At 36.9% G+C, this 144,179-nt stretch overlaps 2 protein-coding genes across 2 annotated transcripts; one reads left to right on the top strand and one right to left on the bottom strand.

Moving 5' to 3' along the window:
* The first annotated feature begins 39,622 nt into the window (after nucleotides 1–39,622).
* PALMD (palmdelphin) lies at nucleotides 39,623–85,657 on the top strand. The gene is made up of 8 exons (XM_081308864.1): nucleotides 39,623–40,322; nucleotides 54,615–54,695; nucleotides 60,481–60,605; nucleotides 78,118–78,232; nucleotides 78,374–78,407; nucleotides 78,531–78,644; nucleotides 80,145–81,239; nucleotides 85,297–85,657. The coding sequence occupies exons 1-8, from the start codon at nucleotides 40,278–40,280 to the stop codon at nucleotides 85,338–85,340; spliced, it is 1,653 nt and encodes a 550-aa protein (XP_081164990.1). The 5' UTR covers nucleotides 39,623–40,277; the 3' UTR covers nucleotides 85,341–85,657.
* Nucleotides 85,658–105,854: 20,197 nt separating this feature from the next.
* FRRS1 (ferric chelate reductase 1) lies at nucleotides 105,855–135,436 on the bottom strand (the record flags this gene model as incomplete). The annotated part of the gene is made up of 15 exons (XM_081308862.1): nucleotides 105,855–106,292; nucleotides 106,370–106,431; nucleotides 107,672–107,815; nucleotides 108,637–108,695; nucleotides 108,951–109,048; nucleotides 112,515–112,601; nucleotides 114,191–114,306; nucleotides 115,616–115,729; nucleotides 119,605–119,752; nucleotides 120,945–121,043; nucleotides 127,529–127,711; nucleotides 130,205–130,352; nucleotides 132,953–133,047; nucleotides 134,062–134,198; nucleotides 135,241–135,436. 15 exons carry the CDS (start codon nucleotides 135,434–135,436, stop codon nucleotides 106,200–106,202), a joined length of 1,779 nt encoding a protein of 592 aa, XP_081164988.1. The 3' UTR covers nucleotides 105,855–106,199.
* Between the last annotated feature and the right edge of the window lie 8,743 nt (nucleotides 135,437–144,179).

Here is a 144,179-nt window from a genome sequence, read left to right as displayed (position 1 = left end):
TAAATTTCTTCAGACAGTGATGGTTACATAGTTCATCATATAAGTTGTTAAGTGATCATACATTGTTTTCCAGTTATACATTAACAAACATCCTCAGTGAATACTACTTTTGCTCTCCTATTAATAAAAGTTATATAAGGTATAAAATTTTCTAATGGAATGTTAGAGTCGGGAAGGACAGGAATGTTTATATTTCCAACAGGTTCTTTTTTCTGAATTCCCAGCTCAGTAGAGGAAACAAGTTAATTTGTGTGCCCTCAAAACTAAAAGAGAATAAAAGACTTCCCCTAGCCACTGTTAAGTATCTCTTAACTATTCTACCAGAGCTTCCAGAATCAAGATTAAAAGAATAGGAAAAAACTGATGTTTCCACACATTTATATCAATAGAAGGATGTTGAAACTGTACGGTAAACAGAGTCAGGAAGTAAAAACCTCATTAGAAATTAAATGTTTTATAATTAACCACACTGGAAGCGGATGTTATTGCTAATTTTCTCAAGAAACTTTTTAAGACTGAGATTAAATTAGACCAGTTATTTACTGAATCTCCTGAAAATATATAGAAACCCACCCACCCCCCCAAAAAAACTTTCTATTATTATAATATTACCAGGATTAGTCTAAGGCCTAGAAAGCAGTAAAGGTGTAAATTTTTTCTTTTGTAGATTATATTACTTTTTTAGCATGTTTCAATCAAGGTAACTAAAATCAAAACCATGCATATAGATTATCAATACAACATTGGAACCTGAAAATATTCACAGCCTATATTCACATCCACCCTAAGTACTATTACCAATGGGAAATGGATAATGATGATAGGACAGATAGAATAGATAATAGAAAATAATAGATGATTGATTGATATAGTAAAGTGGTATTTTTTAACCATTTAAAAATTATTTAGATATGTCTTCCTTAGGCTGCTAAGATAATCTATAAATTTTATATATTGATGTCATTTTATAGATAAGGAAAAACAATACCCAGGAAAGTCTTGAGATTTGGCTAATCATCTACAGACTTGAAACCAAAATTGAAATGCTTGAATTTTCTTCTCAAGACAGTGAGGAGTTATTGAAAGTTTTTGATCATGAAGGTCATATTGTCACTAAAATGTTTTAGGAAAACCACTCAGAAAGTGGTTTGCAAAATAAAGGATGTAGAAATTAGTGGCAGAGAGGTAAAATAGGAGGCTGGTGAAAGAAAAAATTCCTAATAAAGACACAATTTTTAAAGTGTGATATTAGGCTTGCTTCCACTAAAAGTAATCTGGTTTGATTTGATTTGATTTCATCTCATTTTGGTTTTTGTGTTCTATCTACCTCCTTAATAAGACCTTTTTTACTCTCTCTTTCCCTTCAGAGGAATAGGGGGACTTTCTCACTTAACTCTTTCCCCAAAGCATTGTCAGAAATTTCTTCCTGTTGACATTTCATTTTGCTTTAGATCCCCAATTGTGGCTCTGTACTTTCTCTGTAATCATCGGAACAAATTTTGGGAACAGTCATGCTGTCCTCATTGACCCTACCCTCACCTCTCCACTTGAAGTACATACAATTTAGTACCTTCAAAGAAGCCACCTACGTATGCAGCCTCAGAAATAAATCCCTTATGACATTACTTCTCAGCAAGAGACAGAGAATGTCTACCACCCAGCATTCCCAAATGAGTTCTAATTTTTAACCCCACAAGTTCTTTCAAAACAGAGATGAATTTCTCTATAGTGAGAAATCACAGATCCACAAAAGGTGTTTTCTTTTAAGACACCCATTTCTAAACTTTTTGAGAGCTAAGGTAAACTGACCAGCCTGGGGAAATACAGGGTTTGTGATTTAGGGGGCTGCATTTCAGGCCCAGCCTTCTTTTGAAGGCATTCTTTTGAGAAGCACCCTTTGCCTTAGGGAATATGTTCTCTTTCCTCTTCACCAGGGGGATGTCTTCCTTCTTTGGGATATGCTCTACTTGAAATAAACTGAACAAACAGGAAACTTGGTGATGAAAGGAAAATGTTATGTTTAATTTTATGTGGTCAGTAAATAAACCTTCTTTACGGTCTAATAAACAGGCCAAGAAAATACCACATATTTGACAGAGCTAATTAACTTTTTTCTAATTGAAAGCTATTTTAAGGATTTTATACTTGAACTTCACTTTTTATATTAAAAAAGAAGAAAAGAAAAACCACTTTGTAAGGGAATAATTCATTGGTTGACAAAGGATAATCAGCTAACCCCCCAAAAAAAATAGTGCCAGATTTCTTTAATAAAAGTCTAAAAATAAAATAAAATAAAAAATACCCAGCAAATAGTATTTTTTTTTTTTTGTATATTAAGGTGTTTACTATGCTTCAGGATCTAGTTAAAATGCCATATTTACTAACTTTAGTATAGGTAGTAAACACATGGGTTTTTTTAATTTTATTTTTTCAGTTGTAGACAGACACAATACTTTTATTTATTTTTATGTGGTGCTGAGATTGAACCCAGTGCCTCACACATGCTAGGCAAGGGTGCTAACACTGAGCCACAATCCCAGCCCTGGTAAAAACATGTTTTAATCCTCTGGCACTTATGAAAGTACTTATCAATTTTTTTTTGAACTGCAAGTGCTCTACCACTGAGCCACACACACAGCCTGCCCTGTGTCTGCACCCACCACTAAACTCTAAGCTCTAGAGGATTTATTTAATAGTGACTACTAAACAATGACTAGAGCTTGGCTTTTTAGTACCTATTTGTGGAATGAATTAACTAACTGATTAATATCTTAATGTCAGAGTCCAGTTTCAAATAAACTTTAATCTTTTAATAATTTTAGGTTTACAGAGTTGTGAAGGTAGTAAGGGTTCTCATATACTTCTTATCCAATTTTAGTTTCTTCTAACTCCATTATGTTATAGTTCAATGGTACATTTGTCAACCACAAGAAGCCAACATTGGTACATTGTTATTAAGTAAGCTCCTGACTTTTTTTGAATTTTAATTCTCTTTCCATTAGTGTTCAATTTCTATTCCTGTGTGCAATCCAGCATATTGAATTAGATAGGATAGATAGTAAAACATGGTTAAGGAAATGCCCTTCCCACCTTAAAAAAAGAGGCTTTTCTAAATGAACAGGCTACTCCATGAAATTAACCTGTAGAAACATTCCAAACATTCCAGCCAACTCCTTTGTCTCAGGCAGCAGGAAAAGGGAGGTGGGACAAATCTGAATAAAGGCCACAGGCTCAAATGCTAAACAACAGCCTTAACACTTTTCTAATACCTGATTAGCATAAGTAACCAATAGTTACTTAAGTCCCTAACTAGTCCCCTATCACATCCCATCTCACCCTGCAAGAAATCTGTCTCTTCTTGTCACTTGAACAAATTCTATTCTTTTAAACTCACTCCTCCTCATTGATGGATTTCATTCTTTGAATTTATGAAGCAAGAACCCAGAAAGAAGTCACTGGCAGGTGGCTGGGCTTCTGCTGCAACACCACAACAGTAGAGGCTGAAAATCCACTTTTAGTACTACATTGTGCTTTGTTATCATGTCACTTTTGTGTTTCCTGGTCTATGACTGTTTCTCAGTTTTCCCTTGTTTTTCATGACCTTGACAGTTTTAAAGGAATAATGATTACATATTTTGTCAAGGGTCCTTAGAGTTGGTTTTTACTGATGTTTTTCTCATGATTTGACTGAGGCAACAGAGTTTTGGAAAGAATTTCACAGAGGTGAAATGTCCTTATGTTCCTATCACACATAGGAATATAATATGCATGCGATATCACCGGTGATGTTAACCTTGGCACATCATTAAGGTAGTGTTTGCCAGATTTATTCCTCTATAAAGTTACCATTTTTCTCCATTCTTTAGAAGTAGATCCGCAAATCCAACCAATTCACAAAGGAGAGAAGGAGGTATTTATCAAAATTATTTGGGACAACATTATTCTAAATGAAGAAAAATTGAAAACATTCTCTAACAACTGGAACAAGACAGGGATGCCCTCTTTCACCACTTCTATTTGACAGAAATCTTGAAACACTGGCCAGAGCAATTAGACTGACAAAAGAAATTAAAGGGATACAACTAGGTAAAGAAGAACTCAAATTAGCACTATTTGCTGACAATAGGATTCTATATCTACAAGACCCCAAAAATTCCACCAGAAAACTTCTAGAACTAATATATGAATTTAGCAAAGTAGCAGGATTCAAAATCAACACCTGTAAACCAAAGGCAATTCTGTATATCAGTGACAAATCCTTTGAAAGGAAAACTACCCTATTTACAATAGCCTCAAAAAAAAGTAAAATACTTGGGAATCAACCTAATGAAAGAGGTTAAAAACCTCTACAACAAAAACTACAGAACGTTAAAGAAAGAAATTAAAGAAGACCTTAGAAAATGGAAAGATCTACCTTGTTCTTGGATAAGCAGAATTAATATTGTCAAAATGACCATACTACCAAAAGCACTATATAGATTTAATGCAATTCAAATCAAAATCTTAATGACATTCCTCATAGAAATTGAAAAAGCAGTCATGAAATTCATCTGGAAAAATAAGAGACCCAGAATAGCTAAGCAATCCTTAGCAAAAAGAGTAAAGCAGGTGGCATCACTATACCAGACCTTAAACTATATTACAGAGCAATAGTAACAAAAACAGCATGGTATTTGCACCAAAATAGATTGGTAGACCAATGGTACAGAACAGAAGACCCACATAATTACAGTTATCCTATATTAGACAAAGTCACCAAAAACATACATTAGAGAAAAGGCAGCCTCTTCAACAAATGGTGCTGGGAAAACTGAAAATCCATATGCAACAAAATGAAATTAAACCCCTATCTCTCATCATGCATAAAACTCAACACAAAGTGGATCAAAGACTTAGGAATTAAACCAGAAACACTGTGCCTATTAGAAGAAAAAGTAGGCCCAAATCTCCATCATATTGGATTAGGTCCCAACTTCCTTAATAAGACTCCTATAGCACAAGAATTAAAACCAAGAATCAATAAATGGGATGGATTCAAACTAAAAATCTTCTAGTCTTCTTCTTGGCAAAAGAAACAATCAGTGAGGTGAATAGAGAGCCTATAGCTTGGGAGCAAATTTTTACCATTGACACATCAGATAGAGCACTAATCTCTAGAGTATAGAAAGAACTCTAAACTCTAAACACACACACTCAAAAAAACCCAATCAATAAATGGGCCAAAGAACTGGACACCTCTCAGAAGATGATATATAATCAATCAAAAAATATATGAAGAAATGTTCATCATCTCTAGCAATTAGAGAAATGAAAATCAAAGCTACTCTAAGATATCACCTCACTCCAGTTAAAGTGATACAAATAGGCAGCTATTAAGAACACAACAAAAACAGTAAGTGTTGGTGAGGATGTGGGGAGAAAGGCACACTCATACATCGCTGATGGGACTACAAATTGGTGCAGCGAATATGAAAAGCAGCATGGAGATTCCTTGGAAAGCTGGGAATGGAACCACCATTTGACCCAGCTATCCCACTCCTCAGTCTATATCCAAAGGACTTAAAAACAGCATTCTATAGGGACACAGCCACATCAATGTTTATAGCAGCACAAGTCACAATAGCTAAACTATGAAACCAACACAGATACCCTTCAGTAGATGAATGGATAAAGAAAATATGATATATATACACAGTGGAATATTACTCAGTGAGGAGAGAGAATAAAATCATGGTATTTACATGTAAATGGAAGGAGCTGGAGAATATAATGCTAAGTGAAGTTAGCCAATCCCAAAAAAACAAATGCTCAATGTTTTCTCTAATTTAAGGATGCTGACTCATAATGGGATTGGGGGGTGGGCATGGGAGGATTAGATGAACTCTAGATAGGACAAAGGGGAGGGAGGGGAAGGGAGGGGGTATGGGGGTAGGAAAGATGGTGGAATGACATGGATATTATTACCCTGAGTACGTGTTTGAAGACACAAATGGTGTGACTCTACTTTGTGTACAATTAGAGATATGAAAAATTATGCTCTATATGTGTACTATGAATTACACATAATATGAATTACACATTCTGCTGTCATATATAACAAATTAGAATTTTAAAAAATTATCTGGAATTCTTCCATCAGGAAAATCTGTCTCTTCTTCCCCTTTATTTTTTTTTCAATTGTTTATGTATACAAGTATGCAGTTTATTTGTATGTGTATAAAATATTTCATATTATAATCCTATGTTATGTTATTTATTTTGTCACCCAAATTATTCCAGTTTTGGACAGTGGGACTTCCTTTATTTTCACTCCTGTGTCTGCTTATATATACTAAAATATACTCTAAATTCATTGTGTTATTTTCTTTCCTCAGTCCTAGAACCAGCTCATTCCCCAAGGACTTCTGATTCCTTTTATTGGAAAATTATATTTAGAAAAAAAAATCTGTGCCCTGAAGTACTTATCTCTCCTGTAATGTTATTGCTTCTAGATTTTTCTCAGTGGCCAGAGTTAGGTAATATATGTATATTAATCTTGTGTGCATAAATATTTAAAATCTTTGCTGTATTAATCCATTTGTATATTTATCATGCATGCCTACCTGCATTCATACTGATGTAGTCAACTCTAGTACCACAAAGTTTCTTCTAGCCTTGGCCTCTTGCTCACCTGAAACTTCCCACTTCCAAAGTAATAAACACAGCATCCCCATCCACTCACTTATAAATGTAAATCTGTTTCAGAATTGTTAACTCATACATGACCCCATGAGAAACAAATTTACTAACTAGAATACATTGTTTATAAATAATTCTTTCCATCTTCATCCTTATAGTTCCTAGTTCAAACACTAACTTCCTAGTGTACTTTGGTCAGCTTTTTTTCCCTCTTACTCTTTAACAAATTTATGTATTCTATTTATACTGTAATATATTCATTTACTGCAGTCTGTATTCCATCCCCAGACTTCTGGCAACCTGCTTGATTTTTTTTATAGTTTATATACAATAAAGTTCATCATGTATGGTATACAGTTCTATGGATTTTGAAATACACAGTTATGCACAAACCACCCCCAATACTGTGCAGACATATTCAGTTGCCCTAAAATTTTCATATGTCCTTTCTGATTAAACCATCTTGCTCCATCAATCCCTGGTCTGTTTTCTGTCTTCGTAGTCTTGTCTCTTCCAGAATTTCACATGAATGAAATGATATGATATGTAGCTTTTGGGACCTGCCTCTTTTGAATTAGTAAAATGTATTTAAGATTCATCATGTTGTGTGAATTGGTTGCTTTTCCTTTTTATTGCTGAAGAGTAAAGCACAGAATGAATATATCACAGTTTATACATCTATTACCCTATTGAAAGACAACTCCATTGCTTTCAGTTTTCAGTGATTCTCAATAAAACTGCTGTAAATATTCACCTGCAGGTTTTCATATGAAAATGTTCTCAATTCACTTTGGAGATACCTAGGAGTATGATTGCTGGGTCATCTGTGTTAAGTATGTGTTTAACTTTATGAGAAACTGTTAAATTGCCTTTCAAGGTTTTTAAAAAATATAATACAGTGCACAGATTGCAATCACTTTTAACCATGTCAACTATAACATTATATTGTAGCATTAATTGTTTATTAGAACAGCTTATTTTTATATTAGTGATTTCAGAAACCAAGATGGTGGAGGCAAGATATAAGAAAATGCCTACTGGAGTACAAGACCTATGTAGTCATCATGTCCCTGTTTTCAGTAAGTTCCATTACCATGACAACTCTCTTCACTGAGGACTTATCACCCATGGCAACTCCCATCACAGGTTCTATATTCTAATTATATTTTAATTAGGTGAAAATAAATTAGCCAGTGGGAACAAATGGGGCAAAGTCTTCAATCAGGTCCATATAGAGAGGGGGCCAAAGCATAGCTCAGCATATAAGGTAAGACCTGTGTAGACATTAGGACCTTGAGCCACTCTCTGGCTCAGCCACTCCACTGTACTTTACAGTGCTATATTCACTTGCAATAAATCTATGCTCTGCTTATTGTGTGTGTGTTGCTCAATATTTTGTTCAGAATGCCAAAATCTGGACCCCAAGTGAACACCCCACAAGTATCATTAGTATATTATAATAGTATATTTTTAAACTAGCTAGTTAAAAGCTTCTCTAAAATTACTACTGAGGACTGAAGGAAACCAAGCCAATTACCTGCACCTATTACCACTTATGAATAGTGCTGTGTTATTCACATGCAAAGTCACCAGGTGTAAAACAGTCTTTGTTTGGGGGATATTTGTAGTCAATGTAGCTAGTTCATAAAAACACACTAATTTCAGACAGAGGATATGGTAGATCTCTACCAAGCACATTAAAAATTCTATGTGCCTAAGTGAGCAATATATTTGTTCTACTTTAAAGCATCACACTTCTCAAAACTAAAAGCACCAAACTATTCCTTTTAATAAAAATGACTCGATGATCTCTCAGAATCACTAGTGAAATCCCTCTTTTATATATCTTCCAGTGGCCTTTTCCATGGATATCCTGACTCAGAATTATTTTCCAAAAATATTTGAAAGTTATCCTTTTATCAACCTCATCCTTCTTCCTGAAGTTCAACCATTACACTTTCTTAAGAATGTTTCTAAATATGTTGGCTGAAACATTAGTCAAGTTGTCTGATTTTCAAAAAGAAGATTGTTTCTTTAATTTATTTTCTTTTTCCTACAGTTCCAAAAACTTTGAAAGACAGAAAATGGTGAGGGGAGTAAATTATCAGTATTATAAAAATGTGTTTTCACATGACTATTACTTCCTCTGTCCATAATATCATATGCATTCTCTGAATAACTATACTAATTATGAACTCTAATTCTCCTTCAACCATTAAAATAAGTATCTCCCATTCTTGTTTTTGCCCCCCCAAAATGAAAAAATTATAGACTTAATCATTCTAGAGTTTGTTTTTACCTGCAAATATCATGCAAACTACAATTTTAAAACATCTAATATAAATTTTACCCTTTACTTTAGTATCCTATTAATGAACATATACTGTCAATCCTCAATAGATTGGCACAATATATTCAATGTAGATCATTTTTTTTAACTTGAGAGAGGTAACCCCTCTGCATGCAGGACCCAGAACCAATTTCAAGTTGTTAATCCTGTGTACATTCACACAGGGCTCATTCTCAGTTTAATACTCTATTGTCTCTCCCTTGAAATCAATCATTTTTGAACAAAGGACCCCTAACTTTCATTTTGCACTGGGTCCCACAAATTATGTAGCCAGTCATGCCAGGACCATATTTTAGTCACTAACCAAGGCACTGAAGGGAACTGTAGAAACTACACACTTTTTCCTTCTAACAGAAACTATTTTTAGGGTTTTAGCTCCTGAATCACCTTACTTGGTTCTGCAAGGACTACAGTTCTATAAATTCCTCTCTCCTTGTTTGTCAGGAATAAGGTAGAGGTGGAGCAAGGTGGGGAGGAGATGGTTAAGAATTTTCATGTCAGATTTTGTACATAGCAGTTCCTCTCTAATGGCTGAAATTAATAGAAGAGACTTATAACTGAAGAGGCTACATCTAGTAAGTAATCCCATCTCAGTTTCCCAATTATTTGCCTTTTTCTGTTCCAGGACTAGGGATCAGAGTGTAGAAGGTCTGATGGATGAGATTTGGCATTAAATAGATAAGTGTATAAATTCCACTTTCACCACTCACTAGGTTTTCATGCTGAACAAATTATCTAAACACTGAGGCTCAGTTATTTTTTATTCTATATAATTATGGGGTACAAATTGATGCTATGATGTGTGTATACAATGTGGATTGAATCAAGCTAAGAAAAGTATCACCAAAAACACATCACTTTTTTGGTAGGAACATTTGAAATGTACTTTTTTAGCAAATTTTAATATATATATATATATATATATATATATATATATATACATTATGTTATTATAACCTTACTGTGCAATGAATCTCAAAGAACATATTTCTCCTGCCTAACTGAAATTTTATACCCTGTGACTAACATTCCTTATCTCCCAGACTCTGGTAGCTATCATTCTATTCTCTGCATCTCTCTGCATCTACGAATTACACTTCTTCGATTTTACATATAGTGAGATCATGTGGTATTTTTCCTTCTGTGCCTGGTTTGTTTCACTTAGCATAATGCCCTTTATATTCATTCATGTTGTCACAAAAGACAGATTTACCTTCTTTTTTAAGGTTGCATAGTGTTCCATTGTGTGTGTGTGTGTGTGTGTGTGTGTGTGTGTGCGCGCGCACGTTGGCATATACCACCACATTTTCTTTATCCATTTATGCATTGATGACCAGCCATTTTAATATAAATAATAGAAATAATGATATCTATCCTACTTTTTTAAACTAGAAAATTATATATGTTCAACAAATATTATTAAGAAACTTTCCCTATGTAAAAATATACACCTTAAGAGATTCTTTAAAGACTCCTTAGGTCTCTTCCCCTTAGACCATTCCCAGTTCAGGGCTCCTTTCTACTTGGTCATGTTGCCATGCAAAGTTCCTTACATATATTTGTGTCCTGCCTGAAAAATACAAAGAGATAAAGAATAAGTTCCAGTACATATCATTGTTCCATATATTTAGCAACCTTGTTAAATTGTTGGAAAAGAGATATAATGAAAATTGGGGAGGATATCAAAAAATAACCTTTATTCACCATTTGTCAAGGACTGTTAACCTACACTTCTCACTCCTGGTCTGATGGTTCTGGGCTTCTCTTTCTACCTCTTATGTAAGATATTAGCAGTAAGATGAAAGGTGGGATTTTTTTTAACTTTTTTATTATTTTAATTATACAAATTTATGAGGTACAGTGGATAATTAAATATGTGTGTAACAATCACATCAGAGTAACTAAAATTTTCATCTTAAATTATTTATTGGTTGTTCAAAACATTACAAAGCTCTTGACATATCATATTTCATACATTTGATTCAAGTGGGTTATGAACTCCCATTTTTACCCCATATACAGATTGCAGAATCACATCGGTTACACATCCACGTTTTTACATATTGCCATACTAGTGACTGTTGTATTCTGCTATCTTTCCTATCCTCTACTATCCCCCTTTCCCTCCCCTCCCATCTTCTCTCTCTACCCCATCTACTGTAATTCATTTCTCTCCCTTGATTTTTTTCCCTTTCCCCTCACATCCTCTTATATGTAATTTTGTATAACAATGAGGGTCACCTTCCATTTCCATGCAATTTCCCTTCTCTATCCCTTTCCCTCCCACCTCTCGTCCCTGTTTAATGTTAATCTTTTTCTCATGCTTCTTATTTTTAGTTTTTATTAACATGTAATAATTGCACGTACTAATGAGGTATAATGTGAAATTTTAATATGTATATATGATATGTACTGATAAAATTAGGGTAATTGATGTTTCCATTTCCTTATCTTTGCTTTATGATTGAAGACTTTGAGCTCCAAAAGAGGATTTTTAATCTAAGTTTTGCTTATACGTCTTTACTTTTCCTTGAGAAAAAGACTTATGTATGTTTTTAATTCACCTTCATTCCCTGAGACACTAAAGAATATGGTTTACCCCAGAAAAATCAGTCTAAATCTTCCATGTCTTTATACTGAAAAATCACATTAAAAATTGTTCCATGTACTTATCACCAGCAAATGATGCAGCCAAATTCCAAAGGGATGCCTTCATAGAGGACATTCCATGTCACAAGTGTTCAGAGCTATTTATAATTCATTTTTGATTGGTGAAGGTAATAAGTAATCTAGATGTTTTATCAAAATTCCCCATCAAAACTTACCCTGCCACAGTCATTTGTGCACTGAAACTTTGACTCAATGGCTTTATTTGTGTTGCCTGATTGTTGACATTGGCCTTTGAGAAGAAATTACATTAAGCAAGAGATTGGCATGCCAAGGTACACAGTCTTGGAGCCACCCTCCCACCTTCCTCAAAAAGTTCAATTCACTCAAAACATAGCAAAGTCCTATTAGACTTTGATAAAGGTTCTAAAGCTACACAAGGTTATTTAAATATGTTTTAATTTTTTTTCATCTTAATATAGCTCTGTATTACTTCCCAGAACAATGACATCAATCTTGTTATTTAGTGATGCTATAATCCCATTAAAATTATCATTACGCTACAGACTTAGAACTTTTGGAATTATCTCATCTTTCCCCTTAATTTTACAGTCCAGACAAGTGAGACCAAGTAATTTAAGTGATTTGCTCAAATCTTGAAGCATGTTAATGGTAACTGAGGTGAAAACCTGTCTCCTGACTCCTGGCCAGAGTTTTTTTTTCATCAGGAAGTGAAGCCACTTCTGACACTTACTACATTTTTGTCTTGATTCTTGCTAAAAACTATTCTTTTCAAAAAGACAAATACCATATATTCTCGCTTATAATGTGGGAAGCTAAAACATTGATCAAAGAACCATGGATCAGAACAGTGGTTAAACAGAGTCTGGGAAGACTTGGGAGAAGGAGGGATGGTTAACAAGTGCAAGGGTGCAGTTGGATAGAAGGAATAGCTTCTCATGTTCTATATCATCATAAGAAACTATGGTTGACAACAATTAATTGGATATTTCAATATAATTAGTAGAGACATTTGTAAACCATTCCAACTCCCAAGAAATGATATGTCTGCTGAGATGATATGCCAATTACCCTCATCTGATCATAATACTTTATATACATGTATTGACATATCATGCTAGGTCCCAAAACTATATAAAATTACCAAAGGTCAATTTAAAAACTGTATTTACAAAAAGGTGCTTCTTGCTAACCTCAATCAAAATCCCCTCAATATATCAGCAAGCAAAAGATTCAGGGCTGGGTTGTGACCCAGTGATAGAGTGCTTGCCTTGCATGTGTGAGGCACTGGGTTCAATTCTCAGCATCACATATAAATGAATGAATAAAATAAAGGTCCATCAACAATGACAAAATATTTTTTTTAAAAAAAGAGATTCAAATATGGATGAGAATCTCAGATACAATAATATTTATGTTTATTGTATCTGTACATTCTTGCTCATTCTTGGGCAAAGATGAGGAAATTTTTTTTGGAAGTGTGAAAACTTCCCTATAAATATGCAGCACTTATAGAATATCACATGTCCACACACTAACAGAGTACAAAGCCAGGGGGCTGATATCAGCTACCACACACATGAAATAGTGTCTGGCAAAGTAATTTCTGGGTGGCTACACCGAATTGGCAAGATTTAAACTTCTTTTTGGCACATCTTCACTATCTCACCAAAAATCTAGATCTGCATTCATTCAAGCATGTTTTTTTTTTTTCTTGCCAAAACCAAAATGGCTATGGCAGAGTCTTGAGATTGTCCTGGAATCCCATGTAGCTAACCCTCCCTGCAGCAGTGTATGTGGGTGGCATCAGGCCTAAGGAAACCAAGCCAAACATTCAAAATGTCCCTTTGGACAGGATCTCCCCCTAAAACCCCATCATTATCATAATGGATGCTCAGCCCATCCTGGTTCAATCCCCACCCCCATCTGTAGCTTATAACTTAAGGACTTTCCAGTCTAGCATCAAAAGGAAGCTCACTAGAAGGATACCTTTTTAAAATTTTTATTTTATTTTTATTTTATATTTTATTTTTATTCTTATTTCTTTTTAGATATACATGACTCTAGAGTGTGTTTTGACATATTATAAATACATGGAGTATAACTTCCCATTATTGTGATTATACGTGGTGTGAAGTTTTACTGGTTGTGTGTTCATACTTGAATATAGGAAAGTTATGTCCCATTCATTCTACCATCTTCCCTGTTCCCATCTCCCTTCCCTTCCCTTCATTCCCATTTGTCTAATCCAATGAAGTTCTATTCTTCCCTCCGCCACCTCCCATCCCCCACCCCTGCATTGTGTGTTAGTATCAATGTATCAGAGTATTTGGCTTTGGTTTGGTGGATTGACTTATTTCACTTAGCATGATAGTGTCTAGTTTCATCCATTTACCAGCAAATGCCATAATTTCACTCTTCTTTATGACTGAATTCACATTCTTGATTGTTTCCTTTGCTGTAAAGAAGCTTTTTGGTTTGATACCATCCCATTTATTGATTCTTGATTTTACTTCTTGTGCTTTAGGAGTCTTGTTGAGGAATTCAGTTCCTAATCTGATATGATGTAGATTTGAGCCTACTGTTTCATCTTTTAGGCGCAGGGTCTCTGGTCTAATGCCTAGATCCTTGATCCACTTTCAGTTGAGTTTTGTACAGGATGAGAGATATGGGGTTCAATTTCATTCTACTACATATGGATTTCCAGTTTTCCCAGTACCATTTGTTGAAGAAGCTATATGTTCTCCATTGTATGTTTATGGCACCTTTGTCTAATATAAGGTAGGAGTATTTATATGGGTTTGTCTCTGTGTCTTCTATTCTGTTCCATTGGTATTCATGTCTGTTTTGGTGCCAAATACCATGCCATTTTTGTTACTATAGCTCTGTAGCATAAATTAAGGTCTGGTATTGTGATGTCTCCTGCTTCGCTTTTCTCATTAAGGATTGCATTAGGTATTCTGGGCCTGAAAGATACCTTCTCATGCTCTACTTAGTCTTAACTGAATCAGAAACTACTGGGGTTAACCCAGCAATTGTAGTCTTATTAAAGCCTCCAAGTGAGTCTCAATCACAGTAAGGTTTGAAAACCACCAGTGCAGCCTATATCTCTTCACTGAAATTTTCATTGTTTATAGAAAATTAATGGTATAATGTGATGATAAGGATTTGAAAAGACTAGAAGAGTTGAAAAATCACTGCTATAAGAAATTTAATGAAGGCAAAAAAAAAGTTGGACATGCAAGGGGAAAGTCCTGGAATAATAAAGATTCACTTGAATTCTGATAGGCTATTCTATCTGCAAAAGTTTTGTGTCCCACCTAACAATCCTTGCATTTAAAAAGAAATAAAGAATTTATGGATTGGGAAAAAGACAAGATAGAGACAAGTGTAGTAGATTTCTATTGTGTCAACTTAGCAAAATTTCTCAGATTCCCTTCCCTGCCTAGGACCAGAAGGATTTGGAGCCGAAGAGTCATTTGCATGACAGAAAGGGAACAGATGTCTTTGTGCTCCAAGAAGGTGAGCATAAAGTGCAATTGACTCTTGCAGCTCCTAAGTGTTGCTGGTGTTGCTCACTTGGTTAGCCTGGGCATCAGCCAAGCACACATCTTCACCTCCCGCCGGACCACCTGCTTCAGCTGCTCCAACTTCTGGGCCAAGTGCATGTGTAGCTCCATGGCAAAGGCTTCCAGCTTCTGCAGAACATATCCATCAATCAAATTATAGGCTTAGAGTCAGGGAGAGAATGATTCGGTGCCAATTTGTCTTCAGGACTAGTGAGTGCTTTATTCCTTTACCAGCTGCCTGTCCTGCAAACTTACAGCTCCATTCATTGCCAGATACAGAAATGACAGCTTCATATAAATTATGCAATCAGCTCTACAATTGTGTGGTCAAAATCCTTAAAAAAGTTATATTTGTGGTGTGTATGTATGTGTTTGTGTTTGTGTGTGTGTGTGCTGATTTTATATTCTAAAGAATATGTGTGTGTTTATGTGGGTGTAGTTCTCTGAGCCAACCCTGGCTGGCACAGGTATTTGGGTAGGTGGGAAAAGGATGCAACTATAACAAAAGTCCAAGAAATCAAGGGGTGGTTAGAGATTGGGGTGACAGGTAGAACTGGAAGTACTTTGAAAAGAATGTTAGTGAGGGGCTGGGGTTGTGGCTCTGTGGTAGAGTGCTCATCTGGCATGTGTAAGGCCCTGGGTTCCATCCTCAGCACCATATAAAAATAAATAAAGAAAATAAAGGCATTGTAGTAGGACACCTTAAAAAATAAATATTTTTTCAAAAGAAAGTTAGTGAGAGTTCAAGGGACTTTGAAGAAAGTGCTAAGAAAGTCCTGATGTGCTATAAGAAATTTAATGAAGGCAAAAAAAAGTTGGACATAAGGAGGCTTTCAACAAGCATTTAAAAGAAAATGAATGGATAACTAAAACTGTGGCCTAACACAGACAAAGGGATAAAAAGAAATGATTTCTCAAGCCATGGAAGAATCTTAAATGCTTATTACTAAGTAAAAGAAGTGATCTAAAAAGCCTATATACTATATGATTCAACTATATGACAGTCTGGGGGAAAAAAAAAACTATGGAGTCATTTAAAAAAGAAAGAGAGAAAGAGATGAACAGGCAGATGACAGTGAATGTTTAAGGGCAGTGAAAATAGTCTGCATGATACAGTAAAGACGGGCACATATCTTTATATATTTTTTCAAGCCCTTCAAGAGTGAACCCTAAGATAGATCGTGGACTTTGGTTGATAATGATTCATCTAGGAGCTCACAGATTGTACAAATGTGCCACTGTGGTACTGAAGTAGATAATGGGGGAGGCTCTGCACCTATGGAAAATGATGGTATATGGTAACTCTACTTTCCATTCAACTTTTTTGTGAACCTAAAATGGCTATTAAAATGAAAGAAGGAAGAAACGAAGGGAGAGAGGGAGGGAGGGACAGAGGGAAGGAAGGAAGAAAGGAAGGAAGGAAGGAAGGAAGGAAGGAAGAAGAAAGAAAGAAAGAAAGAAAGAAAGAAAGAAAGAAAGAAAGAAAGAAAGAAAGAAAGAAAGAAAGAAAGCTAAGTAAGGAAGATGTCATTGAAAGCTTGAGAAAAGGGTATATTTGTTGTGGCAGAAAATTTAGCAGTGTATTGCTTGTAGTATTAGTGCCTAATGAACTAGATGATCTATCCAAGGAGACTTCCAGGCAGGGTGCTAAAAGATTCATCAAGGTGCCACCCAGATTCATTTTATTTCTCACAGGAAAATGTGAGAGTAAAGATGAGCTTTGAGAGCTTGGTCCTCTCAAGACCCACAGAATAAATCATTAGCAACACTTCAAATTGGGAAGCATAAGATATTTAGGAAACAGAAATGGGATTGCTCAGATCCAATAAAAGATCTATATTAGACCTCAAAACAACTAGAGGTGAGGTACCTTGGAGGCTGATATGAGGAATTTGGTGCTGAATGCACTGGAATGTCATTGGAGATTTCTGAACAAGGCAGTGACCCACGGATAGAGGTAGATTCTCTCCCAGCTTCTGGATAAATATAGTCATCTCTATTTTATCTTTCCAATTTGTTGCTGGGAACTATACCTGGCTTAGCATGAAGACTAGTTTTTTCCTCTTAAAAAATGGCAGCCTATCCTAACCCTGAGTTGTCCAAGAATTTCACAGGATTTCACAATTCAATTCAGGGCTTAATTGTTCTTACAAGTGCCTGGAGAAGACAAAGAATGGAAGGGCCTCTCAGTCCACTGGCACCATGTTTGGTTCACTGTAACAGAGTTCCAGCACCATTAGGAGACAACTGTCTGCTGCTAAGGTAACACCCATACTTGACAGATCACAGTCATGGTCATAGAATTTCCCCACACTTGCATTTCAAGTTATTTTGCTCTAATTCCTACATACTTAGCCACTGTTCCCAGAATAAACCTCAGGCCAAGTCTGCTAGATCCAAAAGGGCATCCACCAGACTATTCAGAATCAGTTTTCTTGCCTCTTTAGCGATTGAACCAAAATCATCTCCCTCAAGGTGATGCTAATAGAACCTATCCCACCCAGTAATTCTGGGAATTGAAGGTGTTGATATAGGTAAAGCATTTACATGTTCTGGTGCCTAGCAAGTTCTCACGAGATGTAATTATTAGTATTATTTGATGCTTTAGAATGCCTGCTAAGTGACAGAAAACTTCTCCAACATACAGGCTAAGAAATCATAATTACAAAATTATTTCTAGTTCTTAAAAATCATGCCTAAATCTGATCATCTTCCTTCTCTTGTAGATTGAGCACTGTCAAAAAGGCAAATATTCCTGCAAGGTAGTTATTAAAAGTGAGACTGGATGAGTCAGGATTTCCAATCCACACTGAGCTATATGTGTTATAAATAGGCCTTTTATAAGAGTGAGCAAGTCAGAGCAAGGCAACTCCAGTGAAGAGAAAGAAAAGGAGAAAGGTTTGTCTAAAACAAAACAAAATAAAAGTGTTCCAGTGATGTAGAATAAGGGATGGCTTTTCTTTATAAAGAATAAAATGAAATGTGATGTTAAAATATTATGCATGTTTTCTTTGCTACTAATTTAACATGCAAAGCCCTTTTCTTATGTTGTGTTCCAGACTTCACCCACATTGTGCACATTAGGATCATGAGTGAAACCCTAGATGAGAATATTATTTCCTCCTCAGCACTTCATCAATTAAGAATCACAAAGGAAACTAGGATAGGACAAGTGTCTTCAGAGAAATCTTGATAGGTGAGCTTGCTGGCCAGTGTTCTGCCCTGCACAGGCGGTCTTTGAAATGGGCCTGCTTTACTTTGCTTTCCCTTCCTTCCTTTCCTTTCCATTACCACCACAGTAGTAGTAATGGCCTCCACCAAGGCTGGTTCCTGAGGAGTAACCATGGCGGTTGGGGGTGGGGGTAACTTAGAGGGTATTGACTCCGCCTTCTGAGAAAATGTCAGACCCTTGATAGTTATTACTTAACTAGACACAAAGCCACTTCATGTCTAATTAACTTTAACTCTCCACTTTTACTCATGTGCTGAAACCACAATTAAATTGGAAAATAGTATTTCGAAACTTTCCCCCATCTCCCAAATCCATAACAAAGACAATAATATCTAGTTCTGAGAAACCTTGAAGCAAACCATCACTTCTCTTTTGAGAATTTATTTTCCTTCATTGAGGCTCTTTAGGGATATATAAGAAATTTTTTTATGACTTTTCTTCAGGTGTGGGGAATAAAGCTGCCTTGGTAACCCAGAAAGCTATGCTAAAATCAAGTTGCCTATGGGTGTCTGTCAGTCACAAAGAAAAAAAGAAGAACACTCTGGAAGATAACATGAAACTGAATGAGCTCCCTCTGCAGGTGGTCTGCCTTCTTTCCCCTTGCCCTGGCTGTGAGTGGTTGTCCTGCCTGTGCATTATGGCCAGGCACCTGTCACTTGCTCATCTCCTTCTGTGGCTCCACAGGACTCAAGGCAGGGTTCATGTGTCTGAAGCTGTCTGTCCTCCCACACGGGCTACAGCAACTGACCAGCTACGGAGCAGAGATGACAAAGAATGAAAGTCCCCATGTTTCAGAAGGCATTTTAAATTTCAAGAAATATCTGTGAGCTGCAAAGAAAATGCTGGGGGATCAACACCTGATAAGCAGCTGATCACACTCTTGACAATTGACATGGACATTATGGTGTGTCATCTAAGTGACAGGATTGGAATAGCTAGACTCCCTGGAACCAGAGGGCCAGATCCAGGCAAAATTAGCTCAGCTTTCCATCAGGGTGATGACTATCATCTTTTGTACTCCCTTGAGTGCTTTATAGGCAAGGATCTTAGGGAGAGTTTGCCAACAATTAATCCCAGTAGAGGCCTGCAGGTTTCAGGGTGGACATTCATTCATTTTATTCTAGTCCAGAGCACGTTTTACATAAGGCTGTCTGCAAGAACTGAGTCTGTGAAACCATCTGCAATAACATTACACCTTTTAATCAGTGACCCTATTAAGGATCTCATGTCCCATGCTGATCCCAAATATAGAGACAATGGAGCTGGCTATAAGTAAAGCCTTTACTGAGCCTGGGAAATGCCTAGGCATCTTACCACCACACTGCCTACCAGCCCCAGTTAGAAACATGAATTCCATACCCAGAAACTTGGTCTAAGGCAGAACTGCCTTAAAGAAAATGTGTTATAAACAGAATAGTATTTTATATTCAAATTTTAGTTCTGGAGAGAGACAGATTAACAAAAGGAGTAATTTGGCAAACAGGGTGGAAATGGCATAATTTCTCCTGGAAGGTAGCTTTCATTTTGCCCAGAAAAGATTTAGAGTCATAAAAATCACTTAAAGTAACAACCATTTCAATGAAAATTTATACCAAGTACAGTAAAAAAATATATTTCTGTTTGTCAACACTATTAAACAATCATCTAGGCCAATTTCCTTATTTTACAAGAAAAAAAAAAGTAGACTTTTCCCCCTAATAATCAACCACTTGAGAACAAATTTCCACTGGAGTGGAAAAGAGGGTAGATCCAGGAGGGCAGAGGTCTCGAGGATCCTCTAGGAGCAAACCAGAGACTAGAGTCAAGACATGAAAAGAGAAATAAGAATGCTGGAAGATCAGATAGAAGAAAAGCAGAAGCAAGGTTGCTTATTCCACTAGACTAAATTCCACCTGCTCTGAAAAGTGGCAAAAAAGAAAAAAAAAATGACGATTCTAGGTCCACAATGAAGCCAGAAATTTTTATAATCTTATGCTGAATAAAATTGCAAAAAGCTTCTTTGGAACCTGGAAAGTACTCCCACGAAATGTGGCAAAACACAAAGGTTCTTTGTCAGACATTGCCTTGCCCTGTGTCCTCTCATGATAATGTTAATACACAAATGAATAGAAAATGAAGGATATGACTCCTAGGGAGTCCAATAAGTTTTCCTGTGTGAAATTAGAATGGTAAACATATAATTAAAATATGTACTACTTTGCAATTAAAACCATTCCCAAGCTTTCTGACAATGCCATATAGTATCACTTTGCTTCTAAAAATTCCTTTCACAGTTGGCTCTATAGAAGTTTACATTCTGCACTATTCTTAGCTGTCAGTTAGATCTACAGCAGTTGGAAGATTCCGGGGAGTCCTCATCGCCAAATTCCAGGACTCGTAGCTAATGCCACTTTTTCCATATTCTCTTGTCAAAATAAATGCATGATCTAGAAGGTTTAGTTATCAAAAGAAAGGTACTTTTAAATATAATACAAACCAAAACAAATTTTTTTTATAGCAAACTCTTAAAATAACAACCATTTCAATGAAAATTTACACCAAGTACAGTAATGGTGATGACAAACAGGAATATATTTTTAAAACAATATAAGAATAAATAAATGATTCCAGTACCAAAATTACAAAGACAATATTATTTAGTAGAGCAATTTGATCAATGTGTTTAATAGGCCATGTTGAATACATGTCTAATTCAGATTAATTCTTGATCAGATATTTGCTGAGCACCTTCTGAACAAAACACTCAAAAAATGCCAGACTTCCTGAAGTTTACATTGTAGGGTGGATATTAAAAAAAAATTAAAATAGAGAAATCATAGTGTATTAGGTGACAAACACTGTGCAAAACCAGAATGGTTTTGGAGGGTCACAGAGGAGATGTCAAACCATGTTAAATAGGGTGGCTTGCATGTACCTCATTAAGAAGGGAATGCCCAAGAATGCTTACAGCAAGAGAAGGACCGGCCATATGGGTATTTAACAGCATTCCAGACAGAAGCCTGTGCAAAGACTCTGAGGTGTAGCATGTCGGCATGTATGAGTAGCAGAGGAAGAGTAGCAGGAGACTGAGGCAGCTCAGTTGGTACAGGACTTTGTACACCGCTGTTAGTACTTTGGCTTTTATACTAAAGGTTCTGAACAAATGAATGACATGGTTGTGCTCTAGAATGATCTTTCCAACTGCTTTCTTGGAACATGTGGGATGGAGAAAGAATAGAAGCAGGAAACCCAATTAAGGGGTGAAAGACAAATAAATTGCTCATAGTAGTGTGCTAATAGTAGAGATAATAAGAGTTGATCAAATAAAATATATAGTGACTTAAAGGTAGGAAAAATGGAATTTTCTGACTGGATGAGGGTAGAAGAGAAAGAGAAAATTGCAGGATATCTTAGAATTTAACCCTGAGCAATCAAAAAGGTGGTATCACCATCAACTGAGAAGGGGATGGCTGGGAATGAATTACTAAGTTGAAGATTTGATATTCCATTTTGGTGTACATTGGATTTAAGATATTATTTGCACTCACAGGGGAAATTTCAACAAGGCAGTGAATAAAGGCAACTATATCTAAATATTGCCACAAAGGCCCCAAATGGGATGGTAACTGGCAAGTTTGGGAGAGGCAGCAGGAAGCTTTGGTTTACATTGCTTTAATAGAAGAAATATAGGTCTGGGGTTGTGGCTCAGCGGTAGAGTGCCCGCCTCACATATGCGAGACCCAGGGTTCGATCCTCAGCACCACATAAAAATAAATAAAATAAAGTTATTGTGTCCAACTACAACTAAAAAATAAGTATTAATATCTATTATATATATAATAGATATAAAAGTATATTGGTATATTTGTAATAGTATATTTATATAAATATTAAGGATGATAATGTTTCAAGAAGGTGAAAACCTGATGAATCAGGAGAGATAGAGGATTGCTGGAACAATTATCTTGAGTAGATAAGAAAGGATGGGATCCAGCACACAAGTAGAAGGAGTAGGCTTCTCTGTAAGAAGAAGCAATAGAGACAAGCACATACAATAAAGTTTATGGAGGCAGATGCTGGTAGATGGGTAAATATAATGGTTGGAGTCTGAAGAATTTTCTTTCAGTTGTGATTGATGATGATGGAGAAGGGGTGTAAGGTTTTAAAAAGAGATGTAAAAAAAATTAACTAGAAAAGTGGAAAAGTAAATGGATTAGGGAAGCATAATTCCAGACAGCACTAAGAATGAAGCACAAGCTGGCTGGTGCATGCCTGTAATCCCAGTGTCTCTGGAGGCCAAGGCAGGATGATGGAGAATTAAATTAAAAGAGTGCCATTCCCAAGCTTTCTGACAATGCCAGCCTCAGTAACAGCAAGGTGATAAGCAACTCAGTGAGACCCTGTCTCTAAATAAAATATAAAATAGGGCTGAGGATGTGACTCAGTGGGTGAGTGGCCCTGAATTCCATCTCCAGTACCAAAAGAAAAAAAAAATAAGAAGAAGAACGAAGCACAAGCCTCAGAGGCCCACCTGAAGTGCGTAATAATTAATTTACATTTGGACTCGATTCAAATTTTACATTAAGGCAAGATTGGTTTTTCTCCAGTCATGTTCACATTCATTGGTCCAGATACACAGTAGACAGAGAAATGGACTTATAGCTTTGGCAAGGAAGAACAGTGATGCCCAACCAGGCAGGGAATTGAAGATATATGCAAGGGGGTGACTAGAATCGTTGAAAAGGAATTTAAGCTTGGTCAAGACAGAAAAGAACCCATTAGGAGGAGAGTAACAGAGTGATAAGTAGGAGAATTAATGGGCTTGAGAACTAGATGGGCCCTGGGAAATGTTTTGGATCATTGTTCCAAGAGTGGGCTAGAAGGGAGGAAACGGTCATCATAGAGTGGGGAGAGATTATGCAGATGTTACAATTATGGGTAATCCAAAATTCAGGATAATAATCTTTTGTTTGTTTGTTTGTTTTTTACCCAAGGAAAGGTATTGTAGAAAAGAAAAAATATAATGTGAGCAGAAGAAAATGAGGAATGATTAAACACAGTTCTATTGAAAGGATCAGCAGGCTTTCAAGATCAGCTGTTAAATTGCTTCCTTTGGATTTCCATCAGTATAGAGAAAATAATGACAGGTGGCAGCCAGTGTAAGAAAAAGACTTTATTTCTCAAAATAAACTATCTTCAATGACTTCACCCACTAGAGATTTATTTAACATTCTTCTTTTGAAATGCATTTATTGTATCAGTCATCTATATCTTAGTATAAATTGTGGTGATTAGAGTAGTCCAGTGCTTTCTGATCCCTAACTCAGATCTCTCCAATGAGAAAGTGGAAGTTCTCAACAGAAAAAATGAAAATATTGACTGATGTTTATATCAGCTTTATGCAAAATAGCCAAAAAGTAGAAACAATCCAAATGTCTATCAATTGATGAATAAATAAAATGTCTATTCAAACAATGGAATAGTTTTGGTAATTAAAATATGCAAAGTTCTGATGTATGCCACAACTTGGATGAAATTTTCATTATGCTAAATAAGTTAAACATAACCTAGTGAGACCCTGTCTCAAAATAAAATTTAAAGAAAAAAGGGGTGGGGATGTAGCTCAGTGGTAGGATGTGACTGGGTTCAATCCTCAGTACAAAAAAAAAAAGCCATATATTGTTTGATTCTACATAAATGAAATGTCCAGACGTGACAGGTCAATAGAAAGTAGATTAATGGTTGCCTAGGGTTATAGGTATGGTGATTGAGAGTGATAACTATGGGTTAGGGGGGTTTCTTTTGGTGGTAATATAAATGTTCTAAAATTGATTGTGATGATAATGTACAACTCTGTATAGAAACTAAAATAAAATTGGAATTTATAATTATTTGGGTGGATTGTTCAATATCTGAATTATACCTCAATTAAATTGTTTTTGAAAGAAATGTGATGAAATGAAACTCTGGTCTGAGGTGTAACACATCCTTAGCATACCCAAGACCTTGGGTTCAATCCTCAACACCAGAGAAAGAAAGAAAGCAAGGAAAGAGAAAAATCTGAATGAGTTCAAGTGAGCTTTGGATAGCTGAAGGGCAGTATTTAAAAAGACCATATTAAAAAAAAAAAAAAAAAAAACCCTTGGGAAACACTGAAAGAAGTTCTATCTTTCTTGGAATTTGACCAGCTGATAATTCACATGTGAATCTCTCCGGAATCTGCTCTGCAACCATCTTGGGCCCTTCTGCTGCTCAAGGTTGCTAATGCTTCCCCAGAAGAAACACACACTGACCAAGCAAACCCAGAGCTTTCAGAGAACAGTGTATAGAGCTCAGTCTCCAATTTTAGGCAGAAATTAAATTCTCACTGCTGAAGGCTGTGTGTGTGACTTTGGATAAATCTTACTGTTCTTGGTCTCCATGTCCAGTGGGAAAAAAATGGGAAAGTACCCATCTTATAGTATCATTGCAAGAATTAAATAAAAAAGGCCAAGAACTTATTGCAATAACTAGCACATAATGACTGCTTACTTATAATAACAACAAAATTTTAAGAATGTACAGCTGGATGGCTAGAAATGCCAATATATTTTAAGGTGTATACTCTAGCACTCTCTATTTATACCCCCAAGCCAGGCAATCAGAAGGAAAGAAAAGTAGTGCATTCAAGTGAGGTCTCTTTCCCCACTTCCTTCTCTCCTCATCAAATACTTCCTCTGTGACAAATACTCCTGTCTCTGAGTGAAATTGATCCTTGCCTTCAAAAAAAAAAAATGGTAATGTCACAGGGGCAGCTACTTTTGTACCCAAATGTAGAACAATTGCTAAGTTGTTACCTTTGGTGAAATGAATCAGGGCTGCTGCCATCAAATGGCCTTTGTAAACCTGTGAAAAAAAAATTCACCAAAAATATGTCTTAATTTGACACTAACAGTTCAACGAGCAAGCAATGCTTGTGCAGATTTATGCTCTAACATTTATTTCATTACTTAATATATACACACAAATAATAATTATTTTATAAGTAATAAAATAACCACTTTCAATTACTTCTTATTCATAATTATTATTAGTTAATATTTGCTTACTATTTGTTAATCATTAAAGTAGCACAATGTGCTATGGAGTCACATACAAGAGAAGGATTAGTTCTATTAGCCATGTCAGGCTTCAGAGAGGAGATATGCTTTCAAGAGGCCTTGGAAGGATAAGAAGAAATTCTAAAGCTAAGAAGCGGGCATGAGAACAGCATTTAGCTATCTGTCCACTGGAAACCACGTAATGGATTCCAGAGTACAACAACTCTAACTCCAGAGGCTCACCCCAGAATCCAATGCCCATGTAACTGGTTGAAGTGAATAAAGACAAAAAAAAAAAAAAAAAAAAAAAGATCATTTGATTTGACAGTGAAGACACTGGGTGAAATGCGTTTTCTGAGGAAGCTGTTGGCTCTGTTAGATGTAAGAATTACCTAAATTATTTCTCTTTTCATGTAGCCCACTTCTGCAGAACTGAGATAAATTTTTTAGTAATTTCTTTGAGTGGGAACCCTTCAAAAAGACATAAGCCCATGGAATTACTAAAAGGAAAGTCACTTTTCATTGGGGAGAGGAATTTATTATCTCTGAAATAATTATGCTTATAGCTGGAGCCTGACTATAAAAATCTTAAGTTTTTCTTTTTTCTTTTTTTAAAGTACTACCAATTACCTGGAGGCGGTCTCCCCTAGTTGTGAGATATTTAGTCTAATTTTTTAAAGGAAATAAATTCTTCTCTATGCTCAATTTTCATGCTCATTAAGTGTTTACAGGGCAAAAGAAAAAAATGTTTGCATAACTTATAAGGAACAAATCATAACAAAGTACTTAGTTAAAATTTATAAGTCCATAACTATGAAAAGATGACTCTGCTTCAGAAAGAAGCCAAGTTTTCAGATTGGGAAAATTCAAATGCTGTATCCTCAGAAAGACTTCCTTGACCTTTCTAAGATAACAGCACATCCTACCACCACCCCCGAAGCCATTAAATCTCTTAAAATCCCTGCTTTGTTTTCTCTATAGCATTTAATCCAGAACTTTGTTCATTTTTCTCTTGTCTTTCACCACAAAATCTAAGGTCCAAGAGAGCAGACACATGCCCATATTGCTCAGCTTTCTACCCCAACCCTTATCTAGTACCTGGTTCATGGTGCACTATAAATTTTTGTTGAATGCATAAAATCAACCAGGCCACAGCAATAATGATCTTAAGGTGAATGGCACTGAAAGGTTTCACCCTGTGAACAGAACGTGAAGTTAACATATGATTCCCAGCAACTCCAAGTAATTCCATCCTTTCAAACTAACCACACAGGCACGCACAAATGACCAGCTAGCACACAGGTGGTATATAGAATGAAATTTCCATAGCAGGCCTACTGATTTCAAGCTACTTCCTTAGGGAAAGGATCACCTTTTTTAGTAGCACTAGCCACTCAGTAAAGCATGAATGCTTCATTAAGCTCACATTCCATTTTAGACTGTGGGAAGTGTTTTCCCCACTAAATATACCATTCATTTGACCTAAACACCTGGAAAGATGACAAACTACTAAATATACCTAGACTCATTTAGTTATGTTTTCCCCGAGAAACATAATTAGTTATGTTTTCTGTGGTTAAAGGGAGGAAGGGTGGAAGGGGGTGGACAAAATGGGCTGTATTTAAATAGTGAGGATCCATAGAGGCAGCCACCAAGAATTTTACGCACATTTGGATGAAAAGGAAAAAATGAAACTGGCCATGATATGGGATTAATTATGCTTGCTGCTTGAGTCAGAATGTTGACTACAAGCTCCAAATGTGTTAGCACTTCTTGGTTTGGTGAAAAGAACCAAGAGCTATTGACGAGAACAGAAATAAAAGCTGCAATAATATTGCTGTGGGAAGCAAGGACTCTCAGCTGTTATTATAACACTTTATCCAAATGACTTTAGAAAACCCAAGTTTTTCTTCAAATCATTTTTGTTATCTGTAGTGTTTAATTTACATCTTACTATTGCAATGGCCACTGCACAATGAAAGGTCTTTCCCAAATTCAGTCCTAAACATCCAACTGCAATTAATTTTTGCATCTTGACCTCTGTCTTAGCTTTTTTATTGTAGTGACTAAAAGGATCTGACCAGAACAATTTTAGGAGAGGAAAAGTTTAATTAAGGGCACAGGGTTTCAGAGGTCTCTATCCATAGACAGCAGGTTCCATTTCTCCAGGCTCAAAGTGAGGCAGAACATCATGGCGAGAGTGTGTCTGTTTTTTCACTGCTGCGACTGAAAGACCCTATATGACAACTGTAAAGGAGGAAAGGTTTACCTAAGGACTCACAGTTTCAGAGGCCTTAGTCCATAGAAGGCCAGTTCCGTTTTTCAGGGCTTGAGGTGAGGACATGATGGCGGAAGAGTGTGGCAGAGAAAACCACCTCACATGATGATCAGAAAGCAGAGACAGAGAGACTCTACTCTTCAGATACAAAATACATACCCCATAGCCATGTCCCCAATGAACTACTTCCTCCAGCCATACCACCTGCCTCCAGTTACCACTCAGTTAATTCCATCAGGGATTAATTCACTGATTAAGTTAAGGGTATGACCCAATCATTTCTCCTCCAAACTTTCTTGCATTGTCTCACACGTGAGCGATTGGCGGACACCTCACATCCAAATCCTAGCAAACTCATAGTGTGTGAAGGCACACCACTCCTAAAAGTCCAAGTCCTTTCAGTCCCAGGAGGCTCCCACACTCTCCTAGTCCTTTGCTGGAATTCTCTATCCATTCAATGGTGACCTCTTCTATAGCAGCTGTTCATTCAATCATGCTGGTCTCCTCTCTGTTCTCCACTTACTCCTGCTTAGGGCTGCTCACCAATTTGAGGCATCCTGTCTTGCTTGGTCTTTAGAAGTGTTTTAGAAGGAAAGTATCCTCTGTTGATTTTTACAGCTGTTCCTTCTCAGAACCTGAAGTCAGTTTCCTTCACATTAAAATCAGACACTGGGCTTATACATATAAAAGTACTCCTCCCAAGTAACTGAGCAGTTTCCCAGACTCAGGTATGCATCTTTTCAACAATCTCCTTTATCAAGATGAGTTTTCTACTCAGGATGTTGCTAGAGGTTCCCGGAGTCCCAGGGATAAAGGATCAGTTCCACAGTTATCTCCTCATTTCTCCTTGACTCCCAGTGGCAAATGCTTTGAAAATATAGCATCCCCTTCAGGAGTGTGCAGATTAGGTTTCCTCTTACCCTACACCACAGTTTTCCTGCAAAGGTGAAACTTTTAACATGAACTTGGTGCCTTGGAAGCAAATGATGGTAAGGAATATGAAAGCTCAGATTAGTAGCCCAAAGCTCCTCATTTACTGACAAATCTTACACGAAATAGAGAAAACACCTACTGATTAAAAAACAAAGAAGTCAACTAAAGTTGGTGGCTTGAGTTTCAGCAAATAAAGAGAAAAAAAAACTGAACATGAATCAGCTAACATTTAGGACTTCTCTGTAGGAGTGAATATTTCTCCCGAATAGAGAGGTCAGTGGGCTGCCATGTAACATCTATTCTATCAGCTAGAACATTTCGCTCTGTAGTATAATGGAGCTTGTAAATAAAGCTAAACTCGGAGTTGTTTCCCAAGGGGAGATCATGCAGTCTGCTCTGGTGGAATGTCAAGACGTAAGGGAAAAAGAGATCATCAATAAACAAATGCACAGAACTGAATAGTTACATTCTTTTTTGTGGACAAACCCGTCTTTATTTCAGGCCCTATGTTAGGAAGTCACGGCTTCTCCTCTTTATAAATAGCTTGGCATTTGGAGGCTACCATTTGTAATGGCTTACGACAGTCTCTGTACCTTTCCCACTCTTGTGTACCTAATGCATACCATTTGTTTGCATTCCATTGTCAGCGTGTACATTTGCACTTGGTAGATTTGTGGGAAGGCGGAGATGACCCAGCAGTCCCACAAAGCTCAACACAAAACCAAAGGTGTTTGCATTGCTCAAGAAGCTTTCTACCTTCAGTAGCTCCCAGAAATATAATCATCCACTAGGCCATAGTAAGACACTCTTTCTTGATTCCCCACACAGACAAGTTAGTAAATTCAAAGAAAGGAAAATGGACCTGCCCCACACCTTAAGCAGCTGAGATTTTTATTTCATTCATATCCATTTCTAAAAGACACATGTAAATAAAGGAAGGCAATAAGAATAGAGCTTGATAAAATCAAATTGTCAAATGGGCAAAGCATAGTAAGTTAATAATGCTGTGGACAAAATTAGCCAGAGATATTCATCTAGCTTGACCTTTGTTTCCCAAATGAATTACTATTCTTACTCTATTCAGGGACTACTTTTAAAGGGCTGGTTACTAAGGGGGTACCACAATAGCTTCAGATTTCATTTTTTAAGAATTCAAAGGTCCATGAGGAAGAAAGCAGCCTGCTCTTTGCAATTTCACTTGGAAGGAAACTTACACTTAAATAGTCTTCAAGTTTTCTTCTGAAGACATTTTTATGCTCTAAGATTAAAATTAAACATATACAAAGAAAGATTTGTATTGCTGAGATTTTTAAAAGTGGGTGATGGACAACTGATATGGATAGAAAGGAGCAGCTACCTCTGTCACTATCTGGCTATGTTCTAAGCCTTCAAATTGCTCAGGAAGTAAGGTTTCTAGTTAACCTTCAGCTCTAAAAAGGTCCCTACAGATCCATTGTGGCAATCCTAGTTTTTGGAACTTAGTGTTTTTTTTTTTTTTAATCTCACCCCACCCACACCACTGCATGACTACATAATGCAATTCTTTCCGTCTTTGCCCTGAGCACACATTAAGCAATCTAACTCCTACACTTAGAATCTCACCAAAAAGGAAAGGGAAAGAGAGGAGAGGGAAAGAGAGGAGCAGAAGGAGGGATAAGGTGGGAAGGAAAATACAGGGTTTGCACACAAAAGAATTTCACTTGTATGATGGATCTAATGATGAAGTAACCAAGTTTTATTTTAATGTTAAAATAAGGCAAAACTTCTAAACATAAGATGTTTGGTTTTTTTTTTTTTTAATTATTTCTTATGTTCCTTTTTAAAGGCTCACTTATGACATACAATAAACACTGGCAAAGCATCCATGTCTCCAGAGAGAGACCCATTAAATATTTTGGAAGTTAACTTTTAGTTGGCATCTTTCTAAACACGTAATTCCCAAAATCTTCAAGCTAGAATTACAATTATCTGGAACCCAATCTGTCAGTCAGCAAAGCCTCAGAGCCCTCACTTTTAATAGTGAAATGGGCTGAAGGGCAGACACACTGACAGCTGGCTCCTTGCTCACTCTGCCATGTAAATCCACTTTAATATAACTAGCTCACATCCTAGCTTTTAGAGTGATGGCTCAGCCTAGAGGCTGTTCTAATTGGATAAGCTTATAGACTATTTCCATAATGACAAAGAATCAGACAACGTTTTTCCATGATTTCCACAGTCAGTCTAATGGAAAGTCTGCTGGACAGGGAGTGTTACCATCTGATGAGTCGGTGCCCTGCCCAAGTCTGGCCATCTTGCCTCAATTTTCCTAGGTTGGAAATGAAGATATCCAAAAGCTTCTTCGTCATGAGGAAGGATGAGACTGGTCTTTCTTTCTCTTGAATAAGTCAATTACAGAATTAGGTCATATGTGTAAAGATTCATGCAGCAAATGTGAAGACACTAAAAGAAACAACAATGTGCCTGTAAGATTTAATATACTTTCAAAGAAAGTAGCTATTATGCTTCATGACCAGGTTAAACTGAGTACTCATTTAATCTTGCTGTAAAAAAATTATAAGAAATCATTATTCCCACCAGTTTACACCTGAAGAAATACTCTTTTACATATCAATCAATTTTCCTCCGTATACTCCACTTATAAATGGAAAAGTTTAAAAATAAGCCCATGTCTCTGATTCTGGAACCACCAGCAGTTGTTAATGTATGGAAAAGAATAAAGATTTGATGTCCATGACCTAGTTAAGGATCATTAATAAATATACAGAGACACAAATATATTGATTGTGTGTGTGTATGTATGTGTGTGTGTGTGTGTATGTGGTCTTTAAATACCACATACCTTATGAAACAAACTGGGAATTTATAAACCTCTATGTGACAATTTGGTAGTATGTCAACCTGTCATCTTCTAGAGAATCTATACCTATAAAGTTTATTCACCTTGTCTATGATGACATAGAAAATGAGGGGCTGTGACTGTACAATGTCCCTTCTGCTTCACTACCTCCACCTTTGACTCATTCTCTTAATTAGTTAGCTTTTATGTGTCCACATCTAAAACACAGCTCAGTGGTCCTCTCAGCCAGCATGAGTGAGTGGAAGCTGGTCTTCCCTTTGCCCAGAGTCTAACTTTGGACACCTTTCACTTTTCTCCAAGAGTTTACTTGTCTTCTGTTTACCTCCTCACCTCTCTAATAAAAAGAGCACATTTTCTTATTTCTCTTTGTGTCCAGCACATAGCATGATGCTGGTTACATGTCAGCAGATGTTTAACTAATGTGTGATGCATGGGTAGATGAAAGATTAAATGATAAGGACTCATAATGCCAGGCTTCCATTTAGTGGTGACACACCTTTACAATTCCATATCTAATACCCGAATTGCAATCCTGTGCATAAACAAAGGGTTCTTTGAAACTCTTGAGGAATAAAAGTATTTGAGATCCAAATATTAGCACCAGAAATCCCCATGCCCAAATTTGAGAGCCTAGTAGAGCTGTGGAATCAACAACTTCTTCATGGGAAAGAGAGCTCCTCCATGACCAGTTTCATTTCTCTATTTGTATTTATGATCCCAACATAAATACAAGTATTTATTTTGCTATGCCAACAAAACCTCATTAGACTTTAAGAAGAAAGGGAAAAAAGGAATGTAACAATTTCAATAAAGAAAAGGGACCCCACTTAATATTTTTCTTTTTGCAAATCTAGGACAAAAATTACCAACTACTCAAATACTAGAACTTATTATCAGTTACCCTTTAAACTCAAATGACAAACTTATGGGGGAAAAGTAGAAATAACTTTGCAAAACAAAAAGCAAAGAAAGATTGAATTTTTCAAGTTCAAAAAGCAGCTGAGTACACACACAGAAGGATCTGGATAATTTTAAACATACAGTTAGTGTGTGGTATCATATATCATGGGTACCATTCTGAATACTTTTGGTTTCAGGAACATTTTTTGGTTCAAATACCTTAAATATAATTTTGAATTGACTGGCTAAAAAAAAGTGTCCAGCGAAGGTATCAGATGGAACAGCATTTTTGAAAACACCCAAACCCAAAAACAATGCTGAGGGAAGGGCGGCTTCCCTACCCTGCTAACAAAGGAAGGAAAGTGAGTAAGGCGAATGTCCTCAGCAATGCTCTCACTCTAAACAAATGCATTAGAGTTAAACCTAGGCGGTCCCTTTTATCCTGCTCTTTGGTGCACACTGTACAGGGGTGTGAATGCAACAAGGTCTGCACGTATGTAGTAAATATATAGAGGAAAACGCATTGTGCTGAAACATCAGTGTACTTGATCCTCATGGAATGTTAACTATGGACTGCTTGGCCTCCGGCTTTTTCTGTAGTTTGCTTTTGTTTTTATTTTTTGGTGAGACTGTGGCACAGGGCCTCACACCTGCTAGAAAAGTGAGCTACATTCTCAGTCCCTTCTCTAGCTGAGATAAAGTCATGTTTTCTATGATGCTTATTATTTTTATGTTCCTTTGTAAGCTGAGGAAGAGGGAACTAAAATACAAGGTCACAAATATGTTAAATATTGACATAAATCTTGCTGGGCTCAGTGGCACACACCTGTAATTCCAGTGATTCAGGAGGCCAAGGCAGGAGGATTGCAATTCAAGGCCAGCCTTGGCAACTTACTGAGGCTCTGAGCAACTTAGCAAGACTCTGTCGCAAAATTAAAAAAATAAAATAAAATAAAATAAAAGGGTTGGTGATGTGGCTCAGTGGTAAAGCACCCCTGGGTTTAATCCCTAGTACCAAGTTTTGATATGGTATTGGATAACTGAGGCTCTGTTCAAAAGCAGTTACATCTTTTATCTCTAAAAGTCAAACAATTGGTTTAATTAAATATCCTTTTTCACTAAATGGAACAGTTGTTGACCTCTCAGAGATTCAGCCTGAAAGAATTATATAGATGTTCAAAGAGAAAGCAACTGCTTAACCACACACACTGTCCTACTATTTATTAGATTTTTTTTTATTGATAAACTTTTGGAATATTTCACTTTCAGAAAAGTTATGGTCTAATCCATGAACAAATTTCTAAGGAAAAATGGTTATAGACTGTGTCCAGTCTTAAAAATCAATGGAAAAATCAACAAAATGATCACGTTTGCATGTAATGTGTAATGCATTATTCTATGCATCTAATAATAATATGTGGTTAAATCTTGTGCTATGTCTCATTACAACTAAGGAAAATTGGAGGTTGGATGGTTTAGAATACAGACATGGAGCTTTGGGACCAGACAGTCTAGATTTAAATCCTAGTTTCATTGATTACTGTATCTATAACCCTTTAGTAGGTTAGTTAATCTTTTTGAGTGTCAATTTCCTGGGCCATATAAGTTCCTATATTTTATTACACATCAGAGTGACTATATTTAATAATTATATATTAAATATTATAAGATAGACAAAAAAGAAGATCCTTAATTTTCTCTCCCCAGAGAAATGGTAGATGTTTGAGGTGATAAATAGGCTAATTACCATGATTTGAACATTATGCAATACATGCATGTATTGAAACAAATATCACATTGTGCCCCATAAATATGTACAACTAGTAGGTGTCAACTAAATATAAAAGTATTTTTTAAAAAAAACTTCCCAACCCATTAAGTAAGCCTATAAAGCAACCGACATATTGAAAGATCACGGATCAAGATGTCATCCTTTTAACCATTATTTGTTGAGTGTCCATTAACTATCAGGACTTTTCTAATGGCTTAGAATATAAACACTGTATGGAGATTGTATTCTGGTAAAAGAAGACAAGCAATAAACAACAGAAGTACATTGACAGTATAATAGAAAACATAAGGGCTATGGGAAAAATAGAACAAGGTGAAGGGGATTGGTGGTATCGCAGAGGGGTTTGTGGTTTTATACAGTGTGGCCAAGGTAGTCCTCATTGAGAAGGGGCATCTGGGCAAAAATCTGAAAAAGGTGAGGAAATGAATTGTACAGGTGTCTGGAGGAAGTAAGTTCCAGGTAAAGGTGACAGTCCAAGATCCTAATTTCCAGTCTAAGCTAGAAAAATAAATCCAGAAGTCTTGGTATCAAAATGGCATTAGAGCAAAACTTCCTAAGATCTCTAGGGAATAAGCAGACTGCAATAGAGAAGAATCACGAGCAATTGAGCACTGAGTGAGTGAGGCAGGAGTAAAGGAAGTGAGTCAAGGAAAGAAAAACAGAAGGAGGGATCAACTGTACCCAAAGCCATGGATAATTCACGTAAGATAAGCGTCTGCACTGTAGACCATCTTGAAGCCCATTTACCCTCTAAACCATGAAGCTCAAATTTATCTAACAAAGAAATGATAAAATCATGATCCTGACTATATAGAGCACCCCAGATGAAAGTAAAGCAGCATCCTCTCTAGCCAAATGTGTGATCTTACAGATCTCTGTCTGATCCACTTAATCCATAGTTGAGGGTGGTACCCCTGAACCTAAACACTTCTTGAGGTCCCACCTCTTAATATTTTACAATGGTAATTGAATTTCTTTTTCTTTTTCTCTTTCTTTTTAATTTTAAGACAGAGTCTCACTAAGTTGCTTAGGGCCTCTATAAGTTGCTGAGGCTGGGCTTGAACTTGCAATTCTCCTGCCTCAGCCTCCAATTCTCCTTCCCTAGTCTAGGGGATTACAAGCATACATCACCATGTCCAGATGGTGATTACATTTCAATTGAGATTTGGAGATGACATTCAAACCATAACTAGGCACTTTGGACCTCTGGGTTCATATCTTCTGAAGGTTGTAAAGAATTCTGATGACCTTTTCTTTTATAGAACATGGCATTTTTAAATTATTTTTTCCACAGGCACTCACACTTCACATTTTGTACCTTCCAAATAGATCTTCTTACCTAATGTTTCCCTCTTTCTGTGTGTTCTGAGAAAAGTTGACAGTTTTATTCTCCTGAAATGTGAATCTTATCTTTTCTCTCCCATTCCCCTCATTCACTTCCTTAGCATCAAGTTCTACATACAGATGTGTGTTTCTGTCAATCTTTCTAATTCTTCTCTCCACTTCAGGCAGGACAGTCTCCTTCACGGACCTCTACCACATCATGTTTCCCTCCCTTTTATGCTTACAAATGTATTTTCTTTTTTTTTAAAGAGAGAGTAAGTGAGAGAGAGAGAGAGAGAGAGAGAGAATTTTTAATATTTATTTTTTAGTTTTCGGCAGACACAACATCTTTGTTTGTATGTGGTGCTGAGGATCGAACCCGGGCTGCATGCATGCCAGGCGAGCATGCTACCGCTTGAGCCACATCCCCAGCCCCAAATGTCTTTTCTGCATTTAAATCCTGTTTTCCCTGTGGTAGCTGTCCTTCAACTCACATTAACTTCCACCTTGTTTAATTTTTCTTGGACTTACTCTATGTGCCACATGCCACTGCCCCTGCACTATGTCACACCATCCTAGCCTCAAGCAGCTCCATTGCCATCACTTTGTTTTAGCAGAGCATAACGATATCTGGTTCACTATTTGTTCCTTTAATTACTTCACATATGTATCTTACCTCTCCAACCAGACAGTAAATGCATTGTAAGAAGAGGCACTAATTCAGAATCTCTCATACCCCTGAACTCCTGATATGAGGTCAGCTAAGGAATTATAACTTTTAACTCTTGCCATCATCATTTACTCTGGTAGGCAAAGAATAAAATATTTAGTAAAGCTAGCTTAGTAAGATAATGAAGAATAGGCAAAGCTCTATTGAATATCTGTTTTACAAAGGCTGGATTTGTCCATGAATACATAGTTAACATTTAATTGATTCTAGCTCAGTAGAATATGATATTTTGTGAAAAAATGATTCTAGATATTTTGTGATCCATTTTACTTCTAAAGATATAATAAATTTTATAAGAGACTTTGAGATTTTGTTCCTCAACTCCAGATTCCATATCCAATTGCCTATTCAACATTGCCATATGGGTAACAAAATGACTTATTGAAAACTGAGTTCTTGGTATTCATCCTCATCCAAAGAAAGAAAGAAAGAAAAACAAAAATCTCACCAAATTTCCTATCTCAAATAACGGCAACTTGCATTTGCTCAGATCTGGAGTCTTAGAATTATTCAAAATCTTCTCTTTTTCTCCAACTCTATATCCAATCTCAGGAAACCCTATTGGTTCTATCAAGAGTATTAAACTATGGATGAACTGTCCGCAGTTTAATCAATGCCCACCATCCTCATTGTTCCCACCTTAGACCAAATTGACCATCATCTCTCACATGGATTGCAACGACATCCTACCTAGTCTCTTTTTCCATCCTTGCAAAACTTTTCCCTCTTCAGAACATCTCAGTGGCTTCTCACTCCACACAGTGAAATCTAGAGTCCTTTCAAAGGCCTAGAAGATTGTGCATGAATTGGAACCTGTGAAATTTTCAGCAGCATCTCCTGTTACCCCTCCTGCCCTCCCCCTTGTCTAATCATCCCAGTCTTGATCCTATAATGTGCTAATGATGGCCCACGCTGAAGCTTTTGCACAAGTTCTTCCTGATATGCTCTTGCTCTGGTAGCCTAATTCCTACCTCTCCTTTAAGACCTTATTCAAAGACTCCTGTCTCATTGAACCTATCTTAATGAGTGTATTCTAAATTGAAGTCTTTACTCTTTCTTTCCATAACATTATCACAGAGGTTGTCATGAGAAAGTACCTCTCAGACAACCAACTACAGAAGTAAAATTGAACAAGGGTCTCAGATGGTGCACTCTGAAATCCAGGCTGTGTGTTTGTATCCAGGCTGTGTTTTCCAGGGGCTGCCCCTAGGCAATGATTGAACATGGCAATAATGCTAAGGTAGGCTCCTTCCTGGGACACACAGGACCACTCTGGTAAGCTGACTTTGGATCCAGGATTCTTTAATGACCTTACCAATATCTCTTAGACTGCCCTGCTGATTAAGCTGTTTCCACACAACTTTTTCTCCCTCTTTCCTCCACTTGGATCTCCCATACCTTTCCAGCCTTTATTGCCTTCCTCCACATTTTCTCTCATATATTTATTTCCACTAATAAAATTTTGCACATTTAGCCCACCTTGGCATTTGTTTCTCAGAAGATTCAGAATAACATAATCATCTTCTCACCTATTAGGTTCTACTTATTTATTACATTTATCTTTTACTGCCTACCACAAGATGAATTCCAAGAGAGCAGGAATTTTGTTCACTTATATATTCCAAACACTTAACATAGAGCTGGACAGTGTTTAATAAATATGTGCAGAATGAATGAACAACACCTGCTTTAAAAATATTAGCAAGTGTTTGTAGCATCAACTAGACAAATGAACAAACACATGACAATACCAATTACTTGACACAACTTTGCTCCTTTCTTAATTCCCTGATCCTCTTATTTTATCTAGTCTTACTTACAGTAAAAAAACAAACAAACAAACAAACAAAACAATTTTGTACTTCCTATAGTAAAAATGAGATTTGAGGGAAAATTTGATTTTAGAAAAAGATCCAGATTAATAATTGGAGGACTGCCCATCTGTTCTGGGGAACAGATATGCAGTTCTGACTGATATTTACCACTGCTACTCTCTTGTCTTTAATTTCAGCCAAGATCTGCAGATAAACAAAATTGAAAGCTTTGAGGGTTTGACTTTTTTAAGCTTAAATATCCATCCAATAGTAGGAAACTTGGCCCATGCCTAAACACTTCTTGTACTCTCTATTCCCCCCAAGTGTCTCTTTTGAGGATGTAAAAACAAAGATAAACTACACCCAAGTATAATTTCAGACTCTTGAAACTGCTGAGCTTCATCTTGGGATTGGGCTCTGGGATTGGGAAGCTAAAATACACACACACACACACACACACACACACACACACACACACATATGAAAATCTTATTTCATTAGGGCCCCTAAATTTCTGCAAAGGAGAATCCCACAGGGTTCTGTTGGAGGGTTTTACACCAGCTGTAATTTTTCTTGGAGCTGGATGGAGGAGGAAAGCAGGTTCAACCCTTCTTCATAAAGACTAACTTAGGCATTAGTCTGTGACTTACCTTGCCTGTGCCCTTGGACAGACCTTGATGAAGGGCTGTTGTAAGACCAGACAGTTGAAGTTCCAATCCTGACTTTGCTACTTATTAGCTATGTGGAAAATTACCTCCCTGAACCTGTTGCCTCATTTTTAAAATAGGGATAACACATTTATTATTTAGCACCTTGTCCAATAAATAGGATGTAACTCATTTGCCCATAGAGAGTGCTCAGTAAATATTAGCCATTACTATTATTAATAACAGAAACAAAGGAAATTAAACCTTATGTTCAATGTTTGGTTTGTCTTTTTTAAACTCTTCAGCTGTTAATATGAAGGTGTTTGATAGTATCCAAACATGTAATAATGAGGTAGATGGTAATTAGGGTTGACTGCATTAAATTTAATTAAAGAACTATCCCAGAAAAGAAAACAAAGTCAATTGCAAAGTTTCCTGGTCTCTGCTTCAACCTAAAAGCTTCACTGGGTTTCACTCCTGTTTTCTAAAGGGCAAGGGAACGTCCACGCAGGGTCGGGCTGCCAGCAGTTACAGAACATCTCATCACACTTTCAAAGGCTCACTCCTCTCTCTTGCGTAACTGGTGAGGTCAAAATGGGCACCTTCATGGAAGCCCAGATTGCCATTTCTGAATGAGGTCCAAGAAAGAACTGCATTCCATAGAAATCCAAGTCAGGCACCAGCAGAGCATGGCACTTGCTGTTTAAAGTGCACTGAGCACTCCTGGAGGGCCAGCTTTTTAATATTATCACCTTAACACCTTTGATTTCTTCATGACCTAAGATTCCAAAGTTTCCAACAAACTGCTACAAATGGGGAGGTGGGAGAGGAGGACAGCCTGATGTAAATTTACCACTATGTGAAGTTCTAAAGTAACTATAGAAGTTTCTATTATTGCTCAAAGCCAAACAGAGGGAGAAAGACAAATAAGTGACTTGGCACTTCTGTCCAACTGAGGTGAGACTCTCTCTCTTTGTAATCCTGGAGTGAGAGTGCAGGTGAACTAACTTCCTGCAAACACACACAGACCCACGCATACGGGGACAGCTGTGTGTTGCTGGAGAACAGACTGATTAAACAGTGCATTGGTTCCCTGTGCCAATCCTGGAAAATAATGAATTGGGTAAGGAACAGTTAATAAGAAAATGTGCCTTGCTAACTGTGCACATTACAACAAAGAGCTGGCAGCTCCTGAAGGAAAAGGGCTTGTGCTGCTGCCGTTCAAACTTGTCAGTCAACTGGTGCCAGCAGCCTTAGCGTCTGCCTCCCCAGCACACCCTCATTACATGTGTCTGTCTGGCCTGATCTGTGCATCTGCTCAGAGACGCTCCTGACAAGTCGGGAATTTCTCCATTTCTCCCTGGTGAGAAGAGCGGATTTCTCCCTGCTTCTCTTCTATCACCTCCGTGCCTCTCCCAAAGGAGGCTCTTTGATTTATGGTAGCTTTGGACTTCCTTCAGCGTCTGCCTGCTCTTGACTTCTAGAATGGAAGAAGCTGAGCTTGTGAAGGGAAGACTCCAGGCCATCACAGTAAGTCTGCATATGGTTATAACTCATTAAGGTGGTTGCTTAGAGGAACAGCACTGGTTGCTAGCTGTCCCTGTTGCTGAGCCCCCCTCAGTGGATAAACAGATCCCTCAGCCTTCATGAATGCATCTCTGCTTCTCTTAACCCTTGTGACCCTCTATAACTCTTGGGCTTTAGAACCTGAGTGCAGGCAAATGTTCCTGATTTTCACAGACAGTTCCTATGTTTTAAACAACAATCAAAAGCTTTTAAGGCAGTCTGGTTAACTATCATTCAGCTTCTGTGTACACCTTAAAAATACTGTTTCTCCTTAAATTTCTAATTGACAGGCATTAGATCAAAAAGCAGGTCCCCAGCTTGGAAATTTTTTAAAGCAATGAATGCTTCAAAAAGTTTGGATTTTTTAAAAGGGGAGGAGAAAAAGAATTAAAACAAATGATCTGAAACTTTTTATTTGTAGTGTCATAGTATGTTCCAGAAAGCCTAACAATTAAAATGAAAGTTGGTATATTTAAGCTAAGCATTGAACAAGAGAAAAGTAGGTAAAAGCATGTATCAAATTAATTCTCAGAGATCAGTTTCCAGTACAGTTATAAACTGAATAAGATCCTGATAGAGGAATGTGGTGCACGCAATGGATTTGGAAAATATTTCGTTAATGCCGGGAAGAAAAATAGTGCATTTTTTATGCTCGTTCTGGGAAAGAGTCAAAGCAACAAATCGATTACTTTTCTTAAATGATTCAGCTATTCAAAAAAAAAAAAAAAAAAACTTCTTAAACACTGCACTTGGCAGTAACCTGGAAATTCATAACACAATCATTTATCATTAGTTGAAACTTTTAATACACTTTTTTACGGGGGAAAAAACCTTGAAAATCAACACCTAATTTCTCATATATTTTTTTTTTGCCACTGAAATGAGCTGTCAGGAAGAAATGAGTACTTTTTAAAAAACTGATACTTATTCAGTGTAGGTAAGGAGGATGTTTTTCTTGTCTCTTCAAATTCTCATAGCAAAACTAATAATTCAAATTCTCATAGCATAACTAATTTAAGATTTTTATGAAATAGATACAGTGTCTTAGTTCCACCTAGGAAGGATTCAGTATGTTAAAATGTTTTCTTAGCCAGTGGTAAGGAACCAGGAGTCCATTGGTAAGGCTGGCACTCTTCCATAAGATAATACTTTTTTTTACATGTCTAACTTCTAATCATTATATTTCCTTTCTTCAGAAATCGTTGGCTTGGGTTGTTGTTTGTTTTGTTTTGCTGTTAAAACCCCACCACCATTTCAGCTGTCCTGCTTGAAAGGACAGGAACTCCCCTCTGTTGTTTTTGGCATGGATCTTTTATATTACAGCTGTCGTCTAAAGGTTGCTTTACTGGACGATGTGAGTTGTATGGTCACAAGCTCTTTTTAATGCTTCTGTCTCTTAATGAAATGAAATCATGTCCTCAATGAAATGTACAAATAGATGCTTCTGTATTTTCCTTTTTGAATTGGGTCATACCCTAGGTTAAGCCTGTACTACTTACAGTGCACCTTAAAACTCATACTGAAGTAGCACATATTCCAAAGATATGGCTGCATGCAGTTATCCAGGAAGACTAGGAATTTTCACTGAGGGTCCAAATGCAAGCAGGATCCTAATAAGTTAAAAGCAGTCCAGGGGGTAGTAAGTTCCTAAATATAGAGACACATGGATTTTTTTGATGATTAAAAAATAAAAAGAACTAATTTTTGGATTATTCCATTAGCCTAAACATACCCATTAAAAAGAATTAAGCAAATTTTCAAAGGTCACAAAATACTTGTAGCTTAGAAGTAATATACTTGTATAAAAGTTGTAGAGAAAAATGGAAAAACTTTATGGGAACAAATTCCCATTCGCCTACACCTCACCAGGCTAAATCCAGTCACATTGGTCACCACCTAGAGGGGAAATGGAGCAGTAGTGTGTCCATGGAAACAATACACCAACCTCCTCCCTCCTGGGGCCCTGGAAGTGCCAGCTTTCTCCACCCTGGCCTTACCCAGGAAACCACCTCACTATTCCCTTTCTTCCTGGGAAAATGAAAATATGTGGTATCCAGGAAGCTTGCAAGGATTATTTCATTTTTGGAAGTACTTATAATCTTCACAGTCTCTGACCTAGACTAACACTCAGAGGCAATCCTCTCATCTTAACCATTTTCCTACACTGAAATAACTTCCATGTACTTCAAGAAAAAAAATCAGAAGGCAATTGCCTAATGTACCAAGACACACCAACTCACAGACTGCACCTTGGAAGAAAAAAAAAAAAAAACTTTAAATCTCTAAGATATGTTTGAAGTATAATCTCTGCTCTTCTATTTATTCCACCTGGTGTCAAGTGCCTTAAAGTCATTATTTCCACTTTTCAAAGAATTGAAAAAATAAACATATATGTCTATAATTTGACAGAAACAAGTGACGAACTTCCTCTTAAAATAAATTAAGTAGATGGAATGTGGCACTTGGGCTCTCTAATTGAAAATTAAATTACTGTAGTGATGCCATTCATTTCTTGTATTTGTAAAGTGAACTTTAGTCAGAAGTCTTCTTGAAGATTTAAAGACAGTGAAGCCAAAATTATAAAACTACACAGAAACAACTGTTTAAAAGAAAGTACTTCAGTGTAGTAGTACCAAATATACACTCTACTTAATTACTTACTTTGATCTTCTTTCTTCATTACTTCATCCATGCACCAACTCTTCCCTTAGCAAATTTGTGGTCAAAATACCCCTTTGCCAAAGAGTTCAGTTTGCACCTATATTTTTTAAAAAGGACTGCTTCAAGCTGATTAAATATTATTTTTCACGCCTAAAAAGTCTCCTAATTCTATATTCAAGTTAGTACATATTTTAATAAATAGCTGATTCTGATATAAAGGGAGAGCTATTGGAATCATAATTTGAAATTCACTTGTAAGGTCGCTAGAACTGATGATATCAATGTCTTCAGTACTTTTGAAAGAAGTGGGATGAAGGCCTGAATGTGTCCCCACAGAGTTATCTCTAAAGAATTCTGTAGAAGTAAGCATGAAGAATAGTTAAAAAAAAAAAGGCCTGGGTAGATTCCCCTCAGAAAGATCTTTTTAGGATGAATAACGTTCCATGTGCTCTTGACATCCTCCTCCACAAGGAACACGTTGTCTTATCTCTCCTCCTATGGGGACATTGCAAAAGACTGTTCCTAATGTGGGAATGTTCAAACTGGAAAACTCCTGGATCTGAAACTATCTAGAAATCACAGACTTGCAGAAACAGATCTGTTCCAGGGCTGAGATGAATTCTGAGAATTAGAATCAATTTGCAGAGAACAGAATCAACTGAGCAGGCAGGTAACAAGATAGCTGCCATTTGTAGTGTCATCAAGGCCTAACTTTAACCATTAGGGATGTGTGTATCAACTCATTCTTTTATGGGTGGGTTATTATGTTTGGCAAAGAAATGTGACATAGCACACTGGGGGGCCTTTGCTCAATTAATCATTGTTAAGCACTTCCTATGTGTCAAGCCTTATGCATTTACATGAAAGAAGAGAAATAAGGAGCCTTGGGAACCTCCCAAGTGAAGGTGGAAGTGGGTGGCAATTTTAAGAGAGGTGGTCAGGGTGTGCTTCACAGATGGGGTAACAAATGAACATAGCTATAAGGGAGGGGGTGCTCTGTCAAAAGTTAGACAACAGTAGAAATCACAAGTAGAAACACCGACCTACAACTGCCTTCCTTTGGAAAGGAGCAACAAAAAGTCCTGACCCTGGAATCTGAGCAATAGAGCAACATTTGCCAACCAAAGCTGCTCAAGAGAAAAACAAACAAACAACAATTGCAGCAACAAAAACAAAACAAAACAAAACAAAAAACAACAACAACAACAAAAAAACCTCACATTTCCCTGAATCCACACCCTATTTCTTTCCACTCCCAAACAATTTTTTTTTAATTGTAAATACAGGAGGCAGGAAGTTTTTGACATAAAACAGAAATCTTCCCTTTCAAAGACCCATATTATAATAATAACATAAACACAGATGGGTTCTAATTATTCTAACATGGGTTCCCTTTACCTCATCTCCTTCACTTTTGGTCAATATTTGGGATCTTCTTAAAGTCAATAAAACATCTTATGACCCAAAGGCAGAACCTGCTACAGAATTCTCAGGGCCTGTACACAGTGAAAATGCAGCAACATTTGTTCAAATAATATGCAAAATTTCAGGATGGTGACACCAAAGCCTAAAACTAAGAGCTGGGCCCATCTGAGCATGGTGCCCCATGTGATTTTGCAGGTCACTTGCCCAAGAAGCCAACCCTGCCTCTGTATTCTAGGCCAGCCATATGTATTTCTTCCTATTCATTCTACCTGCACAAACAAAAGAGTGAAACAAGAACAAGCTAGTCTGGACCACTACTTTTGTTTGGACCATTGTATTATGTAGAGTTCTAAGAACTTCTTAAAGCACTACCAGTGGTTAAGCATGTGCATAATGAACCATTGTTACATACCATGTCTCATAGTTAAGACAAAGTTACAAAAACAACTTCTAATTTGTCATGAGCATTCAAAGACATCCACAGGAAGATGGTAAATGAAGATGTAGTAATCTCCTCAATAAAGAAGCCCTATGCCAGAATATTCTAACAATAACGCTAGGCACAATTTCCACAGTGCTGAACCAAGATTACATGTTTCTTCCAGAGAGGGAAAGATTTCTTCAAATAAATGTGCTGTGCCACATTTCTTTGCCAAACATAATAGCCCACCCATAAAAGAGACCATGTGACCATGTATAATAATTTTGATAGCTCATTAAGGAAACTGCTTTGATAACAGGGGAAGGTTTTTCCAGTGTGCTAAAGAATGATAATATTACCTCACTAGATCCTCCACTGAAAAAGATCACCATGAACTTTCTGAACATTACAGAATAGTCAAAAAATAATCTGCTTCTTTAGAAAACTGTGTTAAAACAAATTAAAGTCTAAATGTTTAACTGAAGTCTAAGCAAATGGAGCACCTAAAACAGGACTTCCTAATTCCCAATTTCCAGTCTCAAACCATCCAGCCTTTTTAAAAATAAGAATATTTAAAATCACTTAAACTGCAGTGATGTCATTTCACGGAAAGACTCTGTGAAAATTGACTGCATTAAGAAGTTCCCTCACCCAGAATGATGTGGGATGAACATTTTCCTAAAACACCAAGTCAACGGAGAGTGAGAGCTGTCCTTAGCTTTTCTGTAAAGTCCTAAGGACTAAGAGGAGTCAGTCAAGCCATTTAAGACATGGAACTGGGTTATCCTCTGAAGCTCTGAATGGAAATAAAAACTGGCTTCTGTCCTAAGCAGCAGGTTTTCAGTGTATCATTGCATCAGTCATCAACAGGGTGATGCGGTGCAGTAAGAGGAGCTGTGACAGTTGTTCCTTAATGGATCTGTGCTAACAAACCTAGAATATAAAGTGCATCTCTTAAGCAGAAGAATTCTAAGATTACTGACAACAATAACAACACCTATGCTTCCACAGCATTTAGGCTTTAAAAAAAATAAAATGTTCACAATTATTATCTCATGTGTCCAAAGAGTCCTATGATTATTATGACTATTTTCAGCAACAAATGTTGCCATCTCCATTGGACATGTGGAAAATCTAAGACCAAGGATGATTAGTTAAATGGTAGAACCTCTTCCGTTTGTCAGATTTTCTGACCACAACATCCCAATAAACTCTTATAAACATCAAAACTGCAACCCTCACCCGACTCAGAATTTCCTTTGATTTCTGTGGCTTACTCTTATGGATAGAGTTTGAAATGGAGCAAGGAGAAGAACCTTTAGAGGTTCTGCTTCTCTTAATCACATTTTCTAAATCAAATCAGACCTCCACTGCAGTCCCCCCCACCTCCTTTAACCTGCCAGGAGTAGAAGTGGGCAAAAGAGAATGTGTTCCCATTGCAGAAGTGTCTGTTATTTCTTTTAAAAGGACTGAGATGGAATCCAAGTCATTTTTCAAATCATGCAATATTGAAAGACCTGGTCACATCCTCCCTGTCTCCATTGCACAGTCTCTAGCTTCCAGCCAGGACTTCTTAATACCAAGACGTCTTAGCATCTCTCACAGTTCTCCAACCATGAGCGCAGCACTAGCTGAGCTGGGGCACCAATATCATCATGTGGATGGGCAAATGAAGTAATGAACAATTACAGTCAAGCTGAGGAGGGGAAACACTAATGATTGACCTGCTAACAGATCGCTTTTACACTGAAAATCAGGTCAAGCTTACTGTCACCCCTTAATAACTGAAGGGTTTGTTTTGTGTTTGTTTTTTATCCTTGTTCTATTTTGTCACTATTCATTAAAATAAATGAGAAAGATAATAAAAGAGTAGAACACAAACTGGACTTCATTTGGAGCTCTCAGAATTTATTGTAAGGTCGGGAAAGAAGACTAAAAGTACAGAATGAAATGAGATTTAGAAAGTTTTTGTTTTTTGATTTATTATAGTGATAACCACCATGCCCAATTTCCATGGCTACTTAAGAAATGGGGTATTTCAAAGTTAGATTCACAAAATACCATATGACCAAGAGAAAACAAAAAGTCTCTGTTTATATTCCTATGTTCTTCACTCCATGCTTAGGACCTATGCACTCAGCTTCTCCTGGAATGCTTCCAATACCAGGGAGATCCACACCCTATTCCATTTGAGAACAGCATTCTGGGTTAAGATTTCTGACAGGATGTGCTAGAGTCTGGTTTCCTTCACCTTTCACCCAACTATCATGGCTCCAACTACTGGTGTTTATATAACTTCATTTTCTGGATTCTGATCATTTGATCATAGGCACATTCTAAACACTCTCTAAAATGTCAGTATCACTGTTAAAAGTTGGTGCTGAGAGTTGAACAGGAAGGACCCTTACCAGGACAGAGTCCCTTATTTTGGAAATTGTATTTCTACTGATATATTTGGTAAGCAATAAGGTGCATAAAAATTATCACCGGTGAAGCTACAGAAAATTAGGCTTAACTCAAGTTCCAACACTGGGTCAACTGTATGACTTAAGAAAATTAAACACTCTAGTCCTCAGCTTCAGGGTCTCTGAAGTTAAGAATAAGAATTAATTAAGTTCAGCGATCATATGCACAATGAATATACAAAAATCAATAGTTTTCTTAAAAGCAATAATTACTCAGAAATATAATGTGAAAATATCCCATTTTCAGTAGCTACAATTTTTTTTAAATGTTAAAACTTAAAAATAATACTAGTAAGGAAATATACCAGGTTTATTTGAAGATATTTTTTATACTTTTACATCTTCTGAGGAAATTTATAATAAAACTTTGCTAAGCAGCATAATATATGTGACCAGAAAGGCAACTGTTCCTGGATAGGTAGTTTGAATTCAGAAAAGTTGTCATAGACTTCCAAATTTATTCTAAGTTTAATGAAATTTTAATCAAAATTTCTAAAAAAGCATTCTTACTCACTTCTGGTTAAAGTCTGAAATCCCTAAAAACAGGACAATTTGGCAAATGATATAAGAAATCATAAAAACTTTTTTATACTTTGATGCAGAACTTTATTACAAGGAACTTATGCCAAAGACAAATAAAAGATGTACACAGACATGGACATCCTAAGATGTTCATAATAATTCTATCAAGGTGTATAGTTTTCTTGGTTTATTTGGTTGGTTAGCTGGAATTTCTTTTGTTGTTGTTTTAAATTTGGTGGAGAGTGAGGAGAGATAAGGAATTGGTTGGATTTTCAGTTTGGTTTCTATTAGAATCAAATAAAATAAATCCAAGGTCCATTTGGAAAAATAAATTATTATTGTTAATCAAGAGTTTCTTATAAGAACAATAAAAGAATACTTGCCCAACTCTATCTTCCTACAGGCCACTGGTATGAAAAAGCATTAAAAACACTCACCTTCAAATAAATATTCTTTTCTGCTCACATTTTCACAAATTTGTATGGCATAAAAACTTTTTCAAAAGCCATGCAGAACCAAGGCACACTGCTTTCCTGTGACCTAGATTTACCTCACAGATATTTAGGGACAATTAAATAAATTGATACATTTATGTGTTTGAAGTGGTTCCTAAAACATTAAAAGTTCTCAATTAAGGCTGGGCACAATGGCACACACCTGCAATCCCAGTGGCTCAGAAGGCTGAAGCAGTAGCATCATAAGTTCAAGGCCAGCCTCAGAAACTTAGTGAGGCCCTAGGTAACTTAGTGAAATCCTGTCACAAAATAAAAAATAAAAAAGGGCTGGGGATGTGGCTCAGTGGTTAAGCACCACTGGGTTCAATCCCTGGTGCTAAAGAAGTTGTTCTCAATCAATGTTAGCCATTATTACAAACATCAAAATCTTCATCATCTGCAGATCTTGAAATAATTAAGATTCAAGAACAAAATTTCAAGTCTTTGTTTTTTACTTTCTGTTTTTGTTTTGGTGGTGCTAGGGATTCAACCAAGGTTCTTAAGCATGGTAGGCAAGTACTTTACCACTTAACTACATCCCAGCCCTAAATCTTTGTTTTTAATAATCATACCCTACCTCCTAGACATGCCTCTCTAAATACAACCTAATAAATACAATTCATTCTATAACTTTGCCAGGGATTAACCCATAAATCCCATCAGTCTTTTGTAATTCATTCATTTTTACCCTCTTCCAGAAATTGGGGCATTTGTCACTTTTAATCTTCTATCTTTTTGCTCTATCCAAGATTCCAAAGAAATTACACAACAATATTCTTCTGCCATGTCTATAAATTTTTCTTCTCCCTGGAACAAAGCTCATTGGAGACCAAACAGCAGCTCTGTCTCAGAGAGTTTACTTCCTCTTGGGTGTTAATTTTCCTTTAAGTGTGTTGGTTCCATCCTTCCCAGGATCAAGATTACTCTCCTTAATCAAAACTGTAAGAACAAAATAGAAGTGGAATAGTTCTATTTTGTTTCTGTTATTTTAGTATTGCATTGCACTATTCATCTCAGCAGTAGTTTTACTGCTTTAAACATTCTGCTATAAGCATCTCTCTCACACACACACACCCCCCACCCCCCCACCCCCACCATGCTTTTGTGACATTAGCGTTTTTCATGTACCATCTTCTCTTCACTCTGGATATTTACTTTATTTACAGCATTAAGAATAGGTGCAACCCTCTTATCTTAAGTCTTAGTTACATGAGCTCATTGAGAAGGTCCCAGTTAGATTTAAACTATGTGGCTTGGTTTTTTTAATGGTACCTTCCTTTTTTTTAAATCTGAGGTTTTTTTTTTTTGTTGTTTTTTTTTTTTTTGTACTGAGGATTGAACCCAGGGCTGCTCAACCACTGAGTCACATCCCCAGCCCTTTTTTACATTTTGTTTAGAGACACGGTCTCACTGAGGCTGGCTTTGAACTCATGATCCTCCAGCCTCAACCTCCTGGTATTATAGCTTCAGCCTGTTGGGATTACAGACATGTGCCACCATACCCAGCTCATTTTTAATTGTGTATCTGTGGTTTCATTTGTAAATGGCCCATGCCTCATAATTTATCTTCCCTCTAGAAATATTTGTTTCTTCTTCAAGAATTTTTAAAAAGAATTTTGGCTGGTTGAATTCTTTCATGATTGCTCTAACTGGCTTTAAAAAAATTTTTGAATCTATTTAGGAAAGCGTGCCTGTACCCCCTTTCTGGTTGGGTGATATCTAGTGTAACAGTAGCAGGCTTCTGTTTTTCTTTACTTTTTTCTAAATGCCCACAACCGGCTTTGCCTTTCCTTTGTGGAAACAGAAGAACCAAAAAGAGACCTGGGACTGGAAATTAAGGTTCTGCTACTAAACACCCTACTAAGCAAATCACTTCATCTCTCAGTGCCTTAAACTCTTAGGTGTAAAATGAAGTATGTGGACATGTGAGAACTGAAACTCTGACAATTTGTAATACCAGAGCACCACGACTGTGTCTAAATCCCTGTGAGGAAAGCACGTGCCTTTCCATTGTTCATTTCAGTCTTGTGGCCTATTATAAATAATATCTGACCCTGAAATAAGCTTCCATGTGGGCCTCCTTCCTCCCTTACTCCTTAAGCGTGACTGTGTCATAGGATATCTGAATTAGCCCCTCCTTTTCTTTTCATAAAAGTGTCTCTTATCATGGTCTCATCTATTCCTTTCAACACCCACCCCCCTTTAGCTCTAGCTCTGACTCTTCATCTCTCTCCATCCAACATCTCTATCCAACCAGAAAAGCTCCACCATTTTGTCCCAGAGACACCTCAAACTTATTTTGGATCCATCATCATTCATCCCCAACTGGTTCCTCCTCCTCTCAAATTCCTATATCTATCAAGAGATTCTGTCTTCCTGTCAGTTACATCAACATGGAAGCCCTGTGTTTCCTTTGGACTTTCCCTCTTGCTTATCCACATGTCCTCAGTGGCCAAGTCCTGACAATTTTAATGCCTTGCACTCTTGGACATTCATGCCCTCTGCATCTTCTTTCCAAGTACTCATGAATTCTGCTTTGTCAAGTAGTCTAACTGGTCACCCCTTCAGGTTCTCACTCTTTAATACCTACTAGGCAGTGAGGCTGTATTTCACATCTTAAAACATGGTGATAAGCCTATTATTCTTTTCTCCCTGAAAATGGCTCATTGCTCCTCCCTATCTCAATACATAATTAAGTTCCGAATCCCTGTCATGCTATTCAATACTCTCTATTAAGAATCTATCCCCATCCTGTTATTCTTAGTTATTTCCTGCTATTCCCTGTATGGCAATTTAGATTCCAGATTTGCTGTTCCAAATAATATCCCAATGTTCTAGTTCCAGGCCCTTGACCTGAATGCCCTTTCTCCCCACTCCCAGCCTTAGCAACTACCCAGGATGCCCACTCATATGCCATTCCAAAGCTTCTCCTAACCACATCAGCTGGAAGCAACCTCTCCCTGTCTCCCCTCAACCCTCATAGCACCTTTCTTGTACCTTAACAATGAATGACAGCTATCATTATATTTCTCTGACAACAGTCAATTGCACAATTTTCCTTCTTCATGAGACCAGAATCTCTTTGAGGGAAGCTTCTCTTTCTGAATAATTTTTAAACACTGTAAAAGTCTTTTTTTTTTTTTTTTTTTTGGTACCAAGATTGAACTCTGGGGCGCTCGATCCCTGAGCTACATCCCCAGCTCTATGTTATATTTTATTTAAAACCAGGGTCTCACTGAGTTGTTTAGTACCTTGCTTTTGCTGAGGTTGGCTTTGAACTCGTGATCCTCCTGCCTCAGCCTACTGAACTGCTAGGATTACAGGCATGTGCCATCTCACCAGGCTAAACACTGTGAAACTCTTAATGTCACATAAATATTTGTACCTAAATATTGAATAAATTAATAACAAAGTAAAACAGAACAAATCCTGCCTTCTTGACTGAAAAGGCATGTTCAATACTAATTGTTAATCAATAATACCTCCTAAGTTATTAATAATTCCTAAGTACTGTGATCAAGGTAATATCTTTGGATCCGAGATGATGACAATAACTTTATAGTTGTACAAGATGCTTAAATTAATTTTCCAAATAAGAGGAAGCCTTTCACAGAATTGGAATATGTGGCTATCAACTGCTAAAATAGGCTGTCAGACAAGCAAATGTTTAAGTAATTGATTGTTTTTTGGTAATTGATCACTGAAGAAGTAAACAACATATAAGTTATTCAAAATAGTTACATTAATAAATATCTGATGTGCTAGGTCACAACAGCTATCTACAGAGGTGCTCTACATTCTGGGGAAATTAGGGGAAGCAGATGGCATTTCACCTGTGTTTCATGATCATTTGAGAAGGAATTAGCTGATTTCGATAACTTCTGGTATGCTGGCAATAGAGCTAGATATAAAACTTAGTTTGTACTGCCGTATTGAAACTAAATTATTGTGATATTATTTTTCAATAATGCTTATAGATTCCTATCAAATTTGGCAAAGGATAATAACTTATTGCTGATGGATATCTTATGAGGGAAAAGTATTCCTATCTTAAAATAGGATTATGTCTATAACATTATAAAATTATCTTCCCACCTACCTAGACCAATAGAAAAGAGGCATCATGTTACCTCTAAGTGACAAAACATTGGTATTCCTTAGCAACCCTTGCATAAGCCTTGTGTTGCCAAAACACCCCGAAGGCTCTGCTTTTAACTATAGCTTTCATTACCTGATTACTAGCCCTAAGATGAAACCAGCCCAAATAGGCAACCAACAGGGTAGAAAAGTTTTGCTGAGTTTCATAGTCACTCTCCCCAACCATACTGTACTCTTTTTTCTGGGCTATTTGTGAAGCCAGATAGATACAGCATCACATGTAGAGAGCTGAAAATGCGCTCCCTTCTAATAAGAGGTCCCACTGTTGCTCCCTGTCCTGAAGCTGCCTTCAGGCCTTGGGGCTTGGTAATGCAGATGATGATAAAGGAGGTTGTGACTAGCTTAACTAACTTCCCACTTGAGGAAGTGGTGCAGGGACTTGGCTAAATTGCCTGGAATTGGAACATGGCTCTGCCATGTCTTATTTATGCAAACTTAGATGAGTTAGTGTGCCCTAAACTTCCATTTCCCATCATATAAAATGAAAATCATTACAGTATCTCTTTGTTATTATAACAATTAAATAAAATAGCACCTGTGAAACACTTACCAAAATGCTACTAATATTTGCTCAATAAATCTCTTATGGAGAATTGGCTCACAGAGGTTTTCAAGAGTCTTTGTGACTAATGACTAAATTTCATCCAAAAGACAGAAGCAATTCTAAAGGTCCATGTTTTTTTGCCTAATTTTTCTCAAAAGAACTGTTTCTAAAATTTAAGAAGTAGTGCTGATGAAGTCAGATGTCTCTCCTATACACAAAGAGAAACAGGACGTAAAGTTGGAGAACAATGTGTTGTTTTTCTTCAACAAATGTACCTGCACTTACACATCAAAAAAGAGTTTTAATCTTCAAAGGAATCACATCAGGAAGCCATGCACTTATTTCATTAATGCTGCCAAATATTTTTGGAACTCTTCCTTCTAAATTACCTTCTGAATCTGCTTCAAATTCTTTTAGATGTCTTCATTGGCAACAAAATTTTATCCTTTGGGAATTTTCCATTTTGAAAGCAAATTTAAAACCAACTCTTATGAACAAAATGGAGGACAATGTCACCTCTAATCAAAAGTGAGGAAATAAGGACTTCTTTACATGGCTATTCGGGTGCCTTTATTTCAGATATGGAATCTCTAAAATATTTCAGGCCAGGAAAGGCATGGTCATAATTAATGTGTTGTTTTGTGAGTGAATAACAGGTTACGTTACAGGAACCTTCACATATATTTGCTCATCTAGTGTTCATATCATCTGAGGTCTGTACTCATTTTCCCCATTTCATAGATGAAGTAAATGAAATGCAGAGAAGTTAAGGATTTTGTCTAAAGACAGAGCCGTAAGTCGAGGAGCCAGATATCAAACCCAGACTCTCCACTTAGTATATATGCTATATTTTCTAGAAAGTACAACCTGTGTGTGTTAATGATTTTACTTTCTGTTGTGTTTCGTTGTTGATTCTTTCAAGATACTATCATTTAAACTTGGTGAATGATAGTGTGTCTCTCCATGTTTTTTTGTTTGTCTGTTTGTTTATCTAAGCTACTGTTATGAAGCGGTATCTGAACTGTGTCTCTCTGTTGTCTCTTTCCAAGGAGGAAGCAGTCCCACTTTCTGGCTGCCTGGCTTTCTAACTACCCAGAGGCGATCCCAGGCTTGCACAGGTGCTGGCCTTTCACCCAGCAGCCTCTTTACCCTTGAGCCAGAGGCCTCCCTTCTATAGTGCCTCCTCAGGCCTGTTTCAAAACTCCCTGTAAAAACTGGCTTCTTCCATTGTATCATTCATCAGGTCAGTCTCACTGGATTGAAGGAAAGGAAAGAAGAGAAAAGTAGGAAGGAAAGGCATTGGGATTTTTTAAGTTCTCTTGCTAAAACACCTTTACATATAATTTTCCATAAACAGAATGCTCTGCTTCCCCCAACCCCTGCCCTTTCTCTCTTTCCCTTTTCTCTCCTTGGCTCCTTTGCTTTGAACTATAGGTTTCCAAAGCAGCTTCAGACCAATGCCAAGGCCATGTGGCTGACCAGTCATTCATTATTCAAATAATGACAAGCCCAAGAAAACAAATATTTTAAAAAAAATTAATTATGCTGGAACTTTTTAAATTTCAGGATAAGAGAAAAATACAGGAAGAAATCTCTCAGAAGCGTCTGAAAATAGAGGAAGAAAAACTAAAACACCAGCATTTGAAGGTAACATATGACTTTAATTGTATTTCAATTATTTTGTATTCAAATAACCTAATGGCATTCAAATTTCAATAGAAACGATGCTTTCAGAGACAGAAAATTCCCAGCATAGCTCTCAACATTCTAATAGCCCTAGAAGAAGCCAACAAGCTAGCAATATTTGCATATGAGATGAATACCTTCTGTCAAACTCATGGGAAGCTGAAAACATGGTTTGATTACTTCTGTCCTTTAGCACTGAATTTCCTAATTTTCCTCAGTAGCCTTGAGAATTCAGCCTTGAGAAATTGGCCCTGATACAGTCTTTTTTAACATCCCTGGGGAGGGGATCCAGCTAGGAAGTTCCCTTTGAAATCAGTGAAAGGCCAGCCATTCCCCAGGGGATGCAGAACAGACAGTGTCCAGCCTGGTCAAGGATGCTTGTGTTTAAAAGCTCAATGTGATGAATCCAATGTTGTTTGAGAATGGCTCGGGTTGGGTTTCTGTTTTATTTTGTTTTGACAGAACATGAGATCATAACCATAAATAAGTCTCCATTTTTAAAAATCAGACTTTACATCTTTCACTGGGTGTGGTCATTTTGTAATTAAAGCACATTGAGTTTCAATATTTTATTACGTAGCTTAGTCACAGGATGTAAGCAAATGACAAACAGGAGCTCCTTGTGAACAGGCCCAAGCAGGAAACTGTACTTATCTGGCAGGGCTGCTACCAATAAATTTAATGACTCCCCTCAATGAAACAATGCTTCATACTCATGGGGGTCTCAAAAATGAAGTTAAAATTGCCAAATTCAGCTAAATACTCTTTTTTTTTTTTTTTTGGTACTGGGGATGGGCCCAAGGAAATTTACCACTGAGCTACATGACTCCATCCTTTTAATTTTTTTATTTTGAGACAGGGTCTCATTATTGCTGAGGCTGGGCCTCAAACTTACTATCCTCCTGCCTCAGCCTCTAGAGGTGCTGAAATTACAGGCATGTTCCACCAAGTCTGGCGTAAATCCATTTTTTTCCAATGGAATAAGTAACCACCTCTGAAAAGAAACTAAAACTCTGATTAGCCTCAGTTCTTCAGATTCAGTTGGCTTTTTTGCTCCTGTACCAGCTGACATTGCTGTTGTTTGATGGATAATTGCAAATCATAGTTAACCTACTGCTGTCCTTCCAATATGTCACAAAGAATATACATGAGCCAGGTGTGGTGGCACACACCCGTAATCCCTGCAGCTCTGAGGGAGGAGGATCATGAGTTCAAAGCCAGCCTCAGCAACTGCAACATGCTAAGCAACTCAGTGAGACCCTGTCTCTAAATAAAATACAAAATAGGGCTGGGGGTGTGGCTCAGTGTTTGAGTACCCCTGAGTTCAATCCCTGGTAACACACACACACACACACACACACACACACACTATATTACACACACACACACACACACACACACACACACACACACACTATATTATACACACACACACACACACACACACACACACACACATATATACTCATAGATATACATGAGTAGTAAACACAAAAGAAATGCAATGTAGGGCTGGGGATGTGGCTCAAGCGGTAGCGCGCTCGCCTGGCATGCGGGCGGCCCGGGTTCGATCCTCAGCACCACATACCAACAAAAGATGTTGTGTCCGCCGAGAACTAAAAATAAATAAATAAATATTAAAATTCTCTCTCTCTCTCTCTCTCTCTCTGTCCCCCTCTCTCTCACTCTCTCTTTAAAAAAAAAAGAAATGCAATGTATATTCCTAGAAAATTGATGAAATGAAAACAGATTATACCAAGTTCTGTTAGTATAATTCAAATGAAATATGTCAAATCTATAACAATATTTAAAATAGATTATTTCTAAACCCAAACAACAATTTGAGAATTTGTGTGCGCTCGCTGGCTCTCTCTCTCTCTCTCTCACACACACACACACACATTTTTATACAGTTTGGTTCTGGCAGAGAACAGCTTCCTGTGTCTGAGTAAACTGATAGCTCTCCAGCATATGGCAATTGTGATTCTTGCAGAATGGATAGCAAATAAAAGCAGAGCTCACAGTAAAATAAAGGTTTAAATATGGACTCAGTTCATTTTGGAAGTAAGTTTCACATAGGAAAAGCCTGACTTACTGATAGGCCCATTTTTGAGGTGCCACTTCATTTTAGTACTTGTCAAGAACAGACCAGAAAGTAATATATGATCTTCCTTATCAGTTTCCTTCTGGAACCAGGAGACCTTTCCTAATCTAACCCAATCAAAACATTTATCATGCTTTGGACTGCCAAATACAGTTGTGCAGATTGTGTACTGCATGAGCACAAATGGAGGTGCTGAAATCCTGCCCACACTTCCTTGCCAACTGTTTACTCTGGCCCATGTCTGCTTGTGCCAGGAGCAAGAGGTTTTCATTTTTTTTCACACAAAGTTGATATCCAACTTCTGAAGCTGTGCTTGACCCAAAGGAATAGAAGTGAGGGGGAGGAGGAAATGATATATTTTCCTAATTTGGGAAATTCAAGATTAAATAAGCAAAACAAGTTAAATGATAATGCTTAATTTAAATTGAAGTATAAGCATAAATTTCTTAATCTGAGGTGGTCAAAGAAAGTTTTGTGAAAGATGTGAAATTTGGGGCTGGGGTTGTGGCTCAGTGGCAGAGCACTTGCCTTGCATGTGTGAGGCACTGGGTTCGATCCACATCAAAAAATAAAAAAACAAAACAAAATAAAGATATTGAGTCCATGTATAACTAAAACAACAACAACAACAACAACAAAACCTTTTTCTTAACTGATGTGAAATTTAAGCTGGGTCTTAACCAGAAAGTAGAATGTATACAGTTCAGAGGGCCTTGAAGTACATGAACATTTATTAAACACTCATTATGTGCAAGGTACTAAATTGGACACTAAGAATTTAAAATAAATAAAATTTGACCTGTGACCTAAAAATGATAACTAACACATAAACTCATAATGACATTTACCCTATGATGAGCACTCTGTAGAAGTCATAAAAACACAGAGGAAAGAGTGGCTATTTGAATAGAGGATATTTTTCCAAGTTTGCAGAAATAGTTTGCTATGCCAAACAGCAACCAGGCATAAATCCAAATCAGCATTCAAAAATGTGCAAAAGTATTTTAAAAATTAATTCTACAATATGTTCATCAAGTTGAGAAAGTTTTAGTGGTCTCTATAGTTAACACCAGTTTCTGGTTTTCTTCTCTATCCATTTGTTCTCGTTACTGTGACTGTCCTTACCACTTCCCTGATGCAAACTTTTTATTACACTTTAGTGGCACAGTTAACAACATAAGCATAAGTACTTGCAAAGTGTTCCTCCTGCATCAGCATACAAACATTTCAAAATAGTTGCAGTAACTCACTATGATCTTGCTTCTGATCCCAATGATCATACCCAGGACCACTACACAGGGAACTTCCAGGGATGTTCTCATTCCAATATTCAAACAACTCTGGGATTTGCATACCATGGATCTTTTTGCCTAGTAATAGCATCACAATCTCACACCATCAATAAACACAAAATATACTGTCTAGAAAATTGTCCTTTCCTGTAAATCCATTCATTCACAGTATGAGAAAATCAATTTATCCCAAAGTCTTACTGAAATTGCTGGGTAGAATTGCTTCAGGAAAACCTTTTCCTTAAAAACTGCCAACATTTTTTTTATCACCTGCAGGTAACTTATACTTTCATTCAGTTCATATGGTTTTTAATTCTAATCGTGTTACCAGTTCATTCACCTCTATCTGCAATTCAACATCATAAACCATGCCATTTTAGTGCTTGTTATAGATCTAAGCATGCAACTGACTGAACTATCCTCGTGGATAGTTCTATCCTCGTGGATAGTTCTTAAGTACTGTAACTTACTTTGATAGGCAATATCTGTCTTCTTTATTATACATTAGCTATCTTCAAATGCCATCAACAAAAATAAGTTAAAAATCAAGGTGAATTCTTAAAATGCTGATATATTTAGATTTTCTTGATATCTTTGACCTCAGGAGCCAAATCTTGACTTCTATTAGTAATATTTACTAGGTCTATGAGAAACATTTTTGCAAACAACTAACCAGCTATAATAAGAGGTCAAGTTAATACTGAGGGAGAGAATCTTCCTGTGGCAGAATGCAGTAACATTGCTCTTCTGGAGTGTGTTGTCCACATGCAATTGCTGCAAACTCTGACAAGGTCAACACAAATGTGATGATCTGGGCTGAGGTTCTTTGTCACTTGGTCCTGTGGCTTTCAAGTAGTGTCCTGTGTACCTGTAAACTTCACCTCACTGCTTTAACTAAAGCCATCTGTATTTTATTCGTTCTTCAAACTACCATTCCATATGATGTTTATTTGCAATTAGTGTACTGTTGGATTTTAAATAATCGTTTGAAAAACATTGTCTTTCTTAAGATAACCTTTGTAATTATCAAGCATAACCCAGGCTAATTAACTTTTTTCAACTCAAATATATTTCTGTTTCAGTGGTATTAATTCTATCATCCTTTAAAAAGAGAAAAAAACATTCTTCTTACTTGCTCTCATTTTAATTGTAATATAAGAGAAAGAAGTTCTCCGGAAAATAAAGTTCCTATAATCTCCTCATCATTATAGGCATAGTGACTCCCCAAAGAATAATTGAATAACTGAGCAAACAATATAGAGAGGTCGATTAGATACATATGAATACATGTGAAGCCCTTTTTTATCAGGAAGAAGGGAAGAAACTCCAACTCTTTGATAATAATAGAATCATATACCATACAGTTTCCACTTGAGACATGGGCCGGATGCTAGCTAAAGTTTCTAGGTCTCTTTCATTGTTTTAAGTTTTCTTAGGCTCATCAGTTTAATTCTTTTTTTATTTTTTTAAATTTTTATTGACGGTTGTTCAAAACATTACATAGTTCTTGACATATCATATTTTGCACTTTGATTCAAGTAGGTTATGAACTCCCATTTTTACCCCGTATTCATCAGTTTAATTCTTTCAAGTAAATTCAAAAGCATATTTTCCATATGATGAAACATATCTTTTTTATATTGTTAAAGTTGACCAAAATAAAATCAACTCATCAATGTTTAGGTATAGCCATGAATTTTGTGCATCATATTATGGGAACAGGTAGGAAGCTGGATTTAAGAATGTCTAGAACCAGGGAGATTCCCAGAAGAGAGAAGGAGTGCTGAGTGTTGGTATTGTATCTTAAATTAATTTTACCTTGTTCTTGCAACCCAAGATACAATATCAGCCTTCTGTTTTGCCCACCATTTCAATTAGTCCCAGAAAAGGTTATTATGTGAGGTCATGGTGTGAACATCAAAATGACTTCATGGAACTTTGAACTTTGTTAAGGACACAAGACATACAGCCATCAACCAAAGAAATCACAGTAAAGACATCACATTGTGAGGTCTCTACAGGACTGTGATAAACATACAGCACAGCATGATTCTAGAGGGCAAGGATGGGGCTGCCAGGGAGGGAGGGGGCTGGGGTCTTCATGAGCTGAAGGAGCCTGACACTAAGCCTCAAAAGGTAAATGGGATTTAGATACAGAAAACATGGCTTTGGAAGGGGGTCAAGAAGGTTGTGAAAAGGGAAATGACAGATTTTTTTCGGGCAAGGCAATGGGAGAAAATAATTCTTCTTTAACATGTCCACTATTGAAATTCATAAGATTTGAAAGAAGAGATTTTTATTTAAGTTATTGACTGATATGAGAACATGTGTGTGTGTTTCCTGACACCAGAAAAAGGCCTTGAGGGAGAAATGGCTTCTAGATGGAATCACCAGTGGGAAAGAACAGGAAGAGATGAAGAAGCAAAATCAGCAAGACCAGTACCAGATCCAGGTTCTAGAACAAAGTATCCTCAGGTAGGACCTCTCTGAGATGCCCCACAACTACCTTCTCCTTTGTCTTTGTACCCTGTGTTTGTGTAACAAACTATTCTCAGTTTAAGGGGCAGAATCACATCTTCCATTTTTATTTCCAAAAATGACTAGGGAAACACACCAGCAGGCAGAAATAGAAATGTTACTTTAAATGTCTCCTGAATATCTCAACGCTATTTTTAAACATATATTGGTGAGTTACCCATACCTCTCCGAGTCTATGTCCTGTAATTACCTATCTTCAGGGTTGTTGGGCAGATTTTAAAATAGTTATCCATCTACTTGGCATATGGCAGATGCATCAAAAACTGTGCTTCTTCCCAGGGCCAGCCCCCACTCTCACCTGAAAACAGGTGACAGGTCTACTGGTGTGTTTGCATGCTCTCTCCATCAGACCTCTCCCCCACCAACCCCACCCTATTTTGGAAGAGAAGATATCAGATACAGGGGCCCTTTTCTACTTCTGTGACCATGTGGCCAGAGGTGTTCATCTCATTTCTCCATTTCCTTCCCTTCCCATCACGAACAGTCAGCAACTCCCGATGGAACAAGTACAGTCATCAAATTGCCATACCTTAAAAAGAGATAATGGGCTTGAAAAAAAAAATCAGAAAGCTCAAATATAAGGTGAGATTACTAGTACTATCCCCCCCCCCACAAAAAGATAGCATGAAGAATTAGATATTGGAAAGTCAAAAGTCATTTTCCAAAATGGACAACATGGGAAAAAAAGCTTCCTTTATAAAAAATTATTTCCATCTTATTAGCTTAATTACCCATTCGTGTTTTTAATAGCTAAAATCATTGCTTATCCCTATTTAGCTGTTTTTCTGAAATTCACAATTCTTAAGAAGTTATATAATTTAAACATCTATTATTATAAACCCCTCAGTTATTTGCTCAAAGACGTGGAGTGCTTCCAAACCGTAGACAATAAACGCTTAATAAATAAATAAATAAATAAATAAATAAATAAATCGGCCCTACAGTTTGGAAAACTCCATTCTCTTAGCAAGAGCTTCTTACCAAGTCTGGCTTCACCTGATGATTACTTCCCTTCTTCCTCAGCATGGAATCCTTATCTCTGAAGGAGTCCAGAGTTAATCCCTGTAAGCCCTTCCCGCTGCACAGACACCTCCTTGCTTTCCCTCACAGCTTCTTTTCAGTCTTTCCACCTACTGAACACCTACAACTCTCTCTGTAACTGATGATAATTGAAGTGGCTACATATGCTCAAGCTCCATAAACGGGGTTTGGGCAGCATTCCGAGTAATCCCAAGTACTTATTAGGACTCTTCTGATTGCTTTTGGACCTTGCCTGAATGCTCTCAGAAGCACATAAGCTTCTGCCAGTACTGACAGAGGCCTGTCTACTGACAGCTCCTGTCTGACCAAAACTAGAAGAGGATAAGGAGGAGAGGTATTTAAATGATGTATATTATGCTCCCAGCACTTTACATATATTATCCCATTTAATCTTCATAACCCTGGGAGGTAGGTATGAACTTCATTTTTCTTTAGTTGTACAGATTTTTTATTGTTTTAACCAAAACAAATGTACTGCAAATTACCAAGGGTTGAACTTCATTTCTTGAAGAAAGATTAAGGAAGTCACACAACTAGAAAGAGGCAGATCAGAACTATTTCATCTGACTACCCTACACTGCCTATCAAACAACATCATGCAGCAACCTCTGTGAACACAAAAGGTGTTACCTCTTATGATAAGTCTTGGAAGCATGATCTGTCCCTTTATTCTCCTTTCTCCAAAACCTCCTATCACATTGGGGGATCTTCTTCCATGTCCCTCTACTCTCTTAAAGTACCAAATAACTACCTGTTATTTGGTACAATTTCTGGCATCTCAATACAACTTCATTTTAGGTCTTCAGGATGCTATTAACACATCACTACTCCTAAATAAACACCAAATTATTTTAGTCCACCAATATGAATAATAACAATAATGGTTCATTCTGAAGGGCTTTGTACAGTTTACAAAATACATGCATTTACATTGTCACTAAGTACTCATGGCAATTCTAAAATAAATAAATAAAAATTTAAAAGCCTCAATACCTTCATTTGATAGATGAGAAAATAGACTTAGAGAAGGTAAAGACTGAATTAAGACCACAGGGTCAGTTATGAGTAGCCTTTAGTCTAATGCAAGGGAAGGTCAGTGCTCCTCGGCTAGAAAATGAAGCGAGAGATGTAGATGTAAATGTTCAAGAAATAGTAAGACACCTGACCATGGACAAGTGTTATCACTTATAATCAGCAAACTGCTTTGGTTAAGGAACAGTCCGAAAGAAATGTATTTGCAAAGAATTAGTAAAGAATTTGCATTCCCTGTGGTTCACAGAGGCATGTTTATCTGGTGAAAAATGTGGAAGGAACAGAATGTTCCAAAGCAACATAGGAAGACAAGAAATACGTGTGCCTTGTCTACATTAAGCAGCCTCCACAACTGCCCCTCATTCTAGAAATCACACTGCCCGAGCAGCTTTACCTGATAATTGAACATTTTTTTCTCCGATATTTCTAAAGCTACGAAATAATCAGGTGCATGTTTTTTTTTAATTAAATCTTTGCCTAAACAACTACTCACAGTGTCTAAGAAGCTTTTATTACCAACTAAACCAGAGCAATTTCCTGCTAGTTCTGAATAGCAATCAAGCCACCTGATGAAGTTGAACTAAGCAGAACTGTCTCATTCCCTAAGCAGGGAAAGTAACCCAAACCCTGCATGTGATTTACCATTTCACTTAGGTGCCTGCTCAGGGGTGACATTGGCCTTTCTGCTATTGGCCTTTCTACCTAGCTCCTCAGCTAGAGAATAAGAGTTGAATCAAAACAGAAACACTGTAATTACCCCAGATTTTGCACATGAAGTTTTCATTCCTTCTATGTCCATACTTATGTGTCATGGGCTGAAAGAGCACAGCCTTTGGCATTCAAATCTCTGTTTTACTAACCATAATACAAAAGCTTGGCCTTGTTCTTTCACTTTGGTGAGCCTCAGTTTCCTTTCCTGTAATAGTGAGTCAAATGTAGCCAGCTCACAGAAGCACTGTGCATAAAGCAATGCCACCCTTCCTGTTACATGGTAGGTGTTCAAAAAAATATCCCATGCTCTTCCTTATTAAAAATAAAAATAATTAAAATTAGAATATTACTCAGAACTTTATTTAGATATTTCTTATTTATCAGCCAAGATCTTTCTCTTGAATGCAAAGAATATTTTTCTTTGTAAAAACTGAGAATACCACCTAACTAGAATTCTTTCCAATAGGAAATAATGATGAATTCTTCTTTATGGCTCAACATCTAAAATGCTAATAGGGCTTAATTTTTATAGAACATTTGCTGTGGACCAAACATTACTCATGCTTATTATTTCGTTGAATTCTCACAATCCTTAAGGTAAGTAACATTTAACAGGTGAGGAAAATTTATAGAGTCCAACTGACTCTGTTTATAGTTAAAAAGTTAAGAGCCACAGTTTCAATCCTAGTTACAAGTCTTAATTGAGAAGTAAAACTGTGCCTTAGATCCAGCAGAAAATTTTTACAAAATTTAAATTCTGCCAAGTATGATAGTGCCTGATTTTAATCCCAGGATCTTGGGCGCTGAGGCAAGAGGATCCCAAATTCAAGGTCAACCTGTCAACTTAATGAGACACTGACTCAAAATAAAATAGAAAGGGCTGGAGATATATCTCAGTGGTAAAGCACTCCTGAGTTCAATTCCCAGTACCACATACACACAAAAAGCTAAATCCTGTACAATCCATTTTTATAGCATTTTTTATTTCCAGGCCATGATATGATTTCACACCTGAATGCATCACCTCATAAAGACATTCACCTAAATATTTAACATGTGAAAAACACACAACAGATTCCCTGGCTCACACATAACCTTTAATTCAAGCACATCTTCTTATACATCCTCTAATCTTCTCTTCTGAAGAGGGGAAACATTTCACAAAATAAGTGGATTTCCATTGTTTTTCTCTTTGGGTCACATTCTAAGCCATGGAACAATACTGTTGAGTATTTTGCCTTATGCCTTAACTAATATCTTAGGAGGCAATGTTCCCAGAAGAAATCTGTATGGAACATATCATTCTGAATCACTTTGCTTAAATAGATTTCAATTTGCCTCCCAAATAAGCCCTGTTCTTCCCCATGTACTTTCTCATGGCAGGCACAGGTGCACCAACTTCTCCCTCCAAACATCCATGTGCACAAATCCTGCACTGATTCTCCATTGCTGATCTCTGTCCAACACCCCACACCCAGAATGATACCCCAGGCATCCCCAAGAAGTCACCAAAAAAACCTTGTGTTCACATGCTGGGTTCTTCTCTCCAGCTGCCCTGCAGCTCTCATAACCTACCTCCCTCTGCCAAACTGCATCAAGCTCCCCTTCAGACATTTTCTACTTCTTGAACTGTGTCCAGAGACCTTTGACTTTAATTGAAGCACACAGAGCGCCTGACAGAAATGTCATAAGCATAAAATGTAAAAGGTTAACTCTCAAGGAGAATGATGCAATTACACTGCATTCCCTTTAAGCAGGATAAGCTACTTATGATTAAATGTTCTCCAGTAAGGTTATTTTTTTATATTCCAAAATACCCTTCTGACCTTCTGCCTTCTTTTAATAAACTTTTATTTGTCTCCAAATAGTTAGAAACTGGTTTCTACATGTAGTATGAAAGGGCAAAGTTTGCATGTGAAGCTTTGGATTTCTAAGTGACTGTGTGTCATGAGAAAAACTGAGCTGTCAGGGCAGCTGGAGCCACATCCCACATAACAAGGAAAATTCCTCCACAAATGGAGATGGAATACAAGAAAAAGAATTTTGCTCAGCATCATCTAAAGCAATAATCAGTTAACTCAAAAGATTCCATTTCAAAAGGGAATTCAAAATATCGATGTAGAAATAGGTCAGATGCTTTGGTTGCTGGTATTGTCTATCAAAGTTTAGTTCATTATGATCCCTATGCAAGTTTAACCCATACCAAATGATTTAACTACCTATTCAGACCAAGTGCATCTTAATGGAACTAATGTCTAATCAAACACAAGTGGGAGGTCTGCATGAATAATACCATATTCTAGGTGTTTCTGCCTCCCCACTCCAACCCAGCTAACCATATCTAATACCATATAGCAGGAAGATAGACAGGCTGCTTGCTCTCCATGACAACATGAAAGAGAAGAGAAAGGGGAAAAAGGAGAAGGGAAAAAAAATCCACCATTTGTTTCTTATTAAATTTGCTGTTGCCTAGAAACACTTAAGAAATTATTCTGAGGCAATTATATGAGTCAAAATCATTTCAAGCATGTTTTTCACTCTTTATATTTGACTAATTGGTTTACCAGATTTGTGATAGTTCATCTGTTGTTGTTTTTAATTTCCCAGCTAGTCTGGTTATTTTTAAAACAGGAGCTTCATTTTGATTTAACAAAAGAAGCTAAGTAAACCAAACTTCCAGCAAAAATAAAGGAAGGCATCTACTCACTCCACCCCACTAAAACATACATGCACACACAGAACCCCCTAGTACAAAGCCTAGCCCATGGCTGGAATACCTTCGAATACATAGCTTGATACATGAATGATGAGAAAATTGAGAATGAATGGATAGGCGACAGATGAACTTAAAAATAATATCTCTTTAAGAGGACTGGAAAAGGCCTAAACAATGACTCAAACTCTAATAAACAAAAAGAAAGCCCTGAATATCTTTTAAAAATAAAGAATAATATAGTGTACACAAGGCCCTGGGTTCAATTCCCAGCAACCCCCCCATCCCCACCCCTGAATAAGAAGAAGAAGCAACATCCAACTCTGTTTGTGTCAAGGGCAAAGTTATATATAGTGGTACCCTGGGGCTGGAGGCAACTGTTGATGGCATGTTTTAACATTCCATCATGACTTTGTTCACTTTCTCTCCCTTTCAAATGCCCTTTTATGTCCCCACCTCCCAGCATGCTCTCTTGTTCATACCTAACAATCCATCTGAATGTTAGTAGAAGTACTTGCCTTGCATACACAAGGGCCTAGATTCAATCTCTAGCAACACACACACACACACACACACACACACACAATAATAATAATAAAAGGAGCCAGAATAAACACAGAACCACCTTCTTGGTGGGCTGAAAAGTAGATTAGAATAACCTCTGAGGGCCCTTCCTGCACCCCACTTCAATTCAATAGCAGCTACCCTTCATGGAGCATATCTTAGGGTACTAATATTATTCTAATAATGACAATTCACTATTGGAAGTTTAGTTAGACTAATTTTATGAAGATGCTAAAGCATATAAAGCTAGAAATCCAGTAATAGCCATACCATGAGTCACATGTAGTTTTTTCTGACTCCAAATTCTTCCCCTCATCCCTCCTACAATTGGTTAAATTCATTATTGCAAACCTCCCATATGTAAATCTTCTGATCTTCTAGAGGCAATTCCAGAACCACAAGTTCCTCAAAGGAAATTTACATTTGTGTTTATCTCTTTTCAGATCCTTTAACTTTCCAAAGTGCTTTTACATTGATTTTTCTCATTTAAAATGATACTCAGTGCTCTAAAACACAAATTTAAGACCATTAGCTGAGATGTCACAGATCTCTGGCCATGCGGACATGAGTAAAGAAAGAACAAAGGCACAACTGAGCAATCCAGAAAGTGGGGGCTGAATTATTTGCAGTAATCCATCCTCCGAGTTTTGGTGACAGAATAAAAAATGTTCAAAACCAAACACTGCATCATAGAGAATCTGTGGCACCATAGGGCCTAGGTTTCTCCATTCCCCAGAAGTCCCTGTGACTAACTCCACCAGCTCAGAAAACATCTACACCCACATATGCAATGCATTCTTTGTCTGCAATAAGGCAAATGTCATTGAGTGCATTTAGACCACCCAAAGTTAACTGGTCATTGTTGGTTGTTCTGTTATATTAGGATTGGAATTTATATTTGTCAGTCTTCAAATAACAAAATTCTGTTCTTGGTTTCAAATATGAACAATTAACACTAAGAAGCAAAGCAAAAATGAAGTGAATGGAACATAGGAAATACAGTGACTACTCTATGATTAGAGATAAATGTTAAGGGTTACAAGACTCAAAGCCAGTGATTATTTATGAATAGAGGAAGCCAGTGGCTGTCTACATCACTGAATATGTTTTGCCACTCATTATATGGTTACAAGTGGTTTATTCACTAGAAATATTTTTGTTCACAACTTTTTCAAATAACAAAAAATGCCTACCAGAATCATGCATGAGCACATGAGTGAACTTCCCATGTTCTGGCTACAACAGTAATTAAAGGTCATTTGAGAAACTTATGACAGCTGACTAGAGGTCAAATTTAATTATTATTACAACTATTTGGCTCTTATTAAATGTTTGACATGTACTACACGATTCTCTGCGTGCCCTAATTAAAAACCGCACATACTCAGCTTCTGTTCTGCCAGAGCATTTGAGAAGCTCAAAACTAACTAACCAAATCCCGATGCCACACCAACATTCAAAGAATGGGTTTATTGACATTCATTTGAAAATTACATTTATACCAGGAACAATGATGCACACCTGAAATTCCAGTGACTCCAGAGACTGAGGTAGGAGGAGTTCAAGTTCAAGGCCAGCCTAGGCAACTTAGTGAGACCATGTCTCAAAATAAAAAATAAAAAGAGATGGGGATAAAGAGCAGTGAAAGGGTGTCCCCAGGTTCAGTCTCTACTATCTCCCCCCCACACACACACACATACACACACAAACACAACACACACACACACACACACAAACACAAACACTAACACTATATTTACAACTTTCACATTATAGTGGCTTATTCACATTTGATTTCCTATGGGAGGTGCTGGGATTGAACCCAGGGTCTTGCACATGCTATGGAAGTGCTCTACCACTGAGCTACATCACCAGACCTCTCTCAAAATTTTATTTTGAGGCAGGATCTTGCTAACTTCCCAGGTTGGCCTTGAACTTGTGATCTTCCTGCCCAGCCTCCTGAATAGGTGGGATTATTTCATATTTTCTATGGAAAATGAAACTATTCATTTACAAAATATTGTTCTAATTGAGAGGCTTAGCTTTTCTAAGTCATTTTTTTTTCTAAAGTAATCACCATTCACAGTATCATCTGCCCATCAGATAATTATTAATATTTAAAGATATACTAAGATATAAGATTCATCCATGCACTAGCAGTTCACATGTAATTATAAATTATTCGACTTTCTAAGAATCTGCTGCTCCCAATAATCAGAACAAACACACTTATTTCAGTGCCCCTGTTGTGTTGGCTTTCTGCTTCTACTTATCTTAAAGCTGCGGCGTCACATTGGCTGTCCTGTTCTTAAAGGCTCAGGATTAGAGGCAACAGATCTGGCTCACAGCAAACTGTGCTTGCTGTCTGCCAACTGCCCTTTAATTCTCTGGCATGCTTGTCCTTAGCATGTGACTGTTTACTCTGGTAGGTTAGATCTTCCTAATTATACACATGCCCTTTGACAATGACTGATTCCCATGCAGCTCTTGTTCTTTCTACATGTCTGTGCATAGAAGTGTTCTTCATCTTTTTTAACATGCTTTTATTTCAGTTAAGTGAAGAAAATGTCTGATATGCAATCAGCTCTTAATAAAGTTTCACTAAATGTTCAACAAAATTTACCAGACCCCAAAGTGTTAAAATAAAATTTTAAAATTCTACCTTCTACGAGATTACATACCCTCATTTTTATTGAGAAAGTATAGTTTGGCACTACAGTACCTTTAAACTCTGATCCATTATAATAACTTATCTGCCTGTTACATATGACTACCATAGTATACTCAAAATTACCTGACTAAAGTTATCAACCATGTTTTCTCAATAATATCCATTGGGCTTCCAAAAACATTCAGTTAGATGAACTATTATTTAGCAAAAAATAGACGTTTCTTTTTTCATTGCAAATTTTAGCTATTGAAATTAGTTATCTGTTAAAATTTTTTTTTTAATTTTAAAAGTTCCAAAAATATTACCTATCATTATAAACTGTATTAGATTTTACCTATCATTTAGAATCATAAATTCTTGGAACTCCTAGGAGCAAAGGTGGATTCATTGTTCTGTTTTCACTAGTTAACGATCTGAAAAGAAAGATACAAGTAATTCTTCAAATTAATGAAAAATCTCATAAAATCTGTCAAACTATGCTTCATCCCACATAAAGTTATGCAATCATTTATATACTGGTTTTGTTGGCTTAAAATATTGGTTAAGAGCAGCAGTTTAAATGGAATGGGCTCATTTCTCTCACACACATAAAAATCCTAACTGATAAACACTGAAGTGGAAGACAGCAACAATGTTATATAGGATTATAGAAAGATCCTGTTTCTTCATGTCCTGCTGCTTTGCTACTCTCTAAGGGATGCTCTTGGCAGTGTGGTCAAAGCCAGTTTATCACCACATCTATATCCAGTTTAAGAAAGAGAAGATAAATACAGGGCAAACAGCTCATTTTTAAAGCTATGACCTGAAACTTGCATAAGTCTACTATCAGCCAGAATTTAGTTACACACACCATCTAAATGCAAAGCAGAGTTGAAAATGTAGTCTATAGCAAGATAATGAGGAAAACACACCCAGATACCCATAGACACACACACACACACACACACACACACACACACACACACAAACCAGGGAGTTCTATTACTAAAAAGAAAAGGGGAATGGAGTGGGGTGCAGGGAGAAACAGCAGGTCATCAAGATAGACTAGAATATTCTTTCTGCCAACATTTATTAAATAGATACTATTGTAAATATTTTGACAATTCTGACAATGCTGGAACAATGTTGAGTTTTTCTGAATAGAAAAGTATTTTCAAGAACAGGTTGCATGTCTGAAGCTGCATTAGGACCATGCTTGCTCTAAAATCATTCCATTAACGTCAAGGATCAAATCCCTGAGTCAGCAGATTTTCTCACCCACAGGTACCCAAAGATGGTCTCCTTTCCCAAGCAGACTGAGGAAAAGGAAATCTAAACTTATTTAAGGAGCTCTTCTAGATCAAGTCCTGTGCAACAAACACTATCTCAAGTACCTCCTTACAACAATGCTTAAGGAATACTATTATTTTTCTCCGAATGAGAAATCTAAAGTTGGAGGGGCAAATGATTAATCCAAGTGTGCTAGCCATATGGGCTCATTTTCTGTTTCCTTGGGTAGAGCTGGAAGAAGTCTTTTCTTCCCCTAAAAAAGCGGGCCTTCACACAAAAACTCACAAAATACAGTTAAACCACTAGCTACCTCTCATTCTCCCAAGTTTTAGGATGAAAAGGAGAGAATCTCTAGGCCCAAAGAGAAATCAGAGGAGTTAAAATTGCTCACCACTTGAAGCAGAACTCAACACAGGCTCAAGACATTCTGAGAGCCTGTGAATTTCAGAAGAAATTGGATCCTTCTTTGATTAGCTTAGGCAAGGTCGGGAAGCAAGGGGGTAGGAGGTTCTAGCACTTCCATCAGCTAGCCTCAGAGGTACTGTAGTAGCACAGCCTGGTTCTAACACCAGCTGACTCAGGCTATGTCAGAGAATAGTGATTGGAACCTCTCTTTGGGTGTAATACTAGGTCTTTTTGTTTTGTTTTGTTTTTAATGTTTCAGAAATTTTATTTGTTTATTTTTATATGGTGCTAAGGATTGAACCTAGTGCCTCACACATGCTAGGCAAGCACTCTGCCACTGGGCCCCAGCCCCAGCCCTAATACTAGCTTTGAACACGAGCACTTGGGCTACTGTGATGCAAGTAACCAATCAATCCTTTGAAAATATAACATAGCTAAAAGCTAGTCATAAACTTAATTTCAAACATAGCATTGGTGCTTATATCCAAACTGCAATGTTATAATCAAATTGCATTAGACAACTGTATACAACTGTATATTTAAGACACACAGCTTCACTTCCTTCTTTGAACAAGTGGCATTATCTTAGAAAACCCTGGGCTCTTTGAAGTAGACAAATAACCAAAAAAACCAACCAAACAAACAAAAATTACAATGCAACAAAATAATACAACAAAGATTAGGACAGAAATATTACCTTTCTGTGCACTGGATCATAACTTTTACATGTTGGCGAGGCCCAGCCAAGTCATCCTTACTTTCATTATTATCATGGAAAGTAAGAAGTCTTTTTATACTGCTGAGAAAAATGAATGCTGTGTCTAAGTTTATAAGAATCAATTTTAAGAATTAAGTCTTGTTTCCACAGTGACTAATTGGAGAGGAATTAACAGCTCAGGCTATGTAGGCAGAGATCTGCTTCCAAATTCATCATGCCTCAGGTTGCCCATGAGTCTCCAGGCCAGTGGCATTGCTAGGCACCCAGCTTGCTCATCTTTCAAGTGGAACTAATAACAGAGCTCATGGGATTGTTGTGAGGACCAATTAGGCCAGTGCCTGGTACAATGTCCATATGCGATATGTGTTCAGTGTTGTTATAATTGCTAACAAGTCAAGTACAGGAAGTAGGGTATGAACTTTTGGATTGGGATTGTGGTTATTTTTTTTTCCCCTTGAGTTGTGGTCTGTTTGGCCCTTAATGGCAAACTCCATCAGGTTGTTAGTCCTTGTTAACTCCACCAAAAACTGAAAGAGATAAATGAGCCCTCAGCTGCAGAAAAATTGCCTTGTGAAATAACTCCTTCTTGACGCATCCAGCATTTATGTGCTGTCCCTTTTTTTCTAAGACCAAAAAACTGCATGTTGGAATTGGATTGGGGATATGATCTTGCGATGATTAAGGGAGGTTATTACTACCACAGAGCATGAAATGAAAACTACCTGCTCTCACCTAGGGAGCTCTTGAAAATAACCCTCTTTTTCTCCAGCAAATAGCAAGGAGAAGAAAGATTCCAATAATGGATCGCATTACAAATCCTTTTTCATGTACTCTGCTTATCTAAATTGGCATATGATGCCTGCCCACCACCTCTCAGAAATTGTGAGAGGTACTAACTCATCCATCAAGCCCCGCCTAATAGTCCAGGAGGCACCAAAAAGGATATTTCTCTTTCTCTGCTGCCTGCTTCTCAGCCAAACTGAATCAGCATTTCAAGGAGCTCAATTCCCATTCGGAAAGGTAATACCTTCTAAAGATGGGGATGGCAGTACTTATGGAAATTCGAAGCCATCAGCTGGAAAATAGGCAGGTGAAGTTTAAAGAGTTATCACCCTGAAACCTCCCCAAAAGCTTTCCTTGTAAAAAGAATTTTTAAAATTATACATACACATATTCACACATAAACATGTGTGTACATATTTACATACAGATGTAGGTTCTGTGAGCGTGTGTGCGTGTGTGTGTGCGTGTGTGTGTGTGTACACATGTTTTAGTAATTTTTTTTCACAGTTGTGACTAAAGGATTTGACCACAACAACTGTAGGGGAGGAAAGGTTTATTTGAGGGCTCACAGATTCAGAGGTCTCAATCCATAGACAGCAGGTTCCATTCCTTGGGCCTGGAGATGATGCAGAACATCATGGGTATAGAGTATGGCAGAGGGAAGCAGATCCCATGGTGATCAGTAGGCAGAGAGACAGACTGACTCTACTCTCCAGATACAAAATATATACCCCATAGCCATGTCCCAAGTGAACCATTTCTTCCAGCCACACATGTAAAAGAATCCAGTTACATACATGTAAAAGAATCCAGTTACACACATGTAAAAGAATCCAGTTACACACATGTAAAAGAATCCAGTTACATACATGTAAAAGAATCCAGTTACATACATGTAAAAGAATCCAGTTACACACATGTAAAAGAATCCAGTTACCACTCTGTTAATCTCATCAGGATTAACTCACGGATTAGGTTAAGGCTATGACCCAATCATATCTCTTCCAAACCTTCTTGCATTGTTTCACACATGAGCTTTGGGAGGATAACACATGTAAACCATAACAATATACATACATATATATTTTCCAATACTTCTTATACTTGTTAAATGTTTTCTCTCTCCCAAACTACCTTTAGAAAAGGATTGGGTATGAGTCCCAAATTTAAGTCCTGCATGGTTTTGGCTTTAAATCAGAATTGAATACTCTCTTAACTATCAATAAACACTGAACCAGGGTAGGGAAAAACTAGATACACACATATGTAAGTTAGAAATGAATAAAACTGGAAGAGAAAGAAGTAATGAAGAAAATTTTTAAATTTTAGAGAGATGAAGATAAACAAACGTCTTATAAAGAAGGTATCAAGAACCTATACCATACCAGCCATCCTCTTAGGTGTCCAGGGTTTCTCAACCTCAACACTAATGACATTTGGGGCCAGATAATTCTTTGCTATGAGAGAACTATTCTGTGCACTGCAGAATATTTAGCAGCATCCCTTGACCTCTACTCACAGCCCTGCCCAGTCACGAAAACCAAAAATGTCACTAGACATTGCCAATGTTCTCAGGAAGCAAGATCATCCCCAGCTGAGAACCACCGAGCTAGATATACAAAGGTAGTCCCGGCCTTCTGGTTGTAATTTTTGTTTTATACTCCTTGGTTCTCAAAATTTTGTTGAATTATGGACTGTGAAAGTTGTCAGACTCACTCTTCCATGATGGGGCTCCCTCTGAGTTCTGACTAAGTGGGGGAAGGGAGGTCTGGAAGCATCCAGTTCCTTACTCTCAGTTATTATTCTCTTAAGTTTCCATCACTAATACTTGCACTCTGCTCTTTTAGAAAGTTTTTTTAGAGCAACAAATCTCTGATGTTTATCTCTTAATGATATTTATATTATCCATTAATAATACACAAAAGTGGCAAATCAAGATGCAATCATAAACTGTTTTGCATTAAGTGGACATTTTAAGAAACGTTCTACATGAGTAACCGTCTCCTGTCACAGGCTTGTGATTCTAATTAGCGCCAAGATGTTTCCTTATCATCTCTTTTAACTAAGAGTTGGCTGAAACTGTGATTGAGAATGGGAAGGAAGTGTGTGTTTGTTTTTGTTTAGTTTTCATAAACATGTCATATGTGTCATGAGACCGAATCAATGCAGCTTTCACCTGAGACTTGAAAACCTTCAGAAGTATTCATTAGCAGATACTTTGATGAGGTCAGCAAGCTTCCAGTCTGATATTCTTACCATTTTAGTCTAAAAATAATCATGAGCATCATATGGTATTACCCATGGCCTTTTCTTCAGAGGGAAACAAATACCAGAGCATTTCAGAATCCCCTGAGATGTCATGGGCCAGGCAGACCAAGAGCTCAGGAATAGAAGGGACAGGTACAGGAAGAAAGTAGCATTTGCTGAATCTTTTTCATTTTTTTAAAGTAAGCCCTAAGTTAGAATGGACCAGACCTTTAACTGTGGAATTGCCCCAGGCTCAGTTCCTGAAATTTTTAACTACCTCCCTTATTTTCTAGAAAATCATACCCATTAATGTAGCTTCAAATACCAACTTCCCAATTTATATCTTCAAACCCATACTCCTCTGAGCTCCAGGTATCCAACTGTCTCCTCTATATCACACTTGACTATCTTAAATTGAACTTGTCCCCCCAGCCCTAATCTCCTGTCTTCCCTCTCCCTGGTGTTAGTTCAGCTGATTAAATATGTATCTTCCCAATTATTCAGGTCACAAACTCTGGAGCCACCCTTCCCCCAGCTGTCTTTCTCTCTCACCCATGTAAACATTTCTAGATGTTTCCAAAATCCAACCATTTCTCATCCTTCTACCAGCAAGTACCCCAGATTAAGCTGTTCTCACCTGAACTATCACAACTAACCTCCGTGTTTGCCCCTTGGGCCTGTTCTCACCACAGCAACCCGTCTAACTCTGTAAATTCCAACACTCCCAATGGTTTCCCAAAGGCCTTCCATACACAAGACCCTGTGCCATCTAGCTACCTGCCACACCTCTTCACTTCTTGTCACTTGTCTCCTTACTTTCTCTGCTCTTACTTCAAGCTTATAGTTGCTTTTTTCTCTCTTTGGAGCACACTGAAACTCTCTTGTGTCCCACCCTCATTTATTTCCTCAAGTAACAGAGAGATCTTCCTTGACCATGTTATGTACCCCTTATCCTAGTATTCATAGTTCTTATCCTGCTTTTTTCAAAGAACTATATGTTCTTTGAAACAAATGTATGTATATATACACATTTGTTTATTATTGCATATGTATACATACACATTTCTATATATACATTTGTTTATTAATACAAGGGTTGGCAAACTATGATCTAGGACCAAATCTAACCCTGTCCTGTATTTTTACAGATACAAGCTAAAAAATGTTTTTTTTTTTAATTATTACTAAAAGGTTGTAAAACAAAAGGAAAAAAGGGGAAAGAATGAATGAATATACAATAGAAACTATATGTGGACTAGACTGGAGAGCCTCAAATATTTTGCATCTAACCTTTTGCAAAAAAAGCTTGCCAGATGCTGTATTAGTATATTTTCTCCTCTAGAATATAAACCTCTGGAGGGCAGGGACTGTGTTTAGTGAACTGTCATACCCTAGCACATAAAATAGTTTCTGGTGCAAATTTGATGCTAAATAAAGATTTTAAACGGATGAATGAAGGAATGAGACATTGAGTCTTGGTGAAGTCAATGAGTCATTCAGAGTCACAAAGAAAGTTGGTAGATGAACCAGGATGAAAACCAAGTTCCCCTGATCCCACATCTGGGTCCTAAGGTCCAAAAACTATTTGCAGCAATGACTATAACCCCCTTAATTTCTACCCAAAGTTTCTGCATTGTAAACTGCCTCTAATATGCACATTAGGAAAGGATCCTGTGAGACAGGATGAAAAGAGATGAGATGCAGGCACAGTGTCTCTGCAGGAAATCTTGAAGAATGATTACATGATAAACTGACATCTGATATCAACCATATCCAATTTGTTTTCATAAACAACAATGCTTATTAGTAAGACAAGTATTATTCTTACTGTACATATTATAAAGCTGTGTTTCAGGGAGATTAAGGGAGTCAGCTGTCATTAAATAGTGAAAGGCAGAGACAACAGAGTTCAGGTCTATCACTTTGCCTACAGAGCTTTCTGCTCTACCAAAGTAGACCAACATGTATCCCACAACTTTTCTGTTGGCCAATATGCTAATGGAAACATAGAGAAATTATAATAAAAATTGTGGTCACACGTTAGTAACTGCTAAGAAATCAGGGCTACTACATTTCACTTGAATTTCTGTAATATGCAAGAAAACACCCTCAGCTATAAATGTCCACCTACTAATGGCAAAGGCAGCATCAAAGTCAGAACCTTGAAACTGAAGCAATGAGAGGGAGAACAGCCAAGTAGATCACGTCTTGGACTTTTATTGGTGTAACAATAGCACAGGATTTTGGAGCTGCCAGGCCCATGACCATCTTCAAGAGGAAGCCAAGAAAAATGACAGTTACGTTAACTAACACAAACATGCACAGCTGTCATCTCCTGGACAGCTGCTGTCTCTATTCAGCTATCCTCTGGGGCAGCTGACGTTGGGGCTTAGAGTATTTGGCCGAGACACTATGTGTGCTTCATGGCTGCCAAGGGCCAGGCTGAGTAATTGTGTGACTGCCACTGGCTGTTTTTATAGATTAGAGGTCATGATGATGCCCCCTGGAGTTCATTTGATTCTGACAGCCTACTGTATGCTGGTCAAAATACCAGCTCAGAATGTTTGCAACAGTCCAACTTCAAATGTGTCTCTTTGCTTTATAGTTTTCTTATAGTTTGTTGAACCATGTATGCACATTTTTCATAAAAATATAGTCTATAAACAACAGCAAGTGAGGACATTGTACTAGATTGTGCCCATTTCCCCATCTGTTCATCTTACTCACTAGAACATACCACAACTCTTAGGTAACTTAAAACAGTGTCATTTTCAGTGTTAGTGTAGACTGAGTTTTTATGTCTTAAATAGCTGTAATTGTTAAATAAAGTTTAATAATTATAATTATTTCTTCAAATAATTTAGATGGAGTCTTGAGCAAGAAAAAAATTGAACTGCATAATTACAAAATGTACCATTTATTTTAGTTCAACTCTAACCTTAAGTCTCTTTATAAAAGAAGTTGGTTTACTTCATTTGGAAGTAACCTTAGTAATTGCAGTGAGGAATATATGACAAAGGTCCAGTATTTTACCTAAGAAGTGCTTATGTTCAAAAATGAATAAATAAATCTTTTTAAATTTTTAATCTAAAATCATTCAAAATCAGGTGTCAAGTGTCTTTGGTGTATCAAGCATGACACTTGGTGTGATACTGTATGTGACACTGTTCTTAGAAGGTGTCTGGCTACTTACATGCAGTATTCCCAGGAAAGTCCATACATGAGGAAGACATACTTGAGAACCCTACATATATACTGTGTCAATCAATAAAAATATATCATTTTTTGTTGTCAGGCTTGAGAAAGAGATCCAAGATCTTGAAAAGGCTGAACTGCAAATCTCAACCAATGAAGAAGCAATTTTAAAGAAACTAAAATCAATTGAGAGGACAACAGAAGATATAATAAAAGTGCGTATCAACTAATCATAAAACTATGATTCCCTCCCAAATGAATCATCAAATACTCTTGTAATTTTTCAAAGTATTTCCACATTTAGATTTTATTTTTTTAAACTGAATTAATCATGACAAATTCTTTTTTTCTTATAGTCTGTGAAGGTGGAAAAGGAAGAAACATTGGGAGGTATGTTGTTCAGCAGCCTATTTCATGTCATATAAGATTTTTTTTGACAAGCCCAGTGAGATTTTTTTTTACATTATCATAAATATATCCTAAATGCATTTTTAATTTGTATCAATTTTACAGAATCAATTGAGGATATCTATGCTAATATCCCTGACCTTCCAAAATCCTACATACCTTCCAGATTAAGGAAGGAAAGAAATGAAGGAATAGAGGATGATGAACAAAATAGAAAAGGTATGTAAGAAATCTGTGTTCTATGGCATGTCTTCAGTTTCAGATTTACAGCATCATATATTTACAACTTGCTGTGGCATCTTATGCTCCCAGATTAAGCAATGGTCCATTTTACAAACTTCCACGAGATATGTCAGTCACTTATACAGATAGGGATAATGACGTTGCAATATTTATTCCATGCACTTTATTCCCTACAAAACTAGTCATAAACGGGTAAAATAAAGGCTTTTGAAGGAAATTAGAAACTCTCAAAAGCTAAGTTTCCCTGACCAAAAATCTCTCCCCCGACATATTTCATTCAGTAGACCCTCTTGGGTTACTGAAGTGCTTTTGAAAATGAAAGCAGTCTATTGGGAAGTAAGCATTATTTACCCTCAGAGGGGAACAATTTTCCTAAAAATAATATACTTCAGAGCCTCTGGAAAAAAAAAGGAATATTTGTGTTAGGGAAGAGAGGAGACCTTTGAATTTTATAATAGAAGGAAAAGCTACTCTCTTTCTGCAGGTAGACATATCTATCCACTCCACCAATATTCAGTGAATACCTAATTGTATCAAGCTTAGTTAGGCACATAGTAGATATTCACTAAACATATCACATTAGGGAGTGAGATGCAGGATAAAGTAGAAATGTGAGACAGGGAGAGTGTGGATAAGGGATGGTACCATTTTGGTTGGGTAGCTAGTACCATGAGACAATAGAAGAGGCATGAAATGCAAGATGAGGGATAGAGGGAGGATGTGACAAAAGTCAACATTGCCACATTGCAGTTTTTCACAGAATCCTATTAGCTCTACCCATGTTAACTTTCCAGCCACAGGGTTCTTATCTGGGTCATTAAACAGATCTCAATTTTCTCCAACCCAACCAATTACCTCCAGTTCAAGTGTTTCAACAGCTGATAGTGGGGTCTTTAACACTTCTTCTACTTGAAAATTAGTGTGAAATAGAGAAGCATATGATTCTAGACTTGTCCTTTCTTTGTCCTTACCAAAACAATCCCATGCTGTGGAAACTTTAGAACACTCCTCTATAATTTCAAGGCATCAGGCCTGTGCCACAGGATGTAACTCAATAAAATGTGGTGTGCTAGGCATTTCTCTTCCTGCAGTGTATAATGTAATACTAAAGGAGAGATGAACTCCTCCCACTGAGCAATAAAATAAGCAAAAATCTACCTTGTTGGTTTCTTAACTGGAAAGGGGACATCTTTGGTTCCCAATTCTTACCATTTGGATCCATCAGTTTCTCTTCTCCAATCAGCTTCACTGCTTTAATCCTTCAGTTTTTTTTTCCAAAATTCCACACACTCATACCTAAAAAACCCATGTTGTTACCAGGTTGGTCATTATATAACTAATGAATAAAATTAGAAACTTAAAAAATAAACAAATAAAAGAACATCAAAGTGTACAAAAATAAATCCTATGAAAGCAGGCTAGTTTATAAAAGAGAGAGTTAACTAAATCAAAGATCCAATTTTTGTTTCTTAACAGCTTTGTATGCCATGGAAATTAAAGTTGAAAAAGACTTGAAGACTGGAGAAAGTACAGTTCTGTCCTCAATACCTCTCCCATCAGATGACTTTAAAGGTACAGGGATAAAAGTTTATGAGGATGGGCAGAAGTCAGTCTATGCGGTCAGCTCTAATCCTAATGCAGCACACAATGGCACCCATGGCCTGGCCCCAGTAGAGGTGGAGGAGATTTTAAGACAAGCCTCCGAGAGAAACTCTCAGTCACCAACGGAGTATCATGAGCCTGTATATGCCAATCCATTTTGCAGGCCAGTGACCCCACAGAGAGAAAAGGTCACCCCTGGACCAAACTTTCAAGAAAGGATAAAGATGAAAGCCAATGGACTGGACAATGATGTAAACGAATCCGTGTACAATATGGACAATGGAATTTCAGAAGAAAGGAGCCATGACTTCAGTCATATCAGTCCCATCCGGCCAACACCTCATCCCCGATCAATGACTCACCAAACAGAAGAGACATTCCACACCCCTCAGAAGAGGGTGATGCCTCCTTGGGAAGAATCGAATATCATTCAGGACAAATATGTGCCCTCTCCGAAGGCCAGACTGAGCCCCAGCAAAGCAACAGTTGGGAAGTCTGAACCCCATGGTTCTTCACCCACTCTCCAGGAGGAGGAGGATGTTAGATACAATATTGTTCATTCATTGCCTTCTGACATGGATAATACAGAACCTGTAACAATGATTTTCATGGGGTATCAGCAGGCAGAAGATAATGAAGAAGAAAGAAAGCTGCTGACAGGGTATGATGGGATCATCCATGCTGAGCTGGTGGTAATTGATGATGAGGGGGAGGAAGAGGAAGGAGAAGCAGAGAAGCCATCCTACCATCCTATAGCTCCCTGCAGTCAGGTTTACCAGCCAACCAAACCAACACCACTTCCTAGAAAGAGATCCGAAGTTAGTCCGCAGAAAAACACAAACCATAAGTCTCCCCACAAAAATTCTATATCTCTGAAAGAGCAAGAAGAAAGCTTAGGCAACCCTGGCCGCCATTCTCCACTTGATGCTCCGACAGCTGGAGATGGGACTGAGGATCCATCCTTAACAGGTAATAAAAGTGACAAGGCATGCCACTGCTGTTTAGTCATGTGACAACTTTTTCTCTGTGTTAACAAACCCTCTTGTTTTTTCGGCTTCTTTGACATCTCACAAACTAATACACACTCAGAGTTTTTCTTAAGGATGATCCAAATATTATCACCAGAGTAAAGTGATTAAGTCACTTCAAAAGCTAAGAAGTGAAAATAAATTGTTACCTTATTTGGATAGTAAATTGATTGACTTTAGTAGCTTGATATTTGTCTTCTGTCATGGTGTGAATGTATTTGGGACACTAATATGTGGGATCATTGATAACAAATTTCCCACCAGAATCTGATGACAGCTACTTTTTTTTTTTGTTTGTGCCTGGCTATGATTTAAACTTTCCATATAAGTTAACAAATTGCCTTAATTTTGCAAGGAAAAAAAAATACAAGAAACGAATATTATTTTCACGGTATTTTGTTATTTTGCTATATCTTGTTTCTCTATACTTTTTATAGTTTTATTAATTTTATTTCCTTAATATTTCTACATTTTTAAAAATAGAATGTCAGTTTATCTTAACATCATCTGTGATATTTAACTTTGCATAGTCTTCTCCAACTTAGCATATTTATTTTTCTATTTTTATATATTTGCCTTTCTCATTCTCTATGAAGGTTTTATAGCTTTAGAGCCACCTAATTATTTTTGTATTGAATGAAAAAGAACTTTAACACTTTTTTTTCTACCAAAGTGATAGCTCCTCAATTTTAAATTCTTTTTTTTATCACTTAAACATCATATTCTAGTTATCATTTATAAAAGAAATAATAAATTGCCTGACAGACTCAATTAGAATAGCTGTGCTAAAAATATCCCTTGTTTAGAGATATAAGTCAAATGACCCAAACATACACATTCTGGGTGTTTGAAAGGGATACTAATATTTTATGTCTCTAAATGAAGAATTATCATTAAAAAGCAAAAGACACCAAGTACCAGCCAATTCAGCAAATAGAACCTAACTCTATAGAAGTGTGGTACCTGCCCAGTTCTGGATGTTTCTTCCTCAGCAAACCTTAACCCAATCTTGGGCTGCTAATAATACAACGAAATGGACCTTTTTCCATTCTTTTAAGTAGTTAAATTAGGGTAACAATTGTAAATTTAATCATCTGAAGAATTTCTAAGGCCTTAAGAAGTGTCCACTACATATCTTACTCAATAGGAGTTGAGTCAGGTACCCCCACAGTGAAAACCTGTAAAGACTACATTCTTTTCTCTTTTGAGAATGAGCTTTGTTTGCTGATCAAACTTCACATTTCAAATGCATTTGTAAAACAACACAGAGGACTTGGAAAGAGGAATGCACTGCTTATGGTCAACAGCAGTGACATTACCCACTGTAAGACCTCCCTTTTCTGAACCTGGATGTTAGCCAGCTCCTTCCAAACACCCTATTCCTTCTCCCCTAAGCATGTCCACACATTTACCCCAAGAAAAATGACAGGAAGTGACTAATGTTTCCAGACAACACTAATCGTTGCCCCTGAACTACAATAATGAAAACAGGAAAAGCTATTCTAGACAAAGTAACAATACAAAGTTCTGTACTATCAATCTTGGATCTTATAAACAGAATGCTCCAAATTCCTTGCCTTCCATCATATTATTTTACAGCCCTGTTTTCCCATTCATCACGGGGATGAAGAGCTGTATTTGTTTAAATGAGTTTTTAAAATAAGTTAATTATATTGTCATATATATCTCTCAGGGACCATCCATATGTATAGAATACATAACCACCTACATATTTTAATTTCATGAACATGAAGTAGATTGAGCTTCTCATCACAGCCTCCCCAAAATGATTGTATTTAAAAATCTACCACTTAAATCGATTCCTTTATTTCTGCTATAGGTCCCCTTTAAATACAAATAGTCCTTGTAGATTTAATAGTTATGAATGGTTAATCTCTTTTTCTATTGATATAAATATGGTTATCAAAGCCTTATTTAAAAAGCAGCTTTTAATTGGAAAACAGAAGGAGGTAGAAATGGGAAAAGCCAGAGCCTAGAAAGTTTAAAGACAAAATATTTTTGTCAAAATTATAAACAGGGTAATAAAAATGACAGGAAATTTTAGGCAATATTATGTCCATCTGCTAATGTAATGTAACATTGTCATGTACTAAGGTGCAGCTCAATGCTGTACCTTTAATGTGTGGTTCCAGCAAGCTTTTTCTGGGATTTTACTCTTACACTCCCACAAGAGACAGCTGGCCTTCCTGGGTAGTTTCACACACCCATTCTTGTAGTTTTAGCTCAATTCTGCCCTCTTACGGATATCAGTAGTATTTCAGGTTGACAAGGTGGGGAACCTCAGCTCTGGGGAATTCACATGTTATTGGTGCTGAAATTGCCAAACTGTGGCAGCTAGTAGGGGCCAAGGGATACTGAAAGGAAGGAGAGAAGATCTCTCCCACCAAGTTTAGGCAGCTATAACTGTGTCCAAATTGCTACCAGGAGAGGAAAAAGGAATCAGAGAAGAAAAAAAGAACTGACACCTAGGTGTTGAACCTGCTACACCTAGGGGACTTCCATTGCCAGCATGCTCTGTCCCCACACAACTATCTGTAATTCTTACCATCTATACCCATCATAGGCTTGAAGTGAGAAGGAGGAAAGCAGACTCTAACCAACTGCAGTGGAAGTCGTGGTACACAGAGCCTGCCTAATTGACAGAATCTCATGATGAGGAGTAACTGTAGGGAAGAGGATTTCAGCCTGCCTTAGACCATTAAAAAGTCACTTACCCCTGCTCTCTTTTAGCATTGGCAAGGTAGAGGTTCATAAAATCCAAGGTAGAAACTTCATAACATCTTGCCTTTTGCCTGTGCTTACCTCATATTGTAGAACTACAGACCCCTCCTCGAGGCTCACCACCCAACAATGCCCAGCCAGAGACCACCTGCCTAAGACAGGGCGGGGGAAATTTTCTCAGCTGTCCCAAACTAAAAGGAAGGTTCTTGTTCCTGAAACTATAAATGATCATTCAAATGTCAAGGGAAATAATAATTTTTAACTTAATTGAAACAAAAAAATTCATATAGGTGGATTAGACTGAGAGTAAAAATGACCATGGTCTTGTTAATAGTAGCAGATCCAATCCCTTTTCATATATTGTACTGAAATGAGAGATCATGTCTTCCCTTTTGGTTTTCATTAAACAAAATTGTGCAATTAGCTTAGTAACTAATCCTTGATCCATTTTACACATAAATGTAATACCACATCCTTAATATAATCAGTAGGTTAGTGCCTTGGAAACAGCTCTCAACCTTTAAAACATGACTGAGGCAGCTACACTCTGAAGTCCTAAACATTAAGGCATGATACCAGAATACCAAAGGACTGTTCTAAATTCTAAACCTACATTTTAAAAAATGCTTTCTACATCCACATATCATTAATAGTAGAACACACTCAAAAAAGATACATTTGCTATTTGAAGGCATATTTATATCTTAACAGAGATAATTAATAATCAATCCAACTCAACTGCTAGTTCACATTGTTTCATATATATATATATATATATATATATATATATATATATATATAAATTCGGTTTTATCATTGTATATCCAAAGGCCAGAACTCCTTTGAACAACCAAGTTTAAAGAGCTAAAATATAACCCAACCATGAAATATATTTTAAGCATTAATTACCATTTTTTTCAGTAGTACATAGCTCAGAAATACACAATTGACATCTAAGAACATGTATCTATAGCAAATTGTGAAAATTTGTTTATTTCAACTTGTACTGTGTTTGCTCTACTAATTTTTATAATCTTTATAGAATTAGGTTCCTTCTAGTTCTGAACCTGCTTCTGCCATAAGTTAACCATAGCTTATCATTTCTACTATCTTTTTGTGCTACTAAAACAATGCTCACATTGTTGGATAAAACCATCTGAGGTATGTTCTAAACTTTCCTGCATTCTATGAAATGGTCATTTAGAATATAAATTAAGGCTTTTTTTTAGAACTCTTGTTGTTTCTTTAATTTACAGCTTTAAGGATCAGAATGGCAAAGCTGGGGAAAAAAGTGATCTGACGGCTGTATCACCTATGTGAGCAACCTCTGGAGAAGAAATTAAGAAATGTCTGCAAATTTCTCTTCAGGATATTTTGTTTCATTTTCCTGGAATCCAAAAAAATATAATTATATCCATATTAAACCATGTGAATAAGTAGTAGTTATTATTTGTGAAAAAATTCCAAAACAGCTGCGCAGAACAACTGCTTAACTTTTCCAGTAATTTGACATGATTCAGTGGGGAGGGGGCTAAAACCAGCATATTTTTATTGTATTGACACCAAAGCATTTCTAAGAAGATCTTGTTAAATGTAAGAATAAAGTTATTTAAAGTATCCTGGTATTCTAACTTTGCTAATACAGGTATTGAAAAATCATAGGATGCCTTTGCACCTCATCACAGAAATATTCATCTTATATTTTGACAAGTAAACCTGTCATCCCAAGTCATTAATGCCGTAAGACAATTGCATCCTCCTGCTGAGGACCAACTCAATTTGTTTGGTAGAGATTTCAGACCCTTGCACACATTCAAAAGATGCCTGCAATAATTATCCTTATATTTTTTTTCATTGAATAATTCTTCCAAACATAGAAAGAAATAACACCACCAATTTTGTATTGGTGCATAATTATGGTAAAATAGTGGGATTTGTGGTGACATATTTATACATGCATAACCATAACTCGTCAATTTCATTCCCCAATCCTCCTCCTTCTTTTCTCTCTGGCCTCTTCCACTACTCTACTGGTTTCCCTTCTATGCCCATTTTTTCCCCCACTTTTTTCTCCAACTTACACTTTTGAGAAAAAACATGACCCTGACTTTCTGAATCTGTCTTATTTAGCTTAACACAATGTTCTTAACTTCCATCCATTTTCCTACAAATGACACAATTTTGTTCTTCTTTATGAGTGAATAAAACTCAATTATGTATTTATATCACATTTTCTTTTTTATTGATTTTTTTTAAATAAATGAAAGTGGAATGCATTATAATTCTTATTACACAGAGCACAGTTTTTCATATCTCTGGTTGTATATGAAGTATGTTCACACCAATTTGTGTCTTCATACATGTACTTTGGATAATGATGTCCATCACATTCCACCATCCTTGCTAACCCCCTGCTCCCTCCCTTCTCCTCTCACCCCTCTGCCCTATCTAGAGTTTTTTCCTCCCATGCTCCCTCTCCCTATTCCACTATGAGTCAGTCACCTTATATCAGAGAAAACTTCAGCATTTGGTTTTTGGGGATTGGCTAACTTCACTAAGCATTATCTTCTCTTAACTTCATCCATTTACCTGCAAATGCCAAGATTTTATTTTCTTTTATTGCTAAGTAATATTCTATTGTGTATATATGCCACAGTTTTTAATCCATTATCTACTGAAGGACATCTAGGTTGGTTCCACAGTTTAGCTATTGTGAATTGTGCTGCTATAAACATTAATGTGGCTGTGTCCCTGTAGCGTCACATTTTCTTTATCCATTCATCTGTTCATAAACACCTAGGCTGCTTCCATAATTTGGCTATTAAGAATTAACTGTTGAACCAGCGGCCACCATCTTGGAGAGCTGAAGTATCCACTGTCACTCTCCGACAGATTGCAACAACAAAACAGGTGTGTGTCACCCAGCTCAGCCCCCATACATAGGGGGATTTCGAATAAAATCTCTCCTAGACTTTCTGGGGGAGGGAGTATCAGAGTGAGCCTGCATAAAGACTAAAGGAGAACTAGAGGCACCTGACCTTCAACCCCCCTCCCATCAGCAGACAAAACAAAACCTGTCTAGCCAGCGCTGGGGGAGGGGCAAGCAGAAAAAATCAGAACCATAGAGTGCCAGGGATCCCAAAAGCCAACGGTGTGACCCCGGAGATCCAGGCTGTCTGATTTGCACGGCCTGCCCCGCGGCTACAGAAGGCGTTGCGCCGCAGAGAAGGGATTAACTAGTCAGCAGGGAGATAAGTGGCTGCTACACGGTGGTATCCCACCAGCCAAGCCCGCACTGACCCCCGGGCTGAGTTCGGGATTGCAGACGGGGAAGGGAGCGGTACAGTCCCATCCCCCACAAGGGACACTCCACTAAGGCAACCGGCGGCCACCATCTTAGAGAGCTGAAGTATCCACCGCCACTCTCCAACAGATTGCAACAACAAAACAGGTGTGTGTCACTCAGCTCAGCACCCATACATAGGGGGATTTCGCATAAAATCTCTCCTAGACTTTCTGGGGGAGGGAGTATCAGAGTGAGCCTGCATAAAGACTAAAGGAGAACTAGAGGCACCTGACCTTCAACCCCCCCTCCCATCAGCAGCCAAAACAAAACCTGTCTAGCCAGCGCTGGGGGAGGGGCAAGCAGAAAAAATCAAAACCATAGAGTGCCAGGGATCCCAAAAGCCAACGGTGTGACCCCGGAGATCCAGGCTGTCTAATTCATGCGACCTGCCCTGTGGCTACAGAAGGCTTGGCGCTGCAGAGAAGGGATTAACTAGCAAGCAGGGAGATAAGTGGTTGCGACAAAGTGGAATCCCGCCAGCCAAGCCCGCACTGACCCCCGGGCCGAGTACGGGATTTCAGACGGGGAAGGAAGCTGTACAGTTCTATCCCCCACAAGGGAAACAAAACAATAGAGTGCCGGGGGTTCCCAATAGCCACCCTCCACACCCAACAAATGGCAGGCCCAGAGTACATTTTGAACTGCCGAGAACCATCACTCAAGGGAAATCTGGTCTAGCAGGAGAAACCAAGACTAGCAGGAGAAACCAGGGGACTAGAGGCAAGGCCCTCGCGACTGGGCAGCTGTAAACTGCAGGCCCGCTGGCGACAGTTCACCCACTGCCCGCGTAACTGGGCGGTAGGAGAACGCCCACCCGCTGGCCACTGATCACCTGCCCGCGGCCTGTGATACTGGACGGCTGGAGACTGCCCGCCTGCCGCGACCGGGAGCTGAAACCAAACAGAGACAGTCCAGTCACACCCCCCCATTAGGGCACCCCGGCAAGAAGACTGGGGCCCATCATAGCAGAGTAGTGTCGTCACTGGAGCTCGGACGTCGGAATTCCTTCCCAGCGGAATCCACGTTAGCAGGCATAGTTTAACAACACAAAGGAGAGACATCAGAGTAATACAGAAACAAAACAAATCTATAGAAGAGAGCAGAAACACGACAATCAAAAAGAGCTGGAAAGTAACGTGGACAACATGAGAAAACAAGGGAAAAAAGGATTACAAACATTGCAAGACAACTCAATTCTACAGGAGGACATAGAAACATCAGAAACAGGGATAGGGAAAGAAGTCAAGGAATACCTAACTCGAATGGAAAGGAATATTAGAGAAGACATGAGACAGCAAGTCCAAGAAATAAAAGTATATTTTGAAAATGAATTAAACAAACAAATTCAAATGGCAAAGAACGAGCTCTACCAGGAGACAGAGATCTTAAAAAAAAAAAATCAAACAATAATCCTAGAATTGCAGGAAACTATAAACCAAATTAAAAACTCAAACGAGAATATTACAAATAGACTTGATCAAGTAGAAGTCAGAACATCAGATAATGAAGACAAGGTTTATCAACTTGAAAAGAATATAGTCAACACAGAAAAGATGCTTAAATCCCACAAGCAATCTATTCAAGAGATATGGGATGTCATAAAAAAAACAAATCTGAGAGTCATAGGGATAGAAGAAGCCACAGAGATTCAAAACAAAGGAATGGACAGCATATTAAATGAAATAATTCTAGAAAACTTCCCAGAGATGAAAGATGGAATGGATTGCCAAATCCTGGAAGCCTACAGGACCCCAAACATTCAAAACCATAATAGACCAACTCCAAGACATATAATTATGAAGACAGCCAACATACAGAACAAGGAGAGAATATTAAAAGCTATGAGAGAAAAGAGGCAGATTACATTCAGGGGTAAACCAATTAGGTTAACGACCGATTTCTTATCACAAACTTTGAAAGCGAGAAGATCCTGGAACAATGTATTTCAAACGCTGAAAAATAATGGATTCCAACCAAGAATACTATATCCAGCAAAATTGAGCTTCAAATTTGACAATGAAATTAAAATCTTTCACGATAAACAAAAGCTAAAAGAATTTGCAGCAAGAAAACCAGCTCTGCAAAGCATTTTGAACAAAACACTACAAGAAGAGGAATTAAAAAATAGTGCCCCAAACTAACAGCAGGAGGTATCTCAGTAAAGGGGGAGGAAAATAACCAAAAAGCAAAACTAGCCAAACTAAAATAAATAAATAAAGAAGCATGACTGGAAGTACAAATCATATCTCAATTGTAACCTTAAATGTTAATGGCCTAAACTCACCAATCAAGAGACATAGGCTAGTAACCTGGATCAAAGAAACAAATCCAACAATATGCTGCCTTCAGGAGATTCATATGATAGGAAAAGACATACACAGGCTGAAGGTAAAAGGTTGGGAAAAATCATACCACTCACATGGCCCTCGGAAGCAAGCAGGAGTGGCCATACTCATATCGAATAAAATCAACTTCAAACCTAAGTTAATCAAGAAGGATAAAGAAGGTCACTATATACTGTTAAAAGGAACCATCCACCAACAAGACATAACAATCATCAATTTGTATGCACCAAACAATGGAGCTGCAACGTTCATAAAACAAACTCTCCTCAAGTTCAAGAGTCAAATAGACCACAACACAATAATTATGGGTGACTTCAACATACCGCTCTCGCCATTAGACAGATCCTCTACACAAAAGCTGAATAAAGAAACTATAGAACTCAACAGCACAATCAATAACCTAGACTTAACCAACATATATAGAATATATCAACCATCATCAAGTGGATACACGTTCTTCTCAGCAGCACATGGATCCTACTCAAAGATAGACCATATATTATGCCATAAGGCAACTCTTAGTAAATATAAAGGTGTGGAGATAATACCATGCACCATATCTGATCATAATGGAATGAAATTGGAAATCAATGATAAAAGAAGGAAGGAAAAATCCTACATCACATGGAAAATGAACAATATGTTATTGAATGATCAATGGGTTATAGAAGACATAAAGGAGGAGATGAAAAAATTCTTAGAGTCAAATGATAACACAGACACAACATACTGGAATCTATGGGACACAGTGAAAGCAGTTTTAAGAGGGAAATTCATTTCTTGGAGTTCTTACCTCAAAAAAAGAAAAAACCAACAAATAAATGAACTCACACAACACCTCAAAAACCTAGAAAAGGAAGACCAAAACAACAGCGAATGTAGTAGAAGACAAGAAATAATTAAAATTAGAGCAGAAATCAATGAAATTGAAACAAAAGAAACCATTGAAAAAATTGATAAAACTAAAAGTTGGTTCTTTGAAAAAATAAATAAGATAGACAAGCCCTTAGCCATGCTAACGAAAAGAAGAAGAGAGAGAACTCAAATTACTAACATACGGGATGAAAAAGGCAATATCACAACAGACACTACAGAAATACAGAAGATAATTAGAAAGTATTTTGAAACCCTATATTCCAATAAAATAGAAGATAATGAAGATATCGATAAATTTCTTAAGGCATATGATTTGCCCAGATTGAGACAGGAAGACACACACAATTTAAACAGACCAATAACAAAAGAAGAAATAGAAGAAGCCATCAAAAGACTACCAACCAAGAAAAGCCCTGGACCGGATGGATATACAGCAGAGTTCTACAAAACATTCAAAGAAGAATTAATACCAATACTTTTCAAGCTATTTCAAGAAATAGAAAAAGAAGGAGCTCTTCCAAATTCATTCTATGAGGCCAACATCACTTTGATCCCAAAACCAGACAAAGATACTTCAAAGAAAGAAAACTACAGACCAATATCTCTAATGAACTTGGATGCAAAAATTCTCAATAAAATTCTGGCGAATCGAATACAAAAACATATCAGAAAACTTGTGCACCATGATCAAGTAGGATTCATTCCTGGGATGCAAGGATGGTTCAATATACGGAAATCAATAAATGCTATTCACCACATCAATAGACTTAAAGACAAGAACCGCATGATCATCTCGATGGATGCAGAAAAAGCATTTGACAAAGTACAGCATCCCTTTATGCTCAAAACACTAGAAAAACTAGGGATAACAGGAACTTACCTCAACATTGTAAAAGCTATATATGCTAGACCTCAGGCTAGCATCATCCTAAACGGAGAAAAAGTGAAGGCATTTCCTCTAAAATCTGGAACAAGACAGGGATGCCCTCTATCACCACTTCTATTCAATTTAGTTCTCGAAGTACTAGCCAGAGCAATTAGACAGACAAAAGAAATTAAAGGCATAAAAATAGGAAAAGAAGAAATTAAACTATCGCTATTTGCGGATGACATGATAATATACTTAACAGACCCAAAAGAGTCTACAAAGAAGCTGCTAGAGTTAATAAATGAATTCAGCAAAGTGGCAGGTTATAAAATCAACACGCATAAATCAAAGGCATTCCTGTATATCAACAACAAATCCTCTGAAATGGAAATAAGGAAAACCACTCCATTCACAATATCCTCAAAGAAAATAAGATACTTGGGAATCAACCTAACAAAAGAGGTGAAAGATTTATACAATGAAAACTACAGAACCCTAAAGAGAGAGATAGAAGAAGATCTCAGAAGATGGAAAAATGTACCCTGTTCATGGATAGGCAGAACTAACATCATCAAAATGGTGATATTACCCAAAGTTCTCTACAGGTTCAATGCGATGCCAATCAAAATCCCAACGGCATTTCTTGTAGAAATAGACAAAGCAATCGTGAAATTCATATGGAAAAACAAAAGACCCAGAATAGCAAAAGCAATTCTAAGCAGGAAGTGTGAATCTGGAGGTATAGCGATACCAGAGGTCAAACTGTACTACAAAGCAATAGTAACAAAAACAGCATGGTACTGGTACCAAAACAGGCAGGTGGAACAATGGTACAGAATAGAAGACACAGAGACTAGTCCACAAAGTTACAACTATCTTATATTTGATAAAGGGGCTAAAAGCATGCAATGGAGGAAGGATAGCATCTTCAACAAATGGTGCTGGGAAAACCAGAAATCCATATGCAACACAATGAAACTGAATCCCCTCCTCTTGCCATGCACAAAAGTTAAATCAAAATGGATCAAGGAGCTTGATATCAAATCAGAGACTCTGCATCTGATAGAAGAAAAAGTTGGCTCCAATCTACATATTGTGGGGTCGGGCTCCAAATTCCTTAATAGGACACCCATAGCACAAGAGTTAATAACAAGTATCAACAAATGGGACTCATTTAAACTAAAAAGATTTTTCTCAGCAAGAGAAACAGTAAGAGAGGTAAATATGGAGCCTACATCCTGGGAACAAATTTCTACTCCTCACACTTCAGATAGAGCCCTAATATCCAGAATGTACAAAGAACTCAAAAAATTAAACAATAAGATAACAAATAACCCAATTAACAAATGGGCCAAGGTCCTGAACAGACACTTCTCAGAGGAGGACATACAATCAATCAACAAGTACATGAAAAAATGCTCACCATCTCTAGCAATCAGAGAAATGCAAATCAAAACCACCCTAAGATACCATCTCACTCCAGTAAGATTGGCAGCCATTAGGAAGTCAAACAACAATAAGTGTTGGCGGGGATGTGGGGAAAAGGGTACACTTGTACACTGCTGGTGGGGCTGCAAAATGGTGAGGCCAATTTGGAAAGTAGTATGGAGATTCCTGGGAAAGCTGGGAATGGATCCACCATTTGACCCAGCTATCGCACTTCTGGGACTATTCCCTGAGGACCTTAAAAGAGCGCTCTATAGGGATACGGCTGCATCAATGATTATAGCGGCACAATTCACAATAGCTAGACTGTGGAAGCAATCTAGATGCCCCTCAATAGATGAATGGATAAAAAAATGTGGCATCTATACACAATGGAGTATTATGCAGCACTAAGAAATGACAAAATCATAGAATTTGCAGGGAAATGGATGGCATTAGAGCAGATTATGCTAAGCGAAGCTAGCCAAGCCCTAAAAAACAAATGCCAAGTGTCTGCTTTGATATAAAGAGAACAACTAAGAACAGAACAGGAAGGAAGAGCATGAGGAAAAGACTACAGTAAACAAAGACGAATGGGGGGAGAGAAATGGAGAGAAGGGAAAGCATATGGAAATGGTAGGAGACCTTCAATAACACATAAAATTATAAGAGGTTATGAGGGGCAAGGGGGAGGGAAAAAAAGGGAGAGAATTGAACGATTGCAGGGGAGGTAGAGAGGGAAGATGGGAGGGGAGGGGAGGGGAGGGGGGATAGTAGGGGATAGGAGAGGTAGCAGAATAGAACAGTCACTAATATGGCATTATGTAAAAATGTGAATATGTAACAGATGTGATTCTGCAATCTGTATTTGGAGTGAAAATGGGAGTTCAAAACACAATTTGAGTCAAATGTATGAAAGATGATATATCATGAGCTATGTAATGCTTTAAATAATCAATAAAAAAATTAAAAAAAATAAAGAAAGAAAAATACATAAATAAATAAATAAATAAATTATTGGAAGAGTTCTTTAAAAAAAAAAAGAATTAACTGTTATAAGCATAGTATTGTGTATTGCTATAGTATGCTGACATGAATACTTTGGGATGAATGCCAAGGAGTGGTTTAGCTGGGTCGTATATTGGTTCCATTCCTAATCTTTGTGTATGTGTGTGGTGCTGGGGATTGAACCATGGCCTTGTGCGTGAGTGGCAAGCACTCTACCAACTGAACTATATCCCCAGCCTCATCTTTTGAATTAGCCTCATATTTTGAAAGTTTTGATTGTCTTGACAGTGCACATGAATTTACAGATAACTGGCACATTCATTCTTCTTAAACTATCATTATTTCCACTCAGGTCAATGTGAACTCTATGTTGCATTGACTGATTATAACCTAAGGGTGCTGGATAAAGAATTTCCAATGCTCACAAAGAGAACAAATCTGGGTTTAATTTGACTTATTCTTGTGAACTAGTTGGAATTTTGATATTAAAACTAATATGAATATATACAGCATGCCATTCCTAAATATTCTTGCCAGTATATTAAATCCTGATTTGAAGAATAAGCCCATCCCAATAAATCCTCTCTGACCCTCATTATACCATCCATCATCCAACACCCTCAAAACCCATTTCCAAATCCCCGTGTCATACCAGTATGTACTATCCAGGTTCTCCAAATCTTCCCATAAATAGTCTGTTTCCTCCCAGGTCAGAAATAGAATTTCCCTGCTGGAACTGCTAAGACTCTAAATCCTGGAGGCAATGAGAGGTAAAAGAAGCAGATCCCACAAAGAAGCACTAACCTGTGAACACCTGCCTCAGTTGAATTGTCTAGTAAGGGGCGGCTATTCTGTAGCCAAAGAGAATTCCTTTTGCTGGCCAGGAATCTGTAGGTTTAAGTTTCTGAGACACTTTCAATAAATACCCCTATTCTTGGTCCAAGAGACTCCTTCCCTTTCACAGTTCCAGCTTTGTCATAAGCAACCTGTCAAACTTGCATGTCCCTCTGTAGCCCTGCCACCCTTAGATCTGCAGCATGGGTTTAATTTTAAGAGCAGTCCATCCTTTGGCTCCAGGAGACATGGCTCTCTTTAAACATGCTATGGAGACTGTCTGGCTTTCTGGCATGCCCTAGGTCAACAGTAGGCTGACGTAATCCTAACCATTTTCTTCAAGGCTTCTACTGCAATTATCAAAAAGCAGCCAACTTCATGGTACAAGTCAGTACACAACAATAGCTTTCCTTGTATCAGTCAAGTTCAAAGCTATGGTAAAACCCAACTCTTCCTTCTCACCTGTACATCATCTCAATGCAAAAAAAAAAAAAAAAAAGTGTGTCTTAGAAATTCTAATAGTACAGCCTGTCAAAAGTTGTCACTATCTACTTATATGGTCCTATTTGCTACCTGACCAAACAATGGACGGTCCAGTTCCACAGTCCGATGCTAAGTGTCTGCCATTGAGAGCCATTCTTGGTTTTAACAGGGAGCAGAGCCTGAAATTAGAACATGGGTACAAGTGGTTTATTTGAGAAATGATCCGAGGGACAGGAAGAAAGGTGCAGGAAAGAATGGTCAATGCAATCAATGGTCTGCAGTCAAGGTTAATGCTCAAGGCAACAGGGACTCTCTTCCACCATGATCTCAGAAGAGTGTACAGGAAGCACCTAAAATTGTATGTCTGAAGGAGAGGACACTGGAGCACTTATCCAGCAGCTCTGGTGCCCCTGTGGAAATAATCCGCCCACACACACATACTTCTAGTTTGCACTTACATGGATATCACACAGACTCCTGCAATCCTAGAGACAGCGCAGAATGAAAAAGGAAAAAAAAATACACACACACAAAATGCTTCTGTTTAGAATGATGTCCACATAAATGTGACCCAACTCAGAACCCAACTCAGCTATGGCACTGCAGAAAGTGACCAAGGACATGGGCACCAACTGTGTCTGCCATGCTAGCTGTATAACCCTGGACAACAAACTGAACTGAGCATGTTTCCTCATCTGTAAAATGTTATAAATGCCGCATGCCTCAAAGAGGTATCTGAGAATTCTACTTACCAGTGAATGGAAGGTACCAGGTGCCCTATCCATCATCAAATTGGCTGAGATGTCATACATTAAAGCTGACACCATTACATCCTTCATCATCTCATATCTTGAAGTTTTGTGTGTTTCATGTTTATGTTTAGGTCAATGGTCCATTTTGAGTTCAGCAGAGTAAGAAAAGTAAGTGAAGGAAAGCTTAGGAAAAGTCAGTGAAGTAAGAATGAAGGTAATTTTTCCAGAGTTATTAAATTGTTCCAGCCCTACACCTTGAAAGATTATTTTCCATGTTCAGCTACCTTGGCACCTTTGCTAAAAGTCAGTTTGCCTGTAAGCGTGGGCTTACATATGGATTCTCTGTTTGGTTTCATTCTTCTGTGTATATATTGCATATCAATACCACATTTTACCTATAACAATGGAACTTTATAATAAGCATGGGAATCAAGTTGGAGTGAGTCATCCACTGTATCTTGTTTTTTAAAAAATATATATTTTATAGCTAGTTTGAAATTAACAGAAAAAACAAGAAGATAGTGCAAAGTGACCACACACCCCACACCCATTTCTATTAACTTCTTACACTGATATAGTACATTTGTTACAGGTAATGAACCAGTTATAACACACCATTAGTAACCCAAGTCCCACAGTTTGTTCAGATTTCTGTAGTTTTCTCCTAATGTCCTTTTTATGTTCCAGGATCCCACCTAGAAAACCACATTATTTTAACCATCATGTCTTCTTAGCCTCTTTTTAATTGTGACAGCTTTTTGGGCTTTTTTCATGATGACACTGACAGTTTTGAAGTTACTGGTCAAGTGTGCTGCAGGATGTCTCTCTGTCACATACTTTGTTTTTCTCATGTTAGAGGAGGGTTGGACATTTGAGGGAAGAAGATCTCCTTGTTGAAATGCCATTTCCATCACCTGTGTCAGGGGCACATACTTTCATCATGCCTGCCACTGTCAACATTGACAAATTTCCTGGCTGAGGGATGGTTTGTCAAGTACTGTATTCTCTGAAAGACTGTATAGCCCATCTTTCAGGAGTAGAGAATTAGGCTCTCTCTCCTGAGGGCAGAGAATTTCCAAATTATTTAGAAAGCTTCTGCACAGGTGATTTGCCTGTTCTCCCCCATATACTATTATATGAATACACCACATTTTATTTATTCATTCATCCATCGATTACATGTTGTGAATAATGTTGCAATAGGTATGGGGTTCAAATATCTATCAGAAAACCTACTTTCAATTTTGGTAGATATATACCCAGAGTCGGCATTGCTGGTTCATGGAGTAATTAATTTTCTTGAGGACCCTCCAGACTGTTTTCCTAACAGCTGCATCATTTTACATTGCCACTAGCACGGCACAAGATTTCCAATTCCTCCAACGTCCTCACCAACACTTACAATTTTTCTTTCTTAAAAACTAATGGCTAACTTAATGAATGTGAGATGATACCTTGTTTTGATTTTCATTTCTTTAATTATCAGTGATGTTGTTGAATTATAGGAGTTCTTTATATATTCTAGATAATAACACCATATATGGCTTGCAAATATTTCTTACCATTCTATATGTTGCTTTTCCACTATTTTCCTTTGATGTACAAAAGTGCTTTGTGGTTTTTTGGAGGATGGAATTTATTTTTATTTATTTATTTATTTATTTATTTATTTATTTATTTTTTCCCAGTACCAGGGATTGAACTCAGGAGCACTCAACTACTGAGCCACATTCCCAGCCCTATTTTGTATTTTATTTAGAAACAGGATCTCACTGAGTTGCTTAGCTCCTTGCTTTTGCTGATACTGGCTTTGAACTAGAGATGCTCCTGCCTCCACCTCCTCAGATGTTGGGATTACAGATGTGTGCTGCTGTGCCCATCTAATCATCTTTTTAATGTTTGCTGGATCAATAATCCATTGTCGTCTTTTTATTTACTTATTTGTTTGTTTGTTTGTTTGTTTTTATGTGGTGCTGAGAAACAAACCCAGGGCTTCACACCTGCAAGGCAAGTGCTCTGTCACTGAGCTACAGCCCTAGTCCAGCATTGTCTTCTTTTATTCCTGAAATTTGCATCTTCTTTTTCTCATGATCATCTAGCCAAGTTTACCAATTGCATGAATTTCTATTACAAATCAGATTTGTTTCAGTAATTTTTCTCTGTTACTTATATTTGATGATTTCTGTTTTTATCTTTATACTTACCCTTTTTTTCTTTCCACTTACCTTGTGTTTAATTCTCTCTTTCTTCTCTCTGAAAAAAACTTAAGATTATGGATTATGAATCTTTCTTTTCTATTAATGTAAACATTTAGGACATTACATTTCCTTTTTTTTAACCAGGAAATGAACCCATGGGCATTTACCACTGAGCCACATCCCTAGCAACCCCCCACCCTTGCTTTTCTAAATTGCTTAGGGACTCACTAAATTGCTGAGGCTGATCTTGAATTGGAGATCCTCCTGCCTCAGCCTCAGGAGTTGCTGGGATTACAGGCGTGCACCACAACACCTGGCAAGGCTTCATATTTTCTTCTATTCGAGCATAGTCCGAGAGGACTTCCAGTGACAATGGAAATTATTTTGTGCTATTACTCACATGTGGCTATTGAGCACTTGAATCTAAGAAACAGAATCTTTAATTCATCTTTAAATCTATTTAACTACATATGTCTAACAGTACAGTTCCAAACACTGAATTAATTTAATAATCACACACTTTGCTTCTTTATTTCCATTTTAATTCAGCTCAATCTATTTTCTAATTGCTCTTACATGTTATTTAATTTCTAAATATTTGAGAAATTCCAAGGTTATCTTCTGGATATTTATTTTCAATTTAATATTTATCACAAAACACATTCTACAATTTTATCTTTTTAAGTACATCAAGACTTCAAGGGCACAATATATAATCTACCTGGTGAATACACCATGCTGAGCACTTGGAAAGAATGTATAGTCTACAGTCATTATGTAAATGTCAGGCACAGTGGCTGATAACTGCTAATCAAATTTTTACATCTATGTTGGTGCTTCTTTAGTTCTATCAATTGCATAGAGAAGAATATTGAAATCTGCCAAATATGATTGTAGCAAAATGTCTACTCTTCCCTTACATTTTAATTTTATTTTTCTGTGTGTGTGTGTGTGTGTGTGTGTGTGTGTGTTGCTGGGGATTGAACCCAGGCCCTTGTGCATGCAAGGTAAGTACTCTACCAACTGAGCTATATCCCCAGCCCTCCCTCAAATTTTTAAAAAGTCATTATTGAATATACAAATGATAGAGTTCAATAGTCCCTGCATACTTACAGAAGTGAGAAGCCATCATACAATGCAACCTTTTGTGGATGGCTTCTCTCAGCATAAAGTTTTTCAAGATTCACCCACCCTGATTGCAGCATATATTAGTACTTCATTCCTTTTAACTGCCAGACAGTATCTCAGTGTGAGAATATAAACATTTTGTTTATACTTTTATCCCAGACAAGAAATTTAGTTCTTCCTACTTTTTTATTATGAGTAATGCTGCTATGTATATTCCTATTGTCAATATTTTGTGCATATGTTCTCATTCTGTTGTGTTCATAACTAAGAATAAGATCGCTGGGTCATGTAGCAATTCTCTGCTCAACATTTTGAGAAACTGCTAAAATATTTTCCAAATGGTGGCACCATTTTAAGTTCACAATTCATGAGGGTTCTGAATTGTTCACATCCTTGCCTGCATCGGTTTACCTGCCTTTAAAAAATTATTATTATAGCCATTCTAGTGGGATATATACTAGTGTCTCATTGTGGTTTTAATTTGCATATTTCTAATGTGTTCACAATGTTGAGCATATTTTCATTGCCCACTTGTAAATTTTTATAAAAAAATGTTTATTTGAACAATTTGTTCTACTTTAGTTATAAGGGGTCTACCTCTCAATAAGTTATAAAAATTCCTTATATATTCCAAAAAGTAGTCTCTTATATGATTTGAAAATATATTCTCCCAGTAAGTGGGTTGTCTTCACATTCTTGAGAGTGTCATTTGAAAAAAAAAAAACATTTAATTATGATAAAGCCTAATATATCAGAGGGGGGTTTAAATCATATTTTGGTGTTCTAAGAAACTGATGCAAAAAATTCCAAAGTTAGAAAAGCTTAGTCTTATATTTCCATTTAAGGTCTATGTTCAGTTTTGAATAACTGTTTGTCTATAGCGGGTGGCATAGGTCTAAAGTCATCCTTTTGCTTATGGATATCACGTCCAAGCACCATTTGTTGAAAAGCCCATTCTTTCACCATTTGAATTGCCTTAGTATCTTGTCAATAATACATTGACTTTAAGTGTGAAGGTTTACTTCTTTAATCATATTCTGTTCAATGGATCCTTTTGCCAATTCTTTTATTTATTTATTTACTCATTTATTTATTTTTTAAGTAGAATGCATTTTGACATTGTACACAAATGGAGCACAACTTGTCATTCCTCTGGCTGTACATGGTTCAGTGTCACTCCACTAGTGTAATCATACATGTATACAGGGTAATAATATCTGTCTCATTATACTGTCCTTCCCATCCCCACAGCTTCCCCCCACTCCCCTGTACACAAACCAATGTCCCTTCATTCTTCCCTATCCCCGAGCCCCACTATGGATCAGCATCTGCTTATCAGAGAAAACATGAGGCTTTTGGTTTTTTGGGATTGGTTTATTGCAGGCTGCCTTGCTTTGTAGGTTATGAGGCTGGGAAGAATGTTCTTCAGCTATGTCCCTTTTAAATTTTGTTCTGGCTATTCTAAGTCCTTTGCATTTCTGTGGAAAGTTCAGGGTCAGCATTTCAATTTCTTCAAGAAAGGCTAGCTGGGTTTATACTCTGGTATTGTTAAATCTGTAGATCAGCTGGAAGTAGGGCAATATTAACAACATGTCTTCTGATCCCTGAATGTGAGATTTATTTCCACTTCATCAGCTTTTCTTTACTTTCTTTTAATATTTTATAGTTTTTGGTGTATATGTCTTGCATTTCTTTTGTTAAACTTAATTTTTTTTCTACTATAAATGGAATTTTATTTTCCTAATTTCACTTTAAGATTGTTCTTTGACTTGGAAATGTTGATTTTTAAAAAATTGTTCTAATTAGTTATACATGATGCATTATGACACATCATACATAAATAGAGCAAAACTTCTCATTCTCTAACCTTCACACTTAAAGTCAATGTATTATTGACAAGATACTAAGGCAATTCAAAGGGTGAAAGAATGGGCTTTTCAACAGATGGTGCTTGGAAGTGATATGATGTAGAATCACACTAGTCATGTAGTCATATATGCAAATAGGGAATAATCCGATTCATTCTACTATCCTTCCTACCCCCAACTCCCTCCACTTTCCTTTGGCCTAATCCAAACTAACTCTATTCTTCCATAGCCCCTCCTCCACATTATTGTGAATTAGCATCCACATATCAGAGAAAACATTTGGCCTTTGGTTTGGGGAATTGGCTTATTTCACTTAGCATGATATTCTCTAGTTCCTGGGCAGTAATCCATTGTATGTATATACCACATTTTCTTTATTCATTTATTGGAGGATACCTAGGTTGGTTCCATAGTTTAGCTATTGTGAGTTGAGTTGCTATAAACATTGATGTGGCTGTGTCACTGTAGTATGCTGATTTTAAATCCTTTGGGAATAAACCGAGGAGTAGGATAGCTAGGTCAAATGTTGGTTCCATCCCAAGTTTTCTGAGGAATCTTCATACTGCTTTCCATAATGGGCACACCATTTTGCAGTTGCACCAGCAATGTATGAGTGTACCTTTTCCCCCACATCCTCACCAACATTTATGGTTGCTTGTATTCTTGATAATTGCCATTCTGACTAGAGTGATATGAAATCTCAGTGTAGTTTTAATTTGCATTTCTCTAATTGCTAGAGATGTTGAAGGTGGATATGTTGACTTTTTAATCCTGCAACTCTGCTGAGCTCATTTACTACTTCTAGTAGTTGCTTGATGGATACCTTAGGATTTCCCATACAGATTATGTTGTATATGAAAAGTGATAAATTTTGTTTCTTTATTTCCAATCTGGATGCCTTTCATTTCTTTTCTTAATTACCCTTGCTAGCACCTCCAAGACAATTTTGATGCAAACCTGAGAGAACCCTTTTGTCTTAAACCTGCTAATGGGGACTGTGTCCATCATTCACCATTGATGATGATGTAAACTGTAGGTTTTCCACAGATGCCTTTCTTCAGACTTTACATATAAGACCTGTCTCTAAAGTTTTCTTCCAGGAACTCTCCATCCCACCCCCAAGGACTGCAGTTACCCCAGCCATCAGTCCTCTGGTTTCCTATTAATCTGCTTTTGGTCTCTATGGACTTACCTATTCTGTATATTACATATAAATATGTGACCTTTGTGTCTCATTTCTTTCACTTAGCATAATATTGTGAGGTCCATATTATAGCACGTAGTAGTGTTTCATTCCATTTTATGTTTGAATAATACTCCACTGCATGTACACACTACAGTCCATTCATCCATTGATAGGACATATGGGTCATTTCCATCATTTGGCCATCGTGAATAGTGCTTCTATGAACATTTTTTTCAACCTATTTTATTATTTATTTTATAACTTATTTTTGTTTTCCATTTTAACCATGGTGAAATGTAGAGTTCAGCACATTAAATACATTCACAACATTGTACAACCATCAACACTATTCATCTCCAGAACATTTTCATCATGTTTGGGATCAAACATAAAGACCCATTAAACAACTCCCATTCCTTTTACTACTGCCCACCCCTGACACCAATAACCACCATTCTACCTTCTCTCTCCATAAATTTTTGACCACTGTAAGTACCAATATAAATGGAATCATTTAATGGTTGTCTTTTTGTATCATTTAATTTAACATAATGCTTCAAGAAAAACATCGAATATTTTACATAATACAAAGCACACATTTTATAGACAAAACTATTAAAGTTTAATACTGTAATCAAACAGCATAGATGGCATAAATGGCAGTGAGATAGTAAGCAGCACCTCTGGCTGGCACATTTCACTCAGTTCTCACAAATGTTCAGTGACACAGGTTCACGGGTTTTTCAGAATAAACAGGACTCACAGCAGATAATGCAGCTTGTTAGTCTACAGGCAAACCTGGATACTCAGGTCTTCCACTAACATCCTTTTTTTTTTTTTTTTTGGTACTTGTAAATGGACAGAATGCCTTTATTTATTTATTTTTACATGGTGCTAAGGATCGAACCAAGTGCCTCACACATGCTAGGCAAGTGCTCTACTACTGAGCTACAGCCCCAGCCCTCCCACTCCTTTTTAAACTTATAGAGTGAGCTTCCTCCCATTCCACACCATCCTGTTGGTCAGGACAAATGAGACCCACGTTGGATAGAGTCAGAGAAGACTCCAAAGAGGAGTAAGAACTTGAACTAAAACTTGAAAAACTAGCTTTTGCTAGAAAGAGAAGAGAAAGACCATTCGAGGTGGGTATCCTCAGTGACACTGGTACACAGTTGAACTTGGTAGGAACTAGGCAAGGAAGAAAGCAGCAGGATATGGATAGGAACAGTGAGTATCCTAATCTGGTTTGAAAAGAACTTAGAAGAATCTTTTCTTTCATTCCCACCTATAAAGCATTTTTTTCTTAAACAAAGACCTTTGTTCTTTTCTTCCCACTGCTTTTCCAGAGTTTATAGATAAACAGAATTTCAGCCAACAGTTACATGTTCCCCTGGAGCTTCCTAGTTGGCATCTGTTATATTTGTCTTTTTCCCATGGCATCCTGGACTGAGGCTGGATGTGGAGGGGATGAGGTATCACTTAACACATATTAAAGTGAGCCAGAAATCCTGATAAATCCAACTAACTACTAAAGTGAATTTGCTTCACTTATTCAGTAACTCATGCTATAGACTACCTATGCACACTTAAGATTGATTTCCACAGACTGTAAAATAATAAAAATAAAAAGTAGCCTCAGTCATGAATGCTACCTTAACCACAATTTTCTAGAACTTGTTTCATTTTTTTTTCCAAAAAAATACTTACTTTATTTTATAGAGCAACTTTCTTAAACAAAACAAAAAAAAATGTGATTTTGCACACTGTTTTTTGCAACACTGACCAAATATAAAGGATTTAAGCTTAACAATCATACATATCAAAAGAATTTTTTTAACTACCTAGAAGTAGGAAGCAAAACTGGGAAGAGCAATGAATAAGTGTTTGCAATTTGTGGATACCAATCATTCATCAGTAGAAGAATCATAATTTGGTCCTAGTGAAAAGATCTGGTCTACTAAGATTAAGTGACAAATATTTCTTTGTACAGTTTTATATGTCAGTTGAAGAAGTATCAGAATAGCACCAACATATGAATCAGTGAAAAACAAAAAGTTGTGATATCGGCCTCAGCAGTTGAAACCCAGCAAGCCCATATACTTAAAACTCAAACATAATAAGGCTCACCTTTCCCTGAAAGAATTTTTCTTTCCCAGATATAAAATATAACATATTAAGAGAAATGTCTTGTTTTTAATCCTCTTATTTAAAAAACTGAAATATTTTAGTGCACATTTCCTTTGCTATATTAATTTTTAATAGACATTCACAAGGAACGCTTAGATTATAAGTAACATGGCACTATGCCCTAAGCTACTTATGCTGAACATCTATATAAGCAACATGAAGAAAACTTCCATATCACTTCATCCAGCAAAAGATGTGTGGTAGATAGCTAAGCCATTATTTACAGAAAGAAATCAGGCTCTTGGACCAAGCAAAAACTATAACACAATACCCAAAGAAATAAAGAATACCCAAAAAATTAAGGATGACCCCTATGCTTTTTTATCTTAAAAATGTACATTTTGCTTGTTTCCCTTGCCTATGGTGATTGTATACATTTGCTGGAAGAAATATCCAACAACTCTTATAAATATCCACAATTAGAAAACAGAAATGAAACTAGAAAATAATAACACCAGCCCCTAATTCAAGTTTCTACAACCATTGCCCTAAACCAACCAAAAAATGTAGGAATTTTTCAAATGAATATTAAGAAGAGCTGATAATATGTAGGAAAATGCCACCCCATAATGTTTTAAGTACTAAAATGAATCACAGCGCGAGAGAAACAAATGAGTATTTTGTACTAGAGCACCACCCGCTGGTTACAAGTCCTCATAGCAAGTATGACACCGGGCCATAATTGGAATGGGTTGACTGTACTAATCCATTACAACAGCAGGAGCTTCTTACAAAACAAAACCACCCGTATTATTTTATTTTCACAAGAAAATAATTTTTAAATATGTCCAAAAGGATGAGTTTTGGTAGTTTTGAAATACAATCTCCAAATGCTGTAAGGACTTATACTCAAAATAACATATAAATTATCATTTCAGCTCTGCCGATAAATAAATAATATATTTAGGCAAAATATGTATACTTGCATTTCGTTGCTAAATACAGGGAGGAAATAAAATGTCCTGAAAACTAGATTGAAAACATAGTTTCACATAGTGTGGGCACAGTGGCACACACCTGTAATCCCAGCAGCTAGGGAGGCTGAAGCAGGAAGATCACTAGTTCGAGGCCAGCCTCAGCAACTTAACATGGCCCTAAGCAATTCAGTAAGACCCTGTCTCTAAATAAAATATAAAAAGGGCTGGGGATGTTGCTCAGTGGTTAACTGCCCCTGGGTTCAATCCCAGGTACCAAAACAAACAAAACACAAATTCAAAAACCATCTAAATTACCATCTAGTGAAAATGTTTTCTGTAAGGTACCACAGCAGCTTTGTAGGCCAAAATATCTTTACCTTAATAAAATGTCCCTTTTATCCTAATGGCATGATATTTTGTTTTTCCAAATTGTTCTTGTGTTTTCTTAAATTCTAAGTTTCTTAAAAGTCTTGGAATATAAAAGAGTTATTTCTCCATGTATAATGCTGCCTTTAAGACGCAGAAGTACACATCAGGGTCTGACATCAGTTTATACCCCATTTGACCTTCCTGAACTTGCTCTGTAGAAATTGAACTTCAGAATCCCTTTCTAGACATGATCCTACTCTTCTAAATAAGAATCCATGAGTATGCTCCTGGCAGTCAGTACGGGCTTCATGTTTCTTTGGTTTGATGATAATTATTACCCGGCCCACAAAAAGTGAGGTCTTTCCTTGCTCACACATGGTTGATTGCAGATAAGAATATGATGAGGAAAGTCACATTCCCACAGACATAAATTGCCAACACCATCTTTTTAAAAGCATGGCCCTGAAAGAAAAATTGAGATATAAAATAATGTACCATCATCAAGGTTTATGTCAATAAACATGAAAAGAAGGGCTTACCTCTGCTTCAGCTACAGTAAGTGACTGAAGGATCTGAATTCTATCATCGTCCAATATTTCAACTGTTAAGAACAACATATGTTTATAAGTCCAGTGTTAAGCAGGCAAACTAACTCTCAGAAATATAAAATAAAACCCAATTCTTTGTGTGCACCAATTTCCAGGGTATAAGTTCTCCAGTTTCAAGTTTCTAAATCTTACAAACTTCCTGAACATTTATGACTCTCACAAATTGAGACACACTAGAAAACAGCACACATCTGTCAAGGACCTAAAATAAGCTCTCCTACTCAATAAACACACCAAAAGCTTAAAAATCTAAATCATTCTAATTTTACTTTTTTAATTAACAAATTAAAATTGTATATATATATATATATATATATATATATAGAGAGAGAGAGAGAGAGAGAGAGAGAGAGAGAGTACCACATGATGTTTCGATATATGTATACATTGTGGAATTGCTAAATCAAGCTAATTAACATATGATAGCAATCCAAGTTTTAAGAATGTATATATTTTAAACATTAAGCCATAATTTAGTGGTCATCAGTGATCCCATGTACATAACCCTAACAAAAGCCAAAAGTGGCAGGAGGGATACACTATTTGGCTCCTAAAAGCTGCCCAGCCTTCTAGATTCACAACATGTACTCTAGACAACAAAGAGTTTTTGTTTTTAGAAGATCACTTGCCTGAAAGTGAGAGGACACTTAAGCCTATGGTGGCTATAGGCATCTTGACCCTCCTTGCCACTAAGACCAAACAGAGCTTTCCATTGAAAGCACAAGAAAAGTAGGTCCTACCCAGCTATATATTTATGTACATGCCAACCTAAGGCACAGCACTTAGTAAGTTTATCAAATATATAAAATCCATCTGTAGCTCTGCCCTGTGTCGACTCTGGGTCTCTTCTTCCTTCCTCTCAGAGTTCCCTCAACTCCAGGCACTCCAAATTCTCATGGGCACTGGTTCAGGTCAGATCAACATGCACAATGAAAGTAGTTATGAAGAGGACTTCTTCCTTAAAACTTGAAATCTCTCCTTTATATTTTTACTCACAAATTCTAATACCAACATAAATAAATAAATAAATAAATAAATAAATAAATAAATAAATAAAAAAAATAGAGCCACCAAGGCATAAAATTTCCACAACTGCTACCACTGGCTGAATTATGAGCAGAAAGTGTTAGAGGTACCAAGTAACAGTCAAGCATTTAGTACCAAGAAGCTAATGAAATTCCAAAGTTTGTATAAAAGTGATTCTACACAGAACAGCTTTTAGAGCAGTTTTACCTTTTCGAGAAAGTCGATAAGCATGTATCTCCAGAACAATCTCAGTCCCGATATGCCAGGTTACAAATCCAATCATTGCATAGGTTTTCCATGGATGGGGAAGATTCAATCCTGGTAAGTCCATTCCCAGGAACATTGCTGCCACTGAGTGTAAAAGAAAAAATGTTATATTCAATTATGGTCCCCACCAAAAGATAAAATTGTGTGTGTGCATTATATCAACTAAAACATACTAAAATTGGTGAGAGGAATAAGATGAATATTGAAGACCAAAGAGTAATTAATTCTTTTTTTTTTTTTTAACTGTAAGACTACACAGGCAAGATTGAAAATTATGAGCTGCCTTTTAGAAAGGGGCATTCAAACTTTCCAGAAAGTTTTAAGTCTCCAGTATGAGAAGGGGAAAAACTATGGAAACCACTGCCAATTGTACTCCGTCTTCCAGGCTGAATCCTATAGACCACAGAAAGTTAAGCGAGAGGTGTCTACATGGAGGTCTGCTATATAAGGCATCAAAATGTACTGGGTAACCATACCTGCCTTCTGAAAGCCACCTCCTCTGGGAGGTACCAACCTATGGAAGTGACCTGGAGACTGAGGGCTTGGACCAACAGCCTCTCCTCAACCCAACTCACAAATGACCCTCAACTTGAACTGCTCAAATGTTTGCTTGTCAGTATAGCTTATTCTACTGCTAAAGGTAAACACTAATAAAAAAAAAAAAGAAAGTGTTAAAAGATGAGTTTTAAAGTCACTTTTAAAACTTTAAACTGAAAACTGAAATAATGACTTAAATTGTTACCCCTTGAAATTACTTTCTGGATTTCAATGTTTAAGACTGATTTCTCCTCAACAACCAATTACTCCAATTACTAATGCATCTAAAAATCTTTTAAGCCAAATTACAACTTGAAATATACACAGCCAGCAATTATATATGGATAAGTGGCATCACAATTACTTACCTGCTATTATTCTAGCAGCTGTTCCCACACTCCAATGAGTCCAGTTAAACATTTGCCTTCTGCCAAAATAAAGAACCAGTCCGTTTTCTTAGAAGTGACAGAATGACAATGAGTTCCCAAGAGAATAAAAAGCATGTAATTTCGCTTATTGCCTGAGAATTAGATATCTGAAATACATTTTAAAGTCTCTTTAAAGTAAATAAAATTTATCACCAGATTTTGTAAGATGAAAAATGTTTCTACTCAAAAAGGAATTTGTTTGCCAACTAAGAATATCCACAGTAAGAGCATTTATGTAGAAAAGCTATCAGTACCTTGGGTCATGCAAAGGTGGCCTGAAGGCTGCCAGAAGAGGCTGAAGAACTGCTAATGCCGTCACTATACAGCCAAGATATGGGTGGTAACCTGCATGCTGGACAAAGTCACGACATATTAAAAGTCTCAATATCTCATCAGTTTAAATCCTCAAGTTAAAAATAATAAATACAAGTGTGTCCTTAGTATTTTTCCATGACTCTAAACATTCAATGATGATGATGATGCTAAAAATAAAAGGCAACAAGGTAGAACTAGTTGGTATCAATATGTCAAGAGCTGTCATCTCAACATGTCATAATGATTTGTGTGAACCTCTGTGTTTCCCTAAGTTGCAGGTTCTACAACTCTGGGGCTTAGTAGAGTCTTAGTCACTCAATAAGCATCTGTTAAATAAATGAACATCCAGGTTTGTCACTGTACTAAAAGCTTATCTCCTCTGTTCAGATGGTTTAACTTAAGGAAAATATCAACCTTGAATCTCAACAATTTCTATGATGTTCTTCCCTTAGTGATGCTGTATGCTCCTCCAAATAGCAAGTGATTGGATTAGACTACTCTGAACAATGATTTCACATAAACATTTGAGAAAAGGGCTGAGAAGATGCTCCAGCCTGTAACATAATTAGTTGGAGAGATGCTATGGTCTGGGGTCACTGACTTCCATCCTCTAATGGGCAATAGAGCTGTGACCAGGAACAGCTAAACTAGGTGGTGTGCAAACTATGCTGGAATCTTTGTAAATAGGTGAACTAAAGGCTGACAAAAGAACAATATAAAAACATGTTCAGATCATGGAGTCAATTATACACAAAAAAAGTACAACCACAATTGTGGAGGTTAAAGAACCTTTAATTTAAGAAATAACAGCCACAACAACAAAATTTTTATATGGACTTAGAATGTGCTGGGTATTACCCAAAGTGTTTTCAGTTAATCAACTCCCAGTCCACACAGAAAAACTATGGATGGATACTATGCCATCCCTATTTCATAGATAAGTAAACAAAAGGGCAGAGAAGTTAAGTAATTTGCCCAAAGGTGTCCCAGGAGATACATGATGATGCCAGGATTTGAACCCAAGTAATTTGTCTAATGAATAGAGCCCTTAACCTTCACAGTCAGTCTTCTGTATCCATGGGATCCACATTTGTAGAGTCAACCAACCACCAATGGAAAATATTTGAGAAAATAATTACATCTGTACTAAATATGTACAGACTTTTTTCTTGTTATTCCCTAAACAATACAAGTATTTTCATGGCATTTATCCTGCATTAGGTATTATAAGTAATCTAGAGAAGATTTAAAGCATACAAGAAGATGTCTATAGGTTCTATGTATTTTACATAAGAGACTTAAGCACCTACAGACTTGGGTATCCCCAAGGAGTCCTGAAACTAATCCTTTATGGATACTGAAGAACAACTGTACTTTTTTATTCTTAAAATGCAAAGACTATTATAAAACAAGTGTTACCCTTTGTTATGGTTTAGGTATGAGATGCCCCCCCCCCCCCAAAAAAAACTCATATGTGAGACAATACAAGAATGTTTATAGGTGAAATGATTGGATTATGACAGCCTTAACCCAAGCAGTGCATTAATCTGTGTTCTCTCTCTCTCTCTCTCTCTCTCTCTCTCTCTCTCTCTCTCTCTCTCTCTCTCTCTCTCCTGGTGTGATGTTCTGGAGCTGTTTTCCTCCACCACACATTTCTGTCCTGAAGCTCTGCCTTGCCTCAGGCCCTGAGGAATGGAGTCTGCCATCTGCAGACTGGGACAGACTGAGACCTGTGAAATTGTGAGCCCCAAATAAACTTTTCCTTTTCTATGTTGTTCTTGTCAGGTCTTTTTGGTCATAGTGGTGAGAAAGCTGCCTAAAACACCCTGTTGCAAATACCTAGTAAAATAGAGTTCTGATGTGTCAATTCATATCAGACAAACTTTATTGGTTAAAAAAAAAAAAAACAGGTTGACTGATCCATAAACTACCTAAAAGGCAGAAGGGAGGTTTTCTAGTACTATCTATGATCCAAGATCCACACTTATTCCCTGCAGTACCAACGTAAACTCTGAAATATTAAATTGTGATATCAATTTCTGTCTTAAAACTGGAAGAGTGCAATGGAAGCACAGGCTCTGAACTCAGGTATGTCACTATTCTCAATAAGCCTACTCATTGATTTTCTAAATATATACCAAGTACCATTATGTACCAGAATCTACTCTGGATTCCTGGGATAAACCAGGGATAGACCAGTAAATGTCCCAGCTCTCACAGAGCTTGCATACTCGCATGTGGACAGCACATAAGGAAAAAAGCTTGATAGATAAGTAAATTATATGAAATAATATTTTAAAAAATGGAGTACAGGGCTCTCTGAGAAGCTGTTATTTGAGCAAAGACTTCAAGAAGGTGAGGGTATGAGGATAGGTAAGGAAGAATCTTTGCAAAGATCAGAAAACGAGACTTTACAAAGCATGCCTGGCCTGTCTGCCATTGAACAAGGAGGCCAATGCAGAGGAGGAGGAGAATAACTGGGAGCCAAGCTATGGAGGTCAATGCAAGGACATGGGCTTTGATGCAGTACAACTGAGAAACATGAGAAACCAGTTCATGGCAAAGGAATGGCATGATCTAATTTATATTTTTAAAAAAATAACTCTGCCTTCTTTAAGAAAAGCAGACTGTATATGAGCAAGTGTTGAAGTGACAAGATAGGTGACTACTGTCAAAGTTCAGGCAAACAGTGGTGATGGCTCAAATCCACACGGTAGTATCAGGGATGGTAATTATGAGTATTGCTTTATGGACATATTTTAAATATATAGCTAATAGGGTTTTCTGATGGATTTGATGTGAGATGTGCAGGAAAACACACTTACTAATTTCAAGATTTGGTCTAAAAATGAAACTCTAACAGCTAACATGGGAATGGAGCAGGTGGAACAGGAAAGGGAAAAAAAGATCAAGAAATCCATTCTGGACATGTTCAGTTGAGATGTCCTAAACATGCCAATAGAGGACATGAGCTCTACTTAAAATAGATTTGTGAGCCAAGGCAAAGATCTGAGCTGGAGTTAAACCTTTTGGAATAAGCCTTAGTTTCTACATTTATAATATGGTATTATTTCATAATACCTACTTCATCTGGCATTTAAATTTGAAAACACAAGGAAAGCACTTAGCATAGCTGGCCATATAGCACTGATGTAATATATAGCTTGGTAGTAATCACAGTCCGAGGAAATCACTTACGTTGTTCATGATCCATAAACATCACACTTTGAATTTTCACCACTCTATAAAGAAAAACTCACTTAAGCTATAGATGTACATCTGATGAAGCCTAAAAGTACATTTTATTACCAGGTAATCTGTGCTGACATCCTCACAACAACCCAACGCTCAACCATTGAAGACAGTCATCAGATGACCCAAAAAGGAAATTAAGAAGGATGCACAAAGAATGTCTTTTTACCCATAATTCACCAATAAAACAGAAACCTGCTTTGGCATCAAAATGGATTTATGTAAAAAAATCCTGTTTAAGATGTACTCACCCAACTCCAGCCTCCTCTGTATATAAAAGGCATGATGAAAGCAATGCAGGTGAGCACAGATGTGGTGAGCATGAGCAACCGATGCACCTGCAAGGTGAGATGACAAAGTGAGAAAAAGGCAGCTAACCGTGTAAGAGAAGGAGTCAGTGTGATGGTGGAATAGGATCACAGGGTAGGATTCACAGAAGGCTTGCACCTGACTGACATCTAAGCACAGCTTGTGGTCAATAAGAATAAAATTTTAATATACCATTAAACTTTAAAGAAAACTCTAAGCTGCCATTCTCAGCATTCAAAAGTATTTACTAAGACTTCACACACACAGAGCAACAGGAATGCAAATTTCACACATGGAGCACACTTCCTTGCCAAGTCCTTCATTTCCTCCCAAAGACATTTATTAAGCTCCACCACGAGGCACAGTGCTAGACCAGGTGCCATGAGGCAGTAAAGAAACAGAAAATACTGTCTCCTGACGAGTTGGGATCTCAGTGAGTAGCTACATAAAAAATATATGAAATGTACAATTCACTGTGCAACTCAAGAGAATATTAAGAGTGAAAATAGGCACTGTTAATGAATTATGGATAACTGATGTGAATCAAAACTATTCTAGGAAAAGGAGATAGTACACTCACCTTCAATGTATCTATATATGTCATTATAAAACACACACACACACACACACACACACACACACACACCATACTTTAAGATAGCAAAAAATTTGAATTGAAAATCAGGAGGCACAGACTCTTCCATTTGGGAATATCCACATGAGCAAATTGGAGAATAGAGGGAGAACAAGTAAATACAAGTGAGAAAGAGCATAACCACAAAAACAGAAGCAGACAGAGAGAGGTAGCCAGACACATTGTAGCAAGGGAGAACAGATAAAACAGCCCTGCCAACCAGTAATGAGGAATGAGGTTAGACAAGGGAAGCCTTCCAAGCAACAAATGTATGACTATGAAGGCTACCCTCTAATAAAGTCAAAACTATTCCACTAGCAGTATTTTTTTCTACAAGCAAGCATCTACATTCTAACTCAAAACACACTCACTGATCTTCCACTATATGTGCTAATCTGTCATCCATGACCCATGAAAGACAAGGTTATTTTGCTTGACTGTGAAGGGCACTTAACTGAATCCTGCTTATGTTCCCATTAGAAGACTAACTCCACATCCTTTGGGAAGGACAGCATGAAAGGAACACCTTCAGTTTCTCCTCCCACCCACACAGGGACAAGTTGGTAAGTCAGCAATGGCCCAACATTTGCCCATAAACCAAAGTCAGACCCCTGCTCTGATATGCAGCAAATATCACTATTTCTTTCTTCATTCTCCAGCCTCCCTTAACTTGTCTTTCCTCAGACAGTGGGTGAATGCTCCTCCAGCATCTCCCCTCACAAACAGAGGTATAATGTCACATGGGTCCCAATGGCTATGTTACAAAAGGACAAACAATCCAGCCTGCCTTTCCACAAAGCTGTCCATCTTTTGATCACCAAGCATTTTGTCTGATCTCAATTGTTAGGAAGGCAAAGGGAAATAATAAGATCCTAAGCCCACAAAATAGCTAAAATTAAAAAAAAAAGAACAAAACACACACACTTCATGTTGTAATGTTCACATAATATGTAAATTACATTAAACACTTTTTTCCTCACCTACCTGAAACCAAGCTGCTTCTCTAAGGAAAAAAGCTTTTGACCAAACAGATCTGAAGAACCGGGCAATCAGAACCCCTATGCTAACAGTAGTCATCCATGCCACCAACATTAAGGCACCTACAGGTGAGAAAAATACAATGGTTGACATCACAAACTAAGTTGTTTCTTAAATGACCAACCCAAATACTCAGAAAGTAAAAACAGCCAACAAAACACAGACGACCTAAAAAGAGCCTATGTACCAGCACTTACCACCACTGCTAACCTTTCAATGGCCCTACTACGATCCCAGAAAGCTAAGTGTTTTCCACATATTAATCAAAATGACCCTCACAACAATCCTATGAGGTATTTTGCAATTATTATTCCAGTTTTTTTTTCTGAATGGGAAAACTAAGGTACAGAGAGATTAAATAGCATGCTCAAGCGTACAAAATCAGGATTCTAAACAACCTGGCTTCAGTAACTGTGTTCTTTAGCATTACATTATGCCTGTCTAGAGTCATTTCAGAATCTTCTCACATCTCATCCCTAAAACTATGAAAAACAAATAGGCGCCTGATTTCCAAACCCAATTATTGTTCAACAGAAAGGAAAACATGAGTAGAATCAAATTAACGACAATGAAGTGATTTTCAAGCTTAATTGTGGTGACATTTGTAGATAACTCTGAAGCATATAAAGGGAGAATACCAAAGAAGGAAAATTCCCCAAGGCACTCATGTTTTCTAAGAGCATGCTTAACACTATACGATTTCCCTATGTTAAAACCCCATCTTTACAACAATAAGACAGGCTACTTTTCAAAAGGAATCAAGTTCCAATCTAGAACCAGAGGATAGAGAGCCTGGTGTCCAGGCCACTGTTCTTCCTCCCTGGTGCTTTTTCTCAGTCAAGAGCATGGGGCCTATGCACTGTTCCGTTTCCCTATCATCATCATATACTTATACCTTGATCAGTTCTTCATCAATAAATCTGCACTTGTGAAGCCAAACTACTGTCATAACCAAACAAAACCAAAGAGCATTCTTTCATTAGCATTTACCTAAATAAATGCCAAAAATCATGGTCTCATAAAAGTTAAATTAACTAACTCAGTGATATTCAACCCTGGCTGCAGTTAGAAGCAACTAGGATACTTTTTTTTAAATGACAGATGTCTTAAAAAAAATTCCATGACTGATTTTAATGTGCAGTTAGGGTTACAAATCAAAGAATTAGCCCTACTTTCCATTTCTTAATCAAAATCAGCAAGCATTGAGATCAATAATCTACCTGAAAAAGTTTATTAAACATAAAATATTTTTGAAATGCTTATTAAACATAAAGTATTTTTGAAAATATTTAGTTAAATTACGCCTGCTACCATTTAGTCATCAGTAAGTTTATTCCATAAAGTATTAACAATTCCGCACAAGAATCTCACCATGAACCTTCAAAAGGAGTGAAGATCGGGATCCCCCTATGTTCTTAGGATAGTCTGTCACATTATGTTTTTCATATGTAATCAAAGGTTGCTGAGAGTGCTTATAAATTTGACCTGAAAAAAAAAATTAAACTTTTAAGATAATGAAGAATTAGTTTCTCAGGACAGAAGGACTTGAGGGATGGATATAGAGGAGAAAGAATCTTTCTAAAGGTAATAAAAAATAATTAAATATCTACAGAGTGGTCATTCATCTGCGAAAGCAACATACGATATATGCAAGAGCACACTCTCCTTCTGAAAAAAAATTAAAGAGATAATTCAGCCCACCAAGAGAGATGAATAAGAACGAGAAATGGAGAATTTATGATAAAAAATCTGCTGTTGTGCAAGAAATGAGTTAAACAAAACAATACTACCATGGTCTCAAACCTTGAAAATGTCAAATATAATTCTTGAAAGAGAATACATATTTTTTAAAAATCTACAAATTATTAAACATCACGTACATCTAAAATCATAGAATAAACTAACAAAAATCAAACCTGGGAGAAGAGGGTGGAGAGACAAAGCAAAAGCAACTTGGTGATATGGTATTTTGGCATACGGTCAATTCAGAATGAGTTTGACTCACAAATCAAAATCCAAAATGACCGTGACATAAACAAATTATATATAAAATTAAATGTGGGAATGCATAGAATTATTCTCTGTGTGTGTTTTCATTCTAGGAATGTATCCTATAGAAAGACCTTCTTTTTAACCAAAGATTAATAAGAATATTCACAGCAACTTTTTTACTCTGAGACTACTGTAAACAAACTAAAAAAAAATGTTCATGGGCTGGGGATGTGGCTCAAGCGGTAGCGCGCTTGCCTGGCATGCGTGCGGCCTGGGTTCGATCCTCAGCACCACATACAAACAAAGATGTTGTGTCTGCCGAAAACTAAAAAATAAATAAATATTAAAACTCTCTCTCTCTCTCTCTCTCTCTCTCTCTCTCTCTCTCTCTCTCTCTCTCATAGTTCAGGACATCTGTTATTAAAAAGTAAATAAATAAAAAAAATTTAAAAAATGTTCATCACTAGGAGAATGAGTAAATAAATTATGGAACATACATATTTTTAGAATACTATATAAGTGCAAAAAAAATTAAGAAATGTGATTAACAGTAACCTTTGTTACAAACAAAATAAATATTTGGTGTCCTGATATATATTAGGCCACAGACTATTTAATAGTTTCCAAAAAATTATATAAACTACATGTTATATCATCTGACCAAAATGCAAAACCAAAAACTAACAAAAGCCTAGAGGAAAAATGATTCATCTAGATAAATGTATATAAACTACTCTTTGTAATAACTCTCCAGTTAAATTGGAAATAAAACTAAAATCTCAAGTCTTCTTAGAGATGTATAACAATGAAAATATGTTATATCAAAACACATAGATATAATCAAGGTAAAGACAAAGTATTAAAGCCATCATTTAATTTGAGATGCATTTAAAACAACAAAATGTAACCTATGAATCTATAACTGTCAATGAAATCCAATGAGTTTATGGCAACTCTAACCATCATATAAAAGAAAATATCACAATGTTAGAAATTAACAAGGTAATATAGCTACCAATATATACTTATAGTATATATAACTACACACAATTTTAAATCAGCCAAAAATAATTTCAACTCTAAATGAAAATTATAAATTTCTGGGAAAACAGAGAATTACAAAAATTAAACCAAGAAGTAGTAACTCTGGAGAATAATAGTAGAATTTTCTTATAGTTGGTCAAGTATTTTTATCCACACTGAGGGTTCCACTTACCATTAAAATAATTTTTATGACTTTAATTTTTTTTTTTAATTTAAACTCTTCTAGAGTTCATTTTATGAGATTAGCAATATGCTGATACCCAAACTAGTATGTGTGAATTCACATAAGCATACAATTCACCAACAAATCACTTATTAATATAGATGGAAAAAGCTTAAATTAAATATTAGTGAATTAAAATTATATATTAAAAGAATAAAACATGACCAAGTAAGACTTATCCCAGGAATGTGAGGATTATTCTGGGATAATTTGTTCTAAGAGAATGAGACAATGCAATAAGACAAGAAAGAAAACAGGCTATTAACCTATTGCTATTTGCATATATCACATATATCCAGAAAACACAAGAAAACAACTAAAAGAGTAGGTGGCTAAATTCAAGATGAATACTCAAAAATTGGTAACTTTCCTAGAAACCAATAAACTAGAAAATGGATGCAAAACAATCCCATTCATAATTGTTTGTTTTAGAAAAAAACTATATATTACTTAGGACTAAAGTAACAAAAAATACATAAGCCCTATATGAACACATGAATAAAACCATAACACTTCACTGAAATATCCCTACTTATACAGAATCTGGATAAGAAGGATATCCTAATATGTTCAGATAGGAAGTTATTATTATGAAGTTATTATTCTCCAAATTAGTCTAAAATTTCATTTCAATTTCTATCAAAACCAATACACTTTTCATTAAATTTGACAAATCATTTCTAAAATTCATCTAGAACAGATGAACAACAAAGAGGCAAGAACGTTTGACAAAAAAGACTAACATCCAGGCATAATGTCCCATATCTATTGTATCAGTTACTTGGGAGACTGAGGCAGAATCATGAGGCCAGTAGTTCAAGGTCAGCCTGGGCAACATAACAAAACCCATCACTTTAAAGAAGAAAAAGAAAAAAAGAAGAATAAAGAAGGAGAAGGAGAATAATAATAATAGTACATATCTAGTTTGTTTTTTATGAATGTGAAAATACTCTTTATAAAATTCTTAGCCACTGACTGACACTCTATAAACGCTGAGTAATTTTATGCATTATTATCATTTAACCAAGAAATTATTTTCAAACCAAAACTGTTGTTGCTGGTGCAAATAAGATTACATGATTTAACGTAGATAACCATATATGTCACCCACAACTAATCTACAAATGTTCCTAAATTTTCTCTAATACTGAGAAGATACTTTATCCTGCCTCAAACTTTTTGAAGCTCCACTTTACCAATCATAGAAAATCTAAACCACATGATAAAAATTCAAGGCTTTTCACAATTCTGCCTGCTCTGCATTTCCTGCTCCTCCTCTTCTTCTACCTGATCCCTGACTTTCTATTCTATATGCCCACATTCATTGTTTTCAAAGAGGCTACATTCTCTAAGCTTGAGGGCAATTCTATCTCTCTATAGAGATGAGTGACTAAATACTACACTGGTATTTCCTGCATGTCCTCAAAGCATCATTTGCCAAGATCCTAAACAAAATCTAACTGTTCTATTCATATGAGTTTTTAAAGATAACTAAGCATTCAAATGTCTAAAGGTGCATCAGAGTCATGACAAAATATGAAGGGCAAGAAATACACCACACAAGCAGGGCAGTGCCAGGCATCCTTCTCCATGGGAAGTCTTCACACCACTCATTCAGCTCTTCAGAAGCCTTCTCTTTACCTCCTCCCCACCCCTAGGACAAAATTCAGGTCTAAGGAGATGAGACTGATATTGGACAGGTTTTCCCATAAGAACCAACATATCTTGCAACAATTTCAATGGCAATGTTTCTAGGATCCCCACCACGACATGCTCATTTCACTGTACTCAGGAAAACCTAAAGATATGTTTGGTTTTTCTTCAAGGTATTTAAAGTTCTTCTGGTCCAAATACATTTTAGCAACCAGAGAACATTCTGATCATAAGCCCTGATGCCTTGTACCCAGTTGACACTCTGTAGTTCTCAAACAAAGCTAGATTAACCAAAATTCAGATTTTCAGGCAAAATGGAAAAGGGTTATAACTCCTTATTCATAAGTGTGTACCTAAAAATGAGCAATTACAAAGTCATTGGGGGCGGGGAGAGGAAAGGGAAGAAGAGAGAAGAACTTGCAAAAATAGTTTTTATCCATGTACTTACCATCATTAGCTGAACCATCTGCTAGAAATATGTAGTAACTTGTGTTTAGATCAAATCTATTCTTAACCCCAGGAAGGGTAATGTTTCTTCTGAAAGAACACTGCATAACACCATCCGCCAACCTCCAAGCCACAGCCTCAAGAAGATCCTACAAACACACACAATGGGTCTTCTCAGCACTTCCCAAAGATGTGCTAAATATAATATGTTCAAAATCCTGTTCATTTCCTTCTCTGAGATCATAGGTGAATGTTTCATCTGCAGTGTTATTGTTTTTGCACTTCCTCTTTGAAGAGTACAAGAAGCATTTTCTCCCAGTTTGTCTTTATCCCACTTGGCAGAAATATAATTTTTACTTTGAGCCAGAAACCCACAGTCCCTCTACCCAGGTTAGAAATTTTAGCAGGTACAACAATTACCAATAGGGCATTATGTAAAATTGTGGATGTGTAACCGATGTGACTCTGCAATCTGCATTTGGGGTAAAATTGGGAGTTCATAACCCACTTCAGTCTAATGTATGAAGTATGATATGTCAAGTGCTTTGTAACGTTGTGAACAACCAATAAAAAAAATAAAAATAAAAATAAAAAATAAAAAAATAAAAAAAAATAAAATAAAATAGAAAAGGGAATAATTAGGGAGGGGGACACAGGATCCAATCCAGGGTTCCATGTCACATTTAAAGTTGTGTCTTGGGCTGAGGTTATGGCTCATTGGTAGAGCACTTGCCTGGCATGTGTGAGGCACTGGGTTCGATCCTCAGTACCACATAAAAATAAATAAATAAAAATAAAGGTGCTGTGTCCATTTACAACTAAAAAAAATAAAAAATAAAATAAAAAAATAAAAAAAAAAATTAAAAAAAAAAGAGAGAAACTCCTCAACCGAAATGGCATAGATGCCACAATGGGCACACAATGACATTGCCCAAGGCACCATTCTTTACCATACATGTTCCGCCTTCTCACCAGTCAAGAAATACTGATGTCACTAACAAAAGCCTCTTCTTTAAAATACCTGTCTGCAAACTTTGGAAAAGGGGCAAAACCTCTGACCATGTCAACAAACCATAAAATACCTTTTTATAAGATGCAACAAGCATTTAAGTGACATAAGCAAGACTTCATCTTTTCCTATAAGAGAAACTTATGCTTTCTAAAGTGCAGAGAAGTTTCTCAGAGATCACTATGAGAAAGAAAAGCTGCTGCCAGGCCCTTGCAGGATTAGGCTGATGACTGTGGGGGGTCAAAGACTATGTTTGCACAGCCATGCCAGTGACAGCCAGATAGCAGGAAGGTACACAGCCAGGCAGAGGTTCCCAGAACGTTCACACTCACCCGAGAGTCCATCACAGGGTGACTTCGCCCTGAAAAATGTGCAGGCTGTACATGAACAGTCTGACCTTCATTGATACACAAATAAGCATCATCTTTACCCTGAAAAACAATTACAAGTGATAAAAGTTTAAAGGAACGTCAGTATTTTTAAGAATCCCTAATCAAATATTATTTGATGCTTTTAGACATACTTTGCCGACTCAAACATAAATCGTGAATTGTAGAGAACTGTCCAATTTATTACTTAAAATTTCTTAGAATATAGAAGCACTCAAATTTCAGTGTGAAACGAGATCAAAATAGATGTTTTGCAGGGCTGGGGTTATAGCCCAATGGCAGAGTGCTTGCTTAACATGTGTGAGGCACTGAGTTCAATTCTCAGCACTACATAAAAATAAATAAAATAAAGGTCCATTGACAACTAAAAACAAATATTTAAAAAAAATAGAGGTATTGGAGCTGGGAATGTTACTCTGTGGTAGAGTGCTTGCCTACCATGTGTAAGGCCCTGGAATTAGCTCCAAACATCACAAAAATAAAAATTAAGCATCTAACATGTTTATATGCCTATAAACCCACCACTAATTGATACCACTATTGGTGTTTGCATATATTCAAACTTATTTGTATTTATACCTATTTTTTCCTTAATCAGATTTGTTACCTTTTTTTCACTTAACTTACCAGGAACATTCTTCCAGATATTTACCTGTGGATAAATATTATGTACTACATAGTTTAATAACTAGGAATACACCGCATCATACACGATTTTTTGGGTAATTTTTAAGATGGAAGACATATTGCTACATAATGCATACACTGAATAGATTATATGTTATAAAATTGAGACAAAAATATCTGAGCTCAAGAAGAATATTTTTTTTTTGCCACTATAACTCTTGTCTATCCTTTAGTTTCTAATATACCTTAACTCAGAAAGTTAGATCTTATTCTTGTAAGTGACTATTAGAAGGCAGGTTGCAACTTCATAGTACCTTTAAGTAATGTACAAATGAATAATCTTCATTTTAAGTTATCATCTGTAGACCATAAGTTATCTCATTAGGTCCTTCATGTGCTTCAGTCAGTTGCCCCCTCCACTTTACCTTCTCCTTTTTTTAAGAGATACAGTCTCTCTATAAGGCCCAGCTGATCCGGAACTCCTGGGCTAAAGCAGTACTCCAGCCATCCTCCTGAGTAGCTGGAAAGACAGCCGTGCCCCACCACACCCAGCTCTCATCACTAACTTCTTAAGATCCAAGACTATCAGATTAAAATGATTTTGCTATAAATTCTAAAGTGAAATTCCAACATATTTCTCTACTTTCAGACTCAAATGTATTTTAACATGTTCCACTTTTTAATTAAAGACTCCCAAGGACATAATCTTAGCCAAGCAATTATTCTCTGTTACATGACTTAGAGTCAAATCAGAATTACTAAATAAATTTATAACAGAAATGATTTAAACCAAGCGTTGACAAACTAAAGCCTATAGATCAAATTCAACCTGAAGCTTGTTTAATACAGCTCATGGGCTAAGAATAGTATCTACAAACTTAAATGGCTTAATGAATTTAAAAAAGACTATTTTATGAATGAAAATATCTTAAATTCAAATTCAGTGTCCATAAATGTTTTATGGAAACACAGCTACACTCATCCACTATGTATACCTTATGGCTGCTTTTACATTTCTACAATGGGACTGAGTAATTGTGACAGAGAACACATAGCCAACAAACTCTAAAATAATTGTTTTATTGTCCTTTAAAGAAAAAGCTTGCTAAACTCTAATCTTAAACAATGTGTGTTTTCTAGAATATCTAGCATGAATGAGGCATAGGAATTCTTCTGTTTTTTTTTAAATAATATAATAAAACAGTTGTTTTTGAGGCAGACTGATAAGAAGTCACTTACAAGGAGTCTCCTCAAATATTGGGTAAGAGGAAGACAGAGAATGGATAACTCAGTCCTCACTACTTCAAATGAAAAGTTAAGAAAAGATGTTAACACAATCTTAAGCTCCATGCAGTTCCAGAAATTCCAAGTTTGCAGCTTGGAACCACACAACATATGTCCCACCAGTTTCGTGTGTGGTGGCACAAGCTGGTAGTTCCAGCTACTGGGAGACTGAGTTTGGAGAAATGCTTGAGCCCAGTAGTTCAAGACCAGCATGGCAAGACACCTTCTCAACAACAAAAAGTTCCACCAAATCCCTAGGATGAACTGAAGCTCTTTCCCAAGTTTGACCCTCTCGATTCAAACATTTAAAATCCTATGAGAAAACACTCTGAGAAAATTCGGTGATGGATACTGAGGGAGAGATAAAAATGGCTCCAATATGGCTGAGGAGGCTCCAATATGGCTGTTTCCTCAGTGGAGAAGACAATTACAACAGTACAGGAAGTATGACAAAATAGAAATTTAGGAAAAGTGCTCTGAAAAGACAAATTATAAATGGCCAGATAATTGGGAAAAGCTTATCCAAAAAGACAGTAATTAACCAGACCTTAGAGAATACACATATTTAAATGAGGACAAAGTAGAGCTCAGACTAAAGGCAAGGTTTTCCAATCTTAGAAATTTTTAAGACAACAGGTATAAAAAAACCCAAAAATTTTAGGAAATAGTTTTGTTAGCTAAAATATATAAAGAGGGGAGAGAGCTCTAAGACTAAAAATTCCAACGGGTTTTTTCCAAGGCTTTGAAGAGTATTGGGAGCCATGTTAAAGAAAAACAATTTTCTTATTATTACTAAACATTCATCAAAAGTTTGGGAGGATATATTTGACATGATCTCAGTTGTCTTCGGAAGAGAATTCCAAAAGCTGTTTGAAGAATGAAATGCAGCTGGGAGTGGTGGTGCATGCCTGTAGTCTCAGCAACTCAGGAGGCTGAGGCAGGAAGATTGTAAATTTGAGGCCAGGCTCAGCCAATTTAGCAAGGTCCTAAGCAATTTAGTGAGATCCTGTCTCAAAAGAAAAAAATAAAAAAGGCTGAGGTTGTAGCTCAGTAGTAAAGCACCCCTGGGTTCAAATCCCCACTACAAAAAAAAAAAAAAATGCAGAGGGATAATTATGAGAGCAGGAAGGATAGTGAGAGGTCCTACATGAATGCAAGAGCAGATAATAAAGGTATAAGCAAAGGCAGAGATAGTGACAATGCAATAAAAAGAATTAAAGACAGAAGATATAATAAGTTCAGATTTAAAGATGTTGACTTATGTTATCCAAGAACACTCATTTCTATGAGACCAACCAACAACTAGAACCCACAATCTGCAGTCCAAGAGAGATCAGAACTGGGAATATCATAGAATTTGACCATTGAGAGATTATGTATGCAGCAAGATGATGCAGGTCAAGTGTAATGCTGCAAAATATATATGTGAATTTTTTACCATCTCCTAGCACACAACTATTAAAATCCTTGGAATCTCCGAATGATTTTCTCTTGGTACTCTGACAGCCCCTAGGTAAAGTGTTAGAGAGCTGGAGCTTTGAACCCCATCTCCCAACCTCTAAGGAGGAGAAAGGGGCTAAAAGTTAAGGTGATCACTAATGGTTAATAATTTAATCAGTTATGCTTACATTAGGAATCCTCCATAAAGCACCAGAAGCACAGGGAGCTAGTGGATAGCTAAACATATGGAGATTCCTGGAGGCTGACATGCCCTCCACACCCCTTCTTCCATACCTCCTCATATATGCTTCTCTATCCATACCTTTTGTGATGTCATTTATAATAAACCAGTAAATACAAGTGCTTCACGGAGTTCCATGAATAGCTCTAAGAAATTAATTCAACCTAAGGAGGTTGCACTGGGAAGCCCATGGAGTCAGAAGTGCATGTAAAACAACCCAGGTCAGGCTGGGATGTAGCTCTATGGAGTTTTGTCTAGCATGTGTGGCTCTGGGTTCTATCCTCAGCACTTCATAAACAACAACAAAAAACAGGTCTTGTGATTGGTATCTTAAGCAAGAGGATGGGTAGTCTTGGGGACTGTGTCAAGCTGTGGGGTCTGGCACTATCTCCAAGTATATGGCGTCACAACAGAATTGAATTAGAGGACACCCAGCTGATATCCACTACATAACTAATAGGTTACTTGTTTTGTGGGGGAAAATCCCCACATCTTTGGGGTCAGAGAAGTGATTAATGTTGTAAGTATACAGTGGGGGAAACTGAGTCTGAGGGTTTTTTTCCTACTCAGCAGTGGAAGGAGAAGAATAGAAGCTAATAATGTATAGACTTGATATTATTTACAGAATGTATACAGATATTATTTACTATATTTACAGATATGTGTAGACTTTATGTTATTTACAAAATATCTCAGACAGGGAAGTTTTAAATACTAGGAAGTTCAGTTAAAATTCAGAGATTAGCAAGTCATCATTAACAAAAATACGGAAAATTATACTGTTCATCAATTACTGATGATGTTCAACACTAAAACAATTGCTATCATTAATTTACAAACCAAATTTTAAAAAGGTATGATTTAGGTTACTAATGTGTATTCATAACATCAGACACCTTCAGCATTTAAATGTATATTATATACTCAAAAAAATAGCAGGTCATAAAAATATACCAAAAAATTTAAAAATAACAACCCAAAATAGAAATAACCACTTTAAAATATATTTTGAAGATGATTCATTTCTGCCAATTTAGGCAAACAGGTGTACAGATGATTTTACTCATTAAATAGGATTGCTCGGTAAATCAACTGCACCTGCATAATTAAATCTTTTTTATAAACATTTTTGATGAGCACTAAACTAGAAAGAGATCAGATTTCTAATAAGATAAACACATCTTAAATTAGAGATAAAGCTTTTATGCCATTGGTGCCTACAATTTGGTACAGAAATAACCAGACTACCTGTTGTCTATCTATTACCACATTCACCACAGTAATAATGTCCTTCCCTCCTCCTTGCAGGCTTTATGTGACCAGTAAAAAGAAATGTGTTGGTATATGAACACATCAATTTGAGCAATAAAGTGTCTGAAATGAGTTGTTTTTAAAGTGACTAGAGTATTTATCTAAATGAGTACTGTACCTCAGAGATGAACTCTAATGAGATTATAAATTTATTCAACAAGGCCTTTGGATCCTTTTTGACTCATCCTCAGAATTTCCTTCATAGCCAGTTATAGCGCACTTACCCAAGCATTAATTACCCTTTGTTTTAGCTTTATACTTATTTGATTTTTAACCCCATTTCATTATTCCTCTTATGCACAAAACTTGATTGTTCCTGCCTGCACTGAGAACACCCAAAAGAACAGGCTACAGTTCTGATAGTAATTACAAATGGAAGGAGAAAAACTATTTTGAACAATTGCAGCATTATTTTCCATAAGAATATATAAAGCTTCCCACAAAACAACTTTAAATGGTAAAGATTCAAAATTTCTTAAAAAAAATTTAAGCACATGACATACTTTGTGTAACACAGATTTAAGATATAGCCTATTGTTCATGCAAGAGGGTAGCATGTTCCTTCTAAAGCCAAACAGTAAACTGTTGGAGTCATATACATATACTGAAATGTCACTACCTAAGAAATGTCACACTTGACTTCTTGTGATAATTGAGGCAGGTACAACAGGACCAATATGATTAAAGTACACTTTTAAAGACAACATTAGTTCTTCTATTAGAGCCATGTCTGAGTTCCTTTTCTTTTCTTTTCTTTCTTTCTTTCTTTCTTTCTTTCTTTCTTTCTTTCTTTCTTTCTTTCTTTCTTTCTTTCTTTCATTTGAGTCCCCAAAGAAGTGGTGTTAATTTTATATCCTGACAGGAAGAAAACTCTCAAAAGACTCTTTGCCTTTGCTAATGTGGCAATCAGGAGCTTTCTCCACTGGTGGTCATCCAGATCCCCCACTGCCAACTCTGCTTGAATAGGACTTGTCCTGGCAGAAGGCTCTTCTTCCTTCTCCATGGGAAATCAGGATGCTTATGCATCACGTTGCTCTTCCACACCAAAGCACAAGGCTGCCACCTACAGAATCATTTAATCCATTCAGCACCACCCAGGGGGAGCAAGAATCAGCTGGAACAAATGCTGCTTTCTGCATATTTGACAAAGGAGCCCACTGGTGATCAGTCCATTTTGCCTGCATACACAGATTTAATTCTGTGTGTGTGAAATACATTGACGACTACTAAAACAGGAACACTGAGAGCAGGAACACACACTTTAGTTCTGGACACTTGAGTAACACTATAGTTTGGAAAGCATTACCAACATGACATTTTAGGCACAGTTTTTAACCATCTTCCTGCTTTATCACAAAGAGACAGACATCAAGCAGCAAATCTACTGGAAATAAAATGATCTTTCCAACTATTCTTAAGACAGCCTGTTCTTGAAGGCATAATTGCCCAAATGTTAAAATCATGATACATTTAACTTGGAATTGTCCAAATTAGTTTCTCCTTTCCCACTCCACCCATAAGTATGATCATTTGACTCTGGAAAAAAGAGCTAATCTACTGCTGATTAAAGCTCACTCCAGTGATTCTCCTTTCATTACCACTTATGTAAGTGAGTGGAACTAACCATCCATCGGTCATGAGAAAATGCAAAGGATAAATAGCCTTCTCCGGGACCACTCATTTCAACCATCACCGAATGGTCATGTTTTGTGAAGGACAAGAAGACACAGGCCTGCTCCTTCTCTGGGTCACAGCTCAAAGGACTTCTAATACAGAACTTCTTGTTCCCACAGTCTGAGGCACTGAACTAGAAAAATGACAGGGGGGGAAAATCTTAATTATTAAATAAGCAGTTCATTACCAATCACAGAGCAGATGCTACCTTAAAGTATGGGTTTTAATGAGAACAATTTTTCATAATAAGAATTCAAACAAGGGAATAGAAGACACATCACAAATTGAAATGACTGAAACAGTAACTGGACTTTGAACTTTTAAACTTAATTTTAATTAAGATTGGAAAAACTTTGGGGCTGGGGATGTGGCTCAAGCGGTAGTGCGCTCGCCTGGCATGCTTGCGGCCTGGGTTCGATCCTCAGTACCACATACAAATAAAGATGTTGTGTCTGCCGAAAACTAAAAAATAAATATAAAAAATTCTCTCTATCTTTCTATCTCTCTCGCTCTCTCTTTAAACAAAAAACAAAAAACAAAAGATTGGAAAAACTTTATACTAGTTGGCCTGTAATGATACAAGAACATTAAAGTTTCTTCAATACACAAAATATTTCACATAAGTATGTTCTAGAGCAAAATTTCTGGTAAATTTTGAAACTTCTTAAGGAATATGTCCATGTTAGCAATCTTCTCTAACAAATATCCTCAGAAACAGCATTTTTAAAAGCAGACAAATCTTGGCAAGTTTTTATAGTGAGATCTTGAATACTGCTTTCAAAATTCAGATTCAAATAAGATACTAAATTTGTAAAACTGTAAAGTAATACAAGAAAATAAGTTACCCTGATATGTAGCACCATTCAAATATTAATAATTTAGTGGGGAAAGGAAAAAACAAAGATTACAATGTTTTAACCCAGAGCTGCTTGGTTTGATATATAAAAGGAAGGGTCTAAAAAAAAGTCAATTCTATAGTTTGGCAGACCAAATAAGGTGACCTTGATAGAATGGCTGTGAGTATATTTCAGAAGCAAGCTAAATATTAACTTTAGATAAGTAGGCTAAAACTGATCACAACAAAATGAAGAGACCAAGCCACTAGGAACTAAGAAACATGACTTTGATCTCTATTCCCTCCTTCACTCCATCACAGTAGCCAAAGGATTGATGCCCTTTACCTTCAACTGCACAAGAGGAAAACTAAAAAAACTAAATGAAACAGAACCAGAGGCTTCTTCTAGCACTAAAAATGCTAGAATTCTAACAATTCTTAACGAACCTCCCTATAATTAGAGACTACATGCTTAGCACAAAGAAACAGTAAAAGCTCCTACAAGAGCTAATGCCTTTTATGAGTCCATGGAAAAACAAGAATATTGTCAGCAAATTCCTACTAGAAGCTCAAGTACAAACTCTTCATTCCCTTATAGCAGCTTTCAAGTAAGCATTAAGAGCACAGTGAGAGCTCTACAAATAACAGACATAACTGTTTAAAATCAAAAAAGTGCCACTTCCATGATAACATCATCAAACATAATGTCATACACATATTTTAAAATGCAGAAGAGAAGGAAAACAAAATAAGACTAATCTTACATAGGAGTATTTACTTAGTCGTGACTACGTGAACAAAGAAATAAAGACAAAAGAAGGACAGAAAGAGAAAATGGACTAATGTTTACTGACTATCTATTAAGTGCCAGGCACAGTTGGGAAACAAATATTCACTATTTTGTTCAATTCTTGCAGTGTATTAAGAGAGAGATATTATTGTTTCTGATACTATATGCGAAGAAACCGAGACTAAAAATTGAGTAATCTCTTGAAATATCCACAAAAACTAGGAAAGTCAGGGTTCAGGCCCCAAGCTTATTTTCTCAACTGTAACAACCCACCTCAAATCACTCTCATTATATCCACTTCTGAAGTAAGCAGTCTAACTTATCAGAATTTCCTTCAGTAGAACACTTCTTCCTAATATTTCACATACCCTTTCTAAGATGTTTTCTCAATCATAATTCTTTTGAATCAGAGGGTCTAGATGAAATTCTAACTGATGAGTTGCAAGAAACTTTCTGGGGTTTGGCATATAGAAGTCCTCAGTACTCATTATGAAATAGGATATGAATTATACCACCACTTCAAGAATCTCCCTCAAATCTTGCCTAAATTTAGTTTAAGATTCCTCTCTGTGTTTGACTCTGGACCACAAGGAAGGAAAGAAAGAAGGAAGGTAAGAAGGTAGGAAGGAAGGAAGGAACTTCCTCAAATTTATTTATTTATTTATTTATTGTGTGTGTTTGTTTTTTTAAATATTTATTTTTTATTTTTTTAATGAAAATATATTCACTTGTTAGTATAGAGTACTTGTGAATATTATAACCACACTTTCATCACGCAGGGTGTCTTGCATTTCCTTTATTCCAACCTATAAATCATAAATCATAATGTTGCCACGAAATTTCCTTCAGATTTCTACAGACTCCAAAAACTTGCTGCCACAACCCAGACCAGCTATTTCTCTGGGCACTTTGCCAAGAATAGAACCACAATTTCCAAGAAAAAATTTTTTTTCTATTGTATTTTTAATTGCATTTGGTGAAGATACAAAAATGTTACTTACTGGTTTGGTTAAACGGGAAACTGGAGTTGGTGTTGACAAAGGTGATACTGTGGCTTTAAGTGTTGTAAAAGGAAGCGCATCTGGTTGTGAAATTATCTGACTAGGAATCTTCACCCAGTAGATTTTATACTTCTCAACAACTGTGACTCTGAAATGCAGTACCAGTGAGATTAGATAAAACACTGATTATGGTCCATCATAATCAAATCAAAGCTTTAAAGGAAGAAAAGGTGGGGGTGGTGAACTGGAACATACAACTCATCGGAGGCAAATCTCTGACTCTATTCCACTCCATCAGTAGATGAACTTGAATTACTGTTTCCTCCACTCTTCTCTGTTCTTGCTTATCTGTTCTGTGGACGTGCTAACAGCACTCATGAGTGTCACACTCAAGGACTAACCTGCACAGATTTCTGCTCCTTGATAAATAAAGAACAAAGTACTACTCATTTCACAGTGTATCGCCCACATGCTTCCAAAGGGCATGAAGAGTGGCAGACAGCTACTACAGAGGCTGCAAAAGCAACCACCAACTCTCACCAGGGTCACACTCCTGTTCTCATATTCACCTAACACACAGGTGCAAAGCTTTGTTACTGTGTGCTGGGGGGTCTGTGGACAAAGTTGAGCAGAAAACAGAGACATGTCAGGTGAGCAATCTTTCCCTTGAAATATGTATATGCGACACCATTCTTCTTGTTTGTTTGTTTTTTTTAAATATTTTTTTTATTTTAATTTGTTATATATAACAGTGGAATGCATTACAATTCATGTTACACATACAAAGCACAATTCTTTATATCTCTGTTTATATACAAAGTATATTCACACCACTCATGTCTTCATACATGCACTTTATATAATGATGTCCATCATTCCACCATCATTTCTAACCCCATGCTCCCTCCTTTCCTTTCCCACCCCTCTGCCCTATCTAGAGTTTGTCTAATCCTCCCATGCTCCCGCTCTTAACCCCACTATAAGTCAGCTTCCTTATACCAGAGAAAATATTCGGCTTTTGTTTTTTTGGGCTGGGCTAACTTTACTTAGCATTATCTTCTCCAACTTCATCCATTTACCTTCAAATGCCATAATTTTATTCTCTTTTATTGCTGAGTAATATTTGTATATATACACCCATTTTTTTAATCCATTCATCTACTGAAGGGCATCTAGGTTGGTTCCACAATTTAGCTATTGTGAATTGTGCTGTTATAAACACTGATGTGACTGCGTCCCTGTAGGATTCTGTTTTTAAGTCCTTTGGGTATAGACCAAGGAGAGGGATAGCTGGATCAAATGGTGGTTCCATTCCCAGTTTTCCAAGGAATCTCCATACTGCTTTCCATATTGGCTGCACCAATTGGCAGTCCCACCAGCAGTGTGTGAGTGTGCCTTTCCCCCCACATCCTCACCTACACTTATTGATTGTATTCTTAATAGCTGCCATTCTGTTTGTAGTGAGATGAAATTTAGAGTAGTTTTGATTTGCATTTCTCTAACTGCTAGAGATATTGAATATTTTTTCATGTATTTGTTGACTGATTATATATTCTCTTCTTAGAAGTGTCTGTTCAGTTCCTTGGCCCATTTGTTGATTGGGTTATTTGGTTTTTTGGTGTTTAGATTTTTGAGTTCTTTATATACCCTGGAGATTAGTGCTCTATCTGATGTGTGAGTGGTAAAAATTTGTTCCCAAGCTGTAGGCCCTCTATTCACCTCACTGATTTTTTTCTTTTGCTGAGAAGAAGCTTTTTAGTTTGAATCCATCCCATTTATTGATTCTTGATTTTAATTCTTGCACTATAGGAGTCTTATTAAGGAAGTTGGGTCTAATACGACATAATGGAAATTAGGGTCTACTTTTTCTTCTATTAGATCCATGATTTCTAGTTTAATTCCTAGGTCCTTGTTCCTCTTTGAGTTTAGTTTTGTGCATTTTGTTGCATTTAATTTAGTTTTGTGCATTTTGTTGGTTTAATTTCATTTTGTTGCATATGGATTTACAGTTTTCCCAGAACCATTTGTTGAAGAGGCTGTCTTTTCTCCAATGCATGTTTTTGGCGCCTTTGTGTGACACTATTCTTTACATAACTCTATGACATTCCATTTCCACTTGTACACAGAAGTAAGAAAATAGATATTTTTATAATTCTGAGAAGCAATGCAGGGGTTTACTTTTCTAACTATCTGAACTACAAATTGTATTGCTACAAAAAGGTACTTTGCTTTTTGGTACCAGGGATTGAACTCTGGGGTGCTCAACCACTGAACTATATCCCCAGTCCTTTTCATTTTTTATTCTGAGACAAAGTCTCACTAAGTTGCTCAGGGCATTACTAAATTGCTGAGGCTGGCTTTGAACTTGTGATCCTCCTGCCTCAGCTTCCCAAACCACTGGGATTACAGGCATGTGCCACTGTACCCAGCAGAAGCATACATATTTTAGAAAGTGTTACTCCATATATCATGTACACTCGAGTATTAACTAATGGCTCATATGAGTACTAAAGTAGTGCAATACGCCAATCACTCAACAAATATCTACCATGTCTTAGACTAGATGCTGGGTATATACAGGTGAAATGAAACAACAAAGAAGAAAACAAACCATTGCATCAGTAAGATGGTATCATTACTATACCAAAACTCTCCTATACAGGTGAAGGTCCAATAGCATAAAAAAATAACACAAAATATAATTACTCAATTATATTGGCTAAAAGAGATGGAAACTCTTCTACTCACAAAAACTGTATGTGATTCGGGGCACTGCTTGGAGCATTCCAGTAGACTTTAATTTCTGTTTTTTTGGATGAACTTGTGTGACTCACAGCTGATCCCTGAAATAAAGTGGAAAGAACTATCATTCAATGAATACCTCAGCATAGCTGGAAATGCTATCATATTTCAAAGTAATCTATCACTGTATGACCAAGGCATTATGGTGAAGATGATTTTAATTAGAATAAGCACTAAGGTACACACAATAAATGAATGTGGATTGGTTATATTAGAAATTAGCTCCGTAAATAAAATAATCATCCGAAATTTAAGAAAACTGAAAGGTGTCACAAATATCGGGTGTGTTAATGCTTTATAAAGCTTGCTCATTATTTCATTTACATTATAAATTCATTCCTTCCATAAATAAAATGCAGATTACTCAAAAGAAAACTCCCTGCCTCCAAATACATAGCATGATAATTTAGTAATTTCTTTCTCTTGAACAATCTTGTTTCCTACTTTTTTTTTTCCACCTAGCAAACCCCTACTCCTGCTTTTAAAGCCTAGCTTAGAGATCAGCTCTTCCAAGAAGCTCCATATAAATTCCCTCCAGTCTGTAGGTGGCCCCTCTGGCATGCCTGCCATCACCCTGGATAAACTCTACCACACTGTCTTACTTAGTCATCTGTCCTATGTCCACATGCTCTCCTTTTGTGTCTTATCTCCTGTGTCCATTGGTTCTACTGATGTGTAAGGGTGTGGGTTCTTCAAGGAAAAATTGGAAGTCTCTTATTCATCACTTTATCCCTTGCAAGTTCCTGGTGCAACAAATGTTTATTAAATGAATGAAAAAACTCTAAATTCTACCCTAAAATTCTATCTTCAATACTGAAAGCTTTCAAACATCAATATAAAATATGATATAAAATATCACAAATTGCAAGCTCTTCAAGCTGTTGCTGTATCTTTTCGAGGATGCTGATGTGTAAGTATAGATCACAAGTTAAACGGGGGGAAGTCTGATCATTGTGAATCTACCTAAATGTCTGCAATACATGGCTAAGGTCATCATGCAACCACCACCCCATCATGAAAAGACCTCAAGGAGAGGGATGGAAATCAACATGAACCTGGATATCTTCACAAGTCAGAAGCTGTGACACTTGACTGTCAATCAACGTGAAAGAGCCAACAGGAACACCACTCAAATCCTCAGCATTGCAAGCTTCTAGGAGGAAGCCTTTAAATGGTGGTCCTGACAAAGTAACTAAGAAACAGATTAAAAGATTTAGTAAGACCCCAAAAAGGAATGTTTAGAGAAAGTGCAACCAGTTAGAATCAGGTACACATGTACAAAACAACTCCTGAAGAGAAAACAGTAGAAACGGCCCTGCAGATAAAGAGTGTCTAAACTATGCAATGCAGGGCACTCACTTTGTGAGATACCAACAGCCATTATTCCTCAAGTGGGAAAAGCAGGTGACAGTCACAAGGCAGTCGATAGGGCTAAGTGAGTATGGAAAAAGCTAGATAAAAGTAAAAATGTCTTTCTTTATTACAAACCCCTTGGAGTCTTTAATATTCTAGTATGACAGGAGATTCTTGGGAGATATATTATATCTAATACAAAGATATTAAATAAATAAAAATCAATCAATAATTTTTTTTCTCCATATACCCTTGTTGTTAAAGAGCACATATTAATAAGTTTGCATGTTTATAGTTGCAGAAAATAGTTTGCAAAATGCTGTAATCGATATATCTTCAACAGTTAGCCCACATTTTGCCAGAGGGACTGAGGAATCATAAGATTTCTGTCTTCAAGACAGAAAAATGTTCATTATATTTTAAACAAGATAAAAACAAACTCTAGGGCTGGGATTCCGGCTCAGCGGTAGAGCTCTTGCTTAGCACATGTGAGGCCCTGGGTTGGATTCTCAGCACCACATATAAATAAATAAAATAAAGGTCCACTGACAACTAAATCTATTTTTAAAAACTCTGTTTTCTTCTTCTATTGAGTTAATAGTATTATTAATAAATAAATTAATAAATAAGTTAATAGTATTATTAATAAATACATACATTAAGTAATGATTTAAAACTTCTTCAGAATAGGGAATAGATAGATATACCACCTAAGTCATAGGGTCATCTGGAATAAACAAAAATGGGAAGACAAGAGTATCTTCTAACCAAGTGACTGAAGAGATTTAAAAGAATAATTCAAACCCAATAATAATCAAGATGCATAGGACAGTAAAAAAAGAGTGAAACCCAAGTGTAAATAATCATTCCCAGCACAGTACCTTCGACCTGATCTCCTGGTCTGAACGTCACCTGACTGACTGTGATGTGGTGAACAGGGTCAACCTGTGGCCTGTGACCATGTTCAGGAATCATTCCATGGCACGACTGTGTCACTTTTCCACTGGGATAATTAGCCACAGAATTAATGCACAATAGAAATACGAAGGCACCAGGAGTAAATCCAGGAGCTGCCATCTTGAAAAGAAGATTACAAGCAAATCATTTTCAGATATAATTAAAATATAAAAGCTTTTACAACACAGGACAGTAATTCTAGATAACCACTTACCTTCCATGTTCACTATCCCTATTCTCAAAATATGTATTACAAGGAATGTGTTTCGTGAAATGTGACCTAGATTTGAATCTCAGTGCTACTATATAACAGCTGAGACTTTGGGCCAATCACTTAAGCCTCGACTTCCTTACCTGAAAAATGAGGAAACTAAGACCCTCTTTTCAAAGTTGTTCAAATAAAATGAAGATACAGCCCAAAGTCTCACAAGATAACAAATGATAGCTTTCATTAGTATGATGAGGATAATAAACTGGTCCAATAAAAACAAAGGTTTTATTTCACTTCATCTTAGAAAGCTAAAAGATATCTCTCTTCTGGACCTAAACATCATCACTTGAAAAAAATCTCTGGTATGACTTCTCTCAACTTCCCATTAAACTAATCATGATGAAAAGATGGATTATTCATTTTCAATACTGAAAACCAAACAAAGCAGACAACCAAGTTCCAGAGACAATATTTCTAGGACCTATGGTTCCAGATATTGCTAAATTAAGAAACACAATGGTCAGCCCACACCATCTTCCTCTGACCAGCTATGTCCTAGAAAACCAGCTGCTTTATGCCAGTTCCACCCTTTTCCAGCCCAGATCAGCCACTGCAGCTCAGGAAGACCCTCTGAACCTGAAAACCACAGCATTCAGCAAGCCTGGAGGAGCTGGGCAAGGACAAGTTCACAGAGTTAAGACTATGGACAAGCCGCAAACTGAAGGGCTCAAGAAGCAGTTCATTCTCCACAGAAGTGGAATTTTCTAGATTATATATCTAATCATAGACAAAGCACCTTTAGAGTCCCTGGAACAAATTACCATTTTATAATTATGTAAATAAAGAAAAACAAGTTAATTAGAGCCTCATCTGGTGGGGTTTTATTAGTGCTTTACTGACTTGGAGAAAGGAAAGCCCAACTCCAGCCCACTAGAGCCATCCCACGGGTTAGGGGTAGGACGACTAAGAAGGAGGTGTTAATAGTCACAGCCAAGGTGCACAGGGGCACTGAAAGACTCTCTGAACCTACTCACAGCTCCCCACTACTCTCCACCTATACATTATAAAAGCCCTATTTACAGCAGTTTCTTTTATTCAGTGCATCACAACCAGCTATTAAAAACATTACAAGGCAAATTAAACAGCAAAACATAATTTGAAAAGACAGAAGAAATATCAGAACCAGACTTGGATATTGCAAGAATGTTGGGATTATCGCTGGGAATATAAACAATTATGGTTGAGATGCTAAGGGTTCTAGTGGATAAAATAAACAGCATGCAAAAACAGATAAGCAAGGTGAGCTGAGAGGGACATCCTAACAACCCAAGGGAAATGCTTGCAACCCACAACATGGTAACAAAAATTTTTAAAAATGTCTTTGATGGGTTTATTGGTAAACTGGACACATTTGAATAAAGAATCTCTGGACTTGAAGATAGCGCAATAGAAACCATTAAACTGAAAAACAAAGGGGAAAAAACAAATACAATATCCAAGTACCATGGGACTACTGCTAAAGGACTAACACATATGACAAGAATTTCCAAAGAAAAAAAAAGAAACCTAAGAAATACTTGAAACAATAATGAATGATAATCTACCCCCATATTAATATCAGACACCAAACAACAGATCCAGAAACCTTAGAAAACACCAAGAGGGTTAAAGTTTTTTTAAAGTGTGTTTGTGGCATATGTGACAGCTAGTTTATATGTCAACTTGATTGGGCTAGAGATGCCATGGTAACTGATAAAATATTATTCTGGGGTATGTGAGGGTATTTCTGGAAGAGGTCAATATTTCAGACTGAATAATGAAGATCTCCTCACCAATGTTGGTGGGCATTGTCAAATCATATGGTACACAAAAGGAAGAGGAAGGGTGAATTCCCTCTCTTTTCTTGAGTTGGGATATTCATCTTTTTCTGCCATGGGGTATCAGTACTCCTGGTTCTCAGCTCTTCAGACTCCAGGAAATATAACTGTAATCCTCCCTACCCTGCAACTGTCCAGTTTCAGGCTTGGAAACCAAGGAAAGTTATCAGGGATAAACAGAAATATACATAATAATAAAGTAGTTGATTATTCATAAAGATACAACAATCCTGAATATATATGCACCTAAGAACAAGAGCATCAAAATATACAAGGCAAACCCAGTAGAACCACAAGCAGAAATAGATAAAAACAACTATTTTAGTAGGAAATTTCAACAATCACCCCTCCCCCATCAGAAACTGACAGATCCAACAGGCAGAAAATCAGTAAGGACCTAGCTTAACTTAACAAAATCATCAGTCAATAGGAGCTTACAGATGTCTATAGATATTTCACCCAATGATGGAAGAATATACATTTCTCCCAAGCTGACATGAAATATTAACCAAGATAGACCACTTTCTGTGCCATAAAACACAACTTAACAAGTTTAAAAGAACAGAAATGACAAAATGTCGGCTCTCAGATCATAAATGGAATTAAACTAGAAACCAGTAACAAAAAGACTGCTGGAAAAAATCCCCAAATGCTGGAAATTAAACAACATGCTTCTAAATAACATAGGGTCAAAGAACTCTCAGGAGAAATTAAAAATACTTTGAATTAAGTGATGAAAATAGAACTTATTAAAATTTGTGCAGTCCAGCAAAAGTAGTGCTAGAGGGGAAACTTTTGAACTGACTGCATTTATTGTTTTGTAAATAAACCCTATGTTGGATCAAAACTAAAATACAGGAAGTCCTGCTAAACCCCAGAAACTGTGCTAGGGAAATACACACATAAACCAGTTTTGCACCCTGTATCAGGATCTACCAAGTAGACAGCATAAGGTCTGACAGTACTGTGTACCTCTTTTATCTAACATCAAAGCTAAAGAGAATTCTACTTGTCAAAAGATAAGCAAAGGAACAAATGAACCAATCAAGAGGTTCAGAAAAAAAAAATCTTTACAAGAAGAAAAGCACAATATTTCTCCGTAGATTTAGAAGAAAAGAATAACTTTTTAAATGGTTGATGACTAGCCAGGCATGATGGCACAATGACTGTAATCCCAGCAGCACCAGAGGCTGAGGCAGTAACATTACAAGTTGGAGGCCAGCCTCAGCAACTAAGTAAGACCCCACACAACTTAAATAAACACTGTCTCAAAATTTAAAAATAAATAAATAAATAAAAGGGCTTGGGGTATGGCTCACTGGGTAAGCTCCCCTGGGTTCAATCTCTGGTACCAAAAAAAATAAATAAATAAAATGGTTGATTACTATAGGAAACAGAATATTTAAGAAAATTACTGCTAAAAAGCAGAGTATTAGGAGAGTTTTGGGTGAAAACTTTGGTTTCCAAGTCCTTTTGACAGGGAATGATCTGTTGTTAGAGGTGGACCTGATTTTAGGACCTAGCAATATGCACAGAAGATCATAGTCACAGTCCAAACCACACAGTAGTGGCCAAGTTATTATAGAGATTAAATATCATCGTGTGCCATTTAAGCTAAAAAAATGGTACAATGGGAAAAGTTAACTCAGTTTAGCAAATATTTATTTGGCACTGACCTTCTATGAAAGTGGAAACCAGACTTGTTGTCTAGTCTCTTCTATGCACTAAGCAGATAAATAACATGAAGCAAGTCACTTCATCTAAGTTTCCATTTCATTCACCATTTGCAAAATACAGCCAACCAACTAAAAGAATTCAAAGCCACCCTCAACAAATGTTACGATTTGAAAGCAAATCATAAAAACATATTGAGAATAATTTAAATAAGAAGTACAAAAAGGATAAGGGAAGTAGGTAAAACAAAGCCAACCGCATTCCTTAAGAAATACCAACACTGCCAGCAAGGTGGCACAGGCCTGTAATCCCAACAACTGGGGAAGCTGAGACAGGAGGATCAGGAGTTCAAAGCCAGCCTCAGCAAAAGCGAGTTGCTAAGCAACTCAGTGAAACCCTGTCTCTAAATAAAATACAAAATACAGATAGGGTTGTGGTTCAGTAGTTGAGTACCACTGAGTTCAATACCTCTGTACCAAAAAAAAAAAAAAAAAAAAAGAAATACCAACACAACATAGATATGCAAAGGAAGAACAGGACAACATTAACTTCTTTGTTCTTTGTTCAATGCTCACTGTTCCAGATCAAGTTCAATTTTCTTAATAATGGCTAATGATGGCTTTCCATTCATTAAGAAATACCAACACTTAATGGTTTAAATTTTAAACTTATTAGACAACCTCTATCAACAATATCATAATTATGATAGGAAAAGGAAGGAAGGGAGTCATTCAGAAACATTTAAGCTAAAATTATGGAATGTTGATAATAAACTATTATGAGAATATCCTTCAAGCACAGTTATGTGGAATTTTTTTTTAATTATTAATATTCACATTCTACTTCATATATTAAAACTTATAAATTATTCTTATCAGCTGAGGACAATGATAGACCTATTAGTTTTAAAGATTAAAAAAGAGGTTACTTTGATTCTCTAACTGAAATATTCCCCAAACTGATAAGATTTTACAGTTTTCTTTCTTGTCTAAAAGGCACTTAATAAAAGGATGAAATAGCTGTTCATACCTTATTCTACAAACATTTCACATATGGATACTTCCTCAAAACAAATGATGTAAATACAAAACTCTTATACTTAAATGAAAATGTAATTCTTATTGTGATCTTGGTCCACAGAGGCAAGTGATATTAATCAAGATAACATTTTTATTACAACAAAGTAAAATTAAAATAAAAAAGAAGAATCTAATAGAAAATGTCTACATGTAAGAAAGTTATTAAAGGAAGATGTGTTAACTGAAGTTTTTTTATTCTTTTTAATTTTTTTTAGGTGTAGATGAACACAACACAATGCTTTTATTTTTATGTAGTGCTGAGGATCGAACTGGGTCCTGCCCATGCTAGCAAGTGCTCTACCACTGAGCCACAATCACAGCCCTATTCTTTTTAATTAATTGCTCATGAAGTGTATTTTTATGATGTGACTCTAAGCATATAGAAGAATAAGATAAAATGGGGGAAAACATGTTTTTTAAAACCATGTCAGGGCTGGGGGGGGAATTACTCGGTGGTTAGAGCACTTGTCTAACATGTGTGAGGCCCTCATTTTAATCCCCAACATTGCAAAATTTTTAATTTTTTTAAATTAAAAAATTCCAGCAAGGCACAATGATACGCACCTGTAATCCCAGTGGCTGGGGAAGCTGAGGCAGGAGGATCACAAGTTCAAAGCCAGCGTTAGCAACTCAGCAAGGCCCTAAACAACTTAGCAAGTCCCCGTCTCAAAATAAAACATAAAAAGGTAAAAAGGGCTGGTGAGGGCTGGGGATGTGGCTCAAGCGGTATTGTGCTCGCCTGGCATGTGTGCGGCCCGGGTTCGATCCTCAGCACCACATACCAACAAAGATGTTGTGTCTGCCAAAAACTAAATAAATAAATATTTTAAAAAATATATAAAAAGGGCTGGTGATGTGGCTCAATGGTTAATGCCCCTGGGTTCAATCTCCAGTATCAAATTAATTCCATGCAAGACAATTAAGTTAGCAGATAACTAATCAAGTCATTTATATTACATTCAAGTTATAGCTCTTATTACTAGTCATTATTTTAAATTAAGAAATTAAAGGAGTTCAAAAGTTTACATTCAGACAAAAAATTGCAGGAATTCAGCCCAGTAACACCCACTCTTCTTCATATGAGTGTGGCAAACACTGATGGTGGTGATTGATGGGTGAGTACATATAAAGAATGAACTTCATAGATGCAAAAATAAGCAAAATGCATCACTATAAATTATCTAAATAGTTTAGGAATTTGGAGATTTACTGTTTTATTTCTTTTTTTTTGTTTTGTTTTGTTTTGAAGTATGCACTGAGATGTTCTTTTTACCACATCCAAAGTAAGAAACAGTTTTACCTTATAACACAACAAACACTTCAAGATATTTACCTTTATCATATTATGAATTCATATATTATTTTTCTATTCCTTCCTTTTTTTGGGGGGGGGTACTGGCTCTATCCTACTAAATTCTTATTTCATAACCCACCAATGGAATATTAACCTGCAGTTTAAAAAAAAAAACAATGTGGGATACATAAACCATTAAGTTTTAACTTTGAATCAAATTCTAAAATTAGAAATATTGTAATGCCAGATTTGTGGGACACCAATAGACCTCCAGGAGCCAAATCCAATGCAATCACATAAGTCTTTACTGCAAGCTGGAGCCTGGACTCACAAAGGTTTAGAAGCGGTCCCGAGGAGTGAGTCCTGGCCCTTAGTTCAGTGAGGATTTATAGGTTTTGGGGGGATACTCTATGCGTCACAACATCACACAGCAAATCATTTCACACCATGTGAAAGTCAAACAATAACTCTTAACATTGATTAGCACATTCATTGGCCAGAACAAGTTGGGTAAGGGTGATTGGTTAGTTCAAGTGGTGGATACGTTTGAACTGATTGGTTTAGGCCACAAGGGGTTGTAAGAGTGTATATGCTAAACTTGCAGGGTTGCCTAATCAGGTTATCAATCACCAAAACTACTGGGAGGGCCGCTTGGTATTTCAGGTGTCTTCCCTGTCTCACTCTGATTGGTTGTTGCTTTGGTCCGAAATTAGGCCTCAGGCAATCTTTTGGTCCTTTCAGGAACTTGCACTTGCTGAGTCAAGGACATCTGGCATGGACAAATGACTCAGCAGGGTAGCTATGTGCCTCTCTACCCCCTACCTTTGGACAGGCCCTGCTCTGAGGTACAAGCTGGTTTTTCAGAAATGGAGTCACATCAGTTTCTTTGTATCAAGAATTTCAGTAAAAAAGGAAAGACTCCATTCATGAACCTAAACAAAAACTATATATATGGCTAATAAATTAGTATTCCTGTTGCTGAAAGCTCGGTCCTTGTCCCTGATGCCAATCTAATAATGAGGACATGGTTTTGAGAAAAAGGGAAAAGAAGGTCTGTTGCTTAGCTAGCAAAGGAGAAACACAGGGGACTCCAGTCCCAAAGGCTGTGATTCTGCCTATCAACTGCCTACTTAACAAGGTGATTCTAAGGCTATTTCCAAGTGTTCTTAATTGGAGTTGTAATTCACTTGTTAATTTGGGAGATAGTCATTTCTGAGATCTTCTAGTACCATCCCCACAGTCTGCATTACTTCATTCCCAAAGTGGGTGTTTGCTCGCTCAGGGACAGGTAACTCACCCAGGATGAGGAAGAAAGGTAATCCTGTTTCCCCTGAGATTAGGGAGGGGGAGAGATTAGGGAGGAGTAGGGAGGGAGGAAGAGAAAGAAACAAGTCCATTTTAAAAATAAGTTGCACCAGAGATATGAAAAAATGTGCTCTAAGTGTAACAAGAATTGTAATGCATTCTGCTGTAATTTATTTTTTGAAAAATCAATAAAAAAGAAAATGGAATGTGTTCAAATAACAGAGATGAAATCAATTCCACAACAGTACATGTTAATTAAGGGTGCCTTCTCTATTTCTTAAATCAAACCTTTTGAACTAGTAAAACTATTGAACTAGTTTGAATCTCAGAACATGATCAAAACTAATAAAACACATTTAAAATATAAAAAAAAATAAAATAGTTGTTCTTAAAGTATGTGAAAGCTCCTTTCAAAATTTCCATCTACATTCTATAATGTTCAAGTAAATAGTTCCTTCTGAAAGGGTAAAGTTTCTAAGCTGCAAAGCCTGAGTTAAAATGTAAAAGACAGGGCATTGTAAAGTTTCTAAGCTGCAAGGCCTGAGTTAAAAAGTGAAGGACTAGGTATTGTTAAGTTCCTCTGCCACACCCAGAACCTGAAATTCCTGAGGCAGTTAAGACAAAGCCCTGCCCTACTGGCCATTTAGCCTAGGGCCCTGTGCAGCTTGAAACATAGGCATACAGGGCCCGAGCCAATCAGTTTGAATGTGTACCCGCTTAGGAGTGACCAATCACCCCCGCCCGATGTGTTCCCACCAATGAATGTGCTAATCATGTATGAGAGCTTTTGTTCAATTTTCCCTCACCTCATGCTGATTTGTTCTGATGTATACAAAGCCCCCGCCCTCCCCAAAAAGTGTACTTAAGCACTGCTTAGCCTCTGCTCTGGGCCCTGGGCTGCTCTTGCTTCTTGAGTGAGCCTGGAGCCTCAGCACACTGAATTGGATCCTCAATAAATCCCCTTACACTTCCTACCATGTGCTTTTATTTTAGCATGTTACAAAACTTACAGTGACATTGTTGTTGTTGTTGTTGTTGTTATTATTATTATTATTATTATTATTATTATTATTTTGGTACAAGTGTTACCTGAGTCTTATGCCAGAGGCCTGACTCTGGGGATCCAACCAATCAGGTCCAGTTACTTGGTGCCAAAACCCAAACAGAAAAGGTAATGGGAAGATACATGAAAAGAGCTCAAATCAGTATAGTTACACTGGGAAGACAGGGGACCCATGTCCTTAGCTCCATCTTGGAAGGGCTAAAGATGACCCTGAGGTTTTATAGAAAGGGGAATGAGGGAGAAAGACAGAGGCTTTTCCCACACTGCCATACCAAGTGATCTTGGCCAGAGGTAGTCCTTCCACATTATCTCAGAATTGGTCAGACTGGGCCTCTGAGTGATAAGAAAGGGGCTACTCCA

Source organism: Spermophilus citellus (genome assembly GCF_964194105.1).
Source record: "Spermophilus citellus genome assembly, chromosome: 9".
NCBI classification, from domain to species: domain Eukaryota; kingdom Metazoa; phylum Chordata; class Mammalia; order Rodentia; family Sciuridae; genus Spermophilus; species Spermophilus citellus.
This window is presented reverse-complemented; position numbering and strand designations above follow the sequence as displayed.

Bases quoted from the DNA above. Each gene is read 5' to 3' on its own strand.
- PALMD (XM_081308864.1), top strand. From the start codon at position 40,278: ATGGAAGAAGCTGAGCTTGTGAAGGGAAGACTCCAGGCCATCACA. The intron at 78,408-78,530 runs GTATGTTGTTCA...TCAATTTTACAG, and splicing joins AAAGGAAGAAACATTGGGAG to AATCAATTGAGGATATCTAT. The intron at 81,240-85,296 runs GTAATAAAAGTG...TTTAATTTACAG, and splicing joins TGAGGATCCATCCTTAACAG to CTTTAAGGATCAGAATGGCA.